The sequence below is a fragment of the Eulemur rufifrons genome, chromosome 7 (genome assembly GCF_041146395.1).
Source record: "Eulemur rufifrons isolate Redbay chromosome 7, OSU_ERuf_1, whole genome shotgun sequence".
Lineage (NCBI taxonomy): Eukaryota > Metazoa > Chordata > Mammalia > Primates > Lemuridae > Eulemur > Eulemur rufifrons.
This window is the reverse complement of record NC_090989.1, coordinates 72,991,376-73,113,649: the sequence shown is the minus strand read 5'-3', so window position 1 is coordinate 73,113,649 and position 122,274 is coordinate 72,991,376. Positions and strand designations below refer to the sequence as shown.

Here is a 122,274-nt window from a genome sequence, read left to right as displayed (position 1 = left end):
GTCAATGGCAGGAAGAATCCAATCAATACATCTCACATCTGCCCATTTCACTAAAAGCAGGCGTTCATACCCATATCCACACACTCAAATAGATGCATTGGTATAAAGCAAAAACTTGGAATGCAGAACCTGTTGGCTGGATTCAGATAATTTATTATTTAATTTCCTGATTCCAGGATTAATTAACATCAAATCCTAACTAAAGCTGAGAGCAGAGAAGGTAGGTGAAAATGGGAACGATGCCTTCCATTTGACCAATTTTGAGCCAGGTGGCGATCTTCCTGACAATGAAGTTATTTGCATTCATCACTTCATTCTTAATTAACCAAATAGGTTAAAGTTGGAAAGAGCTCAAATTTGAAATGAATCATAATGGGATAACCTTACCGTCTCTGTATTGGAGAAGGATGGTTTCATTTTGCTGCAACCAGCACTTTTAAAAATTAAGGCTGAGTTTAATTAATTCAAAGCTGGAAAATGTCCCATCAATTACTCTCTCTAGTACTTGCTTTAATTGCCATGGTTTTCTTTTCAAACCAGTGTCTTTCAGTGTATTTCCAATTTTAATTTTATGGTTCCACAGATGCTATAATGACCTCTGGTCTTGGCATTTACCTTTCCCAAAGGACTTTAAATGCATCAGCACTAAAATTGATTCAGTTCCAAGTGCATAAACTGCAGCACATGATGATAGGGACAACGACTAAACTTTTCATTAACCCATTGCTTTAATAAATTTCCTGAATAAAATCTACTTCTTTTGATATTTACGCTTTTCTTTTGCAAGTTCACTTTTCACTCCATGTCCCTGTGCACAAGCCACATTAGACTGCTAATTCTGGAACATATCTTGCCCTTTCTTCACTCTAGAGCTTTGCTGACATATTTCTCTCTGCCTGGAATCCTTTATTCCGTGACCATTTTACCTACTTATTCCTGAAGCCACTGATTAAATGCCACCAGCTCTATTTAGCCTTTGGATCTCTCTTTTGTTCATTTCCAGTCATAATTTTTTTCTCCTTTGAACTGCCACAGCATTTTTCTTATGTATCTATCATAGCTCACAATCCATTCTTCCTTTTATTACAGTTAGGTGTTTGTGCATCTGGCTCCACTATTAAATTGTAAATACTTTGAGAGTAGTTACTTTCAGAGTCATTTCTGTTTTTATGTGCAAGTATCATAGTGACTTTCAGGAAAATAAGTGAAAACATATTTGATGTGTGACTAAATAATGGATGAAATTTCTAGTAATTGAAAGGCAAAATGAGAATAATTCCCTAAAACTTTACATCTAGTTATAAAGCTAAATGAATTGAAATAATTATTGCATCTCCTTAAGTATCTACATTTTCTTAAGCCTAAAAATTCAAGAATGAACAAAGTCTTTAACTTTGATCCTAAAGGCTCATAATACTACAGTGTTTCCAAACCTGTGTTATTAAAACATACTTTGATGGTATCTGTCACTAGTTATTCAATAAATCATGTAAATTAGCTTTTTAAACTCCATTTAAAAATTATATCAAGATGGAAAATAGGAAATCAATATCACTTGATATAGAAAGAATATATAAATATAAAATATATATAATTACAAGTTATAAATTTTAAAAAAGTAAAAAATAATGTCTAAAATATGTTCATAATAAATTGAATCAATAATCCAAAATGAAAACCTGATAATAAGTTTCCAAATGAAATGGGAAAGTTAAATATGAGTTAGTATTAAAGACATATTCAGCTCATACTTCCTTAATTTAAAAAATTTTTAATCCCGGCTGGGCGCAGTGGCTCACTCCTGTAATCCTAGCACTCAGGGAGGCCGAGGTGGGTGGATAATTCGAGGACAGGAGTTCGAGACCAGCCTGAGCAAGAGCGAGACCCCATCTCTACTAAAAATAGAAAGAAATTATCTGGCCAACTAAAATATATATAGAAAAAATTAGCCGGGCATGGTGGCGCATGCCTGTAGTCCCAGCTACCCGGAGGCTGAGGCAGTAGGATCACTTAAGTCCAGGAGTTTGAGGTTGCTGTGAGCTAGGCTGATGCCATGGCACTCACTCTAGCCCGGGCAACAGAGCGAGACTCTGTCTCAAAAAAAAAAAAAAAAAAAAAAAAAAATTTTAAATATAAATAAGATTATCCTAATTTTTTCGAGTTTTGATGCAAACTGCAAAAGGAATCCCAATTCTCATGGGTTTCTTGAAAGTAACAAAATAATTTAACTGCCTTCTGATAAAGTTGAATACTGATGGACACATCATCAAAGCAGAAAATAAATAAATACTAGACCTAAACCAGACTCTAAATCAAATGGACCTAACAGACATTTACAAAACATTCTACCCAAAACTATTGAATATACATTCTTATTGGCAGCACATGGGACATTCTCCAAGATTGATCATACCTTAGGCCACAAATCAGGCCTAAACTTGTTAAAAAAAAATTGAAATCATACCCTGTATCTCCTCTGACCAAAGTGGAATAAAACTAGAAATCGATCACAAGAGAAACACTCAAACCTACACAAAGTCATGGAAATTAAACAACCTACTGCTGAATGATTATTGGGTCAACAATGAAATTAAGATGAAAATCAAAAGATTCTTTGACTTGAACAACAAAGGGAACACAAACTATCAAAATCTATGGGACTCAACAAAAGCATTCCTGGAGGAGAACGGGGGAGGGAATTTATAACCTTAAATGCCTACATCAATAAGACAGAAAAATCACAAATTAACAACCTAATGACACATCTTAAGGAACTAGGAAGAGCAAACCAAACCCAAAGGCAACAGAAGAAAAGAAATAACACAGGTCAGAGCAGAACTCAATGAAATGGAAAACAAGCAAACAAAAAATACAAAAGATCAACAAAACAAAAAGTTGGTTCTTCAAAAAGATAAACAAAATTAATAGAACTCTTGCTAGATTAATAAGGAATAGAAGAGAAAGGACCAAATGAGCTCAATCAGAAATAAAAAAGAAGATATTGCAACTGATACCACAGAAATACAAAATATCATCCATGAATACTTCACAAACCTCTATGTACATAAACTAGAAAACAGAGGAAATGGACAAATTCCTGGAAACACACAACTTCCCAGGACTCAATCAGGAAGAAAAAGAACTCCTGAGTAGAGCAATAATGAGCAGTGATTTCAAAGGAATAATAAAAAAATTTCCTTCAGAAATAAAGCCCTGGACCAGATGGATTCATAGCCAAATTCTACCAGATCTACAAATAAGAGCTGGTACCCATACTTCAGAAATTATTCCCTAACATCAAGAAGGAGGAAATCCTCCTCACCTTGTTTTACAAAGCCAGTATCACCTTGATACCAAAGCCAGGAAAGGAGAGAACAAAAGAAGAAAACTACAGACTAATACCCCTTATAAACACAGCTGCAAAAATCCTCAATAAAATACCAGCCAACCAAATTCAGCAACATGTCAAAAAAATAATTCACCATGACCAAACAGGCTTCATCCTAGGGATGCAAAGATGGTTCAACATACACAAATCAATAAATGTGATTCACCACATAAACAGAAGCAAAAACAAAGACCACAGGATCATCTCAATAAATGTAGAAAAAGCATTTGACAAAATCCAGCATCTTTCCATTATAAAAACTTTTAACACACTAGGCATAGAGGGTACATATCTGAAAATTATAAGAGCCATATATGACAAACCCACAGCCAACATCATAATGGGAATGGAAAATAGTTGGAAACATTTCACCTAAGAACTGGAATAAGACAAGGATGCCCACTGTCACCACTTCTATTCCACATAGTGCTGAAAGTCATAGCCAGAACAATCAGGCAAGAGAAAGAAATAAAGAGTATCCAAATCAGGAAAGAGGATGTCAAGCTATTACTTCTCAACTGATGATATGATCTGGTATCTAGAAAATCCCAAAGACTCCACCAAGAGACTCCTGGAATTGATAAATATATTCAGCAAAGTCTAAGGTTATAGAAATCAATGTCCAAAAATCAATAGCATTTCTATATACCAATAACAGTCAAGCCAAGAGTCAAATCAAAGACTCAATACCATTCACAATAGGTACAAAGAAAATAAAATACTCAGGAATATACTTAACCAAGGAGGTGACAGATTTCTACAAGGAAAACTTATGAAACACTGAGGAAAGAAATCACAGAGGACATAAACAAATGGAAAAACATATCATGCTTATGGATAGGTAGCATCAACTTTGTCAAAATGTCCATACTGCCCAAAGTAATTTACAGATTTAATGAACTCTCCATCAAAATACTAACATCATATTTAAGAGATCTAGAAAAAACTAATTCTATGCTTCATCTTGAACCAAAAAAGAGTCTGAATAACCAAAGAAATCTTAAGCAAAAAGAGAAAATCCGGAGGCATCACATTACCAGAATTCAAACTATACTGCAAGGCTATAGTAAACAAAACAGCATGGTATTGTTACAAAACTAGAAACAGAGACCAACAGAACAGAGAACCCATATATATAAAACCATATTCATACAACCAACTGATCTTCCACAAAGCAGACAACAACATACACTGGGGAAAAGAAGCCCAATTCGATAAATAGTGCTGGGAAAATTGGAGAGCCACATGAAGAAGAATGAAACAGAACCCCTATCTCTCACTAGTCACAAAAATTAATTCAAGATGGATGAAAGACTTAAATGTAGGCATGAAACTATAAAAATTCCTGAAGAAAATGTAGGAGAAACTTTTCTAGATATCGGCCTAAACAAAGAAATTATGACTAAGACCCCAATGGCAATTATACCAACAACAAAAATAAATGGGACTTGATTAAATTAAAAAGCTTCTGCACAGCAAAGGAAATTGCCAACAGAGAAAAGAGACAGCCTACAAAATGGGAGAAAATATTCTCTCTATATATGTATATCTCCCATAAAGGGCTAATATCCATAATCCACAAAGAACTGAAACAAATCAGCAAGAAAAAAACAAACCACCCTAATAAAAAGTGGGCAAAAGACATGAACACAAATTTTTCAAAAGAAGATAGACAAATGGCCAACAAATATGAAAAAATGCTCATCATCATTAATCATCAGGGAAATGCAAATTAAAACCACAATGAGATATCACCTTACCCCTGTTAGAATGGCTTTTATTGAAAAGACAAAAAACAACAGATGCTGGCCTGGATGTAGAGAGAAAGGAATGCTTATACACTGTTGGTGGGACTGCATGATAGTACAACCTCTACAGAAGATGATATGGAGATCTCTCAAAGAACTAAAAGTAGACCTACCATTTGATCCAGCAATCTCACTACTACTGGGTATCTGCCCAAAGGAGGAGAAGTCTCCCTGGGTTAGGAAGAAGGAGGATGTGATGGAGATGTACAAAGGATACAAAATTTCAGTTAGATAGGAGGAATAAGTTCAGAAAAGCTATTGTATAACTTGGTTACTATGGCTAACAACAATGTATTTTATTCTGAAAAATCACTAATAGTAGATTTGAAGTGTTCTCACCATAAAAATAGTATGTTAGATAATCATATAGTATTTAGCTCAATTTAGCTATTCCATAGTATATACATATTTCAATACATCATGTTGTACATAGTAGATAAATAGAATTTTTATGTGTCAATTTTTAAAAATTAATTAGTTAAAAAAAGTCGCTTATCCATGACCATTTTCATTCACTTTGAGGAAAAGTCTGCAAAGACCTTTCATTGAATCTTTCATCTCTCTCTCTCTCTTCCTAATAAAATATCTTGCTAATTTCTTGTCATAAGTGCATAACCAAATTGTTCAAATAAAAGTAAATGTTTACTAGTGACTGTATTGAATAAATAAATGAAGTTAGAATATTTGTTTCTGAGGTTCTTGGTATACATGGTAATAATACATAGCAATATTATTGTTGCCTTTTATTGAGCATTCATCCCATGCCAGGCACTGTTCTAAGCACTTCACAAATAGTACCTCATATAATTGCCATAGCAGTCCCTCAACAATTAGAATACTATCATAAGTTTTTCCCTTTTATAGGAAATAAAAAAACTTTTGGAGCTAAAAGTGAAACCCAGATCTGTCCAACACAGAGCCACATACTTAAATCTCCTGCCCACATATCACAATTGGAGAAACACAGAGATGGAAAATGATTGACTGTTCCAATTACAGACATCCCCATTTTAAGGAAAACTTAACATATTAACTTTGTACTTTCAAAAGCAATACTGTGGTCACTTAGTCTGTATATCAGTTATGGCATATAAAAAACATCTCCATTTTGTCAATGAAGACATTGTCAAGTTATATTACACTTTACAGTGAGCAGGTGGCTCTAACATTCACTTACATCTTAACTATTTCTCATAATGAGTAAAAAGAAATGCACAGATGATGAGTGCTCCTATGGCGATTAAAACTAATTTGAATAATTACTTTCAGACTCTATTAAGCACTTTTTTATTAAGCAGAAAAATTGAACAATTTCATTTTTAACTTTCTCTGACTCTGTTAATTCTAGGTAGTATTCCTATCATATAGTTAAATGAGTGAATAAAAATAACATGCAGAGGAGGAAAGTAAAAGTAGAGGTTCTGGCATTTGAATTTGTTTTTTCATTTTAAAGCATTTGCAATGGCCTAGAAATGTCTGTTCAAATCCTTTGACCTTTCAAAAATTGGATTGTGTCTTTTTATTGTTAAGTTGTAAGGGTTTGTTGTATTCTGGATTCTAGTCCCTTATCGAATATTTGATTTGCAAACTTTTTACCTTCTGTGAGCTGCTTCACTCTCTTGATAATGTCCTTTGATGTACAAAAGTTTTTATTTGGACAAAGACAATTTATCTGTTTTATCTTTTGTTTCTTATGTTTTAATATCAGATCTAAGAAACCATTGCCTAATTCAGTCACAAAGATTTATGCCAATGTTTTCATCTAAGAGTTTTACAGTTTAAAATGTTGATCTTTGATCCATTTTGAGTTAAGTTTTATATATGGTGTGAGGTAGAGTTTCAACTTTATTATTTTTCATGTGAATATTTAGTTGTCCCAGCACCACTTGTTTAAAAGACTATTCCTTCCCCCATTGAATTGTTTTGCCATCTTGTCAAAATTGACTGACTACAGATGTATGGTTTTTATTTCTGGACTCTCAGTTTTATCACATTGACCAATTTATCCATCCTTATAATAGTACAACATTGTCTTGATTAACATTAGAAATGTAGTAGCTTTGAAAATGGAAAGTATGAGACTTCCAACTTTTTCCTTCCTTTGCAAGACTGATTTGACTTTTCTTGATCTTTTGCATTTCCATATAAATTTTAGGGTCAGCTTGTCAATTTCTGCAAAAAAAAAAAAAAGGAAGCTGAAATTTTGACAGTGATTGCATTGAATTTGTAGATCAATTTGGGAAATATTGACATTTTAATAAAATTAATAATATTAATTCCCAGCCTGTGAACACAGGGATATCTTTCTAATTATTTAGATCCTCAATTTCTTTCAATGTTGCTTCATAGTTTTTAGTGAACAAGTCTTGCACTTCTTTTGTTCAATTTACTCCTAAGTATTTTATCCTTTTGATGCTATTTAAGTGGAATTTTATTTTTAGTTTCATTTTTGTATTGTTCATTGCTAGGATATAAAAAGACAATTAATTTTCATATATTGATCTTATATCTTGTAATGTTGCTGAACTCTTTTTATTAACCTCACAGAATAAATTGAGAGTTGCTCTCTCCTTGTTCGTGTTTTTGAAGAGTTTGTGAAGGATTGGTGCTCATTCTTCTTTAAACTTGTTTTAGAATTCAATAGTTAAGTTGTCTGGTTTTTCTCTGTGAGAAGTTATTTTGAAATACTAATTCAATCTTTTTACTTCTATAGATATATTTCTTCTTGATTTGGTTTTGATAGTTTGTATCTTTTTAGGAATTTATCCATTTCATACAGGTTTTCTAATTGTTGGCAATTACTTATAGTATACTTTACATTTTTTTTAATTTCTGTAAGTTTGGCAATAATATCCCTAACCTCTGGAATTTGATTATATTTTTTAAATCTGGAAATAAGACACTGTGAGATATTTTGTCACATCTTTATTACGAGAAGCCATGAGATATATAGACCACACTAGCAGAGTCTAGGGAAGAGTAATAATAACATACACACTAATTGTTGAACACCAACCACTACTAACATCCAGATGGGGCTTTTCTCCAGTGGGTGGATACAGCAGTGAGCATTTTCAGGCACAGACACACTGTAATATGGAAATTTAGTCTGCTTTCAAGCAGCAACTTCATTGATGGTTGAAAGCATGCATGGAAGATGCCTAAACAGAAGTGAGTGAGGGGTTTAGATTCTGGTCCAGTCTGGGGATTTCAAGTCAAGGATCAGAGATACAGGGTGACACTTGTAGCAGAAATGCAAAACAAAACATTATTTAGAATCTTAACTAAGGTGGAACCACTGAGCAAGAATTCATCTGAAATATAAAGTCCCTGGGACAGCAAGAGAACAAAAACTCGATTCAAAATCTAGGGTCTGTTAGGTGATGCAAAATTAAATTAGCAGTGTCTGTGTAAGAAGAAAGATTCCCTAATCCTAAGGATGTTGTAAACAGCAGGAAGCCAAACTCTGAAACTAGAGGTAGAAACTGTGAAGAAAATGATTTGGGCCCCGGTTTAAAGGTTAGACTTGTTGGTCAACGGGGGCTTTGGGTTATGATAAATGTCCCTATTCTCACCTTCTTTCTTCAGCTACCAGGATGATGGTAGTTGTAAAAAATAAGAAATCTATCCTTCTATCAAGGATCAGGGACTCTATCTGTGCTCCTCCACTCTTCTTAGTGGCTTTATATTATCAATTATTCCTTTTATAGCTCGCGCTCGTGCTTGCTCTCTCTCTCTCTCTCTCTCTCTCTCTCCAAGATTGTCCCAACTATCATTAAAAAAAACAAAACTTTTTCTCTTCCATCTTAAAATAAAATGAAAATCAAATACATTTTATTAGACCTCTCACAAAGTCTCCTACTTACTGTCACCAGTCTTGCCATCCCATCAAAGCCAAAATTCCTAAAATATTTTCCGGCTTCCAGGTATTTCCTACATATTTACTCTTCAACCATGCTTTCGCCCTTCCCTCCACAACTCCACCGAAACAGCCCTTTCCCAAAATCTTGTTGCTGCTAAATCCAAGGAACTGTCCTCATTTTTCTGTCCTCATTTTCCATCCTCATTTTCCTGTATATCTTTGCAGAGTCTGCCCGGTCAACAATACCATTCCACTCGGAAACTCCCTAGTTTTCTCCTCCTTTGCCGGTCATTCTTTTTTGCCTTCTTTTACCATTTCCTCCTTCTCTGATGTTTTAAAGATGAACTTTCTCAGAATTTTATTTTATTTTATTTCAGCTTATTATGGGGGTACAAAAGTTCAGGTTATATATATTGCCCATGCCCCCCATCCCCCCGAGTCTGAGCTTCAAGCATGTCCATTCCCTAGACAGTGCACATTGCACTCATCACATAGGTATACACCCATCCCTTCCCCCCAGCCCCCACCTCTGTCCGATACCCAATTGGTGTTATTCCCAAATGTGCACTTAGGTGATGATCAGGGAAACCAGTTTGCTGGTGAGTACATGTGGTGCTTATTTTTCCATTCTTGGGATACTTCATTTAATAGAATGGGTTCCAACTCTCTCCAGGAGAACCAAAGAGATGCCATATCACTGTTATTTCTTATAGCTGAGTAATATTCCATGGTATACATATACCACATTTTGCTAATCCATTCATAAATTGATGGGCATTTGGGTTGTTTCCACATCTTTGCAATTGTGAATTGTGCTGCTATAAACAGTCGGGTGCAGGTGTCTTTTTTATAGAATGACTTTTGTTCTTCTTCTCTTTTGTTACCATACTTCAAACTATGCCTAGGAGATAGGTGGCTTTAATTACTGTCTGCATGTCAGTGTCTCCAAAAGTTACACCTCTTTCCTCACCTCTCTTTTGAGTATTACACCTGTGTATCCAAAGAAAGACATTTTCCCACCTGGATTTCATATAAGCTTCTCAACCATGTCCAAAACTGAACTATTCATATTTACCTTTTTTTATTTCTCTATTAGTATTCACTATCTAAGAAAATGGTATGGCCATTTACCCAGTAATTCATTCAAGAAACTCCTTCTTTCTTGCCTCTCTTTTTCCAATCAATCACAAAGTTAGCAATTAAACCTCCTAAATATTTCTCAAAACCTTTCATTTCCTTCAACCTTTCTTAACAGCTCCCTAGACCAAAAAGATGTCAACTTACACCCACACTTACGAACTACCCTCATTGACAAGTCTTCTCATATCCACTGTTTCTTCTCTTCAATCAATTCTCTAAAAAGCTTTTAAAGTAATCCTTTGGAAATGCAAATATCTGTGTGTAATAGATATCCTGCTTAAAACCCTTCAAGTGTATTCCATCACCATTAGGATAAATCTTGAAAGTCATAACATGGTCTAGAAGGTTCTTCATTACCTGTCTCCACCTAACTCTCAGTGTCAAACAGATCTATATTCTTCTTAACCATAGTCAGCTACAATGACCTTCTTTTAGTTCTTCAAAAAGGTCAAGCTACTTTCTGCCACAAGTACTTTGCAGCTGGAGGGAGGCATACTCCCATCACCCCCCCCACACACACACACACACACACACTCCATTTTAATCTTCAAAGTTGTTACTTCAGCAAAATCTCCTCTGATTTATCCAGACTAAGTGGGCCATCCTGTCATAGCCTTTCAGTGCACTGTACATTTCCTGAATAGCTCCTGTCTCAACTCTAAATCAATTATACATGTTTTTTGTGCTATGTCTGTCCCCATTGCACTATAAGATTCAGTATGTCACCTTGTATATTTGCCTTCTTCATAACTGTATCTATCTCTAGCAATCAGAATTCCTGGCCTATAATGGCGCTCCCCACCCCGAAATAAATATTAAATAAATGAATGAAGAAATAGTGTTAAGAATCCATTTGTGGTTCTGTTTGTGCTTTGGTGTCTTCTATTAGTTTACCTAATTCAGACCCCACTTGCTAGAGGGAAGGAGTCTTATGACTATTTTAGACCCAGAATAGAGCCACCTCAAGGAAAGTGAAAGAATGAATGTCTTCAAAACTAGGCAGGACTAAGAATTTCAAATTCAGAGTCTCAGTGCTGGAGAAAATGAGAGCAAGAGAAAGAAAAGGTGGACATAAATATGTTTGTTTTTCTCCTAAGTGGAGGAAAGAGCTGGCATTGAGCAAGTGGAGTGGAGGGGAAGCAAACATGACTTTGGTGATTTAATAGGCAAATTAATGAAAAATATGTGAACACCTTAATGTGTTCATAGATCAGGCAATAAACTAATGATGCTTGCTGTGTTTGGGAAACAATGACAATATCTGTGAGGAAGAACAGTATTGAAGCTGAGAGACGTCAAGAAGGAAAGTGGCAAGCCTCCTGCAGATTCACTCAGGGTCTAAAGTCAAGGCTCTTTCCAGAGGAACTTTGGTACAAAAAGCATTTTTTTTTTTTTTTTAGTGAGAATCTATTCAAATGAATAGCCTTCCTATAAATTCTGTGACTTTCCTTCTTTCATGTGCCTTTTGGAAATGGACTGCAGATTAACCTAAAGGCTTTGCCTGACTTACAGCGTAATACATCTGTCCTTGGCTACTTTCCTGGCCTTATTCTTATTAGGAATTAATCTCTGATGTCTTGTTTGCTCTTCCCTGGCCCTGACTTCAGCTTTATCTTTTCTTTTATTCTGATAGATGGTTCAGACTTTGCCCCAATGTGCAGTGGAGATAGGAGAATGCTTTGAAGACACCATTCATTTGTTCACATAACTCCCCTTGTCTAGAAGATCTTTATGCTTCATTCAGCCTACCTGAAAGACTCATTACTTTAAAAATCAGATCATATTTTCCAGTAAAGAATTCCTAGATCCTCTCCTAGGGCAAAATTAATTGCTTCTTCTTTTATATACTTGGAGCATAATATAATGTGTTATTTTACCTGTTATATTATATTTGTTAGTAATTAAGTCAAAGCCTGAGTCTCCCTCTAAATTCTGAGTTGCTTGGGGACAAGTATAGTAATTCCTAATTTTTCATTGTATACATACATTCTAGCCTGTGCTGAAGATTAAAGGAGAAATTATATATAAAATATTTAGCATAGCACCTGGCACATAAATGTTGGTTAAAGTGAGTAATTATTCCATCACTGATAAGCCTAATTTAAATAATTTCTATTTACTAAGCAAATTAATTTTAAGAAAACCTTATTTATTATCATGTTTCACTTAAATATTTACATTGGCATCCATCAGGTTAACTGTTCTTTGCTCACCTACTTTAGAAAATAAATAACACTTTCTCCTGTTTCGTATAACATTGGGACTTCCAAGCACTGGGTTTCAGTCTCACGTGGAGGATGTTGAGGTTAATTATATCTGAGATCTTTTCCCTTTGAACATTCTATGGCAAGAGTCTAATGAATACTCTCTTATCACCTATTGTTCTCTAGTTGTAGCATGTATATTCATCTTTTTATTTTTTAAAAAAATTGATAATTCAGGATTCTTATACATTTAAGACCTAACATAATAGCTAGCACAATGATAGACATGCAGTAGCCTTGTGAAAAATTCATGAATTGATTACAAAAACAGTCACTGCTTTGCTTAACGGGCTATGGTTATTCTTCTTCCTCCATAAACCTATTTTTTTGTATGCATTCCATTTTATTACTGTTTCGAGGTGAGCAGATATATGCAAAACTATCCAAAGGCCAAGGGAACAGAGAGGCTGAAGAAAGAGGCTGACAAATCCAGTTTCTCATGAAGAAACATTTAATAAGGACTTGTCAACAAAAGCCATGTCCCAGGCAGTTGTGAGGCAGTGAATCCCTGCACTGCTACCCCCCAGACCCAGGGCTTATATACTATAAGAAAAGGCTGAAGCTCCCATTAGTGCCAATAAATCTCAGTTCATCTTGTTGCAGTAGTTAATGGACTTAATGAACAGCTGAGCTGAATAGTCATACCCAGGCAGTAGTTACAAATTATACAAGTCAGGATAAAAGCCCCATAAATATTGACTCCATCTAATGGTTTCTGTCAGAAGAACAAATCTCATTTTGATAATGGTATCTTCTTAAAGGACTGCTCTTAGAACAAGGTTTCTGTAGATGTATTAACATTACCAAAAATTTAGTTAATAAAACAAATCTGAATTGTACAATATCTAACCTCAAAGTATTGATAAGTTTAAAGGGTTTCCACAGTGAAGCCTTGAGCAATATTGCAGTGAAAAACAAAGTAAAATTTGTCAAAGGCAAGGTAGTAGTATTGCGAATCAGCTAGGACTGATTAAAACAGCATTTTGCAAAGCCGAGGATGTTTGAACTTCTCTATTGTTTTTCATTCAAATCCTCAGGCCACCAGTTAGAATGAAACAAATTCTCCTGGCTTGACTAAAGCTTATGTAAATTCTTGAATCTGTTTGGCTACCCAGAAAGAGGGCTGGAATCCACCTAAAGAGGAACAGGCTCCAGGCTCGGTTAGTCAAGGAGGAAGGTGACATATTGTGGTTAGGACAATAAGTCACTTCTATAAATGAAAAAAAAGAAAGTGATTGTGGAGGCTAAAGCAACTTCCTCTTTGATGATGATCTACTATGTTGACTTCTGATTAACTCTAGTTCTGGGAGTGCCAGTTTACTGTTTCTTGACCTTGATTGGAACAATTTTGGAACAAGTTATTCACCATCATCCCAAGTTCCCTAATAGCATTATGCTTCAGTTGCCCATAGAGGTAACTTGCTAGTCAATATGTTCTACTGCCATTTTTTCCTGTCCCAGGTAGACTTCTCCACTCCCTATTTCCTCCCAAATAAAATACTTCTATTTAGACCTTTGTCTCATGGTGTGCTTCTGCAGAAAGCAAATTTAGACATATCTAATACAATGTGAATGCAATATTTGCATATCTTTTTTAATGTCAAAACTCTATTGTACAGAAACTCACCAAACACTAGATATTTTGATATTGTTTTTCCTTTCTCTCACTTACAATATAAGATCTAGAAAGACTACATTGCTTCAAAGACATAAAAGCACAAGTAAATTTCAGAGATATATTTCATTGGCTCACTGATTTCATCATTTATTAATAAGGCATAATGATGATTGAACTCTAGCACATTTTACAATTTGCAAATAATTTATTTTATTAGTTTGTATCTATCCTTGTTTTATCCCCTCATCCCCAAATTTAAGTCAAACATACAACAGCAACCAGATTCCATGTTAGTTTCAGAAATTGCCCACAGCAGCATAGAGACAATGATAACGGTACGGAAGACCTGCCTTGGGGTTCTTAATCTGCTCCAACATTAAGTAGTCTCCTCTGTTAAGAGGGGAAAGGGAAGAAGGAGAAATTTTAATTGGGGGGTTGTTAAAGATTTTCTCATTAATTAATTCTCTTCAGAAGCCTTGATTCACCTCTGGCAGACCTTTCCTTCTCAGCACATGAGAGATGGTTACTGGCAGGAAAGAGAGTACAGTACATGTAACCAAATGAAAGAAAGATTCATAGGAATTATGTGAAAAGAAAGAATCAGCAATATTCACTCCCCAGTTTAATTAGCTAATGAATGCCTGCACAGGCCTGCACAGGCCTTTATTGATGCAGAGCCCTGTTCGACCACTCTGTGTGAATGCAGAATCACATATTCTTGGAACCGGAGTGTACTTTGAATCCTTAGGTTGACATTGAAGATTCTCCATGATCTAGCCTCAACTCATCTATACAATCTCCGTACCAGCCACATATGCCCTCTATATTCTAATATATCTTAGCTTGAGTTCTTCAGGAAAAAAAAAAACCTGAAGCAAAATTATACGCTAATGCTTTATTGAAAGGTATAAAGGAGTATAAGAGCAATAAAAAGTGAGGCATGAATGGAGGGAAAGCAAATATAATGTGCTGGCCACAGTCTCACATAAAAACAAACAATTGCTGAGTCCTGCAGGATAAATATGGACTGGCCACAAGGGATCCTTATACGTAAGAACAGTCCATGATGGGTAAGAAGTACAAGGAATTCTTTGTTGCCTCCACCTGATCTTTTGTATCTCATTGGTCTGCCCCATGGAGGGTTAACTTCCCTGAACTTTTAGGCTGCACTATTCTCCTCCTTACTTCAGGCATCCATTAGAGAATCTGGAACCTTCTCAACTTTATTCCACCAATAAGCTGAGCCATGTGACTATGTCCCAAGTGGCAGAGCAGCTTGTCCTACAATATAGAGGCCTTTCTTGTTCAGGGCCACATTCAAAATGTGCAGCCTGTAAGTCACTCAATTAAAGGTTCAAAGTAGTATGACCAGTTGCTGTAAATATTACCTGCAAAATTCAAAGGAGCCCTTATGCAAGAGGCAACATCATATTTATTACTTTAAATCAGGGTTCTCAATCTTGGCACTATTGAGATTTAGGGTTGGATAATTCTTCATTGTGAAGGGGCTGTCCTGTGCATTGTAGGATGTTTTGTTGCTTCCCTGGGCCCTACTCACTTGATTCCAACCCCCTCCCTGATTTTTTATAGACCAAAATGTCTGCAGACATTGCCAAATGTCTCTATGGACAAAATCATCACTGGTTGAAAACTATTGCTTTAGAGGGAATGACTCAATATACCCCAGATCATTATCCCTGAATCTTCACAGAGTTTATTTTTACTTTCTGGCCTATATGTATCTTACTAGGATATTGACAGGATATTCCACCTCTTGCTTATGAGAAAAATCATAATGATGTTATCAATAGAGTAGACCAGTGTGATATTCTGCAGAATGTGAAAATGATCAACACAGTCAAGATACCTGAGGATTATATTACAAAAGAGACTAGAACAGTAAATATAGCCAAGTAAAGGAAAACTGTATATGATCCTCCATACCAAAGGTGTTACTAATTTAATAATAGCACACCAAATGCCAGTGGCTGTGTTAACGTGCTTTAGTGAAGATAATACATCTGCTATTGAGAATCAGTTCTCAATAAGTATCTCATGTTTCTGCATATCTTATGAGGAGAGGCACTGACCTTCTGTGTTCTGGACCACGTTTTCAAGTCTATGTTTGTATAGAAAACATCACTGGAAGACATACAATATCTCCTTTCAGAGCAAATAATAAGTGTATTTACAGTCCAGCATAAGAAAGATAACATTTCCCATCAAGGCAAAGGTCCAGCAGGCTTACTGACCATTACAAAAGATTCAGGGTCTCTAAGGTTGAGGTTCCTCTCCTGCTGCAAACCCCATTTAGTGTACAGGAATCATTTCGCCCTTTTCCCTTCTGTGAGCTGTGTGAATTGAAGGTGTGTGAATTGGGGCTTAGGGAAACTGGTGAAATGGTGATGCTCTGACTACTGCTATTTCTGTGAGTAATGAACTCTCCTTTGTCTCTAACCCAAGAATTTCATGTTTTCTGCTAACATCCATGAAGTTGTGGCAGGCTAACTTATTTGCTTGCAGTTGCAATAAAACCCCAGATCCTTCACAGTTCTTGACACTTGAACCAGGAGCAACAATCAGAGTTATTAATATAAATTGTTTAAAATTATAGTAGCCTCCCCCATCTGCCATGATATAACTGTTTTTTTACAAAGATCACACACATAAATTGATCAGGAAAATGCTGCTGACTAACTTTCTTACATCTCTTAAATCTTTGATGGTGGCTCAAATATCTTCAATTTCTTTGGAATATGATATTATTTATTATTTGTTATGTTTGGGGTTGGGGTGCAGATTGAGAAGCTTCCAGCTAGCACCTCAAGTTGGCTCTTATTCCAAAGGTCAAGGAATGAATTTAAAGGTCTGTCAATTACTAAGTATTTCCATCCTAATTATACAATTGTTGACTATAGAAATAATCATAAGGTTAGTCTACAGAAACAATGGACCCACCAAGAGACAGATTTGGATCAAAACTCCATTTATCACCTGTTCTCTGTAAGTTTCCTCCCTCACTGGGGGTGTAAGATAACATTTTAGGTCCCCTGACAACAGTTCAGTCCTCATATCTAACAATCTTTTAAAAAATCACCTAAGACAATTACCTTGTCAGATGGTTACAGGTCCTTTTGGGGAAGTTTAGAGGAAATTTATGTTATATACTTGCAAGTATCCAGTCTCCATTTCAATCAATAGGACCTAGGTCTGTGAGCAAACTTAGATATGGAAAATGAAAGAACTGTCATTTTCTAATATGACATTCAATGTAAAGTCTCTCTTCTTCTTCTTCTTCCTCTTCTTCTTCCTTCTCCTCCTCTTCTCTTCTTCTTCTTCCTCCTCCTCCTCTTCCTCCTCCTCCTCTTCTTTCTCCTTCTCCTTCTTCTTTTTCTGCCCCTCTCTATCCATCTTAGTCACAGCTAGAAACACCCTGATGTATTGGTCATCACCATAGTTCTCTGATGGCCATGGTTCTCTGACTGCCACTCCAGTATTTCTGAACATTAAATTTCCATAGCAGCATCTCCCAGTGATGAGGGCAGCTACCACTGAGATTCTCAATGATTTCAGTGCCTTCCTCCTCTGCTTATTCATTATTATCTTAGTGAGTTAGTATCCTTTGAGCTTTAGATGATAGTTCTCAGGTGTTGCATAATAAATCCATTCTAACATTTCTACTTCCTTTAGCCTTCTGACACATTCCTCTGGATTGTATGATGAAAGTTTTGACATGTGCAATTCATTTAGTGTAAGCCATCACCATTGCCAGGCTTCAGGAAATCATAACAGCAAATTCTTAGGCTTCTGCTTCCATACTCAGGTTGTATTAATACTTGATTCTGGGTATCAGCCCTAGTGACGATGGAAAATGAGTATCATGGATCCTGAGGAGACCAACAGTTATATTGCAAGTCATCTGCTTTGATCAAGGTTATTACATGGTCTTTGGGTTAGGCTGTTTTCTACTGGCAAGTGAAAAGGACTGATTCTGCTGGCCATGACAGCTCAGGGAATTTAGGAGGCTGAAAATCCCAAATATCTTTATTCTGGGCCTCAGGGACATATCAGTCTACTTACTTTTTTTTCTTTTTTCAGTTTTTACAACTTTGTTTCATTTGTAATTATGAATACCTCTATACAAGTCAATTGTAATAGCCACTAGACTTAATAATGACTTTCCCTCTACCCACATCTCATACTACTTAACAACATGTGAAGTCTTTACTAATTGTGATTCCATTACAGGCCAGAAATGTTGCTACTTCACTGAACAATAGAAATGGAGTGAGCCCTATGATTCCCAGAATATGGGGGGGTCTAACCTCAAAATATTACCCTGAGAATTAGCTTTTAAGGGCCACTCCTTGTATCAAATATCTTTTCCTGGAACTATCAGAAAACAGAACCTGTGACAAAACTTACTATGTGCTAACACCTTATTGGGAGGTCTGAGGGGAGCAGGAGTAAAGATAAAAGGATAATGAGGCAGAAAGAAGAGAAAACAAATGCAAAGTGATGTTTTCTTTGCTGGCCACATTTTTTATAGAAAGAATAAGGTCATAGGATAAAGTACATATTTTTAAAATTTCAAGGTATTAAGGGATATAAATGTTTTACGTTACATGAATCACTTTTGTAATGCTTAAGTTCCAGCTATAGGTGTGGACATAACCCATATAGTGTTCATTGTACCCATAAGGTAGGTTTTTGTCCTTCCCCTCCTTCGTATTTGCCCTTGTTTGATTTCCATTGAGTTTTACTTCCCTCAGTGCACATGTGTGCTCGTAGTTTACTTCCAATTTAATAGTGAGTACATGTGGTGTTTTTTTTCCTACTCTTGTGATACTACACTGAGAAGAATGGTCTCCAGTTCCATCATGATTGCTGCAAAGGTATTAATTCATCTTTTTATGGCTGAATAGTACTCCATAGTATACCCATACCACATTTTGTTAATCCACTCATGAATTGATGGCACTTGGGTTGATTCCACATCTTTGCAATTGTGAATTGTGCTGCAATAAGCTTTCAAGTACAGGTATCTTTTTGATGAAAAGTCTTCTTTTCCTTTGGGTAGATACCCAGTAGTGGGATTGCTGTAACAAGTGGTAGGTCTACTTTTAGTTCTTTGAGGAAACTCCATATTGTTTTTCACAGTGTTTGTACTAACATGCAGTCCCACCAACAGTGTATAAGCATTCCTTTGTCTCTGCCTCCATGCCAGCATCTATTGTTTTGGACTTTTTAATAAAAGCCATTCTAACTAGAGTAAGGTGCTATCTCATGGTGGTCTTAATAGTAATATGCATTTCCCTGATGATTGGAGCATTTTTTCATGTTTATTGGCCATTTTTCTTTCTTCTTTGAGAAGTTTCTCTTCAGGTCTTTGATCCACTTTTTAATAGGGTTGTTTGTTTTTTTTTCTTGCTGATTTGGGTGAGTTCTTTGTAAATTCTGGATATTAGCCCTTCATTGGATGTATAGCTTATGAATATTTTCTCCTATTCTGTAGGCTGTGTATTTGCTCTGTTGATTTTTTCCTTAGCTGTGCAGAAGCTTTTTAGTTTAATCAAATCCCGTTTTGTAATTTTTATTGTTGCCATGATGGCTATTGGGGTCTTAGTCATAAATTCTTTGCCTGGGCCAATATCTAGAAGAGTTTTTGCTATATTTTTCTCTAGAATTCTTATATTTTCATGCCTCAGATTCAAGTCTTTTATCCATCTTGAATTAATTTTTGTGAGTGGTGAGAGGTAGGGGTCCTGTTCCATTCTTCTGCATGTGGCTCTACAGTTTTCCCAGCAGCATTTATTGAATAGGGCTTCTTTTCCCCAGTTTATATTGTCTGCTTTGTCAAAGACCAGTTGGTTGTAGGTAGATGGTTTTACATCTGGGTTCTCTGGTCTGTTCTATTGGTCGACGTCTCTATTTTTGTACCAATGCCATGCTGTTTTGGTTACTAAAGCCTTGTAGTATAATTTGAATTCTGGTAATGTGATACATCCAGACTTGTTCTTTTTGCTTAAGATTGCTTTGGCTATTAGGGCTCTTTCTGGTTCTAAACAAGGCGCAGAATTATTTTTCCTAGATGTGTGAAGTATGACATTGGTAATTTGATGGGGATTGCATTGAATTTGTAAATCTCTTTGAGTAGTATGGACATTTTATCAATGCTGATTCTACCTATTTATGAGCATGATATGTTTTTACATTTGTTTGTGTCTTTTGTAATTTCTTCCCTCAGAGTTTTGTAGTTCTTTTGTATAGAGCCTTCATTTTCTTGGTTAAGTATATTCCTAGGTATTTTATTTCCTTTGTAGTTATTGTGAATGGTATTGAGTCTTTGATTTGGCTCTTGGCTTGACTCTTATTGGTATATAGAAATGCTACTATTTATGTACATTGATTTTGTATTCTGAGACTTGTTGAATTTATTTATCAATTCCAGGTGACTCTTTGGGTTTTTCTAGATAGAAGATTATATCATCAGCAAAGAGCCATAGTTTGACCTCCTCTTCCCTGATTTGTATTCCAGTTATTTCTTTCTCTTGCCAGATTGCTCTGGCTAGGACTTCCAACACTATGTTGAATAGAAGTGGTAACAGTGTGCATCGTTGTGTTGTTCCAGTTCTTAGATTAAATAGTTTCAACTTTTCCCCATTCAGTATGGTGTTGGCTGTGGGTTTGTCATATATGGTTTTTATAATTCTGAGAAATATTCCTTCTATGCCTAGTTTGTTGAGGGTTTTTATCATGAAAGTGTGCTGGATTTTGTCAAATGGTTTTTCTGCATCTGTTGAGATGATCATATGATATTTGTTTTTGCTTTTGTTTATGTGGTGAATCACATTTATCGATTTACGTATGTCGAACCATCCTTGTATCCCAGGGATGTAACCCACTTGGTCGTGGTGGATTTTGTGGGGTCTTTTTGAGGTACTGTTGGACACTACATAAATCTCTATGCAGATAAACTAGAGAACGTAGAGGAAATAGACAAGTTCGTGGAAACAGACAACCTCTCAAGACTAAAGGAGAAGTAAATAGAACTTCTGAACAGACCAATAACGAATAGTGAGATTGAAACAGTCATTAAAAACCTCTCCCCATCTGAAAGAAAAAGCCCTGGACCAGATGGACTCACAGCTGAATTCTATCAGACCTACAAAGAAGAGGTGATCCCATAATATATGAAGTAAGTATCACCTTGGTCCCAAAGCCAGGAAAGGACACAACAAAAAAAGAGAACTACAGACCAACATCCCTTATAAATATAGATGCAAAAATCCTTAATAAGCTACATTTAACATTAACAGTGTCAAACCACTTTTTAAAGTGTTTGTAACATTTCACACTCACAGTAGTTAGTGTGAGAGTTCTAGTTCCTTCAGTTGTTGAAAAGACAATCCTTTTCCCATTGAAATACCTTGGAATCTTTATGGATAAATCAATTAAGTGTATTATATATGTAATGTAAGTTTCTTTCTGAATTCTCTATTTTATTCCACTGAATTATTTTCTTATGCCAATATACATAGTCTTGGTTACTGTAGTTTTGTAATGAGACTTGAAAACAGGTAGTGTAAGTTCACTAATTTTGTGATTTTTCAAAACTGTTTTGAGCATTCTAGTGTTTGCATTTTTATATTAAATTTCAAATCAGCTTGTCAGTTTCTTTCTTTCTTTTTTTTTTTTTTTGAGACAGAATCTCACTCTGTTGCCCAGGCTAGAGTGCCGTGGCATCAGCCTAGCTCACAGCAACCTCAAACTCCTGGGCTCAAGCGATCCTGCTGCCTCAGCCTCTAGAGTAGCTGGGACTACAGGCATGTGCCACCATGCCTGGCTAATTTTTCTATATATATTTTAGCTGTCCATATAATTTCTCTCTATTTTTAGTAGAGACGGGGTCTTGCTCTTGCTCAGGCTGGTCTCGACTTCCTGAGCTCAAACAATCCACCCGCCTCGGCCTCCCAGAGTGCTAGGATTACAGGCATGAGCCACTGTGCCCGGCCCTGATTTGGTAACATTTTTTTAAGGAGTTTTAAATCTATATTCATGATGATATTAGTCTACATTGCTATTTTCATATTATATCTTTGTTGGGTTGTATGTTCAGTGCTATGCTTAACACATAAAATGAATTGGGTCATGTTCCCTCCCCCTGATTTTTGAGTCTTTCACATCTGAATCTCATAGCAATATGATTTCATTTATCTAGCCATTACTTTGTGCTGTTGTAATTATTTTCACTTCTACATACTTGATACACATTACCTTATAATAATTTTCTTTTTTGCTTTAAACAGTAAGTTGTCATTTGGGAAAATAAAGAGAAAAGAAAAAAGAAGGTGATTTTTGGAAAATATATCTTCATATTTAGAACTTCATTCTTTTTTTTAATATGAAATTCCATTTGTCATCATTCCCTTAAGTCTCTTGAAATTCTTTCTGTATTTTTTGTAGTATAGGCTGTGGTTACAAATTTTCTCAGCATTTAGTTATCTTAAATATGTTTATGCTATTTTCATTTTGAAACAAAAGTTTGTTACATATTGAATACTAACTTGATAGATATTTGCCATTGTTGTTAATCATGTTAAAGTCATAATTTCCTTATTTTGTGGCCAGTAATATTTCTGAATATTTATATAGTTGCTCCCTTGTATGAAATGTGCAATTTATATATATATGGAATTTATATATATGGAATATATATATTTATAAATATAATTTATGTATATGGAATATGTATATTTACAAATTTATATATTTATGTATGGCATATATATGGAATATATGTATGAAATATATATTTAAACATTTATATATTTATATTATATATGTGGAATATATATGGAATGTATATAGAATATATATTTCTAAATTTATGTATTTATATTATATGTCAAATATATATGGAATATATATGGAATACATATATTTATAAATTTACATATTTATATTATATAGGAATATATGTGGAATATATATGGAATATAGATATTTACGAATTTATATTTATACTATATATGGAATAAATATATATGAAATATATATTTATAAATTTATATATTTATTATATGGAATATATATTTATGAATTTAGTTATATATGGAATATATATGAAATCCATATGGAATATATATTTATAAATTTAGATATTTATATTATATATGGAATATATGGAATATATATTTGTAAATTTATATATTTATATTGTATATGAAATATATATTTATAAATTTATATATTTATATTATATATGGAATATATATGGCGCATATATATGGAATATGGAAATAGTTTGCTAATGCTTACTTAGTTTAGGGACAGATACACACTGGGTGTCCAGTTGGAAAAGGAAAGCTCAACTATGTGGAGTCATTTCCAGATCATCTGTTCCAGCAACAGGACGGGGCTCCTGGTTTCTCTTCTCTACTTTTTCTGTTGAAGACAGCTTTTTCCTTAAACAATAGGGCATTGCTATAATATATGTTTTCATTTTTTATCTGAGGCAGAAATGTGGATCTTTTTAAGGGAAACAAAACAGTGACCTCTTGCCATATCTTACTGTATCAGTCACAGTCTACGCAGGAAACAGAAACCACGTCTGTTAGGTCCAGAGCTGAGAAAGAGGCACACACGAAGCCTCATGTGTAGCAAAATATTGTTTATTTTGAGCATCCGGGTGCAGATGGGTGGAGGTGAAAAAGGGTCCATGACAGAAAAGGGGAGATCCTTGAGTTTTATAGAGGGTTTTTCCGGGGGGAGTAAGTGGGCCAGAACAGCTGCTTGTAATTAATTCTTTTGCAAATAACCAACTCCTGAGGCCCCTGCCCCACTCACTTCCAGCCTTCTGTTCTGGAGTGGTTCTTATCAGGAGAGCTAGGATGGGACAGCCTTCATCTCTATCAGGAAGGGAGAGGGAAGGAATGTTGGCTGTAGCTGTCTGTTAGATTTACAAAGTTCGGGGACTCTCCAGACTTATAAGCCTAAGTTTTGCATTAACTACATTCTGTCCTACGCATACTTTTCAGGTTCCCACCTGGAACAATACCTAACACAGTCAAATGGTTTCACTGAAAAAAATGTGATGAAGAGACGAATTACAGAAGTATTGCCTGGTTTAAAAAAACTACCAACAATGTAAAGCTATTACCACTGTAGCCTTGAAGGGGCACCGGAAAGAAATGGTATTATTAGGGACCCATGAGAGCTGAAGCCATGGAAAAGAGGCCTCTAGATAGGCACTGTAGTCATAAAGGAATACAACTATGGCCATAATTTTCGTTTAGCGTAAGGGAAAGAAGAATACCCTGATGTTTTTCTCTTCACTTCTTTTGGTCTTCTGCCAGTGCTTCCTATTGGTCAAACACAACAGGAAGTCAGTCACAAGGCAAGGGGAACCTAGTGATTCATTCATAGATGTCAGCCTTCCAGGGCACAGCTGAGTACAGAAGTGAAAACAATAGACTTGGACAGAGAACAAAAAAATGCCATTATTATAAATATTCTCTATGAACATGGGACATTTTTTTAAAAAAATCACTACATGGCTGGACAATTAAAATCCCCATAGGCTGGGTGTGGTGGCTCATGCCTGTAATTCTAGCACTCTTGAAATCACAGGTGGGATGGGGGTGGGGGGGATCACTTGAGGCCAGGAATTCAAGATCAGCCTAAGCAAGAGAGAGACCCAGTCGCTATTAAAAATGGAAAAAATTAGCTGGGCATCCTGACAGGCGCCTGTAGTCCCAGCTTCTTGGGAGGCTCAGGCAGGAGGATCCCTTGAGCCCAGGAGTTTGGGATTGCAGTGAGTTATGATGATACCACTGCACTCTAGCCAGGCCAGAGGACAGAGCAAGACTCTGTCTCACAAAACAAACGAACAAACAAAACAAAACAAACAAAACAAAACAAAACAACACCTCACCATAAATTTACCTTTCTAATAGTACCTCCTTCTTATTCTCACATTTAACTTAGTGTCCTCTCTGCCTGGTACAGGGGTGGGTAGGCTTTTTCTGAAAAGGGTCTGAAAATAAATATAGATTTTGAGGCTTCAAAGGCAAGATTGAAAATATGTCCCATTTATCTATCCATTTAAAATGAAATCATTTTAACATGTAAAAAACAGCCATTCAGATTCAGCAGACTGGATTTGGCCTGTGGGCTGTAGTTTGCTGTCCTCTGGCCTAGACAGTCTTCTAAATTTTTTCTAGTCTGAAAGTCTGCCTTTTCAATATTAGGTTCAACTAAAACCTCCTCCATGTGGTCTCTCATACCAGAGTTTTTGCCTGCAAGTGACTGAAAATCAACTTTTACTACCTTTTAAGTAAAACTGAGGATAAGCAGAGAGGATGCCTGAGGTAGATACTCTTAGGTTTGTTCCAGGTGGGAACTTGAAAAATATGTATGGGACAGAACCCGGTTAATGGAAAACCAAGGATTGTGAATCAATAGCCACAGGGGTCTCCCTGAGGTTGTAAGATCTAACAGACAGCTGCAGAGGCTGGCATTCCTATCCCCCAGATAAGGACAGAACTACTCTCCACCCCTATTTTTACAGGATGAGACTGACCCAGGGGTCCCAGAAATTGGTTGTTTGAAAAAAAAATTTTTATTGCAGCAGCTGTTCTAGCCCAGGTACTCACTCCCCTGCTAAGAAACCCTCTATAAAACCCAAGGCTTTCCCCTCCTTCAGTGTGGAGGCTCTTTGGCCTCCACCCATCTGCACCCAGATGCCCAAAATAAACAGCATTTTGCTACACATGAGGCAGGCTCGCTCGCTCTCTCTATCTCTCTCTCTCTGCTCCGGACCTAACATACCTGAATCCAGGAACCGAAAAAATGCCGGCTGTTCTGGTTTGCTACTGTGGTAACAAGCCCCCTTCATCTCCCTCACTGTCTGGTAGTGAGATAGACATTCCCCACAGGAAATAGTATACGTATCTGTCCCTCTTTGTGTGACAAGCCCCAGAAAGTATTCTTGACCTGTCTTAGTCACACATCCACACTTTCATGAACTTGCGTGCGTGGTGGAAAGGAGAAGACTGGCGGTGGTGGGACTAAGGTCCACCGCTGCACAGGTTTAGGAGACGAGCCCATCTCTAAGGAGTCGGGGGCAAGGGGCAGTTTCCCAAACGGAGGGAGAATTCTGTTGCCAGGAGATGAAAGAAGAGACGTTGTCTATTTCAGGGAGATAGAAATGTCACAATTATAGCACAAGTGTGAAATGCTATAACAGAGATATGTCTGACACACATCTTTATCACCCCCAGTACCTAACATCACACTTGGTAGACACGCATGCAGTTTTGATGAATCCATGAATCATTTCCTCCAGCTGGTTGCGAGTACGCTCTTCTCTAAATTGGCTCAAAATTTCATCAGCTGCTCTTAATTCTGTGTGTTGTATTAGAGGTTTTTTATGCCCTTATTTTATCGCCCCTGTAACCCTAGGTGCTTTTTAAGAGTGTCTGAGACAGATGCAGGCACTCAGTAAACATCCTGTATAAATTTCAATCCCAGACCCAGAGCACTTACACCACTGACAGGAACGATTATATTTTGGGTGACCCTTGTGGCCTTTTTGTTGAGGCCCTTAGGTCACAAAGCCCCCACCTAAAGAGGAGATCCTCCCGCGGGAGGGAGGCAGGGCCCAGAGGCGGGGGCACGGCGGGGCCCCAGCCTCAGGCGTCACTGAGCACAAAGGAGACAACAGGGAGGCGGCGGCGGGAGCTGATCCTCGCTCGCCAGCCACTCGCAATTGCGGTTACAGACCTGCAGCTCCCCTCCCCCGCCCAGGCCTGCCCGGCAGCCTTTCTGTCTCCTCTCTCCCTCCGTACTGGACGGCTCGGGTCTATTTCCGGGCTCCGGATATTTGGTATCGATCAGGGCTGGGGTCGCGGAGCAGGTGGCTGTGGCCGGGCAGCTGGGCCCCTAGCCTGGTGTGCCGGAGTCTGTCTCCCGCCGCCTTTGTCGCCAGCCTTTGCCCGGCCAGCCCACTTCCTCCTCCCGGACCGCGCTCGCTGCCGGCCGGACTTCGAGCCGCGTCGGGCGCTGCTGCTGCGCTGTGGGGCCCGCTCCGTGCGGGCGCTGGCCGGGAAGCGGAGGCGAGGGGCAGCCAGGACCCCGGCCCAATATGGCTGAAGTCAGTATCGACCAGTCCAAGCTGCCAGGAGTTAAGGAAGGTAGGGGCCGGGGTGTTAAGGCGGGAGGCCCCCTCTTCTCTCCCCAGCCCGGGTTCTCTCAGGGCAGAGGCGTCGTCATTTCGGCCCCCGCGGCCCTCGCACGGCGCCCGCCTGTGCTGTCCTGGCCTGGAGGTGGAAGGAATTGAATTTTGGTTTTTCTGTGGCACCTTGGGCAAGTCACTTACGTTCTAAGCCTTTTTTTCCTATTTAAGTGTGTAGAGAGAGGATAGCACCGTCCCCGGCAAGTAGTTGTGCAAATGTTCCCATGAATGGCTAAGCCCTTAGTGAAAGTTGAAAAGCTGGGTAAATGTTACTTATTGTTCTTAAAAATTAAGGCTGGCTTGAAGGCTGGGAGGTGGGGAGGGTTTGACGTTCAGTCCTTATGGAGCCTTTGTTTTGAAACATGACTCTTTCCCTCCTTCTCTCCCCAGTTTTCCTAGGCCTGCATCTGGCTGACTTTCCCACCTTCCTCAAGGTTTAAAAGTTTAGTCCTGGCATTGCCCTACACAGGCGGGTGGGAAGTGGTTATAATAAGCATTTTCTTACAAAAAGCAGTGAGCGAAGGGAGCATGGGACTGCTGACCTTGTTTTTTAATGTTGTCCAGGAAAATACTGATTGATTAGTACTGGTCTGGTGTAGCTAACAGCAGGGAGCCCTGACATCCCTTCTCTGTTCTTCATCAGCTGCCCTAGGACCTAGCATTTTTTATTGAGGTCTTGGGTGCTGGATCACCTTACCCTTTAATTATTGTTGGCTTTTCTTTGGTCCTAGGAAGCACAGAAGTTCCAGAGTGCTATTGCAAGCCCAAGTTCCAATGGCTTACAAAGCCTGCTTTGTTGTGGATGTCAATTGTTTCAGCTGAATACTGACTGTGGCCTGACCTGTCTTGGGAAGTGGAATTGAAAATAAGGATTTTTGCTTTCTTGGAACTGTGTGTTTCATTGCCAGCTTAATTTGACTCACATGGTCTTGTGGGTGCTCAGGCCAACCCAGAATTCCCACCAAAATTAGTGACTCCTTGGCTGCTTTCTTTCCCAGGGTTTCAAACACTAACAAACTAGTGATCTGTCACTGATTTTATGTAGGATTTTTAATGGGGCTACAGTTTAGATGTGAGAGTCCTAGTCTTAGAGGTTGGTTATTTCTTGCTTTTGGATATGAGGGTGTGTGTGTGTGTGTGTTTTGAGTGTGTCTCTAGAGAAAAGTGATCTGTGTGTAGTGCGCCCTTGGGGTAGATGATGAATAGAATGAGAATTGGAGTTCAAACAAAACCTGACATGTGGAATATTAATAGTATAGTGCTGTGATCTTACCCAGTTTCCTATTCATGTGAGTGACCTAGAAAAAACTTAAAACTCTCTTTACATACATTTATGTTATCCTTAGTTCTTTTGATTGTTTTTTAATCAAGACATGAATGATTTATTCTAATGTATTATTTCTCAAGGAGTTCCACAAATACCTTCTATATAAAAATGTAAGATTTTTCTATTCCCAAACTCTAGACTTTAATACATTCAAATTGGGTTTCGTTTTACATAATATGGTGTTTGGCAATCTGTGTTACATAGTCTGGTAAATTGATAAGAAAATTTAGTGTGGCTCTTTCATGTGTCTTCATTAAATTAGAATGAAATGTTTATCAAGTTTGAAGGTGGTCAGAAATTGTTGAGAAGATCTTTGTCTTTGTAAGCATCTGACCTTTCTGGTTCCAAGAACATCAAAGGAAATGATACACTAGAAATGTCTTACTACTGGTGGTGAAGTTTTTGATCTGGGAAGTATTCAAGTCTAATAAAGTATATCTTTCTCTAATATAACTCTTAATTATGGCCCAGTTAATCCCTAGCAGTGTCTTTACCCTAATTAAAAGAGACTAAAGCTGGTGCCATTATGGGGTAAAACATACACAAACATTGGTACTGTTCTAACACTGAAACACAACAACTAAGTTTGAGAAGATGATTTAGTAGTAGCAATTTGTTTAGTATTCTGACACAAGATTTTTGAATCCGATTTAAAAAAATCTCTGTATCTGTCTCTTTCACTTCACTTTTTAATTGAAATCTTTGGTAGGTTTATATATGTAATAGTTACAGTTTATTACAATTTGGTGTCATGGTGTAGATGCCAATAGAGATTGTGAATAACGCAATGAATGTACACCCCTTTCCACTGCCATTTCTTTAGGAGGGCGGTGGGGCGCCCTGTGACCTTTCTTGTGAACATCTCAACAGAGGTCATGGATAGCAGCTGACATGCTAGTAAGGAGATATTTGATCTAGTGCTTGCTTACTTAGTTTTTAAGGAGGTCAATGATACTTGTTATTTAGACAGAAGTTTTTTTAACACACACAACTACAGCAGTATTTATATCTTGGGAAATCTCTCAAACTAGGAGACGAAGGGAAATGTTTGAGTAATTATGTAGGTGAAAATTAAGTCAACTAAATGTCAACACACGTCATTTTTTCTGGTTAAAAGCATATTTGGAACATCTACATTTTGTTGCCAATATTTTTGTTGCCAATATTTAGGAATTATCCTTTATTTTTTTCTGAAACATGTGAGGTCCTATGCAACAAGATTTGAAATAATTCCTAGCCATTTTTTAAATCACTAGATCTATAACTGAAATGTAACATGCAGTTTGGGAATGTTCGGCAAAGGAATAGACATATTCCAACAATATTCTGAAAGCTTCTTAGTTTAGAGTTCATAGCTGAGAACATATTTTTCTAAAAGTAGTGCTTTTTCTAAGCACTTTTAATCAGTTGACAGACTCAGATTTTTTTGGTCAATTTTAGTCATCTTTACAGAATTTTCTTTCTGAAACAGCAATCAAGAGTCCCCATTTTCCTTTTTGGTTTCTCCAGTCAGATTCCCATATCACTACTTAATTTGAATTTCCCACTTATTACTTAATTTTATTATTTCCTCCATTTAAACAAGGTTTTATATTATCAGAAAGTTTTGGTTTGAGCACCTTAGTCTGTTCATCAAAGCCATTCTAAACCTTTTTACTTTTATCAACTTCTTTGCAATTTTTTAACTGTTAGTTTTTTCCCACTTTTCGCCACTTAGCACTTGCATTCCAATTCTCCTGCTTTCTTTCAGTGTTTACCTTATTTTATCTTTCCTTACAGCACTTTCCCAAATCTTGTTTTTTTATTTTCTAGTCTTACTGTTTTTGATATGGAAAGTTCTCCTAGCTCCAAAGTTGGTGAACTGTGTGCATGTGTGTGTGTGTGTGTGTGTGTGTGTGTTTGTGTGACCATGTGCGTGCTTAACATCTGAAATCAGTGTACCTTAGGAAAGTGTACCATTTCTTCAAGTATAGGTAGCTAGCTCTTCTGGGAGCACATCCTTTTTCTTTAATGAAAGGTAAAATTTAATACATTTTTCGAAACATCTATACAAGGAAACATACCTATTAAGCACTGATTAAGTTTACATTCGGGACACCCCAATCACATAATGGGGTATATTAAATTAATGGCATAAATCTAGAACTTCAAGGGAAAGATAGAAAATTATGTCTGTTACAATCAGTTAACCCAATAGTCTCAGAAATCTAAAGCTTATCACATGTGCAGTAGGCATCTAAAGTGATGGCAGTGTCTGTGAGATGTACATCTTCGGGCTCCAGGCAAACTTGCTTTCCCTTTTATTCAGAATTCCGCAGCAGTTTTTGTTGTTGTTGCTTTTTAATGAGACCCTGGCTGGATTTCCTTGAGCTGGGAGGTCTGTATCTTATTTACCTTGCTTCACCATCTCCATCTGGCTTCATGTCTTTCATATACTCAGCAAATATTCAGTGAATATTTGAATGTGTGAATAAATGAATGATTGAATGAAAGAATACATTATTAGATGTTCCCTGTTTAGGAATCTTATCTCTAGCATAATTATTTTATATTTCTTTTTGTATAAGCTACTCAAGGGCAGAGATAATGCCTTTAGCCATGTGTGTCACATATCATTAATGCCAACATGAAATTTACAAAAACTTCTTGAATTAAAAAAAAATTTTTTTTGGAAATATGTCTTATAAGTAGAATTCATTAAAAATATATATATATAAAACAGGGGAGAAAGTGGATCATTGCTTTCTCTTCTGGCTTTGGAGGTAATAAGAATAGAATTTTAGTAAAAACATTTTAAAAATGCTCTTTTGTGGTTTTGGTTTTTATTTGAGTAATAGGTTTAATTTTTTTTCTTAAACATAAAGCAGTAAACAATTTGGGAGCTGGAAGGAATCTTAGATATGGACTTAAAAAAATAGTAATTATTGATCTGCTGGGTGCTGTGTATTGTGTGAGGGTAGTTCCACAATAAAAAAATGCCCTTTGGTGCATGGCCATGATCTTCACTGTGGTGTAGAATAGATGGCTTTGTTGGAAAGAACCCTCTAAATTCTTATGTGCACCCAAGGTGCCTCTTGCGTAAGGACAAAAAATCTTTTAGGTTATTGCTATGTGTGTGGATGCAGTACTTTCTTGAATGAATAAATGAACTTTTTTTCAAATGGATATAACTGTTACTTGTAAAATAATTTTTTAAACTAACAAGCATTTAAAGGACAACTCCCATGAGGGAAATTGTAGAGTGAATTGATATTTTAAAAAGAGATCTCAAAGTAGAAAACATTAAAAAACACTGATCTAGGCCAACCTCCTCATTTTCCAGCTTAAAATCTGACGGCCAGGAAGAGGAAGTGAGTTATGCTAAACAGCTGAGGCTAAGTAGCTAGGAATTGGCAAGTTAGGGTCTAGAACTAGAAAAGTTTACAACTGTGAATATTTACACACTTTAGTCTTCCCTCCTTCCTCCTTATCTACCTTCTCCTTTCCTTACCCTTCCTTCTCTCTCTCCCTCTCTTTCTTTTCTTTTAAATTGTTTGTAGATATATAAGATTCATTCCTGATGTCTTTCATCTAATACTGTCATATGTTTAAAAAAGTATAATGAAAATAATGAATGACAAGACTTTCAGAGATTTTATGAGGTTATTTTAGGGGTAATATTTCATATAGATCTGAGTTAACATAGCTTTTATTTTTTTAATTGAATTTTTTTGAGCTTTTATTTTTGATTCAGCAAATCAATTATTCAGTTAACTATAGAAAGTCACACTTTCCTCAGTGTTTTCTCTATCTGAAAAATCACACAAAAATGCAGGTCTTCTCTGGTATACTCAGCCTGAAGGGGCTAATGTTTAAGGGCTTAAACTCTCTAAAACTGGAGTCCCCAACCCCCAGGGCTGGAGACACTACCAGTCCCTGACCTGTCAGGAACCTGGCTGCAGAAGAGGAGGTGAATGAACTGGCAGGCCAGTGAGCAAAAGCTCCATCTGTATTGACAGCCACTCCCCCATCACTCACATCACTGCCTGAGCTCCACCTCCTGTCAGATCAGCATTAGCTTTTCACCGGAGTGCAATCCCTACTGTAAATTGCTCATGTGAGGGATCTAGGTTGCATGCTCCTTATCAGAGTCTAATGCGTTGGCTGCAAATACAGATTATCACTAGCAGAGAGGTTTGCACAATAAATGTAATGTGCTTGAAATTATCCCCAAACCATTGCTGCCCCCCCCCCCCCCCCCCCAATCTGTGGAAAAATTGTCTTCCCTTACTGGAGCCAAAAAGGCTGGGGACCGCTGCTCTAAAATTGAACATATTAGGTATATAAACTCAAAGAAACCCATAGGCCATGGTCTTTCCTCAGTTCGTGTCAGGGATATAACAGCTATTATTGAGATAAGTGAATTTTGCCTCAGTGACAAAAAGCAATATGATATTGTACTGTTCATAAAGTAGTTGTAGATCCTACCAAACTTAAATAAATCCTGCTTGAAATCCCAGTTCTCCAAGTACAGAAGCACATTTAAAAAATGAATCACTCTGATCCATAGAAGAGAGGCAAACCTTACAACAGTTATATTTCCGATTTCAAAGGTAGCCACTGGTAGTGCCATTGGATTGATTTTAACTGATGCCCCATTTAAAGGTGTTCTGTGCTTCAAAAATGTGAAATTAGGATACCCTAGATCTTAGCTAAGTCCTACAAAGGATAATTGGTTTTTATATTCAGAAAGACTGGGAATTATTTAGATGTTGGAATCTAGAATGTTCCAGATGTTCGAATTTAGAAACCAGTGCAAGAGTTCTCAGATATTACTTAATAAAGGAGATAATAAACAAACAATAATTACTTCCTTTTGTCATTTCATTTAAAAAGCACTCAAAACTCACATACACACATACATTAAGTGTGTATGCATAGGACAGTTGATAACCATATACTGAAGTAAAAGCAAAGACTTTCTAATAAGCCATAGCTAATATATAGCTAGTCTTGTTTATATATCAGTGTTCTTTTTTTCTTTTTCTTTTTAGTCAAGTTCATTGAGGTATAATTTACATACAGTAAAAATTCATTCCTCTTAGTATATGGTTCTGAGTTTTGAAAAATGTATAGTCTTGTAACTACCACTATAATCAAGATATAGAACAGTTCATAACCCCCAAACTTCTCAACCTCTTTTCCCTGCCCCCGCCACCCACTGGTTTGTTTTCTGCCCCTATAATTTTGCCTTGTCAAACATGTTATATAAATGAGGTCAAATGGTAAGTAGCTTTTTGAGTCTGGCTTTTTTCTTTTAGCATAATGTTTCTGATATAGTGCATGTATCAGTAATCAGTAATTCCGTTCTTTTTATTGCTTAATAGTATTCCATTATATGCCTATACATACACATACTGTTTATACATTCACTAGTTGAAGAATTTTGAGTTTTCAGTTTTGGTGGTGGTTATTAATAAAGCCACTCTAAATGTTTACGTATGGACTTTTTTTGGTGAACACAAGTTTTTGTTTCTCTTGAATGGGATTGATGGATCATAGGACTAGTTTATGTTAAAATTGCCAAACTGTGTTTCAAAGTGGCTGAACCATTTTGCATTCCCACTAGCAATGTGTATGGGTTCCTGCATCCTTGCTGGGCTTGATATTGTCAGGTCCTTTTTTTTTTTTTTTTTTTAATCAGGTGTGTAATGGTATCTCATTGTGGCTTTAATTTGCATTTCCCTGATGACTGATAATGTTGAGTATTTTTCTTGTGCTAATTTGCCTTTCTTATATTGTTTGTTGAAGCTTCTGTTCTAAACTTTTGTCTAGTTTTTAAAATAATTAGATCATTTTCTTATGAGTTTGGAAAGTTCTTTAAATATTCTGGATATAAGTCCCTTATTATATATAGTTAGAAAATGTCAGTGGTTTTTAAGCATGAGTTCAATATCAGAATAATGTGGGGATCTTTATTATAAGCACATTCCTAATCTTACTTGATATTAGCTGAATCTCTTGGAGATGGTTTCAGGAATTTGTAGTTTTATAGACTCTACACTTGGACTTTGCAACGGGCATTTGGAAAATACAGAAGGAGAATACTGTGGCCGCACCAATATAGGGATCCTCTACTGTTATAACTTCTTAAGTTTTTCATTTGATAGCTCATTTATCTGATAATGTTAAAGAATGAGCAACAATTCTACCCAGTAATTGAAATTTGTTGCAGGGGCCTGCAAACTACTGCCACTTGTTTTTGCAACTGACCTGAGAATGGTTTTTACATTTTTTAATTATTCAGCAAAAATAAAAAGAGGAATGTTTTGTGACATGTGAAAATTACATGAAACTCAGATTTCAGCATCTTTGAGTGAAGTTTTATTAGAACATAGCCATGCTCATTCGTTTACATGTTGTCCATGCTTACTTCCATGTTGTATGGGCAGAGATGTGTAGTTGTGGCATAGACCATATTACCCATAAAACTTAAAATTTTTACTATCTGGTACCATACAGAAAAAAATAATGTCTTTTGGAACCATTTTCAGAGAAACTTTCAAAAAATTTTCTTATTTAAACTTTTTTGATATTTCAGTGATCAGTATGAACACCAGTTATCATAACTTTGCCTTAATAGTACCCTTGGGAACTATTGTTGATTGAATTCTTATGACAATATATTTAATTATTGTGACTTTTAAAAATGTAGAATTTTATCCTTTTTCTTAAGAAGAAAGAATTTACACTGCCTATAAATTTTTAGGAGCTTGAAATCTGTGTAGAAATCTTATGTAAAGTAAGAGTATGCTATATGCCAGCTCTGACTAAGGGTCTGTGGGGCTTTCAGGAGTAAAGTGAGCACCCAGCAGATACAACTTTTTACAAAAGTTTGCATATGTTTTTTAGCTTATTTGTTATCTGCTCTATTCAGAACCTGTTACTGAGTAGCCTGAATGAAGTACAAAGTTTGTCTTCTTGGAAACTTGTATCAGAGGTACCGTGGCTAATTTTGGTGGCCCTCAAGCCACCAAACTTTGAGGGCTTGTTTCCAGTCCTGATACAGCTGTCTAATGACAAATACCAGGGGAGTCTCCCCTGGACTTTTCGGCTTTTCCTTTTCTAATGAGTATAAACGTTGAGTCAGTTCCCATTAACTTTACACTAGGACTTTTAACTGTATATATTAAAAGTGTGAATGGCTTATAAGGATATCTTTCCCTCTTCACTACCTCCCCATCAGCAACAAAATTTGTTTATTGACTATGAAGGATTATTACAGTCACCAGTTTTTGAGTAGTAGCACCTTCCCACCGAATACTTTAAAATATTAACTTTTTCTTTCATATTATGAAGTGCTGTATAAAGATGGAAGGTTAGGGTTGACAAATAACTGTGAAAAACTCCTTATTGTCTACATGGGAATCTTGAAGTAGAGAAAAAGAAAAAAGGGGCTTGATTAAGATACTTGTTGTTCCCATCTGCACATCTGACTTTATCCTAACATCTATCTGGGCCAGCAGCGATTTTGGAAGGGGCTGTCCTCTCTCAGTGTCTGCATTTATTATACAAATCACGTTCTGGCTTTGCCTACAAAAGGTTTTCTATTCTGTCATTGGTTGCTGGATTCTAAGTGAACATGTCTGCTCCTTTTGTTTTCCCAGGCTTCTATGGTCAGACTTCATTATTTCAAATTGTGCTTTAATATGTCCAGAAATCATTTCTTCTTGTCTGTTGTTTTTATAGTTTCCCCATTAAAGCTCCGTATAGCTGATCTTTGAAAGACCATTTTGGCTATGTGTCTATGTTAAAGTGACAGACTGGAGGTGGAAAATATTGTTAGGGGGCTATGGATGCCACTTTCCTATGCTTTTAACCCCTGAATTCCAGGAACTTGGTTTTAATGGCACTCAAATTTCTCAAACTAGGATAACTTTCAGAGCTTAAAGGCAGGGTAACCAGATAATTTGCAGGCCAAACCCAGATAATTTCACCAGAAGAGGTATATACTGGTAACCAACTATTGGGTATATTACCGAAATACCATAGAAAATTGGATATGATGAGTGAGCGAGTGAGGTCCTTGTTACAAAACTCTTTCTGGCTTTGTAAATGTAAAGTTTTCATTGATTCTTAAAACCTGAAGGTTACCTGTCTCCCATAGACTGTCTTGAGGCTCTTAATTTGTTTTCTATTTTATAATTGGTTACTAAATGAAACGTGAAATCTTCTCTTTAGAATGTAGTAAAAATCATTCTGGTTTCATTTATTCATATTTGGTAGTCGTAGAGTTTATCAAAACTTTTTATTTAGTTAGGTTTCTTTCTAGAGTATAAAATTTAAGTTCAACTAACTTCTTTGTAAAGGGAAGTATTATATTAATACTTTGAACCTAGATTTGTAAGACCTGTTTTCACATCTCCTTTGCCATTTATTAACTATACGAGCTCAGAGAAAATATCTCTTAAGTTCCAATTTCCTTATCTGTTTGTTCATTGGACATAGTGTTTACTATGGTTAATACATGGGTTTGCTGGGAGATATTAATTGAAGAACTGGGTGTAGAAACGTTTCGTAAAATGCAGTGGTATACATTCAGTCTCTCGATATTACTGTTCAAGTTGCCCTATAAATACTCCCACTTTTCTCTCTTCCAAATCATGTTCCTTTGAGCCTTAACCCTAACCCTCTGCCTAGAGTTTCCTTGTCCACTATCCAAATATAGCCTATTTCTTCCTCCAACCCCTGGCCTAGCTCAAATGCTGATTCTCTGTTAAGTCTACTCTGTTTCTTTCCTGTGTATCTCATCAACTCATTTGGAAGTATTTGCTTCCGTAAGCAGCATGTCTCATTCTTTGTATTGGGTTGTTAGTTCTTTCAAGAGGAGTCTCTTAGCTGACTGCTCTTAGTATTTCTTAGAAGTCCTTACACATAGGAGATACTTCAGAAAACTTGTTAGAATATCTTACAATTTTCACTCAGTGGACAAACTAATCATTTGTAAGTCTAATGACACTAGAGTCAGAGCTATGATCCTTTGCCTGAATTCACTGGATTAGGAGTAGGGGACTAGGAGCAAGTTATTTTTTACTTTTTGTTGTATGAGTTATTCCACTTTTCAAATTCCTATAAGAGGTTGATTGCTGTTGAGATTAGCTCAATGCCTAAACCCACAGTAGTCTCCTTTGGAAGCAATAATCTTACCTGTTTAAGGATTAATTTTAGTGACATAATACTCTGGTAATATGTGCGTATTTTTCAACAAAGTGATGTATGTATCATTTTGTTGCTGTTACTACAGAAGCCACGTAGTTTCTTAGATGGTATTGGATTCCATCAGAATTTTTGTGTATACTCTTTTTTTCTTTAGATTTATTTTTAGATAAAGGGTGGAAGGTTCATATGCAGTTTTAACTATACAGGTCAAATGTAATATGTATTTTTTAAATTCTTGACTATAAAGAGAGATAATTGTGAAGAATCTGAAAGTTTTGAGTTGAAAACTAATGTAATCAATGTGTATAGATTGCATATTGGTCATGGTTTATGAAAAAAAGGGGAGAAAGCATGAGCAAGCGAATCCACTCCAGAGTTCTTGTTTGGGGATGATATGTTTAATTTGTGCTTGTTTTAAAATGGTCTTTTCTAGCTTCATATGGTATGTTAGAAGTTAACGATGCTTTAAAAACATTCAGTCCTACAGAAAACAAATTTATACTTCTAAGGAGTTATATGAAATTTTCTAAATCATCTAAATAATTTTGACTCTTTAAAAAACAAGTGAGGCAAATGAATTCTTTGTAGCAGAAAGGTATTTGCATAGCTTGTCTTCCTTTTCGCAGGTGCAGGCTGCCCCTGATTTTCTTTCAGTTCCTCTGCCAGGGGCATTACATGATAACCAAGTATATTGTAGGGTATATGGAAGGCAGTTTCAGTAGGAATACATACAGACATCTAGGGTATTCAGAACACATTCCAGATGAACTGAAAAAATTTGGTGATCTTCAAGAGGCCTTCCAAATATGAAAGGTGTTAGCTTTCCCAGGCTGTACTCTGATCCTCTGGCCTCAGGAAAACTTTTTAGTAAATGACATAGTACACATTTGTATTCATTGGGCAATTATTGACTTGTAGTCTGATACTGAAGGTTTTGTGAGAACTTCTAGTTGAAACAGGAAAAACTTACTTTTTTATAAGGCATCAGATTGAACGAAAGGTTATTTGAAGATTTACTAGTGGTTAAAGCATTTATACAGATGGATAAGAGCAGATGTTTGTCAATTTGGATATTAGAAATAGTGAAATCAATAGCAACAGTGAAGAAAGCAATAGTTGGTGCAGGAGAAAGTTATCACAGCAATCATCCTGTATGAATAGGCTTCATATTGGCTGCAATTATTACATTCTTAGATGATGTGCTCTTATCCAGGAGACAAATGTATATCATTTATGCTCAATCAGCTATATTTCATACAACCTTATATCTAAGTTGGGTGAGTTCTTAAAGATAATTTAGACTATATCCTCACTGGTCTAGAAGCTCTGATTTGAAAAGTGACTGTAAAAGGTCATTTGGTGAGTTGCTGACAGAGCTAGGACTAAAATTCTGACAGGAATCTGCAATTAATAGCTCTTTGTACTTAAATTTGTTTGTACCTTATGTGCTACAATAAAATCCTAATATTTCTATAAATTGGGCAAGAAATATCCACATTTCTTATGTTTAAGATGCCAGGTGTCATGTGGATTTGGCAGAAAGCTTTTACTAGAGCAATTCAAAGTACGGAAATCAGGAAAATCATCTAGTTTTAGCCATGCCAAAAATTTTTAATCTACATGTTAATATGTTTCTTAGATTCAGAATGGCTACAACTCTACTTAATAGTTTACCTTCATACCGTTCTTGATGGTGATAATTTGATGATTCTTCTATTTAGGCAAACTGTAATTACATAATTTTCACATAGACTTCTACTTTGCTTTCTAATCCTGGACATTCAACTGCAAAAGTGCGGAGTGGTAGAGCTCATTAAGCATTTTAGACATTGTGATTTTACCTTAACTCAGGCTCACAATGTGTATAGAAAACATATTCTCCATCTCCCAGCTTTTTAAAATTGGACATCTAAGGATAGAAAGAGCTATAGAAATTCAGTAAACTGTTGATTATATTATAATTCTTTACGAGGAAACATGTCTACAGATTCTGAAGAGTAAGTTGTCATTGCATATTTTAGTATAGATTCTGTACTACAAAAATAACTAGATCTATGTTGTTAATCAGTGACTTAGTAAGACCTTGTCAAACCCCAAATTTAGGCTCATGTGCCCGATTGTACAAAGGGCTGAGAAACTTAAGTGTTAGAGTCTAAGGGATTTAATCAGGGAGTCATAGAGCTGGGATGGTTAGCAGTTTTTTTCTTAATTTGATTGAATGTATTTTGGCATTTTAGGGTATATATTGAGGGTTTAAAATCTTTTCTTTTTAAAGCTTTATATGGGGACTTTACTATTAGTCTAAAAGTAGATTTCTAAATGTGACAGAAGCTCGTCATTCCCAGGAGTCCCTGCAGTTGCTGGTGGGTGGTGGGAGTTGTTACTTGAGCGATGGCTTCTCTTTTATCCAGGAATAGGCTTTTTTGTCCTTTTGATAATTTATATCCTAGATACTTAATAGTCCCTTTGTAAATCTGAGTCTTTTTCTTGGTTATTTTATAGCCTCTACCAGGCCAAAAACTTTCATGTCTGAATGGTGTTCTCTCTTGGGTTTTACTAGCAATAAGAAGGTTGTCTATATATATGTAAAAGGATTTTATTAAATATCTGTTAGTTGGAGGTTTCTCAGATCCCTGGCTAGGATTTTCACAAATATCGTGGTGTATTTTTTAAACCTTTAGGTAAAATAGTCTAACAAAACTTGTTTGGCATTACTCTTAGGATCTTGACATTCAAAACATGGATCTCTTGGGAGCCTTTATCTAATGGGATGCAAAGAAAAGACATCCTTTAAATTTAAAACCATAAACCAGCATAGGTCTCCTAACAAAGGTGGTCAGTAAAGTATATGGATTTGGCACTACTGGGTGTATTGCCTGGACAATCTGATTTATGGCTTGAATATCGTGAACAAATTGGCATTCCTCTGAGTGAGGCTTGAGCACCAGCAGCAGGTGGGTGTTATAGGGAGATTGACATGGGTACATTAGGGCTTGCTTTAGGAAGGTCTCTAGTTGGGGTCATGTTTTTCTGCTGTGTTTTCTCTTTTACCAGATACTGTCTCAGATTAGTTACTTGTGGGTTTTTTTTTTTTTTTTTTTTAAGATGACTTTTACTAGGTTGGCCTTTATGGCCTGACCTGGTTTTCTGCCTGTCCAGATGCTCTCTCTTATCTTGCTCAGAACTTTTTTTGGGTATCTTGCAAGGAGACTCATTGTCTGGCTGCAGCAGCAACATCTGGAAACTGCTGGCATATTCAAGTGGAATCTTTATCTCTAGATGTCTACGGGGGAAAAAACAGTTTGAGTATTTAATCTAGTAAGTACATCTCAACCCAGGAGGGGAACAGGACCTTTAGGCATATATAAAAAATTAAGTTTTAGGTTTGTGTCTCCAAGATGACAAACCTTTAGGTTGTAGGTGGGGACAAGTCACCATTTTTTCTGACTCTCTTGCAACCATAATAGTCTCCTTTGAATCAGGGGATAAGCGGGTGTTAACTGTAGACTCCGTGGCCCCCATATCAATAAGAAAGTCAACCAGTTTGTTTTTCACTGTCATTTCTACCTGGGGCTCTTGTGGGAATATGATGACAGATTGCTCCATCTAGGTCTATTGTAGCCCCTGGGCATTTTTATTTTTTATCTGTATCTCCCCCCTCTACTTTTTCTGTCTGCATTGAGGGGGGTCTTACCTTTCTTTGCTGCCTTTGCCAGTTTGGGACAATCATTTTTTTAGTGCCTCTCTTTTTTGTAATATGTGCATTGATTTTTTTCTTAAAGGAGGGTGCTCTTTTCTTCTGCGATCCTCCCTTTTCTTTCTTCTCATCAGTTTGGTAGTCGAACGCTGTTGCCAGCAAGGTTGCCTGTTGTTCCATTTTCTTTTGTTTTTTTGCATCTTTTCTATTGCTGTAAACCTTAAAAGCAAGTTCTACTAAATGTGAGAATGGCAGCCCAAGGGCCCCATTTTTGTCTTCTTCAGTTTCCTCCTGATATTTGGGGCACTTTGGCTGATAAAGGTCATATTTACCATTTTCTGGGGCCTTGGGATTGGAATTGATATATTTCCTATAAGCCTGATATAACTGTTCTACAACCGAGAGAGGTCCCTGCAGTTGTTGCTGAATCTCTTGAACTTTGTTGAGGCTTTTTAATTGTAGGACTCTTTTTAATGATCTCTTTAGAATATAATTTTTATAATACTCAAGCAAGATTACCTTCTATGATTTAGATCCCAGTTTGCCTCAACTATAATAATGTCAGTAGATGTAGGGCAGTTATTTCTCTTCAAGGTTAAGCAGATAGGCTTTCTCTTTTGTCTTTTTAATAACCGTATGATTTTCCTTGGCATTAGCAAAAAACATTCATTAATGCTTGAATATTAGCCCAGGTGGGATTATATGTTAAAAAGATGGAAGAAAACAACTTGGTCATGTGTTTAGGGTCATCCCAATAGGAGGAGTTGTTATTTTTTTAATTCAGCAAGTCAGTGTGGGAAATGGGGAGTGTATCTACATCATACTTGCTGGCTGTCAACGCATTGGCATTTCGCCCTCCCACTAAGAACTGGCCAAATGGAAACTGCCTTGCTTGAGGAGTCCCAGCTCCCTGGACCAAATTGGGTAATCTGTCGAGTATGGGATGGTGAGACTATATCCTGACTTGTCTTTTTTTTCACTGGTGGGAGGGTTTGGGCCCTTTTTCATGGCTACCCCTTATGGAGGTGGGTCTAGCAGGGAGGTCCGCCTAGAGAGGAGGAAGGGATTAAAGTACCAGCTTGGCAGGTGTTAGCTGAGGGGTGGCGCTGGTGCTGGTGGAGGTGCCAGAGGTGTGGTGGAAAGATTTCGAGCAGATCAAAACCTCGTCTTCCTCATCTAATCCCTTAGACTCTGATACTTTTGGTTGGAGTTTTTCAGGGCTTTGCACCATCAAGTTGTACCTTCTCTGTGTAGACTCATTCTGATGTAATAACATAAAGGCCTGTACATACAAAATTTTATCTTATTTTCTTTTTCTATTATAAAACAATTTTAATTGTATAATAGTAATATAGTTTAAAGATCAATATAGGGGCCATTTTTTCCCCCTGAATCTAGGGAATATGTGGCCAGATCATATTACAAAAAAAAAAATTATCTGTTTACATTTTACTGGTACATCCAGGCAGCTGTAGGGACTCCTCATGTACTCGGATGCCAGTCAGGGCCACCCGACCACACACACAACATCCCTTTATGGTCACCAGAATTGTTGTCAAACCCTAAATTCAAGCTTGTGTACCCAACACACAACTAAAACCAAACACTATGACACTGGTGCTTGGAGATAGAGAAAGGTTTATTTGATTTGGCTGAAGTGAGAAGATGGGAAGATGGGAGAGCAAGATCTCTCAGATCCATCTTAAAGAGATTAAGTTATGTAGCTAGGGAGCAGGGCATGGGTAGTTTTGGGGAACTGAAAGAGGAAGGCTATGTTGCTGTTAGTCTCACTAAACCTTGAGTAACCAGACTTCTGGGCGTCAGCAGCTAGACAGAGCTTTCTCAGGGGCATCCATTCCTTCTACAAAACAAACTCTTAGATATTCCTTGTTACCCTAGAGTTGTATTCTCTTGCTTGACAAAGAAACAGTACATCAACAGTTAATAATTACTGTGAAAACAAGGGATACAGTGCAAAAAGTGAGCCCTCAACATGTACAAACAAGGGATTTTAATCATTAAAAAAAATGCCTGAGTACTAAAATCTCAAGAGGCCTGGCTAAAACCTTACTAGGAGAAATATTTACTAGAAAATAACTAATTATAAGAATTTGTTAACTTTGATGATGCCAATAATAAGAGGATCTATTTATTGAACCACTTATTGAGTAGCAGATGCATTCTTTGGCCCTTCACATACTTTATTTAATTTAGTCTTCTTAATATTCCTTATTTTACATATGAGGAACCTGAGGCTCAAAGAGATAAAAATATTTGCCCAAGGTCTTTTAGCCTGTGAGTAAACAATATTTGAATCATGATCTATACTCATATAGCTGCAAATTTGATGTTTCTTTCTGAAATACTTCTCAAATACTAAGCAGAATCCAAAACATATCCATGTTGCTACTCTGTGTACTCTGTTTACTTTTATATTGTGGAAGAAATCTCAGCATCCTCCTTATTGGAATCTGTCACTATGATTGGCAGCTTCAATTTTTGCTTCTCTTTTCTCAGAGTACTAGTTGAGCTTTCACCCTTTATTGGGAATAGAGAACCATCAAAAGTTCACATGTAACTGAAGTACCGGTAAGATGAATATAAATTTCTTCCTCAAAAAAAACAAAAAAATTACCCTACTCTGATGAGACTACATAGAGAAGAAAAGTGGTTGACGGAATCATTTCTTAGAATCTATATGCAACTCCCTATTATTGGTGTGGGAATTTCCTGGGTATACTTTCACATACCGGCTAGCTTTTTCCAGTTTACTGTGAGATCACTCCTTATTCTGTATAGACTATATTTCTAGGGGAAGAAACCTGATTTTAATGTAAGCCTACTTTTATTATAATTAGGAAGATATACCTCCTGATCTTCTATGGAGGCATTCCTCTAGATTGTATAACACTGAGTTGATTTTAGGAATGTACCCATGATGTCAAGAATCTTTTAGACAAATACATTTCTAGTCAGTGAACATGACCAGTTACTGAGCATGTGGTGACATGTCACAGTAGAAATCCAGAAATCTCAAGATTTACTTATTTGTTTTCTATTCCTACTTTTTTATTTACATAATCCAAGATTACTAGAAATGTGTGTACAGTTTTGACAAATGGTTTCCAGAATGGAATCATGAGTATTGCAGTCTGCTTTATGGAAGCAAGATTCTAAGAGAATATTTCACCATACCTACTTATCCCGTGATCTCTATCTAAAACAAAGTTGTTTGGGGATTTTAAGTATTACTCTTGATTGTTTGAAATTGAAATGAATTTACTAATCCTAATAGAAAAGTAGAAAGTGCTAGCTTAAGTATATACTTGCAGAAGAGAAGTCCCAAGTAGAAATATCTGACTCAAGGATAAAGAACTTGCAGTAGCTAGTACTTAAGGAAACTCTCTTGTCATATGAAGCCAATAAACCAAAATGGTTTTTCTTACCCTGGTGTAAACTTGTACTTAAGTTGGGCTGGATGCGATCTTTTGGGTTTTAATGGGTATGACTGGGTTTATCCTACAGAGGTTTTAAGGAGATGGGTGGCTTTTCTTTCTAGGCTAAGGCAAACAGAGAACTGGCTGCCAAACCATTTGAGGGCTTGTATAAGTGCCAGGAAAAGTGCCATTCAAACAGTGGAACAACAGAAGGTTGGGGTTTCTTTGGGGATACATGGACTCAAAATAAAATAAGTAAGTTCTTACTATCTAGATGATACTCTGTGAAAACTTGCTTTGAAAAATATTGTTTGCTACAGCTTTTATAATGGTATTTACCATTTTTGAAGACACTTTATGGCTGTCAGTGGTTTTTTTTTTTTATAATAATACAAGGTCTATCTTCGTCAGAATAATTTGTGAATGTCTTTTTTAAAAAAATAAATGTTCCCTGCAGTACCTAAGTACAGTTGACCCTTGAACAAAATGGGTTTGAACTGCGCAGGTCCATTTATACATGTATTTTTTTTTTCAACAAAATGTGGATTAAAAATACAGTATTCGTGAGATGTAAAGCCCATGTATAGGGGAGGGCTGACTTTCCGTATACATGGGTTCCACAGGGCCGACTGTGGGACTTAAGTATATGCTGATTTTGGTATCCGTGGGGTTCTTGGAACTAATCCTCTGCTTATACCCAAGGACAACTGTATTTATGATGCTTTTGATTAACATTTCTCTCATTTTTCAGGTAAGCAAATGTAAGTGATGTTATTATGTTTAAGATTATTAAGTTAATGAGCGGTAGAGCTAGGATTGGAGACAAAGTAAGAGTTCTCTTGGTTACACCATACTGCTTCCTTGTGCTGTAAGTATGCACTGAGTGTCTCATGGAACCGGTGTTCTTTGCAATGTACTATAGAAAACACTGTATAAGAATTTCATCTTTTTCTAAGTGTAATTCTGATAGTCATCTCTTTATGTTTAATTATAAAATTTTATAAATCCATTTAAAAATGAACCATTTCAAAGCAAGTGCTTCCTTTTTACTAATTTTTATGATATTGTGTAATTATTTATTTAGTTACTGTGTAAGTTCAAATATTCCTGGATTGTTTTACAGTAGAGCACCCATGTAAAATGTAATTGTTTTTTTAAAAAGCCATGGGTGACAGATTTGGGAGAATGCTTCTTCAACTGTGATCAGTTTAATTTTAAGGGCCAATTGAAACTCATAAATACACTCATTTGCTAATCAGAATCCAAGGTCCTTCAGTTTTTGATTGCTAAAGTATTAGAGATTTGGTGAGTTTATTCAGTAGCAGTTGTATTCAAAAATTTAACTATGTTGAATACCTGGTTCGCTTTCCGTTCCAAGTAGAGATTTGTTCACTTTGCTCTGTGATTACATATGCACAGTGGTTTCTTGATAAATATAGAGTAACTCTAGACCTTCTCACCCTGCTGAGGTTAGCAAAACTACTATCACTTTAGGGCTGAGGAAGAAGCAGCATAGGATGAATGTCAGTATTCAAGCACTTTGAAGATAAATCAATGGCTAACCACAAGACCAATGATATACTCAAGACCCTTGGTTGTCCATAATGGCAAATTGAATTATAACTGTTAGTTAAAACATAAATGTGCCCACACATCTACATATACACACACATACACACACACACACATAGTTAAAATTGTTTTAAATGCTGTGGAGCCTAATTCAGGTTCACCAAGTGGTCCACTTACCTAAATTAGCACTATCCTGTTTGTCACACATTGATTATTGTCTAGAGCAGTGCTGTCTAATAGAACAAATGTGTTGATGGAAATGTTCTATATTCCACATTGTCCACAATAGTAGCCTCATATGGCTATTTAGCACTGGAAATGTGATTAGTGAAACTGAGGAGAGCTGAATTTTTAAAATTTAATTTTAATTTAAATTGAAATAGGTACATGTGACTGGTGAGTAGTATATATAGTATGAAAAAAATTATTTGTGACCCTAGAGGATTGAATAATGATGGATCAGTATAACATACAGATTTTGGTCCAGTTTAAGGAAATCTTTTCTAATATTGGTTTCATTCAACATTAGACCATGTGGGATGCACATCACTTGGCATTTTGAAGAAAACCTTAGAAACCACTGTTGGTAATATAAAGACAAAACTCAGGAATCAATTTGGTTGGGGACTCAGACTAAATCTTTTTTGGCTTCAAAGCACCAATCCATAAAGTTGATTCTTACAACACAAAATGTGTTTCTGGGCATTTTAGAAATTATTTATAGTAACTTGAGTCAGATAAACCTTATGGAAAGTTTTATTTATACTTGACAGTTCTACCAATATGAGTAAAAATTGCTGTGTTTCTACCCTGCTACCTTTCTCCCACTCTTTTTCACTATTCCTCTCACTCCTAATCATTTACCCTGTCAGATGGAAATTTCTGACTCAGCCATTTTCTACTTTCCAATAAGTTACCCAGTTACTCTGTGGTCTCTGACAATGATGTAGATGGTCTGTGATATTAAAGTAGTACTTCTGATTTGAGGACTTACATTATCTCAGCATTTTCAAAACCCACTTTCCTGCAATCTGATATGTCTGTGGTTAGCTATAACATATCTACTTGCCAAACAAGTGGTTTAGGTTACGGGGGTTTTCATTTAACTTTGTGGGAGATTAGAAAAAAAATAACTTAGGAACCTACGTTGATAAATTACATCAGAGTGAAAATGTCAAGATTAAATCAATCGTTTTGCTTTTCAAAATGTTTCTTTACTGTGCTTAGCCTTGTGTGTTGTTGAAATTGTGTGTGTGTGTGTGTGTGTGTGTGTGTTGTCACACATGTAAAACTCATGCTTATTACCCTTCTTATAAACCTATTGATGATATTTATTATATAATTTAGTCCTACCTTTTTAAGTCCCCACATGATAACTGAATTTACTTTCATGTTTGGTACTAATAAAACATTTCTTTGCAGTAAAGAATTGGCATTATTTCTCCTTTCTGATAATGAGAACTGAGCAACTTTTCATATACCTCATCTTGCATTGGTGCTGAGGACGATCATAGACATATTTGGGGCTTTATGTAGACTTTATTTTTGTTAACATAATTTTTTTCATAAGAAAACAAAACTTTCATTCTGTGAACTTAACGGAGCAGTATAAATTGAATCAATAAAACATTACTACTGCAGCTGATTTTTTTTCCTAGTAAATACTTGTTGCTTCACTGTTTATATGCTTAAATTAGAAAAAAGACATAAATATCTTTTTATTGTAAAATATTTTGAAAATGAATAAATGATTATGAGATTTCCCTTCATGGAAGATAAATTGGAAAATATAGAAGTATTTAAAAAGGAAAAACTACATTGTAATCTTACAGTATATAATGTTAGCATTCTGATATTGATGCTTTCTAATACTTTCTAAATTTAAGTTGGAAAATCAACTATTTCAACTGTAGTCTGAGTATACTTTAGAGAGGCTCCCAAGATCAGTTGTGGGTTCTTCTGCCCATAACATGGACAGTACTTTTAGGACTTTACCTGTGTGTTAGCCCATTGGTCATCTATAGGGTATGTAAAATAACTGACTTCAGAGTGTCAGTGGTCTGCAAAATGCCCCCATACACTCTAGAGAATGTGAATGCTCCCAGGCTGAAACTAGTGGATAACTACTATAGATTGGCAGGTTTTGTCCTACTAATGACCATTTTACCTATAGTTACCTGAAAAGGAGCTGTGTTGAAAGGAAGTGGGCTTCCTGTGGCTGAAATATTTAGAGAGTCCAGATGATTGCTTGGATAAGATAAGACTGGATTTGACAAATACTAAAACCCTTTCTGATAATCATTGTGTGTAATTTTAAGAAAGTGATGAATCCATCAGCACCATTTTATGAACAGTGACTGAAATTTAGAAATATTTGAGGAAACTTGGGAACCTAATCAATCATCTAGGGCTGTTATTGTTCTTGGAGGTATTTCCTTAGGATTAAAGATTCTTGATACTCTGACAGTTTGGTGGTGTAACCAAGATGGTGACTTGAGCAGTTCAGATATTTGGAAGAACTTTTCAGAGGATCCTGTTATACTATTCTGGTGAAAAAAGTTAGCTGTCTATCTTTCTGTAATGTTTATTGCAAGATAATTAACCCTGAAAATGACTTTTAGTCTGTTACCAGACTTTCTTAAGATTTTTCTTTGCTTTCTTTTTCTTTTTCTTTTCTTTTTTTTTTCTTTTTTTTTTTTTTTTTTGGTTTCTTGACTTACTTTTTTCTATTTACTTTATTTGTTTATTTGCTGATTGATTGATGAGGTCTTGCTCTGTTGCCCAGGCTGGATTGCATTCGCGCAATCATAGCTTACTGCATGCAGTCTTTAACTCCTGGGCTCAAGTGATTCTCCCTCTTCAGCCTCCTGAGTAGCTGGGACTATAGGCACACCCCACCATGCCTGGCTAATTTTTTAATTTTTTTGTAGTGACAGGGTCTCTCTATCCTGCTCAGGCTAGTCTTAAACTCCTGGCTTCAAGCCATCCTCCCCCCGCCTTGGTTTTCCAGAGTGCTGGGATTACAGGTGTGAGCCTGGCCTCCATTTACTTTATACTTAATTTATTAACATTTTCTAATCTTAGGACTGTTCATCAGCCTGTTACTACAGAGGACTTAGGAGGACATGGGGCAGTTTTCTCAAATCAATGACTCAGGAGACTAGTTCCAGATTCTGCAAATTCCTGCCAACATCTCAGCGTACATTGCATTCTTTGCTTCAAAGTGCTACATATACTCTAACCACCCTATTGGACTATTTAGCTTAACAAGCATGTCCATATATATACACACATTTTTCATGATACTGGACTCTCATTTAGGCAGTGCCACTTATTTAGCTATGTCATTTTGGGCATGTTCCAAATCTCAGAGCCATCATTTCTTTATAAATTGAGTGGTATATTTAATTGCGGGACCAACAATTGACTACCTGCCTGAGTATATCACCTTTCTAGATATTGTAGGATTCTATCAGATCATATACTCTTCCGTTATAATATGTCTGAATTTGAAGTGATGGAATTTACTGTCATTTCAGGTAGTATTAGTAGACATGTAGCTCGTTAGCTTTGTTTTTGGTAAGCTGAAGAATGTGGATTAATCAATATGCTGGAAGAATGTGGATGGAAAAATGCAATATTTCATAGTACATCAAGTATACTGGTCATCTTTGTTCTCAGGAGCTATCCTTTCCACAAATGTTTATTTGAAAATCACTATCTCAGGCACTTGGATAAACAGAGAGAAGCACTGAAAGAAAAGTATTGGTGGGTCTGCTGGGTTTTTGTGAGTGAGTCATTTGCGTTGGTTTTGTTTGTATGTCATATAGGATTGGATTAATAAACAGGTGCCATTTGAATGGGGATCTTGAAGTTTCATTCTGAATTTTCTAGACAGTGGAGGGGGTGGATGGGTGCTTCAAGCCGATAGAACAGAGTCCCACCACTGCCCCTGCAATTCTGTGTAATGGTGACTAAGCTTCCTTCCAATTTGCAGGACTCTCCCATTCTCTGTGTTCTATACCCATAACAACCAAGCAACTAAAAACAGAAACCAAAACCAATAACCATAAAAGTCCCCCCAAAATTGAAACATTGGTTAATGTTACTTGATTCCTCAATTGTTTGTACAAAGTATGGAATGGAAGTCTTTGTCTTACTCAAAGGAATTGCAGAAATCTGTGTTCCAGTCTAGCAAGAAGATAATTATGCTAAGGATAATGACTACAGGAAGGTGCATCTGACTTAATTATATTATGGATCTCTGCTCAGGAGGATCATCTATCTCCCAGACAAAGCCATGTTAGAAAGAACAGGGGATTTGGAGACTTGATCACAAAAGAAGTCCTGTCATTGATGACTTTGAACAAACAGCAGCAGCGTAAATGAGAATGGTATACCTGTGCAGTTTACTTGCTTAGTGTCAGCGAAAATTAGATGCCACACCCCTTTCTCTGTCATACTGTACTTGGATTTTTTTAATTTCAAAGAGATGAAAATTTTAGGACACTAAAAACAGAAGAATCAAAGATTTCACTTACCCTTTTTACCTAGTAAATTAATTGCTCAAACATTACGTTCTTTCTGTTTTCAACCATCTGCCTGAAAATGGAGAATGTCAGTTTCAGAGTGACCAGCAACTCAGAGCTGTTTACTATTTTGGGACTTATAATTGGGGCCGATGGTTGGAACAGTGTCTGCAGTTTACAGCTGAGGATCTCTAAGAAACTCCCTGTCTGCTCCTTTAGCCACTGATGGTGGTAAGGGTGGGAATTGGTTTAGGTGGTAGGATTGGTGGTGGTGTTGTTCATGTCATCTTAGTCCCTGTGTACATAAACTTTGCTGGGGCTGAGAATGTAGAGGATTTGTCATTAGGATAAGATTGATTCATTTCCCCTGAATCCCATTTCTCTTCTACTCAGGCAATTTTATTAGAACTTTAAAGAGAAGAGACTCTTCTTTAGTATATTAGGGAGACATTTATTTTGTAGGGTGGAATAGGAATTTACATATGTTATTGTTTCTTAGTTCAAATTGTCATTAATATCTCTTAGACACATTAGTCTAAAATTTATCAATACCCCATCTTCCCAAAGGGAGGGAAACTCATTGTTGTTGGAAGGAGAGCCAGAGAGATGGGGCCAGGTGGCTAGGTCCCAAAGGGAGATTTTCCTCAGAATTTCCCACTGCAGGTACTACCTAGAGTTTTTCCTATAGGTAATCTATGTAACACTGAGAAAGAAAGGAACTTTTTATTGCTCTTGTTTTATAGGAGTAAATACAGGCTGACTGTGATTGCTGGAGGTCCATTCTTGGGAGATAAGCAAAGTAAATTATGTCCCATCTTTTCTTGTTTGGAACCTGGAACCCACTTTCTGAATACATGTACCACCTTTACCAAAATTTAATTTCATCCTCGATTTCAAAGAACCTAATGTGCATGTATGTCATTTTAATTAGTTTTTAATAATACCACTCTTTTCTGATATACTGAAACACATACCCCTTTCTTCCAGGAGTGTTTCTTTGAGCAGAAAGTTTTGGGGCCAGAAGAGGTGAATATTTGTTGGTTGATCTTGCTCAAGCCACTTTACTTCTCTGAGCCTTAATTTCCTCATAAATGAGGATGTTGATAAAACCTTTAATCTTCACGTGGTTAGGAGGAATATATGTGAAAGTGCATTGTAATCTACAGAGTGCTTTATAAATATCAGTGTAGTTGTCTGTGATTACCAAACTTTCTCAGAACAAAATGTGTCTCTGCAATATCTCCTTGTTCATAGAAGGTGTTTTCATGTGTATAGAACAAAGGAAAGCAAGCATAATTCCTGCTCTTAAAGCAATGAATATTTAGTCCAACTGCTACTCATAGCATTTACATAAAAAGAATGATTCACAAAATCCCATGATTCTATAAAAGGGAACACAGGCATAGTTGAAAGAAATAGTCTCTAGTGAATGTATTATTAATCCAGGCATTTTTGTGTGGGTGGCAGCTTATAAAGATTGACTCACTGGAATTGTACTTCCAGAAAGTGTTGGGGTGCGGGTAAGAGAATGATGGAAGAAGAATGATTTTCTCACTTTTTTTCTAGTTTGTATAAAGCACTGGGAATGTTCACATTATTTGGATAATGTATGAAAGTGACCTGTAGCCATTCCTTGAGGCCGGAGGTTCTGGATTTGGTTGGAATGAGGTGATCAGATGTGTACTCATTCTGCATACTTGACTGGAGTGAAAGAAGGAGTTCTTGCTAACAGGAGTACAATTTAATTCTTGTTCAGAACTTTTAGACTTTTGAGCAGAATTGGTTTAGCAAAATGTCCCCCCACTAAATTTTTTCTCACCAGTGTTACCAATATAAATATAGGTTAAATTCTTGATTCTTGGCTAAAATTTGAGAATATGTTCATTTAGTGAAAGAGTAAACAAAATTCCTGCTGCCATTAGGGGTGTGTGTGGGGAGAGAGTGTGTGTGGTGGGGTTGGGAGGGGACACTTCTATTTTTCTGTGAAAAAAAGATAAAAGATAAGGGGATCCAAAGATTTTTTCATCCCATCACCTCTAAATCCAAATCACCTTCTGAAACAGGTTTCCCAGAGAATATTTTGTTTCTGAATAAGGAAGAGAGAAACTTGCTTAAAATGAACTTTGTGAAATAACAATCTTAAATACTGTATTATGTGAAATATTCACAGTCATTTACATTTTTCCTTTGTGGAAAGCTGAGGAGATCTTACTCCTGTACTGTTAATGACTAAGAAAAAAAATTTAAATACTATTTTAGGACTCCAAATTTGTTATGATTGGGATGGAATTTTAGGAGACATTCACATCAGTGATATTTAGTTTTCTCTTTTGCTTTAAAATGTTGATTAGTAGAGTATACAAGTTTAGTCTCTGTTTTCCTACTAATTCTCAAGGGGAGGGCAGATGAGGGTGTTATCTGTAAAAGGAGAACAAGTAGTTCTGCAAATACATTTATAGAAAGCCCCCATAATTATTGGTAGGGGAGTGGGCTGTGCCTAGAGCTGTGGGGATGAAGTTGGCAAGCAGATGTACCTGAAAAAAGGTGTGTGAGGAAAAATAATAATGAGAAAACAAGAATAAGAGCAACATGGGAGCAAATATAAGAAAAGGAAAAATGTAAGACATTACATTTGGTTGGCTTGAGGTGGAATGTGGTGGTAATTATCAGATTTTCCTGTATGTGTCATGTATACTGTGTACCAGGAATGCCTATGGCATAGAGAACCGATTTCTCAGGAAGGTGCATAGGGCCTTTCCTGTCTCACCTCTTGCTATGATTCCCTTTGGTGCTTCTGTATTTCCAGCACACACAGAACTCCAGGACAGCCTGTGCATTTTTGTCATAATTGGTCCCTTTGCCAAGAATGCTTACCACTTACTTATGTCTGTAGGAATTTTAACCTTCCTTTGAGATCTATTTCATATGTTAACTACTTCAAGATTTCTTGACATACTCAGTTCAAGTCACCTCCACTTCTTACACCTATCCCCAGTTCATAACAAGCCTCTTACTCTGGGACAGGCATTTTTATGTGCGTGGAAGCTTGTAAAGATTGAGTAATAGGAATTGTACTTTCAGAAAGTGTTGGTGTGGGTAAAAGAATGATGGAAGAGGAATGACTCTCTCACTTCTTTTCTAGTTTGATTAATAGAAAGCATTGGGAATGTGCACATTATTTGGATAATGTATAAAAGTGACATGTAGCCATTCCTTAAAGCAGAACATTATGGATTTGGTCAGAATGGGGTGATTAGATGTGTACTCATCTGCATACTTGACTGGAGTGAAAAGAGTTCTTGCTAACAGGAGTACAGTTTAATGCTTGTTCAGAACTTTTAAACTTTGAGCAGAATTAGGTTATCAAGTCTGCTCAAAAGGACGTACAAGTCGTCCTGTCACTAGAACTGGTCCAGTGTTTGTACCTTCAAAGAATTTACTATAAGTCTGTAGTACATTTATCAAATTATATTATGCCTTATTTACATTTCTGTCATTTCTACTTCTTTGATGGCTTGGAAATGACTTATTCATCCTGAAATAGAGCTCAACACATTTATTGAATAAAAGAGTGTTTGTAGGTGCATAATGTGCCATTTGTGTATTTAGGGAGGATCCACAACAAAATGAAAAGCATCCTTCTCTTCAAGGAAATGGATGGGGAGATAAATATCTGTATCTATCTATCTATATCTATATCTCTCTATGTATACCTATATATCTATATCTATCTAGATAGATATATAGAGAGAGATATCTGTCAGTCCTCCTCCCCATTTCTGAGACCTGCTTGGCTTAATGCAAACTAATTCACTATATTACATATATATATATATATATATATATATATAGGCATACCTAATTTAATTGTACTTTGCTTTATTTGACTTCACAGATACTATGTTTTTTGACAGATTGAAGGTTTGTGGCAACCTTGCCTTGAGCAAGTCTATTGGCATTGTTTTTTAAAACAGCATAGCATTTGATCACCTCATGTCTCTGTGTTACACTTTAATAATTCTCTCAATATTTCAAACTTTTTTATTTTATTTTATTTTATTTTTGTGACAGTGTGTTGCTCTGTTGCCTGGGCTAAAGTGCCGTGGCATCAGCCCAGCTCACAGCAACCTCAAACTCCTGGGCTCAAGTCATCCTCCTGCCTCAGCCTCCCAAGTAGCTGGGACTATAGGCATGCGCCACCATGCCCAGCTAATTTTTTCTATATAGATTTTTAGTTGTCTGGCTAATTTCTTTCTATTTTTAGTAGAGACGAGGTCTCGCTCTTGCTCAGGCTGGTCTTGAACTCCTGACCTCCAGCGATCCTCCCGCCTCGGCCTCCCAGAATGCTAGGATTACAGGCATGAGCCACCGCGCCCGGCCAAAACTTTTTTTTATTATTATTATATCTCTTTGGGGGATTTTGTGATCGGTAATGTTTGATGTTACTGTTGTAATCGTTTTGTGATTCCACGAACCGCATCCATATAAGATAGCAGGCTTAATCCAATATTTTCTCTTCTGAGTATTCCACTGACCAGCCATTCCCATGTCTCTCTCCTTTTCCTTGGGCCTTCCTGTTCCCTGAGATATGACAATATTGAAATTTGGCCAATAGTAACCCTTCAATGCCTTCTTCTAAGTGTCCTAGTGAAAGGATGAGTTGTACGTCTGTCAGTTTAAATCAAAAACTATAAATGATTAAGCTTAGTGAGGAAGGCATGTCAAAGGTGGAGGCAGGCTGAAAGCTAGGCCCTTATGTCAAACAGTTAGCCAGATTGTGAATGCAAAGCAAAAGTCCTTGAAGGAAATTAAAGTGCTACTCCAGTGAACACAGGAATTATAACAAAGCGAAACACCCTTATTGATGATAGGGAGAAAGATTTAGTGGTCTGGATAGAAGATCACACCAGCCAACACATTCCCTTAAGCCAAAGCCTAATCCAGAGAAAGGCTCTAACTCACTTCAATTCTATGAAGGCTGAGAGAGGTGAGGAAGCTGCAGAAGAAAAGTTTCAAGCTATCAGCAATTGGTTCATGAGGTTTGAGGAAAGAAGCCATTTCCATAACATAAAAGTGCAAGATGAAGCAGCAAGTGCTGATGTAAAAGCCTCAGCAAGTTGCCCAGCAGATCTAGATAAGATCATCGATGAAGGTGGCTACAGTAAACAACAGATTTCTCAGTATAGGTGGAATAGCCTTCTATTGGAAGATGATGCCATTTAGAACTTCATAGCTAGAGAGGAACAGTGAATGCCTAGCTTCAAAGGAAAGCCTGACTGTCTCATTAAGGGCCAGTGTAGCTGGTGACTTTAAGTTGAAGTGCTTATTTACCATTTGAAAACCCCAGGATCCTTAAGAATTACACTCAGGCTACTCTACATGTGCTCTGTAAATGTAACAACAAAGCTTGCATGATGGCACATCTGTTTTGAGCATGGTTTACTGAATATTTTAAGCTGACTGTTGAGATGTACTGTTTGGAAAAAAAGATTCCATTCAAAATATTACTGCTCATTGTGTACCACGTCACCCTAGAGCTCTGATGGAGATATAAAAGAGATTAATGTTGTTTTCATGCTTGCTATCACAACATCCATTCTTCAATCCATGATCAAGCAGTAATTTTGACTCTCAAGTCTTATTATTTAAGAAACATGTTTTGTAAGGCTATAGCTGCCATAAATAGTGATTCCTATGGGCAATGTAAACTGAAAACGTTCTGGAAAGGCATCACTGTTCTAGATGCCATTAAGAACATTTGTGATAAATGGGAGAAGGTCAAGATATCATCATGTACAGGAGTTTGGAAGAAGTTGATTCCTACCCTCATGGATGACTTTGAGGGATTCAAGACGTTAGTGAAGGATGTATCTGCAGATTTGGTGGAAATAGCAAAAGAACTAGAATTAAAAATGAAGCCTAAAAATGCGAATTGCTGCAATCTCATGATAAAACTTGACTCGATAAGGAATTGCTTCCTATGGATTAGCATAGACAGCAGTTTCTTGAAATGGAGTCTACTCCTGGTGAAGATGCTGTGAACATTGTTGAAATGACAACAAAGGATTCAGAATATTACATAAACTTAGTTGACAAAGCTGCAGCTGGTTTTGAGAGGATTAACTCCAATTTTGAAAGATGTTCTGTGGACAAAATGCTATCAAACAGCATCACATGCCACAGAGAAATCTTTTGTGAAAGGAAGAGTTGATTCAGCAAACTTCGTTGTTCTCTGGCTTTAAGACGTTGCCGCCCCAGCCTTCACAGCTTCCACTCTGATCAGTCAGCGGCTGTCAACATTGAGGCAAGACCCTCCACCAGCAAAAAGATTGTAACTCTCTAAGGCCCCGATGATGGTTGGAATCTTTTGGCAATAAAATATTTTTAAATTAAGGTATGTACATTGTTTTTTTACATTTAATGCTGTCGCACACTTAATAGACTACAATATAGTGTAAACATGTGCACTGGGAAAGCAAAATTCATGTGACTCACTTTATTGCCATATTTGTTTTATTGTGGTGGTCTGGAACCAAATCTGCAGTATTTCTGAAGTTTGCCTGTATTTGGAGTAACATATCATTAAATTTCTTTCTTTTAATAGAAATGGGGAGAGGTTTCTAGTTTTTATATAATTTATTTAAATAATTGACAAATTTTATTAGTCTGTTATGCTGTCATAGCAGAGCTTAATTTTGTTTATGACATTATTTTCCTTTTTCTTTGGCACTCTTATTGTTGTTTGACTTTATTGGCCAGTTTTTCTTTACTTCTTTCTATTAATGGGCATTTCCTGACATCTTACTGTATGCTACATACAGTGCTAATGATGTGGAAGGTACAGAGATTACCGCAATAGAGTCTCTGCCCTGAAGAGTTTGCAGCTGGTTAGGGGGGCTGCTGTGTGCTCAAGTTTAAGGGCAAAGTGCATTTCTTTCTGTTAATACTCCTCTAAACAAATTAACAGAGTTTCATGGTTTTTAGTATTCGAAAGAGACTTAGACACTATTCCCTAACTTTGGGAACATATCTGAGCAGAGAGGAGAGGCTGCAGGACTATTGAGGTCAGGGTGGGAACAAAGGAGAATAGTTGTGGAATTGGCTATAGTGAAGAAATTCACTTTAGTAGCAGGCTAGGAATAATACAAGGCATTCATGGAGTTGGCTTATGTCAAGGAGATTAGCCTGAGTTCTGGGTGAATGAAAGTGAACATAGGAGAGAAAAAGTTTGAAAAGTGGGAGGTTGAAAGCTCAGGTTCCAATGTTGTACCTTAAATGTGCCTGTAGGGAAAGGTGGTAAGATGGGTTTATGTTGTTTATCCTCAGTATGTTATTTATATTGTTTACGTTAAAGTGGCATATGTTAGAGAAGGAGCAAAGTTCCATCCAGGCTCTAAACTTGGCCTGGCCGTAAAATGTTTTCTGTAATTCCCAATCTAGTTACTGATTTACAAAGTTGACTGGATGTGTGACTATTGTGGAGGTTGCATTAGAATACTCATGCAGGAAATACGCAGGCAGATCTTGAAAGGAACTAGAGTAGATTCAGAAGAAATTGTAGATTGGGCAAATAATATTTCATTGTAAATGAGATTATATATTTGGAAGCTCTTAGTAAACCCCAAAGCGCTAATTCAGTGTATTTGACAGTACACTTCCTGATAGTCACTGAAGATCTTCTAGATCCTCTTCTAGCTCAGGCCCTGCTCATATCTTATTTGTACCAATTCTGCCTCTGCAGTGAGAAGATTCAAGGTCAAATTGCAATAATTGAATATACTTCAGTCTTGCTATTCAGATATGATGAAATAATTATGAGGAGTCATTAAGATAATCAGTAATTCATAAATTCTCCATGCATGTTATATCAACCCATGTCTTCATGTTTGCGGTTTTAGTAATATATGCTATTGACAAAATGAAATAAATTTGAAACAAATTTTGTATTTATTCATAATTTAAAATGTAATATTTAAAACATTATGGAAAGCACAGGAAATAGAGAAACCCAGGAACATACCACCCACATTAAATAGATGTTAATATTTTGCCTTAATTGTTGTCAGTCTTTTCTCTTTTTGGTTTTGAAGCAATAGACCAGCATATGTAGCTAAAGCACTCATGCTTTTTTTCTCTCTCTAGAGATAATCACTATTCTGAATTTAGTTTGTGTCAGTGCCAGATATTTAAAAAAAATATTTCTATTACAGGTTTATCTTTCCACAAACAATATATTTTATGTTTTTAATGTTTTGCTGACTAGAAAAATATAAAATTATTATAGTTCTTCACATGATTCTCCATGTGGAAAAATGCAGTAATTTTATGATTTTTTATTTTACTAAGCATGACATTAAAAACATATATATTTTTGACATAACTTTCTGACCTAATAACATAAATTGAAGTGGCTTTTAAACTTTTTTGACTGTAATCTACAGAATGATGTATATTTTGCATTTTGACCTAGTGCGTATCATTTACGTGTGAGTATATTTATGTGATATGTGATATATAATACTGAAAAATAGTTTCTCCAAACCATAGTCTCCTGTACTCTGTATGATATGCAGTCATCCCTCAGTATCCATGGGGGGTTGGATCCAGGACACAACCCCCAACCCCCAACCCCCAACCCCCATGGATACCAAAGTCCGTGGATGTTCATGTCCCTGATACAAAATAGTGTAGTATTTGCATCTACATTTCCAACTGTATACTCTAAATCATGTCTAGATTACTTATGATACTTAATACAACGTAAATGCTATGTAAATAGTTATTATACTGTATTTTTTAGAGAATAATGACAAGAAAAAAGTCTGTACATGTTTAGTACAGCTACAGTTTTTTTTGAATATTTTTGATCTGTGTTTGGTTGATTCCATAGATGTAGAACCCCTGGATATGAAAGGCCAACTGTATTCCCTTATTTTCTAGCTTATTCATTTTTAAAATGCTTGTCTCAGACTTATTAAATTGATTTTTTAACCTAATAATAGGTTGCCAGCCATGATTTGAAAAACATTAATCTGAGATTAATCTCAGATTTTGATCTAATCGTAATTAATCTAAACTTAAGTTGATTTTAATATATAAACATAAGCTTTTCTAATATAATAAAGATGCTTCAAATAGTAAGGCAATGTGTTAAAATAACATCTTTTACATAAGATTTGATTATATTCATTTTAGCTAATTCATTCTGAATGTATGTTTTCTATAAATGAAATCCATTTAAAAATCAGATATTAATTAATTGAAGTGTTTAGAAAGGACATATTGATCAGTATAGAATATCTTTCAGTCCATTGTAACTGTGGTTTACTTGGAGGTAAGGAGGGCTGTCATAGTGTCAGGGAAGGGAGCTCTTGCTGGCTCAGGCATTGACCTCCAGCCCCTAGCCCTGTCACCAGTGAATGATACATAGCCTTAATAAGTTCTTTTTTCCTTCTGGTCCTCTGTTTCCTCACCTATTAAATGAGGGTGTTACCTAGCTCATCTTGAAAGTACTTTCATCCTGTGAAATATAAGATAACTAGCACCTGGGCCTCAAGTTGTTAAAATTTGTTGAGACTATAGCTGACGCAAAAGAACAAGGTTTTCTGTTGGAAATACTGGTTTTGCAGTTGCATTTGAGAAAGGGTTAAACAGATCATATTCAATTTACTGTGGTTTTGGCACAGAAATTATTCATCCATAGTAAAATCTTTTCAAAATAATCTTGACATCCCCAAGATCTCCCTACCTTTTTGTTGCCTCATCTCTCAGTGAGGGACAGGAATGTGAATGTATATGTGAATATATGTAAGTGCTGAGAATGGCAAAGCAATGTTCTTCATTTTGTTTCAGTTAAATGTTCTCATAAGCAAATCCAAAACTACAGAAAGAAATCTATACTTCCATAAGCCCCAGGGGACATTTCATGAGTCCCACACATTGCAGTATTCTGAGGCTTTTGAGAATTTTCCTTTTTAATGTAAATTATGTGTTTGTAATAGAGTGAAAACATACCACCTAAACTACATGTCCTTAAAATGGCACTTTTTATAATGAGTCCTTCATGTTCTGTTTGGTTGTATGTGTCTTTTAAAAAGCAGCAGTTTAAATTGCAGTTGGGGGTAAAATGGACCTTGGAGACCATCTCTTCCCATTTTGCTTTTAAGAAAACAGGGCAGCAAATGTTCTTGCCTACATCTCCAGATAGAGGCAAAGTTAGGACCAGATGCCTGGTTTCCTCCAGGTTTCCCATTTTCTTTAGATTTGTAGATTATTTGGGACTAGCCCTAGGTTTAAAGAGACTTGCAGACCCACTTCTAACTCATGTCCTGGGGGTGCGGGGGTGGGTAGACACATTAAAGAATGTGATTATTCTTAGAGTAGAGATCTGCTCCCACCTGAGGGACTAGTGAAGGTGGGTTTTTCCTTAAGGAAGCCAAGATAGGCATAAATTGCTGGGAGATAATATTCTCAACCATGGATGGCTGAGGCATAGGTTAGATTTCTTTTAACTCCTTTGAACATGTAAGAACTCAGCTGTCTCTCAACAGCAATATGCAAAGCATTGTTCACTTTTCTGTTGTTTCGGCAGTACTTTCCCACCTCTTGTAGAAGTGGATTGGAATTTCTGGACTTACGGTTTTTGATCTGTGGTAAATATTTTCACCTTGGCCCAGGGGCCAGATCTAACAATTATTTTGTGATTCTCTGTGCTTGGCACTGAGCAGGCATTATGTGGATTTCTGTGAATGAAGACTTTATACTTGTTACTATTTTATGCATTGCAAGTTATAAAATTGATTATCCTGAAATAGTAGGATTGATTTGTGAAGTAAACAAAATCTTTTTCTTTATATGTTAAAATACTACTAATGAATCTTTCTGTTTGCTCTTTCTCCGTTATCCCCTGCAGTATGCCGAGATTTTGCTGTCTTGGAGGATCACACCTTGGCTCACAGCCTGCAGGAACAGGAGAGTGAGTAATGACCCTCATTTGTGCTGCTTCAGTTTTGTTTTTTTAGTGGTAGCTTGAGGCTGGTTTCTTAGGGTGAGAAAGGAGAGAACACAGTCACCTGGTTACACTATCCATTCATCCTGAGGGATTTGTCTAGGCAAATGATGCCTGAGTAAAGAATGAAGTTTTGAATGTTTTGAAGTAAGACAGGCTGCTAGGGATTATAAGACTGCTGGGTTTATAGGAGGAAAAGAGGGGCCTGAACTTTTCCCTTGCCTTACAGTTATAGGAGGGAGACAGTGGTTGTAGATGTATCTGGGGTCCATGGAAGGCTGGCATAGGAATCTATTCCTGCCCCTAGAATAGGGACCTGAACATCTCTTCCAGGCAACTCTAGCATCTAAATTAGATCACAGTTTGTATTTTTCTGAATATTTATGCATTGTACTGATGGAAAGTAAATCTAAGTTGTATGTGTTATCTAAAAGTACTTTGTTGTGAATATGTGATTTGTGAATCAATAATTCACATGTCAGTATAAAAATTAAGTATTGAATAATGCAGTGAATAAATAGAGTAGCAACATATGTGGTACTATAAAGAGCACTGGCCCTGGCTTTAGAGTATTTGTGTACAAGTCATGGTGCTGCTACTTTTTTGCCATGTGACCAAAGGCAAATTGCTTAATCTCTTTGGACCTCTTTGTACTTAATGGAAGAATAGGGTAATAATTCCTGTGCTGCCTATTACACAGTGTCGTTGAGAGCATAAAATGAAGTGATGGATGTGAAGCTCTTTTTAATGGCAAAGCTTTTCTTAATTTTATTATGAAATTTATTACTAACAAGCCAAAACACTGTAATTCCTCTCCTCAATTTTTCTGTCCCAGTCGAGCATCATTTGGCATCAAACGTTCAGCGGAACCGTTTGGTCCAGCATGACCTCCGGGTGGCTAAGCAGCTCCAAGAGGAAGATCTGAAAGCCCAAGCTCAGCTTCAGAAGCGCTACAGAGACCTGTGAGGATTTGGAGAGTGGGGGGCAGTAACGTCAGGACTGGTTTTCTCTGTGGAGCCAGCAACCATGGCAGTAGAGAAGGAGACTCCTCTTATTCCTTTTACTGTTAGATTATAAATCCTATAGTGGCTATCCAGTAGTTTTCTTTGATTTGAAAAATTTTCTTTGTTGTTGGAACACTAGGTTTTGGGACATGTAGATTACAGTGTGAACTGCAACACTTTTAGCTGTATGACTTTGAGCCACCTGGTCAACCTCTCTGATTGTATTTTCCTTACCCATACATAACATGGGGAAAATAATCTCTATCCCTTCTGCTTCATAGTTTGTTTGGGGGATCCAGTGAAATAATGGACATCAAAGCACTTTATTAGTTGTATTGGATTCCTTCATTATTTCCTAGTTGTGCTTGTTGTTCTTACTTTCCTTGAGCCCCTTGCTTTTCTGTAGATAGCAGAATGTTCTGGAAAGCTCTGAATTGTACACTCAGTTCTCTTTATAATTCAGTGTCTGACAAAACTTCTCTCAATCTCCTCCTTTAATAAATAAATGAAAATCATCATTTCTAAGGTTCCTTTCAGCACAATGGCTTTTTGCTCTTTCTCAATCTGTTAAAGCTCCCAGGGTACATTTCTTCTTTGAGAGTGGCTCTTAACCTAAATCTCTCATGGTAGACCTAACCATAAGATATTATGTTCAGGAGGAAGGGGTAAAAGGAGAAATGAAGGGATCCCTTAATTTACTTGAGTATCATGTTTAAATAAAACAGGAAGGCCAGCTATTTTTGCAGCCTTTGAGGAAGAGTTTGTCTTTCTGTTTACTATTAATATTTGTAGAGAGGAGAGGACTTTATTCATCATTTCATTAAGCTTCCTTATTTTGAAAATAGACACCGTTATTGACTGATGCTAAACTTGGAACATACAAAAGTCACTGGAGACCGTAGATAACAGTAAGACATAGATAGCCATTGCCTTTAAGGGTCCCAGGAAAACATCCTGAGCATGCTATGTATCTGGAGATACAAGCATGTGTCCCTGAGAATCGAATTGTAAATTTCATGCCTATGAAGAGAGAAGAGACCTGGAAAAGCTTCACAAGACAGGTGATATGTTTCATATGAAACTTGAAGGTTTATTGGGAGTTTGTCGTGATAATGGGGAAAACCATTCTAGCCAGGAGGAGTAGCATGCATAAGGGCAGCAGGTGAAAGGACATGGAATCTCGTGTTAGCTGTAAGAAGTTCAGTGTTGCTGGAGTGGAGAATGTGAGTAGGAGCATAAGTAGGAGACAAGGCCAGAAAAGTAGTCAAAAGCTGGAGCAAAAAGGTCATACAAGCTATGTTAAGGGATTTCGGTTTCAAAGATTTTATATTATGAGGAATAGAGAACCATTGAAAAAGTTTTATGTTTTTATTTTGGGACCCACTCTGGGGACTGGGTGGTTAAAAACTCAGCGGGGGCAAGATTAAAGGCAGGTATTGAGCACTGGTCAAATTAAGAGATGATAAGTCTTGAATTGAGGACAGTGGTGACAGAAATATAGAGAAAGGAGGGAGATGATAAGGCCTAAAGTTGAAGGTAATAGTAACAGACATATAAAGAGGAAGAGACAGATTTGAGATGTTTTGAGACTTGATGTCACAGAAATTAAGGTGAGAGCTACAGCTAGAATGTTCTAGAATTCTAAATTAGTACTCTTTATGTTATTCACAAATCTCTGTTAGGAAGACCAGTTCAGAGGTTAATATAGAAGTTTTAGATCCTGAATTAGGGTAATAACAGTGTGTGTAATGAGGTTATTCAGAGATTATGAATACAAACCATTGTAAAATATAAATCAGGAGTTGGAGAATGATATTTTATAGGTTTTAAATGAGAATAACCAAGTATTACTATTTCTGCCTGGGATTCCAAGGTTTTGGAAGTGTTCTTGGCTGAAATAAATAAGTTAGAAAGGAAGTCTTTCAGTTTTTACTCCCCGGCAATCTTGAAAGCTGGACTTCCTAGGAAGAATGAAATGCTATGGTATTTAATGAACTGGAACCTTTCACTTAATCTGGGTACTGGGGCTGCTGTCCAAAGTCAGTCAAAATTGTTTACTACTCCTTTCTCATTTTTGCTTTCTTAGGATTCTGTGTAATTAGCTGACTGAACCAGAGCTGATCCTTTTTGGAAATATGGTTTGAAATCAATAAACTCAGCTGAAACCTGACTTTTTTATTTTCTGTATCAGGAGATATATCTTCTGTGTCATTTGTGACCTTTAACACTTCATTTGGGTTTACCTTCTCTGCTGTGCTTCTGCTTTCTCCCCATTTATTATCACCTTGGATGTAGTTAGTAGTCACTTCTATGTACATTTTATATTAATTTGGGAGATCAAGGTAGAGAAGTCTTTGAAAAGGGATTTTTAATTATTGTAAGTAAGTGAATAAAAAGAGGGACTATAAATAGAAATTGCTCTGAGTAAATTTTTGTTTATTTTGGTTTCTTCGGTTTGAATAAGAATCCTAGAATACTGAGACTTGTAATATGAAGTTACTAAGTCTAAACTTTTTTATAGCTTATAAAGTGGCAGGAGAGGGCATGATATAGTTACCAGTGAGAGAGGCAGGACCAGAAATCACATCTGCAGACTTCTGTCTAGTGATTTTCCTACTGATTCTAAAAAAGTCTTGCCTTTTCTCACTTGTGCTCTTTGTCTTGTATTCTCTTGTTCTCTTTTTTCCTTGTGTGTGCAGAGTGTTTAATTGGCATTAGCCAGAGAGGCTTCTACTAGAGACCAAAGCTGTGGAATATACACTGATATTTTTCCCCCTTTTAAAGTATCATTTTTTAATATTCCTTGTTAAAAGTGAGAAAAAAATCCAGATAATTAAAATATTTATAAAAATCATTTTAAATTCTTACCAGCCACCTCCAGGTGACCATAGTATAATTGACATTTTAGTGAGTGCACTCCTAAACTTTTTTTGTGTACTTTGTATTTGGATATTTGTGTATGTTAATCTCATAGTCTATATTTGCTTTAGCAGAATCTCGAGAAAACATATCTTTCTTGTATGGAGCTTTCCATTGTAGTATGTGGAGATCAGATTTTAGCTCTGCCACATATTTTCTTTGTGATCTTGGGGAAATGATTTAACTTCTCTGGCCCTCAGTTTTCTCATCTGTAAAATGTGACAATATCAATCTCTTTGCATCTTTATCTTGAGGATTGAGGTAAAAATATGAACTTTTCATAGTGAATATTCAATAAATTATGTTTATTTTTAGAAAAAATTATTCCTTATTTTCTTTATTCATGTTGTTTTTACCTTTGCTTTTTAGTGAACAACAAGACTGTGAAATTGCTCAGGAAATTCAGGAGAAGCTGGCTATTGAGGCAGAGAGACGACGCATTCAGGAGAAGAAGGATGAGGTACAACTTAATGTCCCTCAACCCCACAGAAAAAGGGGTGCTTAGCTCTGGAGGAAATATTTTTTGTATTCATGGGCTCAATGAGGGGTTGCTGGATGGGCAGCAGAACTCTCCTTATTTGGGATATAGTAGTTCTAGCATTTTCGTCTGTGGACCACTTTTTTTTCCCTGTTGATCACTTGCATAAGTGGTAAAGTCTGGAGAGATGATAATTGAGAATTTGATGCAAGGCATGAATTAGTTTTCCTAGGACTGCTGTAACAAATTACCACAAACTTGACTTACCACAACAGTAATTTATTCTCTCATAGTTCTGGAGGCTAGAAGTCTAAAACAAGGTGTTGGCAGGATCATGGTACCTCTTGGGAAGGATCCTTCCTTACCTCTTCCTGGCTCCTGGTGATTCCTGGCAGTCTTTGGCATTGCATGGATTGTAGCTGCATCAGTTCAGTCTCTGTCTCCATTGCCACATGGCCTTCTTCCCTGTGTGTATTTTTGTATTCTCTGGTCTTCTTGTAAGGACCTGCCCTAATCCAATGGAACTTCAGTTTAACTAATTATATCTGAAAGACCTTATTTCCAAATAAGGTCACATTCTGAGATTTGAGTAGAAATGAATTTTTGGGAGGTACTGTGCGGCTCACTATAAGGCACCTGTCCCTGGCTTATTCTTGCAGTGTTAGAGAGAGTAGACCTTGACTGGAGCCTTAACAGTCCCTGTGAGAGACCAGGAGTTGACATTGCTCTCACTCTTTCTCTTTTTCTTAATGGTTTCCTTTCCTATGAACTGTTGGCTCAAAAAAACTAATCTGTTTGATTTGATATATATTTTTAAATTCTATTGTTTTTAAAGCTGAAAATGACTAAAATTAGCAATAGTCTATTTGGTTTATGAGAAGACTAGAATTTATAGTTAACTATTATTTCCTTTTAAGTTAGATTTTTAGCACTTCTTATAAAATTCATTTCAGTTTGCATCAATTCTATCTTCTTTCATACCTATTACGCTGTTCTTGGCCACTGACTTGATTTATAAAAGAGAAGAAAATAATTTATCATTTTATAGTAGGGTAACCATATGATTTGTTATGTACCTAGAAACACTTTTGGGAGTTAAAGGGGATGCTGTTAATAATTACATAAACTGGGACTGTACTGGGTAAACTGGCACTTGTGATCACCCTATTAAATAAATATTATTATAGTCATCAGTAAACTAGCATACATATTATGCTACTTCCACTGAGCCACCCTTGTTCCTACAAGACTTCTTGTTCATTGCCACATGAGTGAGAGACAGCTGGTGTAAATGTATTTACTTTTATCTTTGAGAAACAAACCATGACTATGTGATAACCAGAACTGCAAGTAAGAATTAGGGATTATTTTTGACCCTTTCTATTATCAACACAGAAGGCTTTTTCTTACTACATAATGTGTTGCCTCTCTGTAGAAAAGACTTTGCTTTGGGGATGAAACTAGAACTGAAAGCGTCTATTTTAAAGATAACTGAGTAATGAAGTTGGCTCTTTATAAATGCTGCTGGTATCCTGTGGTCCTTTTTCCCATTTAGGGAAAAACAGGATAGAAAGAGAAACCAAAACACTTTATTTTAGGCATGTAGAATCTAAATAGTAATCAGAATAAGTAATCTCATGGTAAGACTATATAAAGTAAGCAGTGTGGTGATTAATTCCATTTTTCAGATGTTGAAATTAAGCATTAAAGAAGTTAGTGATTGGTCCCAAGTTAAAATAAAATGCTGCAGAAGTGTCTGTACAATTTCTGACTGACTACTTCTGACTTATATATACTGTGGCACAACATAAAACATATGGGCCTGGGAATTAGACTGACTTGGGTTTGAATTTTAGCTCTTTAACGTATACTTGTGTGACTTTCAGCATCTCACTTAATACAGAACCTCAGGTTCCAAAACAGGCAAGTCATGATATTTGTACATAGCCTAAAGGGCTGTTGTGGGGCTTAAATGAGATCATATGTATGTGGTATCCGCTATGTGTTAATAATTGCTCTTTTCTTTTTGCTTTCTTGCCAGGTGTTTTTCTCATAATTCTGCCCCTTTTAACAACCCTGATTTCTCTTATAGAGAGATACATGCTAGATAAGAAAGGAGAAAATTACTCAAGCTTAAATGTGTTCCAATATGGTGTGATTTGAGAGGTCTTCAGGTGTTTACTTGCCTTTATAGGCCCCCCCATAAGCTTGACCTCCACTACTGTTTGACCTACTGAAATGTTCCTCCTTCCCCAACAGAAAACCATTTGTGGAGGTTTAATGAGACTAGCATAGCCTTTGAAAACTTCATTCAGACTTTTTGACTTTTCAACTCATGCTTAAGATGAGAAGATGGCTACTGTGCCAAGACACTCTTTTATTGTAGAAAAATGTAACTTTCAGCTAACTAGTATGTTGTTAATATTAAATGAACAAAATGTGCATGAGTAAAGTTTGTCATTGAAGGATGTATGAAAATGCTTGTTTATTTTAGTCCGTTGGAAACAGGATGCCTAAAAGGCAGAGGAGACTAAGACTGAGACGATAGCGCTAATTCTTCTAACCAGCTTTTGAAAAAAGCATTGCCTGTTTGTCACTTACAAACTGTTCAAGTTCTTTTTTTTCCCCCTCTCCTCTCTGCCTTTCACTTCCCTGTAGAGTTTGCTCAGTTGATAAGTTCTTACTGAGCAGCAGGCTGTGGAAAATTCCTCTCTGGATTTTTACCCGAATGTCTTTTAGAGATTTTGGGGGTTAACTTTCTTGGGTTGTTTGTAACCCCGAAAAATAACTGATCATAGAGACCAAGGCCCCTTTCCTCTTGGGACAGAGATCTTTTATTCTGAAAAACATTGTGCTTCTGCATGAGAAGTAGTGGAATTATACAACTTTGTGTGGGTGAATTAGCATTTCTAGCTTTTTTATGATATAATTTTATTGTGTTTGTTAACAGAACACAGATGTAAGAAAAGTAGCATTTCCATGCAAGGAGACAGATGTGGAAAGGCAAAGAAAGAAAAATTTTTTTTGTCATCTTATTTACTGTCTCTCTCTTTTTTTTTTATTTCAAGATATTATGGGAGTAAAAACATTTTGGTTACAACTAATAACTTTGCCTCACCCAAGCCAGGGCTAGAGGCGTGCTCTTCTCCCATACAGTGTGTACTGCATCCATTAATTGTGAGTTTACCCTCCCCCACCCCCCCACCTGACCAAAACCCAATGAATATTTTTACTACCATGTGAGCACCTTAGTGTTGATCAGTTAGTACCAATTTGATGACGAGTATATGTGCTTGTTTTTCCATTCTTGTGATACCTCCCTTCGAAGGATGGGCTCAAGCGCTATCCAGGATAATATAAGAGGTGCTAGATCAACATTGTTTTTTGTAATTGAGTAGTATTCCATAGTATACATATACCACATTTTATTAATCCACTCATGGATTGAAGGGTACTTGGGTTGTTTCCACATCCTTGCAATAGTGAATTGTGCTGCCATAAACATTTGAGTGTGGATGTCTTTATTATAGAATATCTTTTGTTCCTTTGGGTTATTTAATGTCTATTTCACTCTTCTGTCTTTGTTTCTTTCTTTTTATTTATTTATTTTATTATTATTACTGTTTTTTAGAGATAGGATCTCACTCTGTTGCCCAGGCTGGAGTGCAGTGGCATGATCACAGCTCACCATAACCTCAAACTCCTGGGCTTTAGCCATCCTCCTACCTCAGCCTCCCTAGTAGCTAGGACTACAGGCACATGCCATCACTGCCTGGCTAATTTTTTTTTTTTTTTTGGTAGAGACTGGGTTTCACTGTATTGCCCAGGCTGATCTCGAACTCCTGGCCTCGAGATCTTCCTGCTCCAAGTGCTGGGATTACAGGTGTGAGCCACTGTGCCTGGCTCTTTTTATTTTTTAAACTTAATGTCTTGAATGTACTAGTTGAATTCTCTCTAGGCTCCCTATTGAAGGGGCTTGTAGCCTTTAGGAATACTGGACTGTATGAATTTGTGACTAATAACAGTGGATTAATTCTTAATTTCATTGGGATCTTTCTTTTCAGACACAGCATAAGCATTTGTTAGTGTTATTCAGTGAGAGCCAAGGAGTGTGTTTAGTTGATTTAACTTATTCTTAAATAAAATTCTAAGTTTGTGTGTGTGTATCTATGTGTGTGTGACTGTGTATAGATATGTGTGTGTGTGTTGTGTGTACCAAGATTTAAATATATGTGAACGTGCAACTATTTTAGGGAAAAACTTTTTTTCTTCTTAAGTAAACATTAACATGGCCAAACATGTCATGAAAAGTTTGTAGTACTAGCCCAGCAATTTGAAGCTATTTATTATATGAAGTGTTCAGGGACAAATTTTGTAACCAATTTACATTAAAAAATGAATCTAGTGTGAACCATGGTATTTATTCATAGCCCCCATAATGTGATTAGAATTTCATGTTCTGAAAGAATATTTATATATTCTTTGGTAATATTTAGAGACCAGCTCAAATAGCCATATATGTTAGCTATTAAAAATTTTCCTCCATTTAGGCACTTTAAAAATAATGTTTATGCATATGTAGGCCAGGTGGCTTACGCTTGTAATCCTAGCACTCTGGGAGGCTGAGGCAGGAGGATCTCTTGAGGTCAGGAGTTTGATACCAGCCTAACCAAGAGTAACACTCTATCGCTACAAAAAATAGAAAAATTGGCCAGGCATGGTGGTGTTCCCCTGTAGTCCCAGCCACTCAGGAGACTGACAGGAGTTCAAGGGTTCGGTGAGCTGTCCTGAAGCCATTCTACTTCAGCCAAGAGAATGAGACTCTGTCTCAAAAAAAAAAAAAAAAAAAAAGTGTATATATAACCAGAAAGGGAAGTGGTGGGAGGGAGGCTTCTGGTTGAGAAAATTCTTTCTCTCTCTTTTCCTAGTTATATTGATATTTTACATTCATAGAATTGGTATTATCCTATTAATATATTCCTGGTTTTGTAGGATAATCCTTTTGGGATTATACCTGACTTGAGATCTCTACTGAGTTAGATGTCAATTTATTAATTGCTAGTTAATGAAGTTTAGAAAGCTAATGGAATGATTTTCTTTTTTTTTTTTCCTCTCATAGTCTTTTGATAATCATATTTTTATGTTTTCTTTTGGTTATTTTTAAACTCAGGATTTTCTTTTTGAAACCCACTGCCATTGTAGGATAGAAGTGAAAACTTTAAGGGAGAAGTAACCCTGATAGATTGAGCATCTGTAATCTGAAAATCTGAAATCCAAAATGTTCCAATGAGCATTTTCTTTGAGTATCATGTCAGTGGTGCTTCAGAAAGTTTTAGATTTAGGAGCATTTTGGATTTTGGATTTTCAGATTAGGAATACTTAACCAGTAAACCATAAAAATACCCCACAGAACCCAACACCATGTTTCAGTAATTTGTCATCTACTTGGGGAAGATGTGCAGGGCTCTTCTGTGCTTCATCACACCTCATTTGTATTAATGCCTCTCTTAGAGCCCTCATCTTTGCATGTCTTACATTATGGTAATCGTTTTGCTTTTAACACTTAGTACATAAGAACTTTAAGAACATTGACCATATAACCAGTTCCCTACTGGTCTGTAGCATGATGTTTGCCCCATTGAAGGGAATCAGTAAATCTATGTTTTCTTTAAAATTGCTTTCCTCTAGCATTCTAGAGATCCTTAACTGTGCCCTTTCTTTTGGTTGTAGTTTCAAATTTTCCAGAGTTGGGTGAGCTTGGATAACAGAAAAGGGAGAGGTGATATACAATGGGTAAATTCCCATTCCAATAAATGTCTTTACTAGGAAGTTTTTTAAGGAACAGGGTTATTTTTACATATTAGCCCAAAGTAAGTCCACCTGATTAGAAAATAATTAAAAATGATTTTGAAGGGGCTTAAGAGTTCTTTTAGATTTGTTTTCCCAAGTTATGTTATGTAGGACATTAATTCTATAAGGTTTTTTTTTTTTAATGTAAAAAGAGGCTTATTTCATAAAGTAAATTTGGAAAATCCTAGGTTAAAAGAGGATAACAGGTTTCTTTTCTTTTATCAAAGTTTTAAAATATGCTGAGGTATATTTTAAAGAGTTAAATATGATGCATGCCTTCTGTTGAATGCCATGTTTTTTTGGAGAACCTTTTGGGACCTGTGTTCCCAGGAACAGACCTTGGGAAGTGCTGTTCTGGACTAACCGTGACCAGCATAGAGGCTGAGGACCAAGGAGGTTGTTTTTGTCAAAGGTGACTAAGCTGGTTAGCTATATCCAAGTACTGTGACTAATAATTGCCATCTTTAGCTTGTTTTAGGGGAAATTATTGATACTTCATGTTGAAATCATCTAACTGAACTCATTGCACCATAATGGTGGAAAGCAGCTAGGAGAACTGACTTGTGCTAAACCCTAGCTGTAATTTAGTTGCAGTTTTCTGTTGAATGTTTTATCTTTTCCTTCCTCAAGCCTAGCAAACCTTTTCTTCTTACTGGAATAGAAGCTCACTCAAAAAAGAGCTGAGAGCTTAGAAGAGTGAAAAGGTTTGGGTGCTTAAGTTATACAACATATTATAATGATTATTATTTTTCTAGTTAATTAAAAGCACTTCCTTTGACTAGCCAATATGTAATAAAGAAGGGGCATAATTTTTGTTTCTCTCCTGGTTCTTTACATTGGGAGGGTGGCTTATTACTATGTATTCATTAGGACTAAAGTGAATAGCAGGAAAGCAATTATAAGTCCTTGGAGTGTAGTTTAATAATTTCTGATGGCAGTTGGGCCTGATAATTTTCCTTTATATTTTTTCCTCAGTTGTAGCAGGGGAAATTTTTGTTTACTGTAAGCCAAACCACTTAGGAAAATGTACTGTCGGATGCTTAATAAACATAACAACTCAGGGAAGTGTTTACATTTCTTTCCACTTCTTCAACAAACAATATAGGAATTTGGAAAATTCTATAAGAAATAGTAGTGTTTGAAGAACAAGCTATCTGTTCCACCCATCTCTCTTCCTGGCTAAATAATATATTACTTTGTAAGACATCAAAGGTAATGAATCTGGCACAGGGACTGGCACCTGGTAAACACTGACCGATTTATTAACATGATACATTAGGAGTCAAAGACATTTGATTTTAAGATTAAATCATTCAAACTTTCCATTATACAGATAAAGAATTAAAGCCCCCCAAAATTCATATCAGTAGTTACTATTTCTCTCCCAAAATCTCTTTAAAGCATTTCTGGCATGAACTGGAAAGAAAAAGAGAATCGTCTTAACTTTCAGATGTAAGGGATAGTTTTTCCATCAAAGTCCTAGAAATTCAGAGTTTTATTCACGAAAGTATACTTGTGTTAAGTAGGAGTGTATCACTTACCTCCCATTCTGAGTTGTAACATTTTGTGAATGCCCATTCAGGAGTCTGAAGTACTATTCATGAAAAGTATACTTGCATTAAGTAGGAGTGTATCCCTTACCTCCCTTTCTGAGTTGTAACATTTTGTGAGTGCCCATTCAAGAGTCTGACATTGTATCCTGGGCTTTTCCATAGATTATTTATCTATCTATATCTGTCAATATTTATCTATGTATCAAGGATACATATATATATATATATATATATATATATGTTGGTTAGAAGCAATGTGTTAATGGTACATTTTAAGTTTGAATTTAGCATTTATTTAACATAAAATCAGATTTGTAAGGCTATTTTGAGGAAAAGTAAAAAAACAGGTGAGGATATGGATAACCATTGCTAATTTACCTAGCCTCAGCATCCAAATTTGTTTGTGCATAGATGTGAAAAACGTTCTGCTTCACTGAGATGAATTTTTTTTTTTTACTATGCCTTGAAGTCTTAGGGTATTCTTCATTTGGATATATCATAAAATTTGAGGAAGAATAGTTCTTGCTTCAAATTTCCATCATTAACATTTAAGTACTTCTTGTTTTCCTTATTATAAATAGAAAGATATAATAAGTATCTCAAACTATGTATGATTGTTATTACCATTTGCACCAGTGAGTATTGTTGCCACATTTGTATGAGCCTTTACGAATCTGATGAGTGCTCTGGACTTTTCTCATTGAAAGTGTACATGAGCACATACATTTATATGCTATTTCATGAGACTTTCACGGAAATAATTCTCAGATTCAGAACACCGTCACTCTGCAGCTCAAAACCATTAGTAACCCTTCATCCCCTACATTATAGACTCCATACTTCTTAAGATTGTCTGTAAGAAGTGCCTATGATCCAGCCTTAGACTGTTTTTTTAGCTTCACCTTTCTCCACAACACCCCACATCTATGTTCTAATTGGACTATCGGACATTGCTTAGATTGATGCCCATTAAAATGTTCATAACTTTTTTCACCCTGCTTTGCCTATTGGAATTCAGTTCTTTGTTCAAAGCCTAATGCAATGAAAAGTGTTATACTAAATCTTTCAAGCAAAAATAATATTCTCTCTTTTATACTCCCATAGACATCTTAACTCTTTTTTGAGACATTTTTAAATTTAATTTTATTGTCATTATTTTCATGCACTTTTATTTTCATAAAGGGATTATAATCTTTTGGGGAGCAGGGTTGGAATGTTATTCATCACTCTGTCCCTCACAGTGCCTTGCACATAGTAATTCCTAAAAATTTGCCTAGAGATGAAACAGGTGGGAGACAGGAGGAAAATTGTTTTCTCTTTTTCAGTAAAGACAGTGGTACTGTAATGCAAACCTAAATCAGAATCACCTGGAGAAGTCTTTTTAAAAGTTTTAAAATTAAATGATAAATATAATTTATAAAGTTTTATAGATTACTGCATGCAAACTTAATCATCAGCTTGGAAAAAGGGCCCACAAATATGTATTTTAAAAATCCTGTTGTATAACCAACCAGCTTTAGGAAGTACCATGGTTTGAATGTCTTCAGATTATGTTAAATCTAAATTTCTATTAAAAATCAGCCTAGCTCATCTAGGTCATATGCCACTCCTTTTGAGCAATCATCTGTGGCCTTTGGGTGGCATGAAATAAATCCCAGAAAGTCTGGAGAGCCATGGACAGAGCTCATAAAAACATAGCAGTGGAATGTCAAACTCCACTATAAACGTTTGTTCATTCTCTGGTAATATTTCCATTCCCTCTTGTCTTTGCAGGACATAGCTCGCCTTTTGCAAGAAAAGGAGTTACAGGAAGAGAAAAAGCGAAAGAAACATGTTCTAGAGTTCTCTGGAGCCAATGTTTATGGAGATAATTACTGTTACGAAGACGGAGGTAATAATACATATCGTGATCTCTTCTACCTTTAGACTCAATAGTAAGATACCCCTTTAATTTTGTTTATAAAGTGACCTGGGAATGTTTCTCTTATCCCTAGGCACTGAGTGTATTTAGATTTGTCAGGATTCTATTTGAATGTGATGAATTCATCTGTTCCTTAATTGGACAACCAGAGCCATTTTTATGACTGTTAAAATTTGAATATAGTTTTATAAAGATTAGCATGCATTCTTTTGTGCTGTAGTCACTTGGAATGCTTTGTTACATTCTAAATACATAAAGTGGGGTGTGGAAAATGATGGGTGAGTCTCTGGACTTAACCTTTGTCAAGGAAGTCTGGGCAGTGCTGTTTGAAGCAGCAAAGTGGTATGAATGAAGAACATACACAATGCGTCAGTTACTGGGTAACAAAGCTTTTTTCTGTGCTTTCTTGTCTTTTAAACCTAGGCCAAGGGTTTAGCCTGTTGATGACAAACAATGCTAAATTTTAAGATTTACTGTGCATTTTTTGCTTTTGATGCTGTCTTTGCTGTTTGATTACCGTATAGAATAATTTCTGAGGGAGAGAAGTCCTTTCAGAGTTTCACTTCTCTAGTGTCTACTTTTGCAGTGTGGTGAAGGTGTGGTGGTGGCAATGTGGTGGCGGTGATTCTTTATCTTAAAAATGTGTTGGGAAATGAGTATTTGCAAGTATCGTTCATTCCTTCTTAAAGATCTGTCAAAATAAAGACATTTCCTGCAGTTTCAAGCGTTGATATTTATTGACATTCAGCTTGGAAAACATACTTAGGATAACAAGTGAACAAAACCTAAAGGCAATTTCTAGAGAGTAAAAATTTTAAGGTCAGTGATCCTAAAGGACCTTGTAAACCAATTATCATCTGATTTTCTATAATTCCATTATATAAGGTAAGTATGTGTTTGTCTTTGATGAATAGAATGAAAGCAGTGCATATGTAGATGGCAGGATTATTATCGTTTGAGTATAATCTTGCCCAGTGACATTTTTTGCTCTAAATTTACCATAATCAGTTGTGCTCAGCTCTGTGGCCTGTTTAATAAGCGGGTTGATTTTCTGTTTATTGCTTGATACATTCTTACTTTGTATGTAAAATGCTCATCTCTTTTTTGGTAGTCATTTTCCTTATACTAGTTGTTCTGATGAAATTATATATTACATCATTTAAAGAGAGAAATTATTGCCATATTTTGCTATACTAGAGAACAGAAGGTAAAGAATTACTCTTCGGCTTCAATTAAAATCTTAGAAATGTGGTCTGGAGTTTTTCCTTTGTTTTTATTTTAAATTCTGCACTAGGGGCATATTCACTATAAAAGTCAATATTTTAGACTTTTAAGTCTATAAAAACATTAGGATGGCGAGTAATTAAGTATACTAAAGTATTAATTTTAGCCTTTTCTCTAATAAAGCCTTATACTGACTTAAATTGAGACAGAAATCTATTTGCTTTGACCAGAGTACTGTCATCCTGATTTATCTTTCTAGAACAGGAGACTATGTTAACAATTAATTTGGTGGTTTTCGGATACACCTAAAACTTAAAAAAAACCCCTATATTTTAACTACTTTTGTAAATTTGTAAATAGTAGAATATATGCTTGTTTGGGGGTGGGGATTGAGGGAATATTGAGGAATGGGAGGTGGTGACCTCCTGAGCACGTGTGTAAATACTTGAATTTCTTTTACCTCAGCTGTTCTGTTGTTAGTAGATTAAATATTGCTGAACATGCTGTCCTCATTTATATGCCTTTGAATTAGACCAGGGTGAGTTCCACAGAAACCATATTACAATTCAGCTTATCTTTACAAAGCAATCTTTATGTTCTTTGCAGTGGTCCTTTCCCAACACATCTAGGATATTCTTTAATTATACTCCTCTATATTTATGTATAATTTGATTTTTGCTTTACTTAATAATTGCAGTATGTCATTATAGAAATGGTCATCTCTTCTACTTTTATTTAAATTAAACTTTAATAAATTAATCTTTTAAATGATCATTTGTAGAATTCCTACAAACTTGAAATTATCCAAAACGCTTATCAAATTTATATCAACTGTTAAATGGTATAAATTATTCACTAGTGAATCCATGTTTTTCTTTCAAAGCCACTTACCTGTATTACAGTCATATTAGTGATTAGTCATTGTCTGTGGGGTCATAAGACCATGGTTCAAGTTTTATCCCTTTCTTAGAACAATTATAATTTTAATGAAATTTTCTATTATAATTACTCTAAATATTTTTCTCATCTGTAACATAGAGATTATAAAAATAAGTCCTTCACATGGATGTGGAGAAGATCAAATAATGCAATTTGATGAAGGACTTGTAAACTCTATTGTTTATACATATATCAATGTTATGTGTGTATAATGTATTTTTGTATATCTAAACAAAAATCTTATTTTGAAAGAAACATGGAGGCATGCATATAAAATATATATATGTATATGTGTATGTGTGTGTGTATATGTATATGTATGCGTATGCTTTGGCAATGAGGGAGTTAATTATATTTGCCAAATAATGTGGTCTCAAGAAGCATACAAGTCTCAGTTCTCAACTGGAAGGTTTTAAAGGATTCAAACACTTCCCCACCTCTATTTTTTTTTTTCTTTCCCAGACTTAAAAGCTATCACAGTAGATGAGCTAGAGAATAAATATTTTTTGCCAGTCATCCGTATGAAAATGAAGTGGCAACTCTTTAATAATTCCTGCAACACATTTCCCTAAAGTAAAATCAGTTAAATTGTTTAGAAGGAATTAAAAACAAAAACTACCATAGTTTCACAAATCAATGTCAAAAAAAAAACCCTTCTTGTTTCTTTGTGCTTAAAGGTGAGCTTCACTTTTGCAGCTGTCTGTGGGCATATTGGTGTTTACATTGCAAACCATTATTTCTTGGAATGTGGTCATCATTTAACTAGCTGGTCAGTGTTATATTAATTTACAGCAGTAGTAAGTTGATTCTTTCTCAGTTGTCAAGATAGACTTAAAATAATAGTTAGGGTAAAAGAGTAGATACTTTTTTATCACAGAGAATAATTGTCCTGTTTCTCTTTTGATTTATTTAAAATATAAATTTAATCATAAATTCTTAAGATACATACTTTAAGGACTGTTTAGAAGACAAATTTTAATCTAAATTTATCTTTGAGGCAAATTTCCTTTTCTTGTGGAAAACTCAAGAGGAAACAATTTCAAGTTTTTGAGCAGAAGCTTTTGGTATCGGTGGTGCATTTAGCACTTATCTTCTCACTCCATTTATTAGATTAACAATATCAAATGAAAGAAATAATTTAAAAAAAAGAAAAAAACAAAGAAAACATATAGTTCTTTATTTCATCTACATCTCACTAAATTATGGTAGTTGTTTTAAATGCAATTCAGCAAGTGGTTAATTCCGGCAAGGAATGTATCTTAGCTCTCTTAGCAATTTTCCATGGAATTAGGATTTCTTGTTATTATTTCAAAAGTGTAGTAAAAGTTAATTATTAAATTACATAATTATATATTAAAATCAATATATTCTTGCAAGGTGCATGTTAATTTTCTGCCTTTGTTTTCACAATATGCTTATACCTAAATGACACCTGACAAAAGCATCCATCTGTGTTCTGTTTTTGAAGTTTGTATTAAACTGGGGGACTTAGATATTTAGCACATAACTGTTTTTATACAAAGAATACAATATCATAAAGTTTTTTGAAATGTATTTAGGAAGTGACTCCTTTTTATCTATTTTATTAAGGCATTGCTTTTAGATTTTTTCTTCTGCCAAGGTTTAAGTAAGATTGAGAACAGAGTTATGTAAAGATAACAGTGTCATTTACTCAGCTAAAATTTTCCTCTACTCCATCCTCTTCCACATTGAACTGTAATATAGAGCTGTTCTATGAAGTGGCTAGGAATTTTTGCTTTGGCTCTATAAGGTGGGGGGGGATAGAGGAATACAGAAATTTGCAGATCATTTTTCTGAACTAAGCAGAAACTAGGAACATTCTGGTGTAGCTTTATCGTCATGTCCAATAAGAATATTTGAAAGCTTCTAACTAAAATCACAAAGCTTAATCTTTTTGTTGTTTTACAATACTCTTCAACTCCTACTTTTTACCCTGTACTAGTTTCAAATTGGTTTTATATGTAGAATTTAATGTTTAATGGCTATAATTTTTGTTTGGCAAATATTAAAGTACTCTCCTAACTTTGCCTAATCATGATAAAATTCTTCTTTCAAATTTAAGTCACTTAATTTTAGCTTTTTGCTGTGTACCCAGAATCCTTAAAAGGCAGTTTTCTCCATTTTAAGAGTATGTTAAACTTGGGCCCGGACTCTCCCCTCTGTAATGAGTTCGTACTCTCATTAAGTTAACCTGCATTTTTATTTTTCACATCCTTCCACCTCTCCTCAGACCAGCCAAGGTCAAGGAGAGCTGGGGAATTGGGTTCTGGATTCTCAAGGTCTTGTAGACTCCAAAGTGATGGAAAGACTGTGAAGCAGAGGAAGGAGAAACTAAAACACTCACTGGACAACTTGGAAGAGCTGGAAGAACCTTGTTCTTCAAACAGACCCCTGTCATCCTCTAGCAGGGGCAAAGTGAGAGATGATCCCCAACTTAACTGTGAGCAGCATGAAAGGAAACGGTCTGGTCAGGAGAGGCCTCGGAGACCTTCACTTCCCAAGATCAGTGGTGAGGTGTTCCTGAGCACTGAATCTGATGAATGGGAGGCTAAGAGTAGCCATCGAACTCGGAATTGGGAAAAACACCCTCGACACCAAGACCGGCTTTCTCCCAACTCCTCACAGAAAGCAGGGCATCACTGCAAGGAAGTTGTATATGGGAGGGACCATGGGCCAGGTGAGCTCAGAAAAAGGAGACACAGACCCAGGTCTCCTCCCTTCTCAGAGAGTGAAGAGCAGCTTCATCTTCACAATCCAGGTAATAAAGGACGGTCTCCTTGGAAGTCCTGGTATCATGTATAAATGTACAAACCAATGTATCATTAATAATGTAATATTTAATAAGCATCTTAAGCAAACTTTCTTTCTCTCCAGTTTGTGCTCATGACTTTGAAATCAGTCCCAGAACCAAATAGTATAAAAAGTATATACTTAATCTCAGGTCTTTAGGAGGAAGAAAAATATTTGCACCTTACCCCTTCTGTGAGAATGCACTGATTCCATGGAAGATTCTTCCAGGTACAGCTTACATTGGAGGTGCCTATCCCAAATACAGTTCTTCATTTGCTAAGACCATATGTCAGAGATTCATTACCTGAAATCAAAGCTCCTGAATTTCTAGATTTACGTCAGTGAACCCAGAAGATCCTGCCTTAATAGTATTTGCCTAACTAAAAGGCCAGTAGAGTTGGAAGTACTAGATTTTCTAGACCTCAACTTTCTAATTTGTAAAATGAGGGGTTGGATAGGCAGTCTTTTAAGACAGCATTTTTCAAATTATTGGCCTTAGTCCATTTTTGTCAGAATCAGCTCTTTCCTAAAAAAGGCAGATTTCTGGGTTTCACATATATTATCATTTATGGAGTAAGGCTTGGCAGTTTGGGAATGTTTTAGATAGACCTGGAGGTGATTCTTATGAACTTAAACTTTAAAAATCATTGCCTTAAGTTACTTTTTATGCTTTAACTTTCTCCAGCTTAACACTCTACTTGGTGTTCTAACTTGCCGATACAGGTAAGTTCTTGGTACCTATGTAGGAATGAAGTGAATATTAGAGGTAAGCCTCAAATTTCTAGCATCTCTGAGGCTTAACTCTGAAGTCCATCATTGACACAGTAATAGCTCTTTCTGTTTTCTGGAATCTGCTGACGTGATGTATTCCATGTGGCTGTTACGGAAGAAGTCATAGCGCCACACTATCTGGTATTTTAGTACTCATTTTTCAAGTTTCGTTTTACTTTTACTGAAGTTTTACAGAGATGTAAGTTTATTGGGAAAGTAGTACCAAGGAGGCATCTGTTCTTATTTTCTTCTTTAATTGTGGCCCAGTCCAACGAAAACTGGTTTCTAGTTTGCAGATTCAGGTTGATTCAGTTGGTTGTTTTTCTATCATGTTATCTCTTATAAAGGACTTGGTTCTAAAAAAAACCTTAAAATTCAGTTCAGCAAGCCATACTGAGTGTCTGCTACAGATATTCTTGCCTTGGGCTTTATATTTGGATCTGAGCCTCAGAGATTAATAGTCAAGCCAAAAAGATGAATATGTATATAATTCCAAATTATATATACTTTGTTAGGGAGACAAGAACAAAATGCTGATGGGGAATAGAGGCAAGAGTGGTATAATCTGAAGTAGGTTTATGAGGAAGTTATGCTTTATCTAGGTTTAAAAAGACATGTTGGAGTTCCAAAGGTGTAGGGGAGTATAGGGGAGGAATGATAATTACACTGACCTCTACATTTCTGATTCTGTGAATCTGACATTTTAAATGTGCTCTGAGGGCTAGTTAGGCTTTATGGCTTTTAGTTGTGCTCCAGGGTGTTTTAAACAGATTTGGGAAGCATGACACTAAATACTGACTCACAGGCTCCATTACTGGAATTGTGAATGTTTTGTTTTATTTTGCCAGCATGAGGTTTTAAAAAACACTGTGGCTAGGCAGGTATTAAAATGGCTACTACATGAGCAGCTTAGCGTCTATAGTTTTATATTCAGTTTGCTATATAAGTTTTACCTTTCTTGCCCCTGTAGGCATTTGATTTTTCAACCCCCTGTAATAGGTGAGATGATTACATTAGAATGTAATTACTAGGTACTGATATCTATTCTTGCTGTTGTAAAATCACAGTTCTTAAAGTTGTTAGCACAGGCCAGAGTTTTATTTAACTTAATAATGAAGAAACTAACAAGATGACATAATGATGGTACTAAGCATTTGCAGAACCACATTTATAGAATCAGTTGAAAAAGGAATGCAAAATAAAATTGCTAAATGAAGTACAACATTGGTTAACTTTCTACAGTAACTTATCCATTGAACTGTAAATTTGTAACAGCTTATTTTCTGCCCTAAATGTCAGGCTAGTTTATTACAGAATACTCTTGTGTGATATAAAAAAATCTGCCAGTCATCATTTAACCCTATTCTAAACTTGGAATAAATTTATCTTGAATACTAGTGCTTTTAATAGTTTTATTCTATCAGAATTTATTTCGGGGGAAAATTTTATTTGTGTTCATTTAGGGAAGGTCTTGTGTTCTCAAACTGTAGGATGATGAACAGAATAAACAAGGAAGAACTAGATTAAGAAATATATGGAACTGTTGAAAATATGGCTCACCTGTGTTTCAAAACTAGTTTCCATATTCTGTTTAGGTTACGGGAGACAAGGACAGCTATTTCGTTAATCTTTTTCAATTAACTATGTTTTTAAAAGTTTTTAAATATCTCCATTCTCTGTAATGACAGCCTTATACTGCGTTATCTGTGATTCCTTCTTATACATACTTACAAAAACCTGTTACATCAGGTACAGAGAGGACCTACAGCAAGTGGGCATCCTGTCTGGAAATCCGGTATCCCAGGCTGTGGGGATTTTCTTCTTTATAAGACTTGCAAATTCCAACGATATATCGAGGGTTTAAACAAACTGTTTCGCCTCTAAATATTTGGGACTGAGAGAGAGATTACCTCAGATTCTGACTCTTATTAATGAAGTTGTCATTCTCTATTATCTGTCAGAGTTTACAGTCTTATCACCCTGTCAAACCTATTAAGACTGTTCAATTGAATATATCTTTAATAGAATTTAAAACATGTCTTTGATAAAATTTAAAATAAAATAACTTCTCAGTTATTTCTGTGGTATACAGTAAGAGGCATAATGGGAAAGTTTGGTATCTTGAAATTTGAGCACATCCCCACTCTATCATTTCACTGGATGGGAGAATTAAAAGAGCTAGGCATGCTCTGTCATCCTCAACTAGGCTTTGGGTTGCTCATTGAAGTATCATTTGTCTATAGATTAGAATATGGTATAGCAGCCTGTTCTGTCCACTGACCTTGCCCAGTACTAAGTTCTCTGTCTAATTTCATTTATTTTTCCTGAAATCTGCCTTTCTAGCTATGACCAAGTTAATCGAAACTCAGGGAGGTTGATGTTCTATTTACATATGGTCTACTCTTGGGAATATGCTGTCCCAAACCACTCAGGAATCCAGATTAAAACCAGTCCAGCCCAGCATAAAACAGAGTAGCTTTAGAGATGATTTGAAGTGGTCTGTGTAATCAGCTTCTATTAGGCCTAAAGCTAACAAAGCCAGGTTTACTAGTCTTTATTTGTGGGAAAGACAGATGGGTATGAATCTCTGGCTTTTGAATTTGCCACAAAGCTAGGTTGAAAGTTCTACAAAGATAGGCTTCATAAGATAACTTAAGTTCTTTGTATTTGTTCAATATTTAGTTTTCTTTCCAGTTTTTTTATTTTTTATTTTTTGTTAACAGCAAGTGAAGCACGTGTTGTTAGGCATCGTGTTAATTTTGATGTGCATAATATACTAAACTAGTTGTTCCAATGCTAATTGTAAGTAAGAATCAACTGGGAAGACTTAAAGACTTACTGAAGGCCCGGGCTCACTCAAGCTACTTAGATTAGAATCTCTCAGGTTTTGGGTAAATATATTTATTTAAAGCACCCTCAAGTGATTCTTATATGTAGCCTTGGTCGACAGCCACTGGTGTAAAGAAATAGGCAATCAGGAGTATATTTTCTTTCTTCCTTCAGTAGCATATTTACTGAAAGTCACTATTTCAGATGGCTAATCTTGTTCACTGCATTTAGAATTTTTGTTGATTCTGAATACAGTGTATTACTATTCACACAGTTGAGTAGGAGTATATAGCCACAATTGACCACCAGTCCCCCATGTTTCTTTCTCCTCAGAAGAATAGAACTCTAAAGTCATTGTGCACTTGATATTTCCCTTATATCTTCCCTGAAATTTGACAGTGCCATTAAACTTATCAAAGCTATGGGAAAAATCTAAAGCAAGTAGGTTTGTTTACTATCAGAACAGGAGCCATGGCTTACACTGCTTGGCTAGTGGGTATTATCATATAACTCTGAGGTGATGCTGTTTCTGTTCCCTCTGCAGTAGTGTATGTAGGCTGAGGTAAATCGAGTGAAGCCTCTCATCTCCCAGACTTGACAGCTTAGCGTCTTTTAAACTCTGACTCTGTAACTTGATTTTCTTTAAATTCTTTTTTCTTCCACTTCCTATTTTGCCATGGCCTCACTTGCAGTTCCTTACATGATTTTCTGTTGTTGAAATTATGTGAGAGGGGAGTTTTTACCAGGTAGGTTTGAGTGGATAATTTTGTTTAAATGTATGGATTATCTGCATTGCCATTTCCATGCCTAGGGCAGAAAATATTTCAAATGCACCCCACACTGAATTCTGGAGTGGAGGAAGTATTGTCCATGTTAGACACTAAAGAAAAACTTCTTTACCTTAAATTTTTCAACTTTTCGGAGAACATCCTCAATTGCCTTATTACATTGAGGTTTTTTTTTTTTTTCTTTTTTAGGAATGAAACCAAGAGTGGAAAAAGAAGCTGTCTCTACTCCATCACGAGTAACTCACAGGGATCAGGAATGGTATGATGCTGAAATTGCCAGAAAGCTGCAAGAAGAAGAACTTTTGGTGAGCATATTTTAAGACAAGAATTCAGGTGAATTAGGTTTTTTGTGAATTAAATCAATTTTTGAGATTATATAATATAGGCATTATAGTCCTACATCAGTTGAGATACTAATACCATTTTTATGAGTGGAAAAATCAAGACAATGGGAATAGAGTATCTAGTTTTATTTTTTAAGTAAGCATTAACAACAGAACTCATGTTGCTCTCTCTCCATGATTAAGTTCTAATAATTCTCTAAGACCCTGCTGTAGAATTTACAAAAAGAGCCCCTGCTCTGGCTGATGAAAGTATACCAACTCATTATCAACTTCAAGAATGTTAATCACAACTAATTTTAAATACTGGTTTATCTTCTATAAGATTTTTTTAAATGGACAACATGGGCCAGGCGCGGTGGCTCACGCCTGTAATCCTAGCACTCTGGGAGGCCGAGGTGGGTAGATTGCTTGAGGTCAGGAGTTCGAGACCAGCCTGAGCAAGAGCGAGACCCCATGTCTACTAAAAATAGAAAGAAATTATCTGGCCAACTAAACATATATATATAGAAAAAATTAGCCGGGCATGGTGGTGCATGCCTGTAGTCCCAGCTACTCAGGAGGCTGAGGCAGCAGGATCGCTTAAGCCCAGGAGTTTGAGGTTGCTGTGAGCTAGGCTGACGCCACGGCACTCACTGTAGCCTGGGCAACAGAGCGAGACTCTGTCTCAAAAAAAAAAAAAAAAATGGACAACATGAATTCCAGTTTTTTTTTTTTTTGTACCGCAGGCTACCCAGGTAGACGTGAGAGCAGCTCAAGTAGCCCAGGATGAGGTAAGTTTCATGTTAGTTAAAGAGTTTAGCTGATATTCTTCAGAAATATCCTAGTATTTTTCTACCTACAACTTTGCAGTTAATGATATTGACTGGATTTTGTTTAGGAAATCGCTCGACTTCTGATGGCTGAAGAAAAGAAAGCTTACAAAAAAGCCAAGGAGAGGGAGAAATCATCTTTGGACAAAAGAAAGCATGACCCTGAGTGGAAGGTAAGGTGTGTTTTTTGTTGTTGTTGTTTTTAATTAGAAATAAAAAGGGTACTCTGCTTTTAGGGTAAGCTCTGCAAACATATTTAGGATATGTAAATTATCTGTACTGCATGTGAATCTGATTTGTAAAAGTTTATCATTATGCAAAATACTTGAATTCTTGAAAATATGTAAAAAGTTACTGTTAAGATTGAAAAACTCATTCTGTTCCTTTTAAGACCAACTGAGATGCAAATGCTTCTGGTCATGAACGATCTTAGTTTTCACATCCATTACTTAGATTGCAGAAGAATGTAGCATTTTCACATGCTTTCAGATTTTTCAGTGACTTTCTCTTCCTCTGTCTACTTTCTCTTTGTGCTTGCATTATTCTTTAGCCCTGTCATGCACCTGTTTCTTTTTCCTTTGACATAACTTCATCTATGACAGACTAACAGATACATACTTATCACCAGCAATCATTGCTTATGACACAGTGCAAGAACTATTTGTGTGAGCTTGGACTGTTATCTTATCTCTCATTAATTAGAAATGGTTGACAAAGTGAGAAGTGAATGCAGTTCATTCTGCTGTAAAGTAATCTGATTAATCGGATTGTTGTATTTGGTAGTTGCAAGTTCAGTAGAGTTTACTCATTAATGACTGTGTGCAAGGCATCACCCTGGACCTATATGGAAACACAGATATTTTTTCCTGATAAGAGTATATAATGTAGATAGGAAGACAGCTAACACATAGAAGGTCAAGCTGAGTATAAGAACACCAGAGGAAGAGGAAGAAAATTCATACAGTACAGGCTTTTTAGAGAGGGAGTTTGCACTAGGCCTGGAAAGATGCAACCATAGATGTGTATCTATGATGCACTTGATGTTTAGCACTGTTTTCTCTGGAATAAATTCCTCCCTTGGTGCCTTGGTCCCACCTCACAGTCTCAAGATGTAGAAATCATGCCAATAGTATTGCTGTATTTTTTCCTATTGTTCAGTTACCCAGGTGTTAGTCTAAAAACAAAAGTATTATTTCCATGTTGTGTGTATCTAGCTTCCCATTTTCCCCTCTTAGCAACTCAAGGTTTTTCCTTACATATTTTCATTTTAGTCAAAGATTCCCAAATACTTCTGTTACATAAATTAAGCCACATATAATTGCCCAGGAGTTACTCAGATTCTTAATCAGGAAAGGTTAGGTATTTTAAGTATCATAAATTAGGAAAGTCAGAGGGCAGTGACCACATTTCTATCAAGTGTCATGACTTCTGTGATTTCCACATTCTATAACTGGTGCTGGGACAATTCCTCTCCTCAAAAAGTTGACCTGAACTTGCCTTAGTTTGCTGACTGGAAAATCATTAGCCCTAAGTCAGGTGTGCAGGAATAAGTTTGCAAGAGCACAAACCTAAATTCCATAGCTTCTGTGTGTGTGCACCATTCTTGTCAGTTGCCATGCAGCTATTAGGTTAATAATTAGTGATCAAGCACGCCCAGGTGGGAGAGCATGTTTGTATGTGTTTAGCCTACTGATCTGGCTGCTCTGACAGCCTCCAGCATACCTTTATAGTTATAATTTTTTACCTCTGAATGGCCATATATAAAAATATTTTATGTTGCTCAGCTAAATGTAAGTAACCTGAAATTACTAAAGGAGAGCTTGGCATGATATACATATTTTCTAAACCTAATTTTCCCCCTTTTGGTGTTTCTGTATTATGTGTGTGTTTCTTTTTTTTGTTTTTTTTTCTGTACATAGCCCAAAACACCTAAATCAGCACACTCAAAGTCAAAAGAAAGTGATGAACCTCACCGTTCTAAGAATGACAGGCCAGCACGGTAAGATGACACCTGAAAAGGAGAGTGAGGAAGTTGACTTCGGGGTGAGTAAGGAGATGTCAGTTGCCTAAGAAGAGTATTTGTTCTTTGGAGAGGAGATCCAAAAATCTACAATTGTGAGGTGGTGTCAAGTCTTGCAGGGTTATTTTGAACCTTTATTTGTGGTTGTAAATTAGGTTAAATAAGTCAAATCAGGACATTTTACAAAAATCGGGGTATTAAGAAGGGATATACGTTTTGTTAGGACCCGTTGTTATCTCTGCATTCATTAAATTTACACTGTCAGCTAGGAAGGGATCAGATTGACCATTTTCCTAAATAAAATTTCAGGTTTTAAATTTTTACTGGGTTTCATGGTTATGCTGGTATGTGCATGACATTTACACATGCTCAAACTCATTTTTCTCTGAGTCTCAATGTCCTGGGCAAATATGTGAGTCATTGTAGACTGTCTAAATTCTAGTATGTCAAATAGCTGTGGCTATGGTATATGCACTTTCTTACTTCTCTCAAGCAGGTATGGGTCATAGTTATGGAGCAAGTGCTATCTTTCTAGTTCAAGTTGTTAACATAAGTCTCCAGGGAAGCAACCTCTTTTTTACTTATTGCTTTTTTTGCCTTTCAAAAGAAAATATGTTTGGAATATGAAGAGAAAACATTAAAAACAAAAGAACAAAAGTAACACTAAATCTAACATTTTGAAAACTTTGAATTATTAAAACCTGAATTTTGGTCCTGATTATTAATATTTATTAATTTTTAAAATACAGGTTTTATTGCACTTAAAAATATACGCTGTTGTTGTCACTCATTGCCCACACTTAAGCTGCTAGACTTGTTTTCTTCAAGTTTAAGTGTCCTTAAAAAATCATCCTCTATTTTTAAACTCATGGTTTTAGAAGATAAATATTCTTCAGAAAATTATATCAGGTATGTATTGCTCTGAGAACAATAGTAGTATAGTTTATCTAATTATATAAAATCTGTTCTTCTTGTAGCTTTTGGTTAAGCAATGCCAAACATTTTTTAAAGCACATTTTAGAACTGTATAGTTTAGTACATCCCCACAGTATCCAAGTAAAATAAGAAGCAGCTAATCTGTTCTCAGTAGGTAAATATGCCTGGATTATTATTATTTTTTTAGTCAAATGCATTCAAATCATCTTTAGGGTTATTTTATAATCTTCAAAGTCCTTGGCCTCTTTAGCATACTAATAATTTTGAAAGCAGATATGATAGAGCAGTCTGGGATGACTATTTAAAAAGGTTTATTAAAGTTTGAAAACAAGTTTCTGGAATGTAATAGGTACTTCAAAAATATTTGGCATTTTGAAAGTATGAATAATTAAATGATCATGTATTAAAAGCGGCTGTTACAAATTAGTGTAAAGTGACTATGGCCAGTAGAATGGAAACCTTTGACATTAGAGAAACATTTGTCTTTAAATATCATTTATAGAAAGATTATTTTGTATGGCAAAACAAAATGAGTAAGAATTTTATGAAATCTGTATTTCCATAGTTAAAAATTAAAGCTGGTATATTTTGGATATATAGATATCTGTACAGCTAATCTCCAAATATATGCTTTCTGGTTACAGTCTTTGGTTTCCTCCTTCACATTTAATCATGTGGAAAGGTTTAACTGGCTATTAGGACAGAGAGTGAGTTTCAAGGATTGAAAAACATGGAGCTTCCTAGGTCAAATGTTTATTACTTTTGTATAATAATAGTAGTACTAGAGGAGAAACAAATTCTCATGTAGAGCTGATTACACGGTCAAAAATTCAATTTCTTGGTCCATTACAAAATTTTCTACTATCTAAGGAAATAGAGAACCAGTTAGCAATCTGAATAAATTCTAACTCTCTATAATTGGAAAAAGTTTCAAACCAAGTTCCAAATTGTTTTAACTACAGGAATTTATACTGGTAATACTACTGATACTTTATTTGCATTTTTTCCTTAGGAAAAGTTAAAGATTTTATAAATCTTGTTGAGTGCCTAGCACAGTCTTATGAATGTGAAGTACCTTTTTATGTCCACTTACTGATCAAAATGGTTATTTTTTTAAATTTCAGAATATTATAGGGATACAAATGTTTATCAAATATTTATTGGTACCCTAATAACTGCTTAGAACTAGGGTAAGCAGCAGTCAACAAGAATGAATTTTTTTTTCATGGTCTCATAAAGTATATAATTTCAACAAATAATTATCTAAATAACTGTTATGATTGTGTTAAATGCTATGGTTGAAAAGTATAGGGTGTTATAAAAGCGTAAGGGAGGTCACCTGGTTTGGATATCTAGGCTATATCACTAACTTAAAGATACAAATTATTTCATGAGAACAGTAGGAAACAGATAATCCTAACACAACAAAAACTATAAAAGAAATTATTGGTTAATAAGATTTTTCTAACTTTGAATATAAATACCCTTAACTTTGAAACAAATGTTTCCAGTGCAACAAAATAATTTGGTAGGACTCCCGGTAGCAATAAGCCAACATTTGTTCTCTGTATAACCCAAAAACTGAACGGTACAATACACCGAGAGAACCGAGGGCATTCTGATTTGTTTATCCTTACATGGAGGTCCTAGAGAATTTGCTGACATCCTGTGCTGTTTGTAACTTTAGCATCCTTTTCCTTGATGATTAGTTGATGGTGAGGCACTAATTATGAGTCCTACTCAGTTTTTGTCTCCCTGGGTTTTTGAATTTTTTTTTTATTTCAGAATATTATAGGAGTACAAATGTTTTGGTTACGAAAGTTGCTTTTGTACCACTTGAGTAAGGTTAATAAAAGAGTAAAGAATAGACTCTGCCACCCTGATTAGCAACCCTGTTTTCTTGGGCCTAAGTCACTTCTTTAGCTACCTGTTTGTTTTGTGAAGCTAAATTCCTTAATCCTGGAGTGAGATTGATTTGTCTCAACCCTTCCTAGTAAGTCCTTTTATTCCTTTTTTAAGGTAAATATTATAAATGTCAGTTAATGAAAGAAAAACACCATTTAATTTTTTAATATTTGTAAATGGTTCAAAGAGCAAAACAAGAAAAAATGTTACGTTATTCACTACTCTCACATTAATTATGTGTATAACAAATGCCTGAAAATATAAAAATATACATAAAAAATATCATCAAATGGTATTTGAAAGTATAAGATATAGATACATATGTAAATGTAAATACGGATGCATATATATATACACACATATATAATCTTGCATACAGATGCTGTTGCTCCTGATAAAAATACACACCTATGTAGCAAAGCATAGTAGAGTAGTTAAGAATACTGGTTAAAATAAATCTTAACCTCATCTGATTCTATGCTTAAATGAAAAATACGAGTATGCTTTTGGGAAACAAAAAGAAGAATAGAGATTTAACTCTTCATCTTCAATGCCAAATCTTTGTAAAATTTTACATTAAGTAATTTAAAATAATAAGAAGTTCGGTAAAAGTTACCTAATTTTGTTTTTTACATTTTGTTTTCTTTGACATAAAAAGTAGTGAATGTATTAAATAGAAAGTTGCATATGTATTAAGATCTACTTCGCCACCTAGTGGATAAAGGAACTTTGTTCATGAAATTTTATGTTTATTCTAGTTTCTTCCCTCCTTGCCTGTCTTCCTTTTTTCTGTTCCTTTTCTTTCTTTCCTTTCTTCCTTAACTTTACTACTTTCTTCTTTTCTATTCTTTCTTTTCTTCCTCTTTGGTAAAACTTACCAAAATAAAGTATATTTCCTATTAATGGCAGCAGTCCTATCTCGTTAATTTTTGTTTATTTAGCACAGTGCCTCATACATATCAGTTATTGAGAAAATATTTTCTTAATTGAATTACATGCATAAAAACAAAGGAAGAGTAAGACAAAATAATTTATTCAGGCACATATAACTGTCCAGGAACTAAAATGCAAATTCTAAAGCATTTGGCTTTTCATTTCTATAGAAAATGTTTTTACCGTACAATCCAATGAGAAGTGACCTTGTAGTAAACATTACTTAGAATATCTCTTTAAATTCTGGCTTCTTTTTAGGCCACCACCACCCACCATGACAGATGCTGAGGATTTGGATTACACCCATTATACAAACCAGCAGAGTTCTACACGTCATTTCTCAAAATCAGAGTCCTCTCACAAAGGTAAGGAAGAGTGTGTAAGGTCAAGTTTAGGGCCTCCTTTTTATAAGCCTCATGTGTTGGTGGAAAACTCAAATATCATCTTCTGATCACTAAAGTGGGAAAATACGTTATCTTCCTTTCAGCAGATCCTTATAGTGTTCTTCATTTATTAAAACACAAATAAAAAGGCAAAAACCAGAAAACAAAACACCTCAAAATGAATGCAAGATTTTCTGTGTATTTGCATTTTCCTCTACAGAGAGTTCAGAGCTTCCATCTAAGTCTTTACTAAAGGGTGATTTTTGACCTCTGTTTAGATCATAGGACAGCTTTTTCTATCCTTGCTCTTGCTTCCCATCCACCCATGACTCTATTAAATTAGATGTAAAATATCCACATCTCCCACACAAAACTTTTATGTAAAAGAAAAATGGAGCAAAGAAAATGAGCAAAGAATATAGATACCTAAATTGTACCAACCTTTAAAATGGAAGAAGTTGTTGGATGTATTTGCTCTTCCAAGGACATATTTACTTATATGCATTTTTATGAAGTTGTAAAATGAAGTAATAAAAAAGTAGTTTCTTATATTAATTTCCTTATCTATAAAATAAAGGCTATCTAAATAAATAGTGTGAGAGGTGTGGATCATATAAGATAAAATGTGTAAAAGAAGTTTGCAGATTATAATAGACTTTACAAATATATTAGGTCTTATTGTTTAATGGAGTTCATTTGTTGTAATGGTTTTTAAAGATTTCCTAGGTGATTTTTTTATTTCAAAAATATATAATTAAATAAAATTTTATTAGTTAAAATAAAATTATTTCTTAGTATTTTTATTATCCAAATCTAATCATAGTCTCCCAAAATTTCTTTAAAGGACCTTTTATACTGTCACTAAAAAAATACCATTGCACAGGTGACATTCTCGACTAATTAGAGTCTGAGTGGGAATTGTCAGTCATTTCCATTTTTTAAAAAACTTCCCTCCTTTCTGACATTTTTTCGATATTGAGAATAAGACAAAAGACATTATTTAAAAGATAGGGTGAGTTTATCAAAACAACCCACCCACCACAGTTTCCATCAGTTAGTGGCATTTTGGCCATCCCAGATTTATCTGTAAGTAGCTCATGTTTTTCTTTCATAAACAATGCGTGCATCACTTTTGAGGGGATGTTTTACTGTCCTTCACATACATTTAATGTATAATATTAAAATAACACATTGATTCTGTATATAAACATTTTATCATCAGGAACAAAGAAAACAAAAACCACTGGAAATGCATAGAAATAAAGATGGATTATTTTGCTTGGGGAGGGATTAAAACTGTCAAGAGTTTCAAAGATGTTTCTTTAATTTTGTTTCCTTTTTTCTTCTCCTCCCCAGGTTTTCATTATAAGCAGTAAAAATCTAGGAATCTGCTTCAAAAATGGACTCACTGTAGCAAATATTACTAGATGATACAGAATGCATTCTACACTTACTTTTTCTTCTCATGTTTGTATTCCTGGGATTTATCCTCAAGTGGTTTTTGACCATGAATATTTTTAATTCATTTCATACATTTTGGTTATTTGTGATCACTTGGGCAGTGTAAGAAAATGTAGCTTCTGAATATTGGCCATCTCTATGCTGCATATACTTCCTGGGATATAGTGTCTAAGAGCTCTGTAAAATACCATCTTGTTAGGTATGGAGTATTAGTATCTAGAGTCTAGGCTTTATTTAGCAGTTTGAATTTTATGGAGATGAACGTTCAAAGTAAAACATAATGTTTGGATGCAATGCAGAATAAAAGAATATAAGAAATAGCTTTTCTGGTGCATTAGTATATGATATTTTTTGAAGGACAGAGCCTTTGCTTTTTGTACTCTTCAGGAAAAGAAAAGAATTGCAACCATTAAGTATTAAAAAAAGAAATACTTGGAGCAATTGAAATATGTTATTCCAACTGCATGGTCTGTAGAGATTTTGTGTATCCTTCTAAGCCTTTCTGCAGAAATTGGCCTAGATATCATTCTGTAACTTACTCTGCTTTTGCCTCTTCAGTAAGGCCTTCTGAGGCCCCTGGGCGATGGACCATTTATTAGTATTTATTGGCAAAAAAGGTGATTCTCTGAAATTTTAACTCAAATTTGTGCAAAGTCAACCGTAAGTGAAAATTTTGTATCCCTTCTTTTGTTTTACATTTACTTGTAGAGCCAAGGGAAATGGAATTGGAAGATGATTGCATAAGTAATGATGCCATCAGTCTCTCTGGCTGTAGATTGAAGTTTTTCTCTTGCTTAATGTTCTAGCAGTGTTTGTTGGCAACTTCTCAATAATATTTTTTTAACCTGTCAGTAATTAGATTAATTTAACATGAAGTTGCATTTGATAAAGTGATTCTTTATTCAAGTATTTGGTTTTATACATTTGTTAATGGGGGTGGTATTCCTTTGTACAAGACCTTTAAACTTATCTTCAAGAAATTTAGAGTCTTTGTGTAGCTGCTAACCTGATGGAATTGTTTATTTTTCCATACTTCTTAGTTAACACATGGCAGTCAAGCTATACACACACATATACGTACACATATGTAATATATCTCTTTAGCTTGACTTGCTATTATTTTTCATTATATAAATCTGAAATTTTTGGCATTTCAATATGGTATTTGTTTAGGAAAGAATTATATAGGTCACTGGAGAAAAAGTTACTAATTTTTTTCCCACTGGGAACTGCCTTCTGTTTGCCTTATCTTTCCAGATAGTATTTAAAGCTGGGCAATATTCAGGAAGCTCTTTAGAACGGTGTCTCAGAATAGATTTGGATTTCTCATTTTGAGAAAGATTTTTAGTTTCATAAACTTTTTGTATTGTAGGAAATTGAGTAAGAGTCATCTAAAGAGTTATGTTTTGGGCAAGTGATAATCCAGAAAGATAATCTCTATCCCTAAGGGATATAGTCATTTTGGAGAAATGAAGGAAAGGAAAAATAACAGGATTTTATATAACTGTGATGAAATGAATAAAGAAAAATCTTCATTTAAATATGGACAGGGAGACAAAATGGAGGTCCTGGCCTTAAGTCAAATTCCAGATAGTGGTTTCAATATTCAAAGCTTAGGCCTTATTGAATTGTAGCAATGCTGTATTTTTCTTAATCTGCCCTGTGATTTTGCTTCATGTTCTTGAAAGTTTTTTTTATGGTAACTTTAAAAGAGAAACACATTGTATTTTTATTTGATAATTAGAAAAATAGGCAACATCATTTGCCATATTTTTATTTTATAAATGTTTATTTTTCTATCTCATACAATGATCAGTTTTACTTTAAAAATTATGCATTTCTTCTGCCTCTCATGTATTTCATCCAATCATATTTATTACTGTAAAACGTTAATTGGAGATATTTCATTCAAAAAAATGTCAAGCCACTTAACATATAACCAGAATGTTAATGTTTCGGCTGTCTTAGTGAGTGACCAAAAGTGGTATTTCCCTTGTGATATCAAATCAATATCTGTATTAAAAATTTGTTACATTTTTTAGGTTTTTAGGAAATTAGAATTTTAAAATATTGTATCTTTATTTAATTTTTTTGTAAAGCAAACATTTTTTTAAGAGTATCAGAGCAATTTTTGCCCTACGAATAAGGAAATAGAAATCACACTCAACCAGTTAAATCCTCTTATTCTTTCTCATTCAAATAGTGTGATAATTATCTTTGAGACTATAGAAGCAACTAACAACTGTATTTTAATGAACTGCCAGACACTCTTCACTGTGTTCTCTGTTCTTTGTCATTTTTACATTGATTTTTGTATTATTGCTGCTGCTGGAACATGTGCAGTTTAATTTTTAGGCCCACAATATGCTTTAATGTTTTGATGTAAACTAATACTTCTGGCCTTGGAAAACCTTTCTGTTCCTATATCTCTGTTCTTTGGAGACCAGGCCCCATTAACACCAGTATTGTTGTATAAGCACAATATATTATGGAGCTTTATTATAAAGGCTTATAAAAGAACATTGAGATTTTTAGAAAGTGACTTTTCATACTATTGAATTACCATTTCTCAAGTGACTACAACAACCAGCAGCATACTAATGAACTGTTAAAAAAAACCCATATGGTTTTTGATCATAGAGAAATATCTAAATTAGGAAAGGAAGATAAGGATAGATGCTCTCAGGCAGAAAACTTTTTCAGAATGGCAGTGGCCACATGGATCTAGGTCAACATATTTGAAAATGTGTGACCTTGGTCCTTATTTTTACTGAATTCACTCTAGAATATTGTGAGCCCAGCCCATTTCCCCTTTTTCTTCCCTTCTTGGGCCTGAGCTGAACTAGATGATGAATAAATTCATTGCTGACTGTTGTCCATCTCTTTTCCTCAAAGTCAGAACTTTTAAGTATAAAAAAAATTAGTTTTTAACTGATAATCTGTCAAAACTTCTCTAAATTTTGTGTTGTGCCAAATTGGAAATACCTACTATAATATGGTGCATTGATTTTACCACTCAAGTGGTTAACATTTTAAAGCCTTGATTTTAAATGAGTGTTGCCTTTGAAAAAAATCACTTTGGGGAATACCAAGATGGAGTCATTATTCAATGATGATTTTCTTGACAGATTACTGTGATGATGGGCTGTAAGATCTTCAGCCTAATAAAGGAGCAAGACCCCTGTGTAAACAGCTTTCTGAAGGACTGAGAACAGAATAGAGTTTGCAGTCAAAGGCTTTTTCCCTTTTGGGAAGACAGTATTTGTGTAGGGAGCATTAACATAGAAAGGGAACATTGGTCAGGTAGATTTCACTGTACATAGTGTGCCATATTCTGATGACATAGGAATTTTAGAAATGATCACAAAAAGTGAAAACCTGTTCAGCAAAAAGAAAAACAGATTTTTTTACAGTACTTTCCCCATGACTTACTAGTCATAGAGAAGTGACTATATAAAATGATCCCATCTCTCCTCATTTCTGGTGGTGCCTGTGAGTCTTAAAGCCATATCTGCTTATCTTAGTAAAAGAATACTTTATTCTTCTTAGCCCATGATAGGAAATATGGGCATGTAGAAGCAAAATGGAGAATGTCCTGTTAATGCTGCATGGGGGACAATGTCATCCAAATCTTGGTGGAAGAATCTCTTTTATCCCTGGTAATATGTAAGACTATTAAGGGGAAGAGTCAGAGGCTATTGTTGCTCCTGGCCTTTAACAACTATCATTAGAAATACTGAAATTTTATTCTAGACAAGTCAAGAAAGAAAGGGTAAACTGGGAAAAATCTCACTACTACAGAGTCACCTTTCTGATGAGACCTATACCTGATGCCAGCAATGCCTGTGAGGAGCATTATTGCCTTAAATCAGCTTGACTCTGACCAAAGTCAGTGCACACTACTTCCTATCTGTGAACCACAGTCAACTCTCCATCAAGATACAAAATTCACAAGATGATCCCCAAGCATTCTAGTCATCAGGAGCTTTGGACCTACTCTGCTACTGAGCTGTGGCTGACCTGTAACATTGACAGGTATATCATTTTATTTCAAGTTGTCTGTCAACCTCTGAATAAGCAGTGGCATGACCAAAAAGACTGGTAGAAGGAGAGTGAGAACATCCTGGCCATATGCTTCATACCAGGTGATCACTTCCTGAATAATTGAGAGTTGACTGCCCTCCTTTTCTATGATAACTATGTAGAAGATTATTTCCAAAGGTTTTATTGTGCAGTGAAGACATTCAGATTATTTGTTTGTAAGAATTTCACCAACATTCTTAACGTATTGAAATCTTTACCATTAACAAAAAAAGGAGAAAACCAAACAAAATAGAGACATTTACTTGAAATGGGAGATTTGCTAATGTGAAGTGTTTCTGTTTTATTACTTTTAAGAGAAAGTTAACCAGGAAAACTTTTGCTATGGTCAAGAAGACATCAGAGTGGTTTTTAAAGATTCTATTTGTTGGCACAAACTAACACAATTATGTTGATTTGTGGAAATAGATGGCCCTAAAACCATTCTCTTTCTCTTATATATGTGTGAACACTACCTAGTAACATGTTCCTAATAGATCTAATATGCATTTGTATATTCTCAGTAAACTAGAAAATGTTTTTCTCTTTTTTTGGTAATTTTTCATAGTGTAGGGAGCCAACACTGTGCTGGTTTCAACACTTCAGATAAGGGCAGAATTGATTGTGTAACTTAGTGCCCCATTATTCATTGCTGAGGTTCATATATAAAGAATAGAAGAATTGAAAGACAGGGTTTGAGTGACATTTCCTTCACAGAAAGAACAATGATTAAGAACAGTGAAGACAGTTGAAAGAATATACTTAGTATACATTTTTGTTGCACTGAATTTCAGACTATAATTGCTAAAATAGTTTCTAGCTGTTAAATTTGGTGAGAGGGTTTTTGATGTCAGAATTTTTGTACTTCTGATTGAATTAGCCTGTGAATCCCCATAGGCTACAACTTCAGCATTTGCTATAAACTGAAAGCCAAATACCCTTTCTCAGAAATAGCTATATTTTTCACCTGCTTCTTATAGGTAACCCAGTATTGATTTCATGAACTATTGTAGATAATGAGAAGGGACAGTGGGGAGATAGCATATGAAAATGATGTTCCAAAATGAGAATTCTCCGTAATGGGGTTTCCCCGAAGAAGAATCCATACCAGCACATTGTATTTTGAAAAGGTGCTGAATTAAAAAGTATAATAGTTTCCTCATATAAATCAAGTTGCTCAGGAAATTTGAGGTGTTGCTGTCATTTGTCTTATTATTTGGAAAAGTGATCTCCTACACAGTGCCCAGGCACTTTCAGATTTTTTGGTAAATGCCCCTTTGACATTTGGAATGTGGATATATTCATAAAACAAATGAGAGATTATCCCAAGTGCTTCTCATTTTATAGCCAAGCCCCAGAGGGAAAGGCAGCTTTCAAATAGTTATTTCATCGAACTGAACAGAACCTTCATGGAATATAGTTGCCTGTATGAGGAAAGAAAACAAAGAGGCCACCCCAGACCACATGCCTATCTAGAGATTAAGTGAAACTGTGAAGGATACTTTGTGAATGCCTTATAGGTGACCGGTAGTGGGTACTGGTGGGTATGTATGTACCCATCTGGTTAGGCTGATGGAAACAGTCTTATTTTAATTCACCTTCATACAGCACAAGTTGTCCCTGTTGATGACCTCATTGAGGAAAATGAGAAACATGGTGCTGGTGACTTTCATGTCTTGGGAGGTTGAGGTGGGCACCATCATTCAGTCACTCTCCAGTGCTCAGGCCTCCCGTAGATGCCAATTGTACACCTACATTAATTCATCTATGCAAGCTTGTGTTTTTATGGTTTAATTTTTACACCTTATGTCACATTTGATTTATTAAACATCAGGTCTAACATTGATATTATGAATAATTTTTAAACCAAAGTATTGTATAAGTCTATGTGCTTTGTTTTCCTGTATGGTTAGACCAAGGTAAACACCAGTCTTGTCCTCTCTTAATAAAGTCATTCATTTGTTAAGTCAGTGGTCTCTGTCTCATGTTTTCTTTACTTCATTCAAGGACTTGGTAAGTTATGGTAATATTTGTTTTTTTCTTTCTTTCTTACAAAATAACCCTAATATATCTGTTTAATAACAGTAAAATTTCTTCTTATTCCAGTTCTATCCATTTTCTGTAAACATGTATAACATGATACTGATGCCTAGTACATTGAAATTCTCAACGAAAACTCCCAAGTATGAATCAGAGAAGTAGGTTTGTTTTGTGTGTGGTATATGGTGGCTTGACTGATGTATTTGGGAGAAAAAAAACAGGTAAGTGGATGTTTACACAATAATCCTAATGATTAGAGACTCCGTGAGTACAACTCAGTTTGTACTATACCTGACACCTTGTAGACACTTAAATGGATTTTGAGAAAATAAATAAATAATAAAATAACCATGATGTAGGAACTGGTTTTGCAGAAATTTAACAGATAAGATAAAAATAAGATAGTGTTTTCACTGTCTACTAAATTGATTTTTAAAGAGGACACCGTTTAGTTTCCCTGAAGGAGATTCTCTAGGTGTCAGTTTCTTCCCTGGCAAATATAATGGGACTCTAAATGATATCTGTAGTCACTATAAGATCCCAGGAGCACCAGTGATGTGCAGGTGCTATTATTTCATTTGAAGAAAGTTGGTGTGTTGATTTCAACCTTTGATCTCTAGAAGATTCTAGGTAAAGTTGTCAGTGAAAAAAAAAATACATACTCTAGAAACCAATTAAGTTATTTAAGTAATATAGCTCCCTTTAATCTGTGGTAGAAGGTGCACAAGGTGATAGGGTGCTTTTTATGGACTATGACCGAGCCTGAGTGTTAGGTTATGTCCACGTGGTGTGGAGAAGTAGCACACTAGAAAGCCCCTCCTTAAAGGCAGCCGAGAGAACATTATCCACCTCCCACACCATAGAGAGTTGACAAATATCTTGAAGAGACTCAGGACTACAGAAAATCCTAGGGTTGTAGTTTCAAGAGAATTTTACCCCCATTTCAAAGGGCAAGAAGACGACTTGTTCACTCCCCTCATTAGATCCAGGTATCATGTTTAAATGAACAAATGCAAACAAGGGCTGCAACAAAAAGTACACTAAAGAAATCCACAGGAATAAGACGTGGGTCCTAGTTCAGGTTTTGCTATGACCTTGCTTCAAGACCTTGGGATTCATTTATCCTCTACCTCAGTTCTGTCATGTGTGGAGTAAGCATTTCTTCAAGTTTAACATTCTAGGATTCCTTTTGTCAAGGGCTGTTGGGTTCTTTTAAGATGTTGCCAGGTAGACAGTGGCCTCATGCACTACGGGAGGCCTGGAAAGTCACAAAGACTTCCCTAGCCGTTCATCTGAAAGGGCTTAATCCTGATCTTGTGTTCTTGACTGAACTATTCTGCTAATTCTGGCTCCACATCCAGCAGAATGTCATTAACTTGAATGTGTTTCTCTAACCAAAGTCTATCTCAATTTTTTATCCCCAAGTTTCACATTTGAGCCCCTTTCATCAAGTGGTCTTTGGATGTTCTTGTAAACTCTTGTACCTCCCACTAGTATACCTTGCTTTCCGTACTCCCAAGACACACCCACTTTTCTTACCAATTCCTGGGCCTAATTATGCATTTTGGTCATGTGAATCATGACATGCCTTTAATTATACTTGCCACTCTTAATTACTTTGTGTAATTACTACCTTATCTTTGTCTTCACTAGCAGTTCTCTTGGCGTTCATCTGAAGCCTTTCCTGCTGATCTGTTAACCTCATGCCCTTAAATTCCTGATCAATCCTTAGTGGTGCTCAGACAGAACTGGGGCAGGTGTGTGTGTGTGTTTGCAGGTACATCTGTCATTACCTTTAAAGAGTGTATGTATGAATGATGATGGACTTCTTTGGCCTGGAGAGGACAGTACCAATTGTTGAATATCAATTTTTTGTTTTGTGTGTTCTTTTGGTGTCAAGTCTAAGACCTTTTTACCTAGCCATAGATCCTGAAGATTTTCTTCGGTATGTTTTTCTAGAACTTTTAGAGTTTCACATTTAAGTCCTTAATCAGTTTGGATTTAATTTTTATATAAGGTGTAAGGTTCAGGGTGAGGTTTATTGCCAGGGAATAAAAATGACTGATTTTTATGTGTTGATCTTGTAACCTGCTACTTTGCTGAATTCACTTATTAACTCTAGTAGCTGTCTTTTGGATTCTGTGGGATTTTCAATATGTAGGATTGTGTTATAGTCAAACAGAGATAGTTTTACCTCTTCCTTTCAAATTGAGAAGCCTTTTATTTATTTTTTATGTCTACGTGTTCTGTCTAGAGCTTCAAGTGCAGTATTTGTATAACAGCAGAGGAAGTGGGCATCCTTGACTTGTTTCAATCTTAGGAAGAAAGCTTTCATTTTCCCACCATTGAATATCTTAACTGAGTTTTTTAGAAATGCTTTTTATCATTTCATGGATGTTCCCTTATATTCCTAGATTATTTTAATGGTTTCATCTTGATTTTTGTTAAGTACTTTTCTGCATTGATTGAGTTGGCCATGCTTTTTCCCTCTCTTTATTTATGTGGTATATTACATTGATTTTCTTAAGTTGAACCACACTTACATTCCTGGGATAACTTCTGCTTGATCATAGTGTTATAATCTTTTTAATATGCTGTTTGCTAGTATTTTGTTGAGTATTTTTACTTCTGTGTTCATATGAGGTATTGGTGTGTAATTTTATTTTTTGATATCTTTATTTGGCTTTTAGGGTAATTCTTCATAGAATAAGTTAGGAATTGCTACCTCCTCTTCTATGTTTTAGAAGAGTTTGAGAGGGATTGCTGTTAATTCTTTAAATGTTTGATAGAATTCACCAGTGAATCCATCATTCCTGGGCTTTTCTTTGTTAGGAGTTTTTAAATTACTGATTCAATCTCTCATAGATCAATTGAGACTATATATTTCTTCTTGAGTTGGTTTAGGTAATTTATGTGTCTAGGAATTGGTTCCTTTCAGCTAGGTTATCTGATATATTGGTGTACGATTGTTCATAGTATTCTTCTATAATACTTTTTAATAATTTCCCTTAGGTTGGTAGTAATTTTTCTACTCTTATTTCTGATTTTAGTTATTTGCTGCCTCTCTCTTTTTTGTGAGTCTTAACTAAAGTTTGTCCATTTTATTTATCTTTTCAAAGAAGCAACTTTTAGTTTTGTTAATTTTTCTCAATTGTTTTTCTATGCCCTATTTTATTGATCTCTACTTTGATATTTAGTATTTCTCCTTTTTTGCTACTTTTCAGTTTAGTTTTCTTTTTTCCCTCCAGTTTCTCAAAGTGTATAGTTAGGTTATTGATTTGACATCTTTGTAATACGAATATGTATTGCTATTAATTTCCCTCTGAGTATTGCCTTTGCTCCATCCCATAAGTTTTGGTATATTGTATTTTGTCATTTTCATTTTTTCCTAAGTATTTTCTAGTTTACCTTTTGATTTTTTTTTGACTCAGTTATGTAGAAATATGTGCTTAAGTTGCATAAATTTTTAGTTTTTCTAGTTTCCTTGTATTCTAGCTTCATTAAATTATAATCAGACAGGATATTTGTATGATTTTGATCTTATTAAGTTTATTAAGAGTTCCTCTGTGGCCCAGCATAGTCTGTTTTGGACAGTGTTCCATGTGCACTTGGGAAGAATGTGTGTTCTGCTGTTGAATGTACTATGTTTGTTAGATCTAGTGAGTTTGTAGTGTTATTCAAATCCTCTATTTCTTTATTGGTCTTCTGTTTAGATGTTTTGTTCATTAATAAAAGTGGGATATTGGAGCCTCCAACTATTACTCTAGAACTATTTTTTCCTTTAGTTTTGTCAGTGTTTGCTTTTTATATTTTGAAGATCTGCCCTTTCATTACGTCATCCCACATCCTGATTTCCATGGTTTCTGATGGGAAATTGGCTGTTAATCTCACTGAAAACTTGATGATTATTTCTGTTTTGCTGCCTTCAAGATTTTTTCTTTGGCATTGGTTTTTTCTCCATAGCTTGCTTTCTTAGGCCTAAGGCTGTCTGTTGTGTGTCTCGATGGTAATCTCTTGCCTTAGATGTCTTTGAGTTTCTTGTTGACCTTGCAGTGTTTTCAAGTAATGCCCACTGCTTTTCTGGCCTGAGTGATTTCCAAGTGAGCCAAAACAAAGATAAGCACCTTGCATTATCCTCAGCTAGGCCTCAGTCAGGTTAGAACAGATCTACACAATAATTTGCATGTAAGGTCTGCTTTGCTTCCTCTGGAACCGGGGACCAGAATCCCATCCTGCACATGTGGGCTGCTGCCTTCAAGACTGCTGCTGAGCCAGAGAGGAGATGAAGCAAGGACAAGTAAAATGCCAGAAAATTTTCCTACCATTTATAAATTAACTTTTCCTTGCTGCAGTATTCACTAGGTTGCTGTAAGCCTTTGATGGCTTTCCAGAGTTCTAACAATGTTGATTTGGACAGTTTCTGCTTGTTTTTTGATGTTTCTTTGTGGGACCAGGAGCTTGGGACTGTTTACTTATCTTTTGCTGATGCCTCTCGGCAATTGCTTAAAAAGGAAATTGAGTTATTTTGTAAATTAATGTTAGAAAATTGATCTCAATATTTTTAATGAAAAAGCTAGGTTGTTAATACACCATGGAGTATTATTTAACTGTCCGAAGGTATGAAGAAGATCTCAACCATAGAGTGATGTACTTTTAAATGACAAAAGCAAGGTAGAGAAAACATGCAGGTTTTCTACCATGTATCTGGAAAAGAGGGTGGGGAGCATGATTCTATTATGTATGCATGTTTTCTATTAAGAAAAATAGAATAAAATTTTGGGGTTTGCTATAGAGAGGGAGGAAAATGTGTGTGGGTGAAATGTAGAAGCTAGACATAATATTCTTTATTTTGCAGATTTGATGTTAGAGTTAGGTACTTAAATCATTATGAAACAAAATTTTATAAATAAGCAAACTTTAGAAATTAAAGGAAGATGAAACAAGTGAACTTCACTGTATTCAGCTGGTTAACAATCATATAGATGGGAACTATTTCAAATGACTTTCTCTCTGTCTTTCTTTCTCCCTCCCCCCTTCTTTATCTCCACACACATACACATACTAAAAAAAGAAATTCAACCATCTCTGTCCACTGAAAAAGCCTAGAAAAATGAGCACTCAGTAGCAGTGACCATCCTTCATTCTCAGATTATGGTCTTGAAATAATATTTCCTACCAAAAGAAATCAGACCTTCATAAAGGAGTGACTCATTTATTTCTGGGATTTTAATTTATAAGGTAAAGCTGAAATACTTATGCTACCAGTAATTGTCAAAGAAGCTATCAAAAATTACTAGGGTCATGTCAAACTGTCCCCAACTTGAAGAGGTTTCTACCAGCAAAAGATGGGACAAATTGTCTATCAATAAACATAATAACTGCAATGGATAGAAACACATTAAATGTGTTTAAATCTATAAACTTATAACAATCTTTATTATTTCAAAATAATTCTTAGTGCTCAATTTCAGCAGTTGCCATGGAGCCACTCATTATTTTGAAAACTGGTAAATGAGGGGAATAATTGAGCTTACATCCTGCCTTTTTAAAACTAAGATATGTCAGACATACCTGAAGCTCTGACTCGGGGGAGTGGGGGGGGGGTGGCAAGGGCAACATACGTAACCTAAACATTTATACCCCCATAATATTCAGAAATAAAAAGATGAACAATTTCCATATAAATTGGAATATTTTTCATGTAATTATCAATATTATCCAATAAATACCTCATAAAAACTCAAAAAACACAAAAACTAGGATATGTACCTTAGGGTAATGAATGGTTGATGAGGGTTAATTTCCCTTGATAGAAGTACTTTTACAGCAAGTAAAAAATGATAGAACAAGATTATGATTATTTTCATGAACAGTTGACATAAAAGAAGGGGGAATTAGACATTGTATGCCTCCAAATAGAAGTAACAATACTAGCAACAAAATGACCAAGTTTCAACATTTCTCTACTAACTTAGAAGAGGTACAGGATACTGAAGAACATTTTAAATAACAACATAAGTTTGCAATCTGCAATAAATACCCAGTCTGTGGGAAACTTTATAAAACAAACGACAAAAATTCTTGAAAATGTAAGGAAAATGGGGAGAGGGAGAGACTAAAATATAAGTCATGCTTTATCTAATTGTGAAGAAACTGAAGACCAAATCCTTAGGATGATAGGGGAAATATGAAGACTTGATTTTGATGACATTAAGGATTTAGTATTAATCTTTTAGGTGCAATAATGATATTGGGGTTAGGTTGTAACATAATGACAAAAGAATCCTTATAATTCAGAGATATACACAGAAATATCTGAACAGGTATGTCAGTGTGTATGAAGTGAATGAGGTATTAAAAAAAAGTGACCATATATTGATCATTAAAGATAGGTAAATCAGCTTTATTATTCTCTTTTCTCTTGGGATGTTTGAAAATGTCCATAATAAAGTTTTTTTAAATGGCAGGAAAATTTTCAAACAAAAAAATCTATGCAGGGTAATGCAAATATATATATGTATGTGTATATATATATATATATATATATTTCAGACAAAAGAAAAATGATCTTGGATGAAAGGTCAGAAATAAAAAGAATAAATATAAATTAAAAGTATATATTGGCAAATGTAAGTGAATATTGACTGTTTAAACAATGATATGGGTTTAAAATGTAAACAAATTAAAAGACACAAAAATAGTATATTATTTATGAAAGAGTAAATGGAGTTAAGGTGTTCCAAGGCAGTATGGCCTAAATGTTTTCATGTGTTAATCATCTGGGGATCTTGTTAAGATGTAGATTCTGATCAAAAGTTCCAAGTAAGGATGGAGATTTTGCATTTTTAACAAGCTTCCAGGTGATTTTTATGGTACCTGTTTAAGAACATATTTTGGGCAGTAAAGTGAAGTTTCTTCAATGTCTTGGAAGAGGTAAAAATATTATTAGACTTTGATATGTCAAGTATGCTTGATGTAATCCTTATAATTACAAAAAAGTGTAGTAAAAGAATGTAAAACTACTTGTGAAACAGGTTCCCTGTGCACTAATTACCAAGTTGCCTGAGTGGTGAGATTGAACACACTCGTACACAGGTTACATGAAGTGGATTTATTACCTATGGATAGGCCACAATAGACAACGGAAGCCTAAAATTCATCACAAGTTGGTCCCCCAAAGCTTAGGAAACTTGTCCCAGGGCAGATGTAGTGTCACCTGTGTGTGCCCCACTTGTGCTGAAGCTGAGCCACCCTGGAAGGCAGCCCTCCCTGGCTTTTATACCCTAGGACATTGTGATTCACTGGGCTAAAGCATTGAAGGATGTCCTGTTTCTATGGTTAGACTGGAACAGAGCCCAGGCTGTCCTGTCCAGTCCCTATCTCAAGATTTAGCATTACCTGCACAGTCTACAGTTACACTTGAGAACTATAAGCAAGAAAAGGGGGAGAACTGTGTGTGTCCATGGTCATCCAGTGGACTGTCCTGCACTCTCAGGTTAATATGAAGGAAATGGAATAATAAAATATAATCAATCTGAAAGGAACAGAAAGTGGACCAAATAGAAAGCCAGTTGTTAGAAGGTAGACTCAAACCTAAATATCTCAGTAGTTATATTAAATATTTGGGGGCTAAATGCTCCAATTGGAAGACACAAAATCGTCAGAATGATAAAACTCAACTATATGCTGCTTTTTAAGAAATATTTGTATGATACAGCAAGATTGAAAGTAAAGGACAAAAAAAGATGTTCCATGAAAACTAACCAAAATACAGCTTTGATAAATATCTGGAAAGACAATCTTTTAATAAAACATGTTACTAGAGAAAAAGAGGAACATTTTATAAAAGTAAAAACCACTTCACCAGGAAGATTTTGACAAAATAAACAAAGTTTTCTAAGAGTCAAAGCTATCTAGATTAGGCTGTTCAGGAAGTAGCAAGTTGTCCACCATACTGTGCTCCAACCACTCTGAACTCACTTTCTCCAAACACTTTTATAATTCTATGAGTAGATATAAACAAAATCTTTCTAATATGATCATTTTCTCCGAGTGGGCTGCACTAGGAGATGGTGATTGTTCACCAAACACAACCTAAGCTGAGATTACATCTTATCCTTGTTGCCTAGCATAGTGTCTGACACATGGTAGGAGTTCAATGTAGAAGTTTCTATGTTGAATAATCTATGGATAGAAAGGAAAGAGTACTCCTAAAGTCCTCTCCAACTTTGACATCATTGTGATTCTGATTTACTGAGCAGAGTCTTACTCAAGATCTGATGAATAAATTAATGAATAATAGGAAGTGGCCAGGGACTAACATAAGGATTGGAGGAGGTCACCTGGAAATTGCTAGTGTTTTAAACCTATCAGTTGTTTATAGATTATGTTTGCAGAAATGAACATTTCAAATGAGTGCCACACATCTCTGGTTCAGAGATTTGTAAAAGAGTTCTCTTATTTTTCTCTGTAGTTTTATAAGGCCGAGGGTAGAGGAGAGCTGGCAGAATTGCAAGGGCTGTGTCACCTAGCGTTTCTGCTACCCTCTCTCCTCACCCCCATCACTGGATCGCCGGGATCACTCATCTTGGATTCCCAGAATCTTTTGCACTCTCCTGTATTCAATAGACCACCTCCAATTTCCATCTGTTATCATCCTATCCCCCTCTAGGCAACCCTCTTTGAGAAGCTCTTAAACCACACACCTGGCTGTATGTAACCCAGGTGGTTCACGTTTGGCCTGAGGGAAGAGGCTTTCTTTACCCTGACCAAGCATGGAAGTGCAGTTGCTCCTCCATCCACAGCCCTCTTATTCTGCTTCCACAGACCAGCCTCTTGGCAGGTTCTCTCAGTGGTCCCACTGAACGCCCTCAACAGGCTTGAAGTGAGGCACAGGCTCTTTCCATCGCCTCCCCTCCCTGAAGGAGGAAAGGCGGAGATTCTTGATATTTAACACATCAATAATTCACTCTAAAATTGATCCAAAAAATCAATCAAATCTTTCTTCAATCTTTACTTTCCCAGTGTTTTTGTGCCCTCGATATACATGAGAATTTCAGGAGTCATCTAGCCATTATTTAGCCACCTACTTTGACATTTATGCATGTTACTATCACTTTAGAATGTAGTATCTAAGCCATGTTGTAAAGTAGAAACACAATGCGGGACCTATATGTAATTTTAAATTTTCTAGTAACCATATTTACAAAGGTAGAAAATGAAGAGTTGAAATTAATATTTTATTTAGCTCAATACATCCAAAATATTATCATTTTAATATCTAAACAATATAAAAATTGTTATATATTTTACATCATTTTCCTCATTATAGCTCTTGAAATATCATGTGTATTTATAGGCTTGTCAATTCCAACTAGGTACTTTTCAAGTGCTCAGGAGTCGCACATGTCTAGTGGCTAATCTATTGAACAGCTCAGACCTATTATCTACGTAAGTTCAAATGGAAACAGGGAGATTAACATTTTAACAGGTACAATAATGGAAGTGAAAGCATTTTATAAACTTCAAAATCATTGGTAAATAAAAAGTGGTACTTTTTAACTGCCTCCAGACTGTTTCTTTGCATGTTGTACTGTAATTCGGCCAGCAGAGGGCGCCCGGAGATGGCAAGACAGCATTAACCTTGAAGCCCTCAGAGACTCAGGGAGACAATCACCTGGATTGGCTGGATATAAAAACCAACACAACGGTTCGGTAGGAAAAAATCGTACTTTTAGAGAAGCGATACTTTCTTTAAAAGTAGTAGATGCTAATTATAGAAAATTTGAGAATATTGATAAGTAGAATTTAAATAAATTAATGCATCACACATTGTCCCACTGAAAAGCAATATCAAATGCCTTTTACTATATTCTGTTCAAGGCTCTCTTCTGCACACTAGATTTAATTTGATGTAAATGTAGTCATCTTGAGAGGAATGTGGGATTCAGGGAGATTTGAGGATGTTTAAATCACAATAGGTATAATCAACTAGAGAGAAAAGAGTTTGAAGCAAATGCAAAGTGCATTGTTGACAGACTAGAATTCCTAATTAAGACAGGAGCCAGAGAAACGTAGCCACACACATCATGTGTGTATAACATAGACATACAGATGTATATGTAAGGAGTTGGCCTTATGTGGGCATATCTCATTTTACCATGCTTCACAGATACTGTGTGTCTTTTACAAATTTACAGTTTGTGGCAACCCTTCATCAAGCAAGTCGATCAGCCCCATGTTTCCAACAGCGTGTGCTCACTTCATGGCTCTATGTCACCTTTTAGTATTCTCACAATATTTAAAACTTTTTCTTATTACTATATCTGTTATGGTGGTCTCTGATCTGGGAGCTTTGATGTTACTATTGCAATTGTTTGGGGGACATCAGGAAATGTGCCAATATAAGATTGTAAACTTAATAGGTAAATGGGTGTGTTTCGACTGCTCCACTGACCAGCTGTTCCCTGCTCTTGCTCCCTTTCCCTTGGGCCTCCCTTTTCCCTGAGACACAACAATATTGAAATTAGGCCAATAATAAAACTACAATGGCTTCTAAGTGTCCAAGTGAAAGGAAGAGTCATATGTCTCTCACTTTAAATCAAAAGCTAGAAATGATTACGTTTAGTGAGAAAGGCATGTCTAAGGCGGAAATAGGCTAAAAGGTAGGCCTCTTGCACTGAACAGTTAGACAAGTTATGAAAACAAAGGAAAAGTCCTTGAAGGAAATTAAAGTGCTACTCCAGTGAACACAGGAATTATAACAAAGCGAAACACCCTTATTGATGATAGGGAGAAAGATTTAGTGGTCTGGATAGAAGATCACACCAGCCAACACATTCCCTTAAGCCAAAGCCTAGTCCAGAGAAAGGCTCTAATTCACTTCAATTCTATGAAGTCTGAGAGAGGTGAGGAAGCTGCAGAAGAAAAGTTTGAAGCTACCAGAGATTGGTTCATGAGGTTTGAGGAAAGAAGCCATTTCCATAACATAAAAGTGCAAGATGAAGCAGCAAGTGCTGATGTAGAAGCGTCAGCAAGTTGTCCGGCAGATCTAGATAAGATCGTTAATGAAGGTGATTACACTAAAGAACAGATTTCTCAGTATAGATGAAATAGCCTTCCATTGGAAGATGATGCCATTTAGGATTTTCATAGCTAGAGAGGAAGAGTCAAGGCCTAGCTTCAAAGCTTCAAAGGACAGGCTGACTGTCTTCTTAAGGGCTAATGTAGCTGGTGACTTTAAGTTGAAGTCAGTGCTCATTTACAATTTTGAAAACCCCAGGATCCTTAAGAATTATGCTCAGGCAACTCTACCTGTGCTCCGTAAATGTAACAACAAACCTTGGATGATGGTAGGTCCGTGTAGAGCATGGCTTACTGAATTTTTTACACTGACTGTTGATACCTACTGCCAGAATAAAAGATCAAAATATTCCCACTCATTGACAATGCACCAAGTCACCCTAGAGCTCTGATGGAGATGTATAAGAGATTAATGTTGTTTTCAAGTCTGCTATCACAACATGTATTCTGCAGTCCATCATCAAGCAGTAATTTCAACTTCCAAGTCTTATTATTCAAGAAATACATTTCATAAGGCTATAGTTGCCACAGATGGTGATTCTTCTGGTAGATATGGGCATAGTATTAATAAATTGAATACCTTCTGGAAGGTATTCATTATACTAGATGCCATTAAGAACATTCACAATTCATGGGAGGAGGTCAAAATATCGATACTTATGGGAGTTTGGAAGAAGTTGATTCTGACCCTCATAGATGACTTTGAGGAGTTCAAGACTTCCATGGAGGAGGTAACTGCAGATGTGGTAGAAATAGCAAGAAAACTAGAATTAGAAATGGAGCCTAAAAGACATGGCTGAATTGCTGAAATCTCATGATAAAACTTGACACGATGAGGAGTTGTTTCTTCTGGACGTGCTAAGAAAGTGATTCCTGGGTGAAGATGCTGTGAACACTGTTGAAATGACAATGAAGAATTTAGAATATTACATAAACCTAGTTTATAAAGAAGCAGCAGGGTTTGAGACGAATGACTCCAATTTTAAAAGAATTTCTGCTGTGGATAAAATGCTATCGAACAGCATCATATGCTACAGAAAAATCTTTTGTAAAAGGAAGAGTCAATGAATGCGGCAAATTTCATTGTTGTCTAATTTTAAGAAATTGCCACAGCCACCCCTCTGGTCAGCAGCCATCAACATCAAGGCAAGACGCCTCACCAGAAAAAGATTATGACTTGCTAAAGGCTTAAATGATTATTAGCAGTTTTTAGCAATAAAGTATTTTTAATTAAAGTGTGTATATTTTCTCTAGACATAATGCTATTGCACACTTAATAGACTACATGATAGTTTAAACACAACTTTTATATGCACTGGGATACCAAATTTTTTGTGTGACTTGCTCTATTTTGATAATTGCTTTACTGTCGTGGTCTGGAACCGAAACTACAATATTTTAGGTGTGCTGTATGCCATGTTACAGGATAGGTCATGTATAATACAAAGATAGGAGAAAAGGGAGTGCAGATGCACATATATTTGGTGGTACGAAGTGAGTAGAATTTCTATCTTTTTATTTCTTTGTTTTTTTTTTTTCTTCTGTGTAGAAGGGAATTCCTGTGCTGAGAATGAGGAGGTAAGGTTGGAAGTTTGGGGAATGTGAAATGAGAGGACAAATTATATTACACAATAGAAGGGAGGGATGTAGAAGCTTGTGGAGAATGGTGACAGTTTAGAAAAATGGCTGTGGGGAATGATGGAGAGGACCGACTAGGAATTGCTGAGCACTGTAGATCGAGACAGCAGCTGTGATTGGATTCTGTACATTTATTGTGGCATCAATCTTCACGGCTGCTTGGTTTTCAGCAACAGCAGAAGCAGCAGCCCATATGTAGGAGCAGAAGATATGAACGGCTGAGAGTGCTCCATTGTGGAAGTTTAGATGAACATGTGTAGTAGGGGGTTGTGGGGCCAGAAAAAGACAAAGAGGTTGAGGTGAAGCACCATGAGATCTTTGGATGAGGCCAAGGGGAAGAAAATAATATTGCTGGAGAACAGAGAATAGTTCTCCAATATATCACAGGAAAATCAGAGTACCAGTGTCATAAAATGAGGGAGTTAGTGTAAAGGATGGAATGTTACTGTCAGAAAGAGGATATTTTAGATATGGAATAGCCCAAAGAATAAATAACTGAAGTGGAGTGCAAGGAAAGACAGCTATAGTTGAGGGGCCAAGGACATGTGACCCTAGGTTATTAAAGGTATCGTTGTCCTAGGCACTGAGTCCCAGGGCATGAAAGGAGGCATTATTGTGGAAGTTTGCATTAATATCAAAGAAAACGGACCTGAGAACGGCAATAATTTCATGATGTTGATCTCCGAGTTAATCTTTGGGTAGTCAGGAATTTGTGTAAATTTCTTGGCTTAGGACTTGGCAACGAAACAAAGGCTGCTTGGGCAAAATGAGAATACTGTCAAAATAGTAAATTTTAACTGTTTCCAGGCCATGCACCCTGTGGTTTAAAAATATTAGACAGATTTGAGTTAGAATTATGTCTTTGACATGCTAGCTGTGTGGCTTGGGCAAATGATATATACACTCTGAATTTTAGTTTCTCTATCTATAACATAAGAATAATAATATAACCTACTTTAAAATTTTACAGTATCTTTTTCAAGGAAAATATTCAATAGTCACTGCATAATGACAGGTAAGAAAAAATGGATATGTTTATTGATAGAAGCCAGAAATATTCAAACTGGAAGGATCCTCTGAGTTTATCATATACAACAGCCTCAACTGTGGGTAAAGCAAGATGGAGAAAGAAATCAGATGTTCAAGATATAGGGTAGGATTATCAGATTTCTAACTCCCAGAACCTTCTTTCTCTTTGTTACTCTATCTGGCCTAACTCCTTAGTGTGGGCATCCCTCACTAAAGAACCTTTATCCAGCTTATCTTTGAATACTTTCTAGTTTAAGTTGCTCACAACTACTCAAGAAAACCACTCTACTTTTTCTGGGGTTTTTTTGTTTGTTTTTCGGTTGGGGTGAAGCATATGTAAAAGTTAAGAGTTTTTCCTTTATGCAGCAGAAATGTTTTTCTTTATTTCCACCCATTTTGACTTTCTTATGCCCTTTGGCAGTTCTGTTTTCTCTTTTGCATGACAGCTCTTTAGACATTTGAAAACAGTGACTGTTTCTCCTGACGTTTCACTTCTCTGAGGTAGACAGACACCCCTGGGGTCATCAGTATCCTTATGGGATACAGTCCAGACCCTTCACACTTCTGATTGCTTCTTCTTGCCTGTTTTAGTTGGTCTCTGTCCCTATGGGAAACTCACCTCCAGGCATGGTCTGAATTCCAAAAAACTGAGTAGGGCCATGGCTTTCTAAGTTTGGACACAGTTCATGCAGTTACAGCCCACATTGATCTTTTATTAAGCTTTCAGTCTATATTCTCATACATCATTATTAAGGACTTTACCAGAAGTACAGGTGAATTTTGCGAGACGGGGCATGGCTTGCTCTTCCAGCTTTCATTTTGTTAGATTTGCTTATTGTCCAAGTTTGATGGACTTTTTGGGATCCTGATTCTTGCAAATTGGACTTATGTACAGATTTGATGAACACTGATGAACGCTAAGGCTTGGATGACTCTCAGCTTCTTCATTTAAAACCCTAGAAAATGTCTTCTCAATCACAGCCTCCAAGCCTTGCTTCTTCCAGGCATAGGAAGAAAGGGGACAACATAGAGCCTCCGCTAGCAGAGATGAGATAGAGACAGACGGCTTGTACAGACACTGGTCCATGACATTGTTCTTATCAGAAACAAAAGTATTATTCCTTTTTGGGAAGCATTGATTTCATTTTTCAAAATATGCATTTTTATACTACTTTGAATTTAAGTATTCTTTAGTTTATAAGATAGATGTGCCAGTAAATGGGAATTATTTTAAATTTGCTTTCTTGGGAAAATAAAAGTTGACAGTCAAATAAAAGTTGATCTACCAAATGAAAAAAAAAAAAACATAAAATCCTCAAATTTTAGAGACCATTGGTTTTTAACTTATTCATGTACATCGAATAAGTTGAGCAAACTACAAATGTTTTACTTCCTCTGAATATTAATTTCCACTCAAGAAATAGTCAATAAATTAGAAATCCACCATGTGATAGGACTAGAATGAATAACCAAGACAATAGTTGTGATGCTCAGAGCAGGTGGGGACAGCTATGTGCTCTCACTTCACAAGGAAGCTGTTGAGTGGCTGGGCCAGGGCCAGTGTGACACAGAGGGCTTGGTTTCCAACAAGTACATGATCTTGAGGTTCTAAATTAGATTGTTGGAATATGACTAGCATAGAAACATATCTGTGAAATGGAAATGTACATCAAATAGGAATAGGGTAGTAAGTCGAGCTTCTGTGTAGCCCTGCATACATCAGTTCAACTCTCTGTCTCAGTTTACTTATCTGTTAGGTACTAGTTAGTGAAGCTCCCTTAGCTCTAAAAATCAAGTTCTTAGCCACTTTGATGGAATGTAATAGGGGGAAAAAAGTAATAATAAGTATGTAAATAAAAAGAAATGAGGGTACATAAATTCTCTCTCTGTGTGTATGTGTGTGTGTGTGTGTGTGTTTGTGTATGTGTGTGTCTCCCCTAATGGAAATATGAGGTAACTCTAGGGACATACTCTTTTCCTAAAGAAGAGAACAAATTATAGGAAAGAGAATAGTTCATGAGAGTCAATAAAACCAACACTGCAATCGGTTGCTTTGTTCATGGCATTGTTTGGGAAATGACCAGGCCACTAATTAGGTAGGGCCATGAGGCATACAGAAAGCCTGGGTTATCTTGGTGAATGCCAGATCTTTCCTCTCTTTCTCTGCCCTCTTCAACTCTATTTTCATTGACATGTTCAGCACTTTTTGATCTGCAGCAATTAAAAGGAAGCTTCTGCTGATGGAAGCTGGTCAGTCTTTGAATCTGGCACCAGGACCAGAAGGAGAGCTGCATCTGCTGTGGGAGTCTGGGCTGTCAGGAGATGACAGGGGTCAGCCCTTCCATGGGGAGATCACCTTTGGCAGGAGAGAGCGCTTTCACCCAGAGGTAGCCCAGCTAGTGAGATGAGAGCAGTGTGCACTAAGTTAGCAGACACAAAGGATCAGGCTGGCAAATAGAATCACATCACATCTGCCACAGAAAATGATCAAAAGCAGCAGGACTCAGGAAGCTGGCAAGAGGTGACTGCTGGATGCTCAGCTGCTTCAAAAACACAACTGATCTCGAAGATTCGTGAGAAAGTGAATGACTGTGCTCAGGATAAAGCTCTGCTGAGTTAAATAATCTCTCTCTCTCATTCTCTCTTTCTATCTTCTCTTTTCAAAAATCCATCTTTTCTAGTTTACTACTTACAAATAATAAATGATATTTTGTGTAAGGTGTATAATTTTGAATTTTGGGTGTTCCAGTTAGACCCCATTTATTTCTTGGGGCACTCCGTCCCTACTAGTCTGAATGCTTCTTTAAGCAAGAGACTACACTTGATTTTTCTTTACCTCCCATCAGTTGAGAGCCAGATGTTGAAATGAAATGAAAAGCTGTTTCATTTCAAATTCAAATAGAGTATATTTTGCTAAGAGCCATACCTGAGGCAGAAAAGTAGAGTATCCATTTCTACATATGAGAAGGGATATTTTAATCACTTGATTCATGGTTCTTTGGCCACATTCTTTGTTTACTGTTTCCTTTAGCCTGAGACTTTATAAAAAGAAGAGGTCACTTTCTCTTGAAGGTAATTTAGTTTTCCATTTTCTTTATAATCAGATGGTAACTATTTGGGATGCACTCTCAGCAGGAAAACAGTCAACATTTTTAAACAAATTCTGTTGTTGCAATTAGACCAACCATAGCATGTTTATTCATTAAGGTTCAAATTTTGCTAAGTATTTACTAAAAACATTTATGTCCTAGAAAACCAGTTCACTATTCTATTGCAGATGTACTTATTGAGGAAACCGAGGCCCAAAATGATCACAGCATCTGCCCCATGTCACCCCATTCATAAAGGGCCGAGACAGGTGTTGGATTCCTTATCCTTGACTCCCATCCTTGAACTCTTCCTAATCTGTTGTCCCACCTCTCTTTTCAAGTAAAATCTATGATCCAGGGACAATCAATCAACGATTTCTACATTCTTGTTATTTAAAGTGTGGTCTGGGAACTGGCATCACAGACAACTTCTGCCAACATGTTAAAATGCAGAACCTTAGGCCCACTTCAGACCCAAGAAATCAGAATCTGCATTTTAACTTTGTAGATTCACGTGCAGATTGAAGTGTGATAAACTAAATTCTCAGGTGAGACTTTTAAACTTAATTGATGAATATAGTTCATTAGGGTAGGTTTTTTTTTAGATTTATGGGATTATAAAACAATATATTGTGCATATGTTTTTATTTTAACTCTTCAGACTGTTCATTCTTTAAGTTAGCTTATTACATGACAAAAGTTCAGCACCCTAGATAAGTAAATAGATGATTACTTGAAATCAAAATACAAAACCAAGAATGATCTCTAACGTTGGACTGACTGTTGGATAAAGGAAGCCGTTTTGGGGCTGACATCCAAGGCCTGTCTTAATTTGGAAATGTGACAGTAGAAGAAGATTTTTAGAAGTGAAATAGAAAGATGTTAAACTGAGCTATCCTTTTGCACTGAGAAATAAGCAATGCTAGTGTCTATTTTAAGGTTGCTGTTATCAGCAAATCAGTGGTTTCCCTTGTATTTAGTTTTTTGTAGATGTTGACATAGAAAAAAAATTGAAAAAAATTTCTTCTTTCTCAAACTTTAATAAATAGTTCCTATCTACTTAAACACTTGAATTTTAACTCTAGCTGTGAGAAATGAACAAAGTAGTTTGGATACACACACAAACACACACACACACATTTGCCTCGAACCCATTGGTGAAGATATTAACAAATGCCAAAAAGAACAAAAGTCAGGCACAGAAAATAGCTAAGGAAACAAACACCCATATAGACTTTTTATTTAAGGGACAAGAGTCATTATTACATGTTTCTCTTTTTTATTTCTTTTTTAAATTAATATTACTTATTTCAATATATTTAGAGATTACAAGTGAAATTTTGTAGGATGGATGTATTATGCAGCTGTGAAGTCTGATCTTTTAGTATAACCATTACCCAAACAGTGTACATTGTACTTATTGAGATAATTTTTCATCCCTCCCCTGCCCCATGCTGCCCCCATATTGAGTCTGTGGTATTTATTATTCTACTATAGCTTAGCTGCCACTTAATCGAGAATGTATGGTTTGATTTTCCATTCTTGAGTTACTTTACTTAATATAATGGCCTCTAGTTCCATTAAAGTTGCTGCAAAAGACTGTTATTTCATTCTTTTTTATGGCTGAGTAGTATTCCATTGTGTGTGTGTGTGTGTGTGTGTGTGTGTGTGGTGTGTATAGGTACAAAGCACAGTTTCTTTATCCAATCATCCGTTGATGATCGCTTAGGTTGATTCCAAATCTTTGCTATTGTGAATTATGCTGCAATAAACATATGAGTGCAGGTATCTTTTTCATATAATGACTTATTTTCCTTTGGGTAGTTATCCAATAGTGGGCAAGTTGGATTGAATGGTAGATCTACTTTTAGTTCTTTGGGAAATCTCCATACTGTTTTCCATACAGGTTGTGCTAATTTACCTTCCATCAGCAGTGTATAAGTGTTCCCTTTCCACCACATTCCTGCCAACGTCTAGTGCTTTTTGACTTTTTAATAATGGCCATTCTGACTGGAGTAAGATGGTTCTCGTTGTGGTTTTAATTTACATTTCTCTGATGATGACCGATGTTGAGCAGTGTTTCATATGTTTGTTGGCCATTGGTATATCTTCTTTTAAAAAATGCCTATTCTTATCTTTTGCCCACTTTTAAATGAGGCTGTTATTTTTCTTACTGAGTTGTTTGAGTTCCTCATAGATTATAGATATTAGTTCTTTGTTGGATATATTTCTTTAATGAATAATTAATTGCCCAAATAATTGTGTTTTGAGCACACCAGGGCAATCACTGTGCATCAAAAGGTGATTTACTAATTAGAAATTGTCATCTTAAAACAACAAAAAATAGAGACTTGAACAAGGCAAGCTGAACTTTTACTTAAATTTCACCTTCTTCTTTTCTGTCATCAGCCTTAGGAGAAAGACTCTGTACTTTCTGAAAATTAATAATACTTTTATCCCCTTATTGTTTTTCTAGTTAAAACTCACAAATATTGAAAATAAATTAGAAAATAAAGAAAAGAAAACAGATATCGGGGAAAATACCTTCTAATTCGTCCATGTTTTCCACTATGATTTTACCCTAAACAGCTGAAACTAATTCACATTTATTTGACATTTATTTCATTTCCAATTTCTTCTTACCCACCAATAGCGACAACTCTTTTATGACTAGCCCTCTTAGCTAAATATCTGTGTACATTCTTAAATATTTTCTTAGGACAAACTCTTAGAAATATGACTATGAGATTAAAGATTGTGTATTTTAAAAAGAATTTTGATAAATATTTCTTCCTTTAGAATGGATATAATGTTATATACTCCCACTTTGGTAAATATCTTTATTCTACATAAGCTTGGACAATATTTACAATTCTTGTCAACTTGATAACTTAAAAATACTATGTTGTTCTAAGACACATATTCTTGATTTCTAGGAAGAGTAATCTTTTCATATACTTATTGGCTATTTGTTTCTTCTTATGTAAATTATCTTCCACTTTATAATGAATACTAAAATATGAGAATGCTAGAGATGAATAACTTCATCTGTTTTATTTTTTTTAAACCAGGGGACCCATTTTGAAATGAAGGAAATCCCATATGTAAAATAGATGAAGTGTAGCTGCACAGGTTGAAGCCAGAGACCAAGAGTTAGCTAAAGATTTTTGAGCAGTGAAGTGGAAATTTGCAAAATGAATGGAAGGGAGAAACGATTGGAGGCAAAAAAAACCTAGGTATTAATGGAAAGATATAATTATGTGGTAAAGAAAACATTATTCTGACACTTGTTGAAGGCAGTAAGGAAAGACTGTATTTATCAAGGTAGGTATGGCAGTCAGTGAAGTGGGTCTTGCAGTGGGGAAGAGAGATTGTGCTTGACACTGAATATAACAAAGAAAAGTGGAAACTTATAGCCAAGGAGCAGGGTGGGGGTAAGTGGATAGAAAATTACTAAGAAGAAACATCAAGGATAAAGGGGATTCTGGCTAAACTGGCTTGATAGAATTCTTGCTGAAGGCAGGCCATTGTAAAAAAATATCCATTGTGGGGAATAAGGAATTTGATCAGATATCAACAATGGGAGTTTTTCTAAACTGACTTAGCAGGATTATTGCTAAAACTGGACAATGCAGAGATGAACACAGAAGTCCAAAAGTCAGGCCTAGCTGGAAAAAAAACTTAGAGGAACCTGCATAGTATTCTGTCAAGGAGAGAATCTTTGTCACATACAAGTGAGCAGAGACAAAGACTTCTGTATTTATCATGGGCTAGGAAAATTACAAGAAAACCTTTTGTAGTGCTTTTCTCCCTTCGTCTTACAAACTCTTTTGGGAATTCTTAAACCTTGGAGTATATTCCTAGATTTAATTCAGTCTGATATGTAAGGGAAATCAGGAAAACCAGAATTATAATAACTTGATTATTGGCTTTTCCTATAATGCCAGAGCTGCAGGAATATAAGAGAATGCTGCCCACTTCAATATGTCTCAAGCTTGAATGGGCAAATAAATCGCCTGAGGGTCTGGTTAAAAATATAGGTCTGAGGTAAGGACCTAGGTTCTGCATTTCTATTAATCTCCCAAGTGGTGCCTATGTCACTGTTCTAGGGATCACATCAAGGCACAAAATCTGGTTCAACTCTCCTAGTTCATAGACAGATTGCTTGAGACTTAGAGACGTGGATCCAATAGATCCAACAGAACCTGAGGAAAATTTCGACAAATAACAAGGGAGAGAGTCCTGCATACCAGAGAGTAAAACTTGCCATCATGCTGCTGTGAGGAAAGCAACAATAACAAGAGGGAGGAGGCTGTGCAGATCAGACATGTCAAGCTCGAGAGACCTGTTAAGACCTGCAAGTGAAGATTTGAAGTGGGAAATTAGATACATGACTCTGAGGTTTAGGAAATGGGTCTGATCTAGAGAGACGGATTTGGGAGCATCAGTGTAGATATGGCTCTAAAGCCACAAAACTGGATAAGATCACCAGAGAGTGACTGTCTCTAGAGAAAATAAAAGGTCTAAGAATTAACCCTGGGGTACTCCAGAGTTAAGAGCTTGGGGATATGAGGAGAAACCAGAAGACTGAGAATAGTGACCCATTATAAAGAAAGAAAACCCGTAAAAGGCGGTGTCCTGGCAGCCATAAGAACAGGAGAGAAGGCAGAGAATCTGGACATAGGTGCTGGCAGGAAAGTTGTTGTGGAAGTTCCCTTAGAATTACCTAACTTCTTAGTGAAAAGGAAATAAAGTTATTAGTTAGGAGTGATGGAGAAAGAGAAAGTGGGACATATATGTTCAAGAATGATTACTGAAGCATTGATTTTAAAAGAGAGAGATAAACAAACCTGGAAATACTTGAGTGTGTGTGTATTGTATGACCTCATTTATGTAAAGAATCCCCCTAAAATCCGATATATGAGAGAGATATATACAGAAATATGTAGAGAATAGAAAATAATATAATTAAAATACATATTAGATTTCCCCAGGTAAAGTGGAGAAGGGAGAAGCATAGATTTACTTTATAAACTATTGTATTTTCTTTTGAATTGCTGCTATAGCAAACATGTATGATTTTTAGTTTTATAAAAAGGTCAGAAAAAATAGTTTGTCTCAGGGACCTCTGTTAAGAAAGTAACAAATCTGACACAAAGGTAATAACTTGTGGATTCCCAGGTCTTTGGAAGATATATGGATCTTACTAAATAAAGGCCCTCTCTGTACTGTGAAGGAGTTTCTGTGCTGTCTTAGTAAGTGTGGACTGTTACAACAAAGCAACATAGACTGGGTGGCTTATTTCTCACAGTTCTGGATGCTGGAAGTCCAAAATCAAGGTGCCAGCATAGTG

At 35.9% G+C, this 122,274-nt stretch overlaps 1 protein-coding gene across 2 annotated transcripts; it reads left to right on the top strand.

The window, feature by feature from the left end:
* Window positions 1-26,955: 26,955 nt before the first annotated feature.
* CCDC50 (coiled-coil domain containing 50) lies at window positions 26,956-94,775 on the top strand. 2 transcript variants are annotated; one of them, XM_069472777.1, is made up of 12 exons: window positions 26,956-27,276; window positions 61,990-62,052; window positions 62,921-63,047; window positions 66,378-66,468; window positions 75,663-75,780; window positions 80,225-80,752; window positions 85,362-85,477; window positions 86,242-86,286; window positions 86,394-86,498; window positions 88,245-88,324; window positions 92,378-92,484; window positions 93,859-94,775. In XM_069472777.1, exons 1-12 carry the CDS (start codon window positions 27,228-27,230, stop codon window positions 93,876-93,878), a joined length of 1,449 nt encoding a protein of 482 aa, XP_069328878.1. In that variant the 5' UTR covers window positions 26,956-27,227; the 3' UTR covers window positions 93,879-94,775. The 2 variants fall into 2 exon arrangements, with proteins under 2 accessions (XP_069328878.1, XP_069328879.1); XM_069472778.1 differs by lacking the exon at window positions 80,225-80,752 and having other exon boundaries at window positions 26,958-27,276.
* Window positions 94,776-122,274: the final 27,499 nt, after the last annotated feature.

What these genes read in the sequence shown, in the direction of transcription:
- CCDC50 (XM_069472777.1), top strand. Translation starts at nt 27,228, where the DNA reads ATGGCTGAAGTCAGTATCGACCAGTCCAAGCTGCCAGGAGTTAAGGAA. An exon ending in GCTGCCAGGAGTTAAGGAAG is followed by an intron (nt 27,277 to 61,989) that starts GTAGGGGCCGGG and finishes TATCCCCTGCAG; the next exon opens with TATGCCGAGATTTTGCTGTC. An exon ending in TGCAAGAAGAAGAACTTTTG is followed by an intron (nt 85,478 to 86,241) that starts GTGAGCATATTT and finishes TTTGTACCGCAG; the next exon opens with GCTACCCAGGTAGACGTGAG.